Raw genomic sequence first — 144,179 nt, 5'->3', positions numbered from 1 at the left:
GAGGGGGGGGGGGGTCTGGTCCCCCCCCCCCGAAATGTGAGAAAATGACCGAAAAAAGGGAAAAAGATGGCCAAATCCATTGTTCTGTCACTTTGGTCCCCCCCCCCCCGAACGAAATTTCTGGCTACGCCCCTGCAGATTGAACATCAGTTTCCAACAGATTAGAACGCATGTTGATTCCTTTTTTTCTGATACAACTTTTATTTAAAATAATAAAATATCATAAAAGGTAAAATTCCAATTGAATGGTATTTAAAGAAAAAGAAAAATACTTACCGTTGCACATGATTTATTGGTGGAATAGTGCGAGACGACAGCATGGTATCATTATATAGGGAATTATCATTGTATCGCAGTTTCATTGTGTCATGTTTAACTCCTAGAAAAATTCCAAATAGGTACATGTGGTATAAAAATTTCAAAGTATACATTTGCTTATTAATATTTCACGAACATACTTTGAACAATTTTAATCATAGCCCCTTGCATATAGAATGGAAAGGGGAGCTGAAAAAGAATGTAATCACTGTTCACTTACATTAGAAATATACTACACAGAACCACATAAAAAATCCTGCTCTGAGCGATTATGGGTCCAGATTAGTATATCAGAGGCCCCATGATCTATATATAAGTTAATGGGCTAATAAATATTTTCAAATCACCAAGTAGGCATGCCCCCCCCCCTCTTTACATCTTGAAGATGGCCCCCAGACAGGAATCTGGTAAGGTACCCCCAAATGGCGTATTCACAAAGAGGCTAAGTGGGCTATAGCTCAAGGCGAAAATTTCAAAGGGGCTGCAAATTTAAGGAATGACTGGTCAAGTAGTCAACTGGTCATGTCATTCAACCTTCCCACTCTACCAAGAGATCATGGAACTAAGTCACTATGCAGCAAAAAGAATGTGCAAGTACATGAGTAACAGTGTGTGCAAGCACAGGAGTAACAAAAAGTGATTTAGAGGGTGTGAATATGGGAGTGACCTGGAGAGAGCAAGAAATCGGGTGAGTGTGTGACAAAATGATCAGGGTTGTAGTGATTTAAATCAATTTTTTTCAGATGTGAAAAATTATCTGTTGTAATTGAATAAAATTATTTATGCAGCTCTAAAGTGATTTAAATTGTTATTAGATTATTTTAAATATCAATTAATTTAAATGCATTTTCAAATATTTTTATATTATAATGTATATTATAAGTTGACTTAGAAAATCAAAAATTGCACGGCGATGAATGGATGGATAATGAATAAATTCTGTGTGTTATCAAATAGTGTGGTAAAGCCATCTATGTTGATACTATTGACACATCTGACTTATCACATGCTGGAAATTATTTAGCAAATGTGGTTTTTAGTTCAGTGAAGTCAACAGAAGAAAACTTCATATGTAACATATCAAATTTTGTTACTGCAAATATGGTTTCATCCAGAAAGACCCTGGATGAAAAGCTTGGCTTTTCGGGACTTACATATTGCTACAGTGCCCACATTTTAAACTTGTTAGTCGAAGATTTGGTTAAAACTGATGTAACAAAGCATGTTAAAAGTATATTTAGATACTTCCGCAATCATCTCTCAAAAGCATGGTATCATGTGTAAGGTGGAAGTGCATTGGTCTTCCTGCAGAGGTATGATGGAATACAATACTTATTGTGATTCTCTTGAATCTTATGTTAAAAATTCGTCAGTTGTTACCAAAGTTTGTGAAGACCACAGATCTCAGATAGTAACATCTCTAGTGAAATCTTAAATATTTATTAAAAAAGAAATGTCAAGGACATAATTGCAATTCTGAAACCAATAGCCAATTAATTAACTATTTTGTACAAAGGAACACACACACAACTGCTCCATAGCTGAATGTGTATTGGCATGGAAAAAGCTACAATTGAAGATAAAAGAAGCATCAACATCAAACAATACAACGGTTTTGTCATCAGAATATAAAAATATATATGAAAAATAATTAACAGATGCACACTTTTATGCATTTATTATAAGCTCGTCAGTGTTAACTTCTAATAGGGAATTAATGTCACAAAAGAAGAGAGAAATAAGGATCTTGAATTTATCGAACAAAAATGTGGCTCTGGCTTCTTTGCAATTACATTAGTTTTTGGGAAAGTTGGAACCATTTCATGATAAAAAAGATTTTTTAACCCCAAGGTTGTTGATACAATGTCTGATTTTGAGTGATGGAATAGTTTTTATAATGTTTTGGGTAAAGATACAATTACAGAGAGCGATATGTGATTTGTAAACATGCTAACTACAGCCAAATCATTGGCTGGGGGTCAGGTTTGTTAGTGTGTATAAGCATGGGATTGGCTTAAAGAGCAATGAACTAGGCTGTGAGGCAAAAAAAAAAGAACAACATAGAGTGTGCAAGCATGAGAGTGACCTAGAGAGTAAGGAATGTGGCCAGAGACAAAAGGAGTTACATTGTTATTGATGAAATATTTTAACACTGTATAGAATAGTGTGCCAAGACCAAAGAGCGATATTTTTATATAGCCAATTATCACATTGTGTTGAAGTTTCAGTCAAGTTTAACTCATAGCATGTAAAATTTCAAATAAGTATATACTATAGATTTCAAATAAATTTCCATGTTCATATTTGATTTATTACGTACGTACTTTAAACAATTTTAAGCATGCTCCCTTGCATTCAGGGAAAAGGGGGGCATGATGATTGAATTCTGTCATGACAAAATTCAATAACTTTAATTTCTACATAAAAATATAATTCATATAAAATATACATAATATTATACAAAAGTTTACTTCAGAGAACATAAAAACCCCTGCCCTGATAGCCCACGGGTGAGGCTTAGGATACAAAATGGCAAAAAATCGGGCCTGTAAATAGGCTGGGGCATAGAGCCAAATGGAGCCTCACAAAAAATATGTTTACTTATTTTGCAACCTTTTAACAGGGACCCCAAGACGGAACGCTACGACCTTGCCTTGCCCATGATCATTCAGTTTGACATGAAAATTATTGACAAGAAAAAAATATTGAGGGGGCTGAAAATCCCTAATCGTTCCGTAGGCAGGAGGAATGGTTTGTGGTATTGTGTATATTCGTGAATATGGGTTGGGGGCTCAGCGCAAAATTTATAGGGAGCGCTCAACATGGCTCATCACAAGGATGGGGCTGACAGGCCCCCCCCCCCCGGGGAAAATACCATCATTTTTGATTTTTCCATGCTATGAATACAGAAGGGCCCCAGATCTTAGTCTAAGCGCCCTACCCCTGGATATGGGCCAAGGGCGTAGCGGGGGGGGGGGAACTTGGGGGTCTGGTTTCCCCCCCCCCCCGAAATGTGAGAAAATAATCGAATATAAGGGAAAAAGATGGCCAAATCTATTATTCTATCACTTTGGCTCCCTCCCCCCCCCCCCCCCCCCGAACGAAATTTATGGCTACGCCCCAGATGTGGGCCATAGGAGCTCAAATAGCCTCAGCTCCAAGGTTACGGCACGTACGGCTCAAGAGAGAGTGCCGTGACAACCCTTATTTATTTTTTTACATTGTAAATTCACTACAGGGGGCCCATGTTAACATGATCTAAGGGCTCGCCAAAGATCACAGCCCAGCAGGAGGGAACGGATTTATCAAAAACGACGGTAAAAAAAAAAATAAATAAACATTGACAATATCTAATACTTGGAAAATTTATCATACAGTTCGATAGCAATAGTGAAATAATGCTTACCTTTTCTCTAAACGCTGTCTTCGGCGTCAAGCTGTTCCTAAACAATAAAAGCGCCGGCCTTCGCAGCTTGTAACGCCGTGCTTTTAAAATGGCCGGCTTTGTTGATGCTTACTGACAGGGAAGACGGGAGGGGAGAGAGGGGAGAAACGCGTAGTGTCCTATACCGTTCTTTGTCGTTGTCGGTCGTTATAAATGGCAAGTGCGACGTTATGATGGGCGAAAAATTTAGATTATTTCAAAAGAAACAAATTATCGTTTAAGACATTCTCCTTCGAAACGAAATGCTGTAAAAGTGAGAGTAAAACTATTTTAGAGAAAAAAATGAAGGTATTTTGGCGTTTACCGACTGAATACATTTTTACTATACCGTTCGGTATCGGACACGTAGAAATTTCCGACCTCTTTCGACGCTCGGTATCCACTCGACGAACCGGCGTCGCATCGACGTCGATCCGACGCATGCCGATACCGTTGTGCTACTGGGGTTGTTTACGGAAAACATTAGGTCGCGCATCTCTCGATGACGAACAACTGACGACTACGTTGGCTGGAATTGAAGCCGCAGTCAACAGCCGACCATTGACAGCTGATATCGAGTTGGATGACAGCTTCCAAGAACCTCTCACGCCTGCCCACTTCCTGGTTGGACAACGACTGACAACCCTTCCTTCTCACGAAAAGGTTCCTGCAGCTACCGACCTCAACAAATCGTGGTCACTGCAGCAAGATTCACTGAATGACTTTTGGAACCGATGGAGGAAAGAATACCTACTAGAGCTGAAGACATTCCCCCAAGTGAAAAATAAAGACCAAGGTTTTCAGCTACGAGTTGGAGATGTCGTTCTCCTACAGGAAGAAGCAAGACCTCGACACATGTGGACGAAGGCACGCGTATTATCTCTCATCAAAGGTCGTGACGGCAACATTCGTTCGTGTATTCTGCGTACAGCCAGTGGAACAGAAATTCGACGGCCAATTCAATTGGTAATTCCTCTGGAGGTTGACCAGGGTGGGGAGGATGTTGGGAATAGTACGAGCTTACGTTTGTAATCCCTCTGGTCACCTCCAGATGGCGAAACTGATCCGTTACATGACTTTTCGCTTGTGTCTTCTTTTCCCTTGTATCTTTTTCCCCTAGTATGTATATGTTCGTTCGACGCCTACGTGTACGCATGTCTCGTCTTGTATTACGTAAAAATAAAATCGTTTCTTCTACGCATTTGCTCTCCCAATGTAAGCTATTTCGGCCCCGACATAGACCAACACCTCCTATAGATAAGATCTTATCTATAGGGGGGTGTTGCCTAGACCCCACACCTGCGCGCTCCCTTAATGACGTTATGTCCTAATTTTCGCAATAGGTGGCGCCAATATTCCCACCGAGAAACGGACACAACAATAATTTTTCCCAACTCTAAAACAGAACTGTCGAAAAAAGCAGAAACAGAAAAAATTCTGGGAATTTCGATGGATTTTTTTTTTTTTGTGAATGCGTGTAGGAAAAAAGACATAAAAGCACTCATCAATGAAGAAATATGTGTTTCAAAAGTGGAGAAAAAAATTTTCCCCTGAAAAAAAAAAAAAAAATTATTCCGGAAACTTGAAAAAGAGGACGAAATAGCGAATTTTCCGAAACGTAGGAGAACGCTTGGTAACTTCATTCGTGACTCGGAAGTTCTCAAATTACCTGATAGACAGCAGCAAAAGCCATCGTGGACTTCAAATTGCACATAGCTGACCATATGAAGTTCAAATATTTAAGCTACTTTTTGGCTGATGATTTTTCTGGAAATGTTTTAAGGATCTGGCTAATCTGATCAATAACCCTGTATAATAGAGTCAGAATATGTGTGTACAATGACGTCAGGAGATACAACCAATAACTGGTTTTCATAGCCGCCCCTTTCAAGTGTTTATAATTTTTATCTGTAGAAAGTTGTAGCAAAAGACAGATGATTAAATAACGAAGGATAATTAGAAGTTGCACCAAAGACTACTCCAGTCGTCTGTTCTGAGATGAGGCAGGGAAAAAACACGCATATTATGAGACGGAAGGACGTATTTATGCTATCAGATTAGCGGCACAGAGGTCACGCGTGCACCATGTCCTTCAATTCCGTGTAACCGTGTGCAGTTTTTCATTGGCTGCCAAGACTTTAATTGGTGAGTATTAATTTCTAATAATTTAATTAATATAGAATTATTTATCTATATTTTGGCTGATTGCGCCAAATTTGGAGATTTCTAATTTAGCCAAGGTTTTTGCTCCTTAGCAAAATGGAATTTTTTTGCTCTCCAGACATCTTCAGTATCTTGAAAATCAAGATGCCTAAAAAAAACAGATTCAGCATTTTTTTCCGGCAAGCTAGATCATTGTGAGGAGGAATTTTAGAACAATGAAGAAACTCGTGGCATATCTGTATGCCAATAGGCCACGAGATTCACCAACCCATTACATTTGGGCTTTGAATTCTTGTTCTGGCAAACCCAACGCCATCGCCAAATTTCTTGGTGTTACGAATTCTGTCGACAACTGAAATGTTTTTTCGTCTGAATGAATAACAATGCTCTCATCCGTTAAAAAATTCAAAAATTCCCAAGCAAGGGACAGATTAGGACTTCGACCTAAATAAGTTTCGATGATGACAAACACGATAATGAGACTTAAGACGCTGGTGATAACGAAAAATGAAAATTACTGACATAGATAAATAATAGCGTGTTAGCACTTGAAAAACATTGTTGAGGAAGCGTGGGTGCTAATGAAAAATTTTGAAAGAGGTAAAGTATCAAGGTAATCAATTGGAGACAAAAAATAATTGCCAAATTTAACCCAACTGCACTTATGGAATCTTAGCCTATATTTTATTGGAAATGCTATGGTTGGGACTGAAACGGGCCCGCAAATTTTCGGATAACATTCAAATGTCAAATTTGCATGTTTCGGCACTTTTTAAAATGAAATTTACAAAAAACCCAGAGATGGCGTTGAATTTATGAATCATCACTTCCCATTTCTATTTGAAATTTCTTTTATGCTCTCAGCAACGAACACATTTACTTTTTGCATCTATTTTGTCCTTTGTATGTGGGGGGGAGGGGGTGTGTGCCAAAAAGCCGTGTCTGAACTTACAAGCAAGACGGCCTAGGAATTTTATAGCCCGGTGCAAAAAGTTTTGCGGCCCCTCAAAAAAATTTTATGCAGTTGCTCCACAACTTATAAATTTTTCTATTTATGAAAATAAATCTTGAAAGGGGGAAATTGTTCAGAAAAAACTTGTTTTATTACACACATTTTTTCATTATTTCAGGAACATGTTGATAGTTGAGATCATAATCAATAGAGCGCAGAAATTTAGGCACCAAAAACGGTTGAAATGGGCACTTAAAAAAGGCATTTATATAAATTATGGTGGGAAGGAAAAAAGGAACAGCTTCGGTATAAGGGACAGGTTGGCGATTTTCGGTGACTTTTTTTTTTGGCACCAAATATGTCTGACGACCTCATCAAAAGTCGCCAAGGCAGTTAGACACATTACGAGTGCCGAAAAAAAAATCGCCAGCATAGAAAATAATATGAAAAATATCATGAAACACAAGAGAAATGGAAACATAAATAAGAGCTGGATTGAGCGAGCATAAAAATGCTAAAACCAACAAGCATAATTATAATAAAAAAATAATTATAAATTAAAACCCGGACTCTCTTTCCAGGAATCCAGGTTCTTATAAATAAACAACGGTCCTGCATGTTGTATAAATAAATATATTCTATGTGTTATAAATTAAAACCCGGACTCACTTTCCGATTATCCAGATTCTTTTAAATAAAATAATTAATTAAAAAAGATGCAGGGGCATCGTGCATGTAGAAAAGAATAAATATTGGAAAATATTAAAGGTACAACCTGAGGGAAAAGATATCCAAAATAATATTAATCTGACACACACACTACATCATATATACGGAAGGAAGAGAAAATGAATTATCCAACGGTTTTTCAAAACGCTGCTGCTATAAGGTGATGTCATTTGGTAGAAAAAAAGAGAGAATAGAATGGAAAAAGACAAAACCAGTTTGAAAATGTCAGTAAGACCCATTTGAAAGACGCGCTAGGAACACGGAAAAACAACAACCAGCGCCGCCGCCTGGCAGAATTCTTCGAACATTCTGGAACAACGACAACCCAGCAGAACAACAACGAACCAGAGCACACCAACGATGGCAACTTATCGCCGGAAAAAAAGTCGCCAATTTGGCATGCCCCTTATACTGAAGCTGTTCTGAAGTAATCACTATCGTTTCTATGGTTGGAACATAGCTACCTTGTTCTATTGTTGTAAAAAAAACCTTTTTTGTATTCCCACATGTACGGGACTCCTGCAAGTGCGGGGCCCTGAATGACCCATCTGTCTCACACTCCTGAGGGCGATACGGGTCAATTTAATTGAATACTAAAAAATGTGCATGTGAAATAAATAGCCATGATTGTTTGCAGTGCATTTATTTAAATTTTTTATTTTTTTATGGTGTAAAAGCAAAATCAAAACAACATGGGTCTCCTCCTATTCCACCTTGGGTGAGTCATGACCTCAACTGATGACCTATTGGAATAGTCATTGGCCAACTATACATACACAGTGCAGTTCCAATGCTTGAACAAGACATATAATGTGAAGCATGAGAAGAAGCAAAAAGTTCTAATTTTCCCCTGCTTTTCTTGCATGGGCTGCATTCATCCAAAACACCAGGTCTAACTCCCATATCTTCCACAAGGATGGGGCTGACAGAGCCAGCCCGGGTCCCCCCCCCCGGATTATTACCTTTTTTTTGTTTTTCATGTAATAAATTTATTACTTTGGGGCCTGTGAAACATCTGACATAGAGGCCCAGTGAAGATCCCAGCCTGGGGACCCTGCTGCAGGATATGTGGGCCATGCTAATACCATCAGGTCAAAGTAAAGTTCACTTATTGCAACACCAAGTTCACTTATCGCTCAGATCACTTATTCACGTTTAAATGGAGGGGAGGGGGAACTTTCTGATGTGAAAATTAATACTGAGTTAGAAAAATTTAAAAAAAATAAATTTCTTTTGTTTCTAAATGCTAAAAGTTTTTCATATTATGGCCTCTGCAATGTACCATTAAACTTACAACTATGTTAAAATATTAAAATAGACATTTATGGCAGAAAAAATTCAAAAGGTCTGCTCCTGGGCCCCGAAAAGACACTGTAGCCCTGTTCCCTAGGGAAACATCATGACAGTTTATAGGTTCCGAGGAAGGCATGCAATTAACACTTCGAAGGACAGTCGGAGTTGCCTCTCTCCCCGGAGCAGTCGTCATCTAGAAATGTCCATGTCACAGGCTACTATGACTAATGGAAGCACCGCCGGATGAAACTACATTTACCTTGTGCGCACTATTTGTACCTCCTCCTACCAGATGGTAACTCCATTGAGGGGGGAGGTTTTCAAAGGGAAAAAATAATTAGTAGTTTAAAAAATAACTAAATTTCTTTTGTGGTGCCCCTTTTCGTTTGATGCTCTAAGCATAGTTTTTCCCTTGGTTAATATAGCCCTGTTATTCTTTAATAGTAGAAAGAAAGGCCAGACTTTTTTCAGGGGTGAAGAATGTGACCACTTGCATACGCTCTTTCCCTGTTGGAAATAAGCTAATGTCATACCTAATAAGACTAAAAATGATATTATAGGTGCTTCAAGCCGAAAGCCTACTTTCATGATCATTAATAATTAATAGTTTAATAGTAAAAAAATTAAATTTTAATCAAAAATTTCCAAAACATCTGCTGAGAAAGAAAAAATTTTCTTTTGGAAGAGAATTGTGGCCCGGTGCGACTGCACCCCCATAAGTTTGACCGTGCTTACAAGGAACAGGCCCTGTTGGAAGCTGGACCAAAAGGGGGAGGGGGTGCTCTGAATTCACTCTTTAACCTCTTGTTTAATATAACACTGAAGCACCCAGTATTGCCATGTTCAGAAAAATTTCCATTAAAAATTTTTCTTCTAGAGCAAATTTTTGGCACACATTCAAAACAAATATGCTGCCCTCTAGTGATAAAAAAATATGCAGTGGAATATCGTGGAACTTTGGTTCACAAGCATAACTCATTCCGTGAATATGCTCGTTATAAAAATCACTCGATGTGGAAGCAAACTTCCCATAGGACACGATATGGGTCCAGAATGTGATGAGAGAGGCCAGTTGTGTAAGTTTGTTTGATCATCCTGTAGTTTAAATGTCAGACGATTTTCCCATATTTTTCTGTTCTTGGGAGGAGGGGTCATTCTCATCGCCCTCTCTTTGGATTTGTGCCTGAGTGAAAGTAGGCATCCTTCAGCTGCAAATTGAGTGGAGGCAGATATCTTCAGTTATGAATAGAGCTGAGGCAGACATGTTCAGCTGTAAATAAATCTGAGGCAGACGTCTTTGCCTACAAGTAGAGTGGGGGCAGACATCCAGCTGCAAATAGAACAGAGGCAGGTGGATCCAGGGCGATGTGTTGGAGAAGCGATTTCATGTGTAGGTGTCCCATATTATTCGGCTCTTTCGATTGTCCCTCCTCTGGATCTGTGCTTGGTACAACGGTAGAGACTGCCCACCCGTAGCATAGACAAATCACTGACGACTGTTATACATACCTGATAATTTTACTTTCCTCATTCCAGAATCATTGGGAGGCAAAAGGAATCACAGCGCCATGTTTATTTTTATCGTAACCAAACATTTAGGTGGGTGTGTAACATGATCCATATTACCAACATATAAACGTTTGGAAAAAAAAGGTCTCCATAAGTATGTATTTTCGAAAATAATGTTGAAATATATTTAAAGAAATTACTGTTTTTCTTCAATTGGCCACGATGATCGTGTGTTCGGCGATTGACATGCTCAAAGATTGCCTGTTAAGCTCTCAAAAAAAAAAAAAAAAAAATGAGGGGTTCGACAGCTGGCAGATGCAAAGATAAATCTAAGAAGGAAAATTCAACTGGCCTTGCAGGAAATTGAACCCACGTCCTCTTACTTGCCAGGTGAGCACCCTAGACCATTAGACTACAAGGCCAACAAATTCTCATTACTTAGAGCAGTGGTTCTCAACCGGGGGCCCCTAGGATATTCCAGGGGGGCCATGGATGAAAATCTTGCAAAAGGGGAGCCACGGCTATTGATACGGGGGACACGAAGAAATTTGTGACATTAAATTTTTTTTAGTCAGTGACTAAAAAAAATTTAATTTCAAACAAAATGTGCTTAGAATATCTTTTTCGTAATTTTTCCCCATTCAAGTAGCATTAACATGAGGAAGGAAATAAAAAAAGTGGTTCATGTAATCTCGGTGGTTTATTCAATTTATCCAAACAATTCCTAACAAAACATTTTTTCGGCCCTTCATTTCGGATTTTGTGCCCCTCAAGAGCCGACAGTTTGGTTTTTTTTGGCCAATGGAATTTTTTTCTTTACCCATTCACCCCGGATTTAGCATATTCTTAAGCTGTGGCCGCAATGGGTCGCATGGCCAAGTGCCACCACTGTACTCTATTACAAGGGCAATGTGTGCATTTTGGTTCCCTCACCCATGGCCTCCACAAGAGCCTGGGATAATTCTCATAATTTTTTGGCTTTTTCAGGCTATAAATTAACTATGGAAGGGGCCGTGAGAAATCTGACTGGGAGGGGGGGTCCTGCAAAAGATCCCAGCCTAGGGGGCCCATACCCTCACTCAGAATTTGATCCACAATAGTCAAATGAAGGCAAAGGAAAAATTTGGTTTTTCACTTGTCCGGCCCCTGGAATACCAGAAACGCCTTTTGAAAAATATTCTTAATAAAAATTACCCTGTTAAATATCATCTTTACAGAATAAGTGATGATGGCTCAAAAAATAAGTGCTCTTTCAAGGATTAAGTTATCTGGCATTTATTAAGAATAGTAAAATAATTCTAGAACACACACAAAAAACAAAAGACAAAAAATTTTCTACTTTAAAAGCGGGACGTATGGTCATGCACATTTTGCACGGTAAACAATGATGTGCGGCTTTCTTCTGAAAAAAAATCAGGTTTACCTGATCATCCTACCTACAATCATCACCCCTACTGGCAGGGTCGCCAGTAGGGGTGGCACATGAGGCTTCACACCCAGGCGGCAGGTAAGTTCGAGCCGCCCGTGTATTGGGACTTCCTGTAAGATTGACACCACATCTTCAAAATTTTTTTAATCGATACTTTAATGCTTCCTTTTGACTGCCCTACTACTGGCCTGCAGCATCTGTATATATAAAATTGATTTTCTATCTGTGTGTGTGTGTATTTTCTCTATACAAATCTATAATTTTTGTCCGATCGTCACCAAATTTTGCATGTATACCAAATGGGACCCAACTTAAACGATGTAACGCTACTTTATCCATTAAAGTGTGAGTCACTTGGTCACACAGTGCTATGTAACCACCTATAAAATGGAGGGGATGAGGAGGATCATCTTTGCAGACACTCCACCCTCGCACTTTATCAACGCTACTTTAAAATTTTGTCAGAGCAGGGAAAATGCCCCAAATGGGCAAAAAACTATCGGGCAACAATGGTTTTTGGGCCTCAACAATCACTTACCAAACGTTTACTTTGCAGACGTGTGTATCAGGGTTTAAGCTGGATAAATTCCTTTCGCAAAAAAGCGAAAATGGGAGGAAAAGCTTTAGCAAAATGCTACGATGCTAAGGGGCCATTAAAGTATTACGTCAGCAGATTTTTAGCCATTTTTGGCCCCTTCCCCCCCCCCCCCACCTTGTCAGCAAAAGTACAGTAAAACACTGACCCTCTCCATCCCTTGTCAGCAAAATTTAGTTAGCAGCTTAGAATATTTCATACCTTCAAAAAGGGTTGTTGATGACTTAAGCAACTTTCAAACCCCCTCCCCTTGTCATAAAAAGTCAGCAAATCCAAAACCCCCTCCCCCACCCGATGCTGACGTAATAATTTAATGACCCCTAATGTAATGATTGATGGTTGCATGTCTACTTGTTGCCTACCTCCTGTACGCATTTTTGTGAAAGTGGCTACTACTTTTTTCGCATTCTATGATTTTCTTTCGCATTTTGCAAAAAATGTGACCGTAGCATAAACCCTGGTGTGTATATGCCTTTACAATGGTTTGTCATTTCTTCAACGCTGCCAATGTATGTATAATAGTTTATGCCTTTATAATGGTTTGCCATATTTTCAATACTCCCAGTAATGAGGTTTTTTTAATGACGTCATAATCATCATCAGTATTGCTTTGAGTGTCAGAAAAAGGGTGATCCTCATAGAAGTCTGTGCTAAAATTTCCGATTTTAATGTAGATATGCGGAAATTTCGTAAGGTTTTCTGTCACATCAATAATTTTAAAAATTGTATTAAATACTCGATTTTTGAGATATTGAGTTCGATTAGAGATATACGAAGCCCAGGAGATTAAATATGAAGTAATGTGATATGAAGTTAGATATTCATGCAATAACATTGATTTCAACTTTTTATTTACATCTTCTCAAGCATGAAAATTAATGTCTCCGTATTGTCTTTTAATATTCAACTGCATAAATTCACATATAGTTTAGGTTGTTTTAAAATCAATTATGGGCCTGTAAAAAGTACATCGAAAAAATTCCACAGCTTTAATTAAGCATTTTTGGAAGCAGAAACCGGCAGATATAGATAACTTGAAGTTCAAGGGGGGGGGGGAATCGAAATACCTAGCACCCTTTAAAAGAAGAAAAAAAAAATTTTTTTTTAAAGTTTCTTTAAATATAGATTTGTTTGTTTCATGAGTAGCGCAGGAAGTCGCCATATTGGTGAACTTGGACATGGTTTGCATGTCCCTCAAAGAAAGAGGGAGATATCACGTGATCCAAAAAAGCCTCATTGAAGAAAACCTGGACAACGCCGGTTATTATAGCTAGTCCTAAATAATTTCAATGAAATTTTCCTATCCTGCAAGAACAATGTTGTGGACATTAGAAAAAAAATTCTAAAAAGGCGTATGACTACATTTAAAGCAATTTAAATCCGTTTATTAGAGACTCACTGCATCTGCTGATTTCTGAAAAAAGTGCAATGAATTCTCACGTAAGTCTTCACTTTGAAATGTCCATAACCCGCTCAATGCGTCTCTTTGTATCTGTCAACCTAAAATTTATGGTTTTTAGTGTTGATAATACGCATGCAAAACCAATTCAGCGACGCGTTTTCACAATCTGCAAAAACTGCTTGGATTTGATAGTTGGAAATGATGTCTAAATGCCAAAGATTTGGAGTTCGAATCAAAATGAAAATGTGTCAAATAATTGAAATTGTTCTTCGTATAAATGAAATATTTCAATATTGAAAGCTATATATATATATATATATATATATATAGAGATTAATCGTGCCCGTAGTCAAACATCTCATAAATGTGAAATTTTGTCATAAAACCGAGAGTGAGGCACGAATCCTCTTGTGCACAAGTGGAATTTCGAGGCATTTACTGAGCCCGTCTTGGCCATTTTTCTTTTTCTCCCCTCCCCCTTTCTTCCTTTTGTTTCCTTCCTAAATTTATAAAAGTAAAAAGGACATAATCATTATCAAAAGGACTGTTTTCAGATCAAATTTCCGAAGTTCAATTACTTCACTGCAAAAATGTCAGATTTTTTTTGGGGGGAAATACAGTTTAACCCAAGTGTATTAAAGACCCTTCATTAATACGCTTTGGTCAAACCCCATTAGACCGGAACTCCAAGAGACCCGAGAAATCACTTCGTAATAACGAAATTTCGTTAGAAAATTCCAGATTTTTATATTGTTCCTATGTAAACCGGTTCACGGAACCTTTGCCCCCGATATTTCGCCTCAGACATCTCGCCCCTGACATCTCACCCCGGTACATTTAGTTCCCAGAAATTTCGCCCTGACATTTTGCCTGCCCTGACCATATCAGTGACCCAGTGAGTAATCAAGTAAATCGGAAATTTACGTCTGAAATTTCGCCTGTCCTGATCGTATGCGTGACTGTATGAGTGAACATATGAATGATGGTACAAGTGACCACATGAGTGATCAAGGGAGTTGGCCATTTATTCGTGACATTTTGCTTCCCCTGATCGCATGAGTGACCAAGTGAGTGAATATATGAGTGATCGAGTGAATTGAGAATTTACCCCCGGACATTTCACTTGCCCTGACCGTACGTGTGACTGTATGAGTGAACATATGAATGATGGTACGAGTGACCAAGTGAGTGACCCAGTCAGTAATCAAGTGAATCTGAAATTTACCCCCTGACATTTTGCCTGCCCTGATCATACGCGTGAGCATGTGAATGATGGTACAAGTGACCAAGTGAGTGACCACATGAGTGATTGACTGAGTTGGACCTTTACTCGTGACATTCTGCTTCCCCTGACTGCATGAGAGACCAAGTGAGTGAATACATGAGTGATCGAGTGAATTGAAAATGAAATTAAATAAATTTAATGAAAATTTATCCCTCGGACATTTCACCTGCCGTGACCCAGTGAGTGATCATATAAGTGCAATAAATTGAAATTTTTGGCAAAATTTAGTGATAAGCCGTAATCAGCATTGCTATTTCCTGCATTCTCCTCTCTGATACATGGTGAACCTAAGTATGAAGGTTTTTATTTAAACCCATCTGGATATCTAGGAAGCGTGAGGGGAGGGAAAAGGTACCTTGGGGGATTTTAATATTTTTGTTCAGGACGGTAAAATAGCTCTTCTTATATTGAAAAATTTCGCAGCAACGTAAATTTGGGAAAAATATTTTATGCTTCAACTGAAAATTCCAAATTCTTAGGATCCATTAAAGTGTGAGTCACTTGGTCACACAGTGCTATGTAACCACCTATAAAATGGAGGGGATGAGGAGGATCATCTTTGCAGACACTCCACCCTCGCACTTTATCAATCACTCAATCGCTCACTTTGTCAATCATACGGTTATTAACTTTATCAATCTTTTGGTCACTCATGCAGCCACTCAATTGGTCACTCACTTGGTCACACATTCACTTATGCATTCCATCACTCAGTAACTCCCTTGGTCACTCACACGGTCAGCCCCTTGATCACTCACTTGGACACTTGTACTGTCACTCACCTGGTCACATATACAGTCACTCACTTGGTCACTCATGCAGTTAATCACTCAGTCCCTCATGTGGTCATTCACTTGGTCACTTATATGGCCATTCGGTCAGTCACTCATATGCTCAATCACTCAGTCACTCCGAAATTTATTCAAGCATTCACTCAGTCACTCATACGCTCAATCATTCAGTATTTCCCTTGGTTACTCATATGCTCAATCACTCACTAGGAAACTTACACCAGTATTTAATTAGTCACTCATTTGGTCAGTCACTTATTCACTCAAATGTTCCATCGCTTAGTAACTCCCTTTGTCACTCACACGGTCAATCCCTCGATAACTCACTTGATCACTCGTACAGTTAATCACTTGGTTACTCATATGTTCATTCAGTCAGTCACTCATATGGTTAATTACTCAGTCTCTCCTTTGGTCACTCATATGCTCAATCACTCAGTCACTCACTTGGAAAATTACACAAGATTTAATCGGTCACTCATTCACTCAAACGTTTCATCGCTCAGTAACTCCCTTGGTCACACACGGTCAATCCCTCGATCACTCACTTGTTCGCTCATACAGTTAATCACTTGGTCGCTCATGCGGTCATTCATTTGGTCACTCATACGACCATTCGGTCAGTCATGTGGTCATTCATACGGTCATTCACTCATAAAGTCAATTGCACACTAGTTGATACGGTCACTCACGTGGTGAGTCATTTTGCCACTCGCTTAGTCATTTGTATGGTCACTAATGCACTCCTACAATCCATTTCACACTCACTTGGTCACTCATGCGGTCAATCGATCACTCACACGGTCACTCATACAGTCAATCACTCATACGTTCAGGGCAGGTGAAATGTCAGGTGTGTTAGGGCCAAATTTACCGGGGCAAAATTTCCTGGGGGGTCAAATGTAACGGGGACGAAACATTTCAGGGGCGAGATGTCGGGGAGGAAAGTTCCGGATCCCATGTAAACCTATCCGAGGGATTCGAAAAGTTTTCGTTAAAACAATGTTTTTTCTGTTATAATGGTATTTGTTAAAATGAGAGTTGACTGTATTTTGTCTCAAGTTATTTTTTTACGTGTATATGCAGGCTGCATGGGTAACACGCTGTATGACACTTTACTGGCGAACGGTTAGTCTTAGAGACATACCCAAGTAGAAAAACTATCCATATCATGTGTACAACTCAGATATGTCATTCATGTTGTAAGGGGTTGTATAGCTATAAAATAAAATAAAAACCCACTCTTTATACCGTCCCCGTGTGCCAAAGAACCCAATTAAGAAGTTGTTGTTTTGTCTTTCCTGATGGCAACTAAAATAATTTTACGTTTCTAAGTGCAATATTCACCGAGATATGCAAATTTGAAAAATCGAGGAAATTTGGGAAAAAACAGCATTCAATGTGGGTAAAATGGTTTCCCTCATTTAATGCTGTTTTTTTCCAACCTTCTTCGAATATCTCAGTGAAAATTTGAACTTAGACACGTTGAATTTTTTTGTCGGAGACCAGGAAACAACTTTCCAATTGGGTTTTGGGGCACAGGATGTTCGCATAAAAAGTTAACATTTTTATTTTAATAACTATGTAACCCCTGACAACATGAATCAAATATCTGAGTACTGCACATTATTCGGGTACTTTTTCCAACTGGAAGTATGCCCCTAGGACCAATGGTTCACCAGTAAAATGCCATATGCCCCGTTAGCTATGTGCTCTGTATATTAAATATAGTACGGACTGTTATGTAAAATAATTGTGTTGGGTTTAAGTCAACTCGCACGTTGCTTCGTTTGCCTGCGAGAGAGCGGCCACGTTATGAACCAAAAAGCCACTTGAAGGTAGCTTGTCATCCAACGAAATATCAGATTTTCACCGTATCGAAATTGGAGTCAACAAAAACAAACTGATAATTTTCTTATTTGAAAATCTGATTATTTATATTTTCCGATGGGCTTGAAATCCTGATAATGAATCATTATGTTCACATGAACAGCTTTGTCACTGCGTACATGATTTCTCTGGAATGAATGGTTGAAACAAATATTTAAAAAAATTTTCACACGTATTTTAGTTTATTTTTTTTAAATTGATAGTAGGGCTACAACATGAACCTATATCCTTGATACATGTATTATTGTTGAAAAAGATGCGAAAGATTCAACTTTTCGACTGTGATTCATTTGTGTGGCTACTCCCTCATTACTACTTTTATCCGCATGAAGAGAATAAAATTGATAAATTGCTTGCTACCACTTTTTGCAATTTTTATCATTATAAGAATGCATATTTAGGAAGCTACAACTGACATTTCTCAATGAAACCATAATCATTTACACACAAAAAAAAAACTAATTTGGAAATCATAAAAATTTCATCCAGTACAGTAACTTGATGACATTGTGCCGTCTTCAAGCACAGAGTTTACATTGATTAAAAATATATATTTTTTTAATTGGACTGACACGACACACGAAACATACAAATCAAACTGAGAAAAACACAAAACAATCAACTTCACAAAAAGTAACATTACGATGATACAGACACTTTGTGACCCCAAGGGATTTATTCTAGTTTTACTGTATTCTATTATGTTTATTTTGCTTTTTCGTTATTTTCATAAATTAAAAATTAATCAATTAAATTCAAAAATATTTATACTTCAGACAATTTTTGAATAACTATCTTCTAATGGGAAAATGGGGGGGGGGAGAAATTAAAGGGAGGAATAGAAAATTATTCATGTTCCCAAGGGGTCCACAGGAATGAGAAATGGTTGAAAGGGGGCCATGGACAAAAAAAGGTTGAGAACCTCTGACTTAGAGCTTGTGTGCGCTGAACAGGGTCTTACATGGACAGCCAGGCCTAACTCAGGCCAAAGCTCGTAATTTCTTCCTGCAGATGGCAACTTATCCGAAGATGTCACTCTCCACTAGGGGTGCAGTAGCCCAGGTCTGTAAGATACTCGCCTAAAGTACCAAATGATGTTTAGAGGTGTTGTGAGTTTGATACCCGGTTCGTCCTTGTCAGAAAACTTGCCTGACACGGGTACAACAAAAATGGTGACATGAACGCAGCAAAAATTGCTATCGCAGGAAGTCCCCCATCAAGGGGTTAGCGCACCAACCTCTCGATGAGTATAAAAAACAAGCCTGCTGTTCGGAATCAGCAATAAATTGTAGGTCCCGGTCTAATTAGCCCTTGTGTGCAGAAAATTACCGTGGTGCGACAAAAATGATCGAATTGATCACTCCCCACTATTACTACAAGTGTTTTGACAGCTGGCTGATGCAAAGATAAATCCAGGAAAGAAAATTCAATAGACCCTGCAGGGAATCAAACCCACGTCCTCTCACTTGCTGGGTGAGCGCACTAGACTACAAAGCCAATGAATCCTCTTTCCCAAAGTTTGTTCTGTCGATCACCATTCTGTCAAATCGCAATAAAATATTTCATTTGATGAATAAAGGAAAGATCAAATTTATACAAATACAACGCCACAGCAGGCAAATTGCCCAACAAGGTGGCTGACTTAAGAACACCATGGATCCCCAAGCCATTTTTTGGAGGCCCTACTTACTACTGCTACACCACACATGCACCCCGCCCCCGCGGAACCCCCAACGAATCGGTACATGTGCGTGTACGTGTAGTGAAACCTGACGTGAAGTTTTTTTTGTTTCTCTGTAATGCTTGTTATGTGTAGTGCTGCCATCTGCCACCAGTTTTTCTAACTATGAGTGAAGTGTTATGATTGAATGATTTATCGTTGTAGGACTGTTGCTCTCTGTGGCGAGACTTTTTAACGGGGAGATCGGCTCGCATTTGCGCCTTGAAGTTGGGAACCACAGAAAACCAACTTCAGCCGACCACCACTGTGGGGTTCGAACCCGGATCCTCGCATCGCGAGTCCGTCACTATAACCACTCGACTACCACAGCGGCAGTGTAATTTTCTGGAGGTGGGTGGGTTTGAACTCATGTACCCTAAACTCTTCCCATCTCTAACTCTGTATCTTACCAACCCACCACTATAGCAATTTGCCGAGTTGTGAGTGTCCGTTCGGCCATTTGATGCAGTTGTTTTTGAATTCACAGTTTATGGCTTGTAAATTTGGCTAAGGTTCTCTCTCATTTGGCCACAACTTTTTCCATCTGATTAGCCAAATTGCTACAATCATAAAAAGTCAGGGGAACTGTGTTCTTTCCTTAGACCTCATGTGTGCTGAACGGGGCCATACATGGATAGCCAGACATAACTCAGTTCAAAGTTTCTGACACTGCTACCAGATGTTCAACTTATCTGAAGATATCACTCTCCCCCCACCAGGGTTTAAGCTACAGTTGCATTTTTTGCAAAATGCGAAAGAAAATCTTAGAATGCAAAAGAAGAGGTGGCCACTTTCGGAAAAATGCTTACAGGCGGTACGGAACGAGTAGACATCCAACCATGAATCATTACATTAGCATTGTAGCATTTTACTAAAGCTTTTCTCATTTGCGCTTTTTTGTGAAAGGAATTTTTTTTATCTAGCTTATACCCTGTCCCCTCCCACCACTATTACTACAAGGGTTTTAACAGCTGGCTGATGCGAAAATACTTTCTCAAAGTATGCTTCATACAAATATACAAATACTATATTTTCTCAAATGAGTATCGTTTGCACGTTCTGTCAGTTTTTAAAATACTTTTCTGTTCAAAAGAAAATTATGATTAAGGAAAATAAACTAAAGATCATCAAAAAAACTAAGAGGAGGAAAGAAAATAAAAGTGAATTGAACAGTATTCGAATCTGCGACCTTTGTCGTGAGTCTTATACTCTATCTTTACACCACAGCAGATATCGAATTTTGGCTGTAATTGAATAGATAAAAGAAACACCATTCATCTCTTCACTTAATGAAATTTCACCGAGTTACTTTTCTATAAGTGACGCATTGGTTCATTGTTACCTAGTTCATGAGATGCTAAATTCCTTTATTATATCTGTTACGCATCTAGGAATGTAAATTTAGTTTATATGCATCCAGTTCACATTAGCTTGAATATTTGTGGTTTTGCTGTATTTTAATCATTTTGATAGTCAACCTCCTTATATATATATATATATATGCTCTGCCGTCAGGTATACATACATAATACAGGATTTTCAAGAGCATACATGGTAGGATTGTCTTTAATGTTTATCATTTTTATTATCTCTGTGTTGTCCATATCGTAGAATAAAGTCATTTTGTTTTTTTTCTCCACAGTATTTGCCATAATAATAGTCGGCCATGGATTTCAACAGAGCCTTGCAAAAAGTTGGTGACTTTGGGTTGTATCAGAAGCTACTATGTGCTTTTCTTGTTGTGCCTTCTGCAAGTTTTTGCGCTCTAGTCTATTTTGCACAGTTCTTCATTATCATGGTGCCAGATCACAAATGTTACATACCAGAAAATATACCAATAGATGACAATCGGACAGTTATTTATCCAGATGTTAACAATAGCAACGTGATAGCGGAAACATGCGAAATTCACATAAACATGTCAAGCGAAGGAATGAATAGCTCACGAGTTCATTCCATGCCCTGTGAATATGGATATGTATATAACTTCAGTGAATTATACCCAACAATAGCAACAGAAGTAAGTTTTTCCTGCTGTCTAACAAAATAGTTTAAAAAAATTTAATTTCTCGAAACTTTCGCATCTATTGCAGTAGACTCTTGTTAATTTGGCACATGTCAGACCAGGTTGTGCTGCTGCTACTACCTACTAGTGAACCACACATAAAAACCAGTAAAATGCTGAATTACTGGCCAGGCCAGATATACAAATACAATACAAATACAAATACAACGCCACAACAGGCAAAATGCCCAACGAGGTGGCTGATAAAAAGATGCCCATAAAAATATGGTTGTCATATGTTTCAAAAATACAGCAACCCAATTAAAAATGCAATTAACACAAATTACAAACAATATATACACATGATAAAATATTATACAATGCCCATAAAGAATACTTATGGTTGTCTTATTCTAAGAATGGATAGCTTCTCGATTTACCCCAACATGTTTATCGTATTTCTTTTTAAACGTGTCAATTGTGTTACAATTTACTACCTCCGGGGGTAAGCTATTCCATTTATTAACAACCCTATTGGAGAAAAATTCCCTGCGACACCATAACCTTGCATTGTCCCTCACCAATCGATACTGGTGTCCCCTTGTAAAAGCAGTCGATTGGCGGTGTACTAAAAGTTCATGGTCCATCCTATCCATCCCATTGAAAATTTTGAACACTTCGATCATATCTCCTCGACACCTGCGTTCATCCAATGTAAACATATTCAAAAAATGAAGTCTTTCTTCATAACTCAAGCCCTGTGTGCCAATAAGGACACGCGTAGCTCTTCTCTGCACCCCTTCAACCAAGTCTATGTCCCTCTGTAGGTATGGTCTCCAAAACCTTACAGCATACTCCAGTCCAGGACGAACTAAGCCTCGAAAAAGCGGAAGAATGACTTTAGGAGAACGCGAAGAGACCTTTTTGAAAATGAGACCAAGCATTCTATTCGATTTTTTGACAACCGCTGAACAATGTTCAGAAAACTTAAGTCGCTCGTCAATGAGAATTCCCAAATCGGTGACTCTAGTTGCATCCGGGATAGTGACACCATTCAACTCGTAAGAGAACCGTGGGTTGTTCGAACCAAAATGAGCGACCATGCACTTATCTACGCTAAACGTCATGCTCCATTCATTTGCCCATGCTGCAATCTTGTTTAAGTTGGTCTGGAGCAACTCCCTATCGTTTTCATTTCCGATTACCCCCATTAGCTTCACATCATCTGCGAATTTGCTAGTAATTCCATCGATACCCTGATCGAGTTTGTCGATAAAAAGTGAAAAAAGTATGGGGCCAAGGACACTTCCCTGAGGAACTCCACTTGTGACGTCTGTCCAACCAGAGAATTCCCCGTTCACCATAACTCGTTGCGACCTATCTCTTAACCACGATTCTATCCAATTCAGCAAGTTGCCCCCTATTCCAATCTCGTGTAAACGCTTCAAGAGTTTGCCATGTTGGACCCGATCGAATGCCTTCTGGAAATCAAGGTAAACAACGTCGACATTTTTGCTCTTACCCAAAGCCTTAGTCACGTAATCATAGAAGCAAAGGAGGTTAGTTACACATGACTTACCCTTCCTGAACCCATGCTGATTATCCGACAATACATTATTCTCGTCTATCCACTTCACAAACTGCCTTTTGATGATAATTTCCAAAATTTTCGAGAGGGAGCTCGTCAAACTCACTGGACGATAATTAGACACCACTTCTCTACTACCCTTCTTAAATATCGGAACAACGTTAGCCAGTTTCCAATCTCTCGGGACGATACCCTCAGCAACACTACTCCTGTATATCTGTGCGACTGGCCCCAACAATTCATTAGCACCTTCCCTGAGAACCCTGGGATAGATATCATCTGGTCCTGGTGCTTTGCTTGCACATACATTTCTTAGAAGATTTAGGACCTCCACGTCTTCCACTTGAATATCGTTGAGCGTTTTATTACCCCATGCAACACCCGTATATCGAATATCATTATCTCCATTAAAAACCGACGCGAAAAAGTCATTGAAAGCACTACACATGCCTACATTGCTCTCTACTTTTGAGCCTCCTATCGAGAGGGGGCCAACTGTCCCCTTACATCCATTATTGACGTATCGAAAAAATGATTTTGGGTCAGAGCCAATGTTATCTGCCAACCTAGATTCAACTTGCTTTTTACTATCCCTTATCGCTTTCTTCAACAGTCTTCTTTTATCAGTAAACAATGATAGGTCACCTCGTCCACTTTTATACTCTCTGAATGCTCTTTTCTTTTCAAGATAAAGGTTCCGCACGCTATCCGTGAACCATAGAGGGTGTGATGTACAAACACGCTTTTTTCGAACAAAGGGTATGACGTCGTGCAAAACAGAGGACAGCTTCGTACTAAATTCTTCCCATTGACTTACCACCCGTACTGATTCCAACCGGTCTTTGAAAACTTCCGCTAACCTTCTTCGCAAAACATCAAAGTTAGTTCTCCGAAAACAAGGAACCAGTCTTTTGTTATCAACCTTACCCGAGGAAAAGTTACAGTGAAATCTGACGATACGATGATCACTGGAAGAAAACTCTTCCCCCACCGAAACATGTTCAACTAGATCCTCAGAACTAGTAAGAACTAAATCCAAAATAGCAGTACCCCTAGTGGCTTCTGATACATGCTGATACAAAAAATTTTCGATCACCAACTTAAGAAAGTCTCTTTCATACTGATTTCCAGATGAAAGGTTCTCCCAATCAATACCCGGGTAATTGAAATCCCCTAGTATGAGAACCCTCTTTCGCTTACACATGTAGGAAATTTCATCATGCATTTTGGCGATATAGTTTTGATCCCTATTCGGTGGATTGTAACAAACCCCAACAATAAGCTTATGACGTCTTTTGTTCTCAAGTTCAACCCATATGGTTTCAATATCACTTCTCTGCACGTTACACTCTCTAGCCTTCAAACATGATTTCACGTATATCAACACTCCACCCCCTTTCCTATCAGATCTATTTCTCAAAAAAGTATCGTATCTGGAGATGTGTAAAAAAGATTCATCCCCATCGTTTGCCCAAGATTCTGTAATGGCTATAAGATCCAAGTCCTCCACAACTATCATAGTTTCTAAAAAATCTTTCTTGTTACCCAAGCTCCTGGCATTTATTAACACACATTTTAATTTGCCCGGTGGTTTGTTGTCAATCGAGAAGCCATCCAAGTCAGAGGTGGGTAATTCCCCGTCAGTACTGCTGTGATTATCATTAACTAACCCGCATTCCCGACTACGTGGTCTGGGAGTAAAAAACCTGACCTAAGACTATCGTAAACCTCCCAGACCCCTCTCTTATTTAGATGGATCCCATCCGAACGAAGCCACCTATCGGTAAATGCGGGAAGCTCCAAGAACGTGACCCCAAGTGAGGGTATAGCACATGGTTGGATTACTGAGTCTATTATACTTTGCTTTCTTTTGTTCATGTTTATATTTGTTCTGTAGCAGAAACCTATCTTTGAAAAATTCACTCGTAACTCAAGCAAAAAAGAAATCCCCCCAATTAGCCGATTTGTCTGCTTCTGAATTTGGAAGACAGGTGGCAGCACTTGACTAGTAACACACATCAAGCATTTTGTTAGAATTTTAGAAAAACATTCTTTGAATCAGTTTGTTATATCAGGGTCAGACTGTATATGGCTTCCACAAGCTTTATCCCCTATGAATAGTAAACATCTTCAGTAGAGCCTAGTTGCCATGATCTTCTCTGCTTTCAAGTTTATGAATCTGAGTCTGCATAATGGAGAAGATCATGTCAACTCTACTCTGTCTCCACTGGAGACGCTATCGTAGATATGGACAAAACGTTTAAAAGTCATAAAAATAGCTCTACTTGACCACAGCTTTTCAATCTGGAAGGTTTTTACTTCTTTCAGTATTTTACATTGAAATCAGGGTATGAAAAAATCACGATTTTTAAAAAAAATCAGGTCTTGTTAGATTTAAATTGGATTTTTTAAAATAAATTAACTGACTGCTTAGTAATTGAAACAAATCTTGTTAATCATTAAGAATGCTTTTTTTCATATCACCTAACCACTTTTTCCTCCTAATTGCTCAAATTTAATTTTAATAATTAATGCATAATGTAAACGAACTACAAGCAAAAAATACGAACACCAAAAATCTGTGTTTTTGTAACATGAAAGGTCATTGAGCCCAAATTAGCTTCATGGATTAAATTTTTTTTTTAAATAGTAAAAAGTGCTTTTAGACTTCAGCCCCCTTCCTCCCCTCCATTAAAGGTGATGAGTGGTGTCAACTCAGTATCACTCATGATGCAGACATCTCAATTCACTCAATGCACAACCAATGGGCCATTCAGCATCCACTAAATAAAACAAATTCTATTGAAAAGATTGTTTCTTGCACAATTAATGAATGTGTTTCAGACTTGCATGATGTTGCTTAATAGTTTACACATTTTTATTCTTTCACAGATTTAACATGTTTTGTTGTTAAAGAAAAGAGCAAACACAAAATTTTAATATGAAAAGCAAAGTCGAAAATTAAATGATATTTATGTTGGTACAACATCTATTATTATTGTATTTGAATCAGCAATCAGGGCATAGAATTAAAAGCTTTATACAAAAAATAATTCCTCTGTTTTTTAATCAGGGGAATCCTAGTGCCATATTGTAATGCATTGAAAATACTTAGTGCAGTTTAGCTAAGTTCAATTCCCTATATTTTTCTGCAATTTTTTCCACATATCTAGAAATAGAGCAGCTTTCTTTCTGCATTCTATCTAGGGATTAAGTTCAAGTCTATATATTTACTCCAAAGATCATCTTTACTTTGAATCATGAACTTTACCATATATCTGTAACTTACCAGTAACCTCTAGCACACATACCATATCAGAGGTTACTTTTACTTCAATTTCATTGAAGTTAAGTAAAAAATAAATAAAATTTAAAATTTTTGATTTAAATCAAGCTGATTTAAATCAGCATACCCTGATGGAAATTAATTAGATATTCTTTAAAGCAGAACTTTTTTTAAAATTGAAGATTATTATTTTTCAATTGAGCGAGTTAGAGTTTTTGTTACTCAATGCTATTGTAAAACAGTGCTTAAATTAATGTGTGTTGTAGTTTGATTTATTTATTTTTACTTGTGCATTAAATTGCAGTTTTTTCTAGATGGATTGGGTTTGCGACAAAAAACAAGTGCCTTATTGGATCCAAACCATTTTTTACATCGGAACTAGTATAGGATGTGTTGTATTTGGTTTGATAGCTGACAGGTAAGACTTTTTTTTATCATAAAATTAATTATGCAGTATATGATGCTTAATGTGATCATTATCTTCTGAGTTACAATAACTGATAATACTAATAGCCTACTTACATTAACTATGTTGAGAGTGCACAACCTCTGGCTTGCAAAAGGTGTTATAGTAGTTAAGTATCAATTCACACAACACAATCAATGCCTATCCTGACCATATTTCTTTTTTTAAAGATACGGGAAATCTGGATCTATATGACCAGTTGTTACAAACAAATTGTGAAATACAATTAAAGTGACCAATCACATCCAAAGCAGTTGTTGATAAAGCCATTGCAAATAGGTATACGGTTAGTATAAATGAATTGGATTCTAATTGCCTCGGCAAAAAGGAAAAATCGTAGAGAAAGTGTAACCCTCCTAATTTCTACTTCACCTAAAGAGATATCATAATTATGTTAAAACTAGCTACAATTCTCGGCACTGCCCAGGGTTTTTCTAATCACTGGGAGAATTGAAAAAGTGAGAAAAACCATTACAAAGGAATAAACTACTATACATAATATGGTATTGTAAAGGCATATGAATGTCTGAAACTCATTTCTAGGGAACCATGGTAACCAAAGTAAACATTCCAAAAGTGATTGTTGAGTCCCAGGAACCATTGTTGCCCGACAGTTTTTTGCCTAATTAGGGTATTTTCCCAGCTCTGAAGAACTTATGAAGTAGCCTATTGTTCAAGTCGGGTCCTGTTTGGTATATGTGCAACATTTGATGACGATCGATCAAAAATTGTAGATTTGTATAGAGAACACACACACACACACACACACACACACACACATACAGACACACAGGCAGAAAACCAATTTTATATATATAGGTGACATAAAATAATAAGAAGAAAGGAACAATTTGACACCAAAAAAATTGATATTAGGTCAGTTTTCCCTTTCAGAAATAGTTGAAATGTAAAAGGCACAACAGGTAGCGACATGACCACAAACCTAATTTCTCCATATGAAAGCTCCTTGTATGAGTAGCTATCGTACCAACTGCATTTTTACTGGAAAATGGAGTAAGTAGGAAAAAAAAGTTTGGCAAGAGACTGTTCCCACAAGCTAACTGAACTTTACAAATCATGTGTAGTTCCACTTACCTCCCAGAAATGGCAACAACATGACCACAGAAAAAAGATTACTACCATAGGAGTCTTGCACTGAGGGGTTAATGCCCCAACCTCTCGGTGAGTATTAAATATGAATGCAGAACTCTGTTATTCGGAATCAGTAATAAATTATAGGTCTTGGCCCTCATGTGCAGAAAATGACAGCAGTGCAACAAAAATGATCAAAAGATCAAAACCACTTACCTCAGTTTAACTTACATGTTTGTGTACAAAGTTTCAAATGTGAAGCATTCCATTTTCGAGTGCATATATCTGATAGACATATTTTGCAGAAATTTTTTGTCATGTATTTTTATTAGTTATAAAAATAAATTTGAATTGTTCTCAAAGGTATGGAAGACGTCCATCAATAATCTTGAGCTATATCGTTGCTTCAAGCGCTGGGGTAGCATCTGCTTTTACTTCTTCTGTGTATGTTTTTGCTGTGCTACGTTTCTTTGTTGGCTCCAGCATCATACCCTTGTCCGAAGATCCTTATGTGCTAAGTAAGCAAGCTATGTATGTGTTTGTGTGTATTGGCTTCCATTAAAAAAAGAACAACTCTATGATGTTGAATGAGGACAATTGGGTAGCCATTTTAAAAATTAGTCTTTAATTAGGTAAAATCTTGCACAACTTCAATAGATAATTTCATGCATTTGCTTAAATCAGTGTATTTTCACCTCTGTGTTTCAAAGCATTTTCTTATTAGCAGGATAATAGTGGTAGAACTAGTGGCTATCAGGGAAAGCAAAAGTTCCCCCCCCCCCCCAAAAAAAAAAGACAAATATTAGTTTAAATTACATTTGTTACAGAATACTTTTAAAAATTTCTTGTCTTTTTTTTATCTTATGGTTTGATTTGTAAGCATTTTCAGAAGCAAGTTTTGTCACCAGTTTGTCTATCGATGTTTCATTTTATACATGTTTTACTGTGATACAAAATCTTGTTCATTTGTTTCACACTCTCTGGATTTATTACTTGTATAAAAATTTATTAGCACAGAATGCAGTGCATTCTTTGCTTTAAAGATAGAGTATGTAATTTGTCCGAAGATGCTGTCAGTTTTTGGCTGGAGAGTATTAATAAACCATTAGAGAGCTTTTCTAAGAGAAACAGCACTACACTTATACTCCTGACTAAAATGCTTTTGCAACACTAACATCTTGCTATATTTTATCTGACCATTGCGATGTATCATATTTTTAAATTCATTGGTTTTTATGACAATATAGTTTTTCACATTCTACGTCATGTATTTTACCACACATTTTTAGTAGTTTGATCTAATTGGACCTTGCATCGTAAAAACCAAAATCCAATCAAATTCATCTTGCTATTTTATTTGTAATGAAACTTCAATGTGCTATGGGATGGTACCTGAATTTAATATTGCTTTCTGATGAAACATGTCTTATGTAAAAAGGAGGTGTCTTTTGAAGAGAGAGCAAGATTACATTTGTGGTTGGGTTTGTGAAAGAGGTGGTCATTATTGAGAGCTTTCCTGGCTTCAGTGTTATCAAAAGATGATTCTTCATTGATGACGCTATAAAAATATTTACTTTTGAGAAACATTTGTATTTGGATTTTGTAGAATGGTCTTGTAACCATCTAGGGTTCCATGCAGATTAAAACATTGAAAACTTCTGGCCCCCTCTCACCAGTTAGCCCAAAAGCTCTGTATAATTCTTCTGATAGAACACAAACTATTAGCAAATTAATCTTGTTAATGCTTAACTTTTTGATAGAAAATGTAACACAGATATTTCAACTTGCTTCTCCTAGTGTAACCCTATAGCAGGGGATCCTAATTAGGGATCCACATACCTCTTAGGGTTCCTTGGAGAGATTTCAAAGGATCTGTGATCTTGGATGAGAAACAAATCAACTAAAAGTGTCCATGGCCTTAATTTTATTGACACAAGATTTTCATTGCCTCTATTCTATTTGCAAAGGAAGGGTTCCATAAACTTCATCTCATTAACACAAAGGGTTTGTGAGTTTTTGCCACAGTGGAAAAAACCATGGTAAAAACCACCTGGCAAAAATAGTTTTTGCCACACATTTTTGGCCAGTAGCAGAAATTCATAGAATTAAAAAAATTAGATTCATCTGTTTTGAATTCTCATAAATAAATAATCATAAAGTCTTTTACTTAAGAATTTTGTATAACAAATATGGGTGATGTAGGCCTATATTTTATTAACATAAAAAAAAATCCTCAAAACTGGTTTGAAATCTTTTACTTTTCAAAAATAGATCTTTGAAATTATGTTCTGTAACAAAAACAAGTTCTTGAAATGATGAGAGGATGATTCAATATTCAGGACATCACAAATTTATTCACAGGAAACAGCTATTTATAATTTTTCACAAATAAGAATCTCGCATTGAGGATAAAGCAACAACAACTCTGACTACCCTCTCTATACTTCCCATCGTTTTTAAAGAGACATAGGATTTTCCAGAAATTCTACTGTAGTACCAGTCTGGCAGTGCCACCATATGGAGGTCAATGAAGATCTCGATCTTTCCACACGATTTGAGTGTTTACCTTTACACTTCTGGTTTGGATGTTCCAATCGTTCATTAATTATTCTTCTTTGATAAAAAATAAGTTATTAAATTACTAATTTAAATTAAATTAGTTCTTGATGCTAACTGAAGTAATAACTGTCATAAATTTATTAATTGATTTAAAGTGCATATATGAGGCTCAGTTACATTGGGCAAGTTTACTAGCTATTTTCTGGCGAGTGAAGTAGCTGGCGAGGAAACCGGTTTCAACTACACAGCTAGTAAAATCGCTCACTAGATGAGCGAGTAACTCTTTTTCTTTCCTTTCCTTTTTGCATATTGTCGTCTTTCTCTTTTGTTGCGAGCCAAAGCGAGAGGAAAAAAAGGTAACCACACCCATATTGCACCCAAGAGATAACAAAAAAGCGCCGACTAGTAGCGAGAAAAGTAGCTTACCCTTCAACTTTTCTCGCACTAGCAGAGCGAGTGGCGATTTTACTTGCTAACGCTATTGCACAAAGCGAGTTTAGTAGCAGCGAGTAGCTAGTAAACTCGCCTAATGTACACTGCTGGCCACCGTAAATGCAACACCCTGAAGGAAGCATGCAAATAATATGAAATTTACAACATGGATTAGCGGAGGTGAGATATGCAAATGATTAGAATTTCAGCGCAGACGCACATCACGTGTGCTTGTGGCACCACTTCAAAGCGCTATTTAAGGCTTGGAGATTTCTACGATTTGAAGTACAGCAATTGTGTTTTTCTTGTGGTTTTTTAAAAAAAACGATCAATTATGCCTCGTAGAAAACAGCGATCATCTTTTGATCAAGTATCCCAGTTCGACAGAGGAAGGATAGTGGCCTACCGAGATTGTGGATTATCTTTCAGGGAAATCGGTAGTCATGTTGGACGAAACCAAACAACTGTAATGCGGATATGTGATCGTTGGATGCAGGAGGGTACGACAGACCGACGTGTTTGATCGCATCCACCTCAGTGCACCACTTCACGTGATGACAGGCGTATTGTGCGTATGGCAGTCACGGATCGCTCAGCCACATCACGAACCATAGCACAGCACATTCAGTCTGTACCGCATCATCCAGTGTCTGCACGTACCATTCGACGCCGTTTACAGCAGAGTGGTCTGTCTGCAAGACGTCCATTGCTTCGTCTACCCTTGACGCAGAACCACAGACGTCTCCGCCACCAATGGTGCGATGAAAGAAGGATGTGGACGAGACGACACAATGGAATGAAATTGTCTTTACTGACGAGTCACGCTTCTGTCTGCAACACCACGATGGTCGGATTAGAGTCTGGAGACACCGTGGAGAGAGGATGCTGAACAGCTGCGTTATGCACCGCCACACTGGTCCTGCACCGGGTATTATGGTATGGGGCGGTATTGGATATCACTCTCGCACTCCTCTAGTACGCATTGCCGGTACTTGAAAAAGCCAGCGCTACATCTCGGAGGTGTTGGAGCCAGTTGTCCTTCCTTACCTTCAGGGCTTGCCCACAGCCATATTTCAACAGGATAATGCACGACCACACGTGGCACGCATTGTCCAAAGGTTCTTCGTCAATCGCCAGATTGAATTGCTTCCCTGGCCAGCTCGCTCTCCGGATCTTTCGCTGATAGAAAACATGTGGTCCATGGTTGCTCAACGATTGACCCAGATTACATCCCCAGCTGCCACACCAGATCAACTTTGGCAACGCGTGGAAGCTGCTTGGTCTGCTGTACCCCAAGAACACATCCAAAGTCTCTTTGAATCAATGCCGAGGCGTGTGGCAGCGGTGATCTCCAACAATGGCGGCTACTCTGGCTACTGATTTTGGCAGGAACCACACTTCACAGAAGTCTATAAATTTAATCATTTGATGCTTGGTCAACATGTTATCTACAAAATAAATATTGTTGCGATATCTCTTGTCTTTCTTGGTATTGCAATTTGGGTGGCCAGCAGTGTAATTGAGCCTATACCGTTCGGACTAAATTAAAAAGTCCATTTTTTATAAATCAATTGACTATCGGGTATTCCATCATTAGTTTCTGATGCTTAATTATTTAGCAATTTTAATTTAAGTTTAATTTATACAAAAATTGCCACATTTTCATGACAAATAAATTCAATTGGTTGAACGGTCAATGCGTTTCGGCTCTTCAATGAAGAGCCGTCATCAGGACCTCGTGGTCAGAATTCACACAAATCAGTCGTGGATGGGTGATGTTTATGTCTGGTCGTCCGAAGAGTTCGCCTTTGTATTTGCTGCGTCCGAGTGGTCTTTGGATGCAAATTGGGGAGCCATCTGTTGCAAAGTGTTGAAAGTTTTGTCACGACTGAGGTTAATAGAAGAGATCATGAAACTTGAAGATCTCTATCTGAACTCTTCTATCTTAAAGAAATTTGATTTCCATACAATATTCCAGCCAACAAATATACTCACCTTTTCCCATCTGAAAGATCCTATCTCACCCTCCAAAGAATCTGGTATCTACTTCATCCCATGCAAGAATTGCGAAAATGGATATATTGGCCAAACTAGGAGAAATCTAAATATTCGAGTTCTCGAACACCGAAAGCATGTTGAGAAGGGACAGACGGATAGTTCAGCTATTGCCCAACACTGTTGGCAACTTTCACATTATTCTGATTTTGATAAAGCCTTTGTTTTTAAAAAAGCAACACACAATTCTGAATTGAATTTTCTTGAGGGATACTTCAGAACATGTCAGAATTTCCTCATTAATGATGGAAGAAACATGCCACCTATTTTGTCAGCTTGGACAGGCTTTATTAACCTCAGTCGTGACAAAACTTTCAACACTTTGCATCCAAAGACCACTTGGATGCAGCAAATACAAACTCTTCGGACGACCAGACATAAACATCACCCCTCCACGACTGATTCGTGTGAATTCTGACCACAAGGTCCTAATGACGGTTCTCCATTGAAGAGCCGAAACGCGTCGACCGTTCGACCAATTGAATTTATTTGTCTTGAAAACGTGGCAATTTTTGTATAAATCAAAACCAGGCAAAGTTTCTAATTTTTGTGATAACTGAATTATTCATTAATTAAACTTAAATTAATTCAATTAATAAAATGGCATCGTGACAAAATAAGTTTCACGTAAATTAGTTATTAATAAGCATTTTTGTTAGAAAGTTATTAAATAATTATAACTGTTAACCCTCATTATTTAATAATTAGAATCATTAATAAATCAATAAGTGTCAGGAACACTTTTCAGTTCATGATGGTTTATTGATTCATTAAAAACAGGCTTTGACTCGGTAAAAGTCTGAAATAAGAGCGTTTACAAGTTTTTCAGGCTTTTGCCAACTTGTCTTGGTAAAACCTAGGTCTTACCGGTAAATGCTAGGTTTTACCAGTCTTTGGGCTTTTGCTATAACATATATAATTAGAAAAAAAACAAAGATCCATGAACACTTTTGAAAGTCTCCAGGAAGAGGGAAATTGGAGACATCCATGAATGTAGCAAATAAAGTGAGTTCAGAAGCGATTAAACAAGGATAAATTACTGATTGTTGGTAGTAATAAGGAAGATGTTAACTGATGAGAACTATAGAGTTAAAAGTTGAAAATGTAAAAAGCAGAAGCTAGAATTCTGGGCTAGAAAATTTTTTTTTGGAGATAAAATTTTGGTTTGGCTTTTAATAAAAATTTATTATTATAAGATGAAGGTGGTGAAAATTCAGGGAAATTTCAGAAGTTAGTACATTAGTAGATGAAATTAGTTTGTAGATTTCAGAAAGATCCAGGACCTCACTTGTTGGGAGCAGGCTAATAACAAAAGAAAAAATACACAAACTGTTGAGTCTCTATTCAATTTTTTCTTACTTTTAAAACATCACATATTGTCATACAATTCACACTATCTATAAGAATGATTGATTTCTTTCAAACATATGTTCCTTGAACTTGTGGGCTGTGTTCAGTTTTGAGGTGAACTCTCTCATTTATAATCCCAAATTAGCTACCTTCAACTTGGCTTGATTTGTAATTAGAGAGAGAGTGACTGCATATTGTAATGGATTTAAGCATTTCCATGCCATCTCATATTTTAAAGTGTGGTGAATATGTATATGGTTCATTTCAATGATCCCTACCTCCTTTGAAACTTTTTATGTAGAATTTTGAAGCAACCAATATACCATACAAAACTTTGATTTCTCTACAAGTTCTCAAAAACCTTGTTTGTATTTTAAATACTTGACTTGACTGTTTATATTGAGCAACTGATTTTATGTATTATTTTTTGGTTTATTTCTATTAGGTCTAGAATATATAGGAGTAGAGAAAAGAACTCTCGCGATCGTTCTTTGGTGCTCTGGTTATATACTGTTTTCTGCTATTTGTCCATGGATAGCGTATGGCCTTAGGAACTGGAAGTACCTGTGCATAGTGACATCTGCACCACTCGCCATTGTTGCACTAATTGGAGTGTAGGTGTCACAATTTCATCTCTTTTAAGTAATGACACTGCATTTCACTTTGTATAACTATATTTAGGTGGGTTACCTTTTACCCTTAGCAAATTAAAAAAAATTACATATCATTTATTCAAGTGGCACACACACAGTTACATTTTCCATTACCTATGCTCAATAAACCTGGTGGCCAGATATTAATTTGTTCAAGAAACTACGATTGTTCAATGTTTTCCTGCATAAAACTTGTGCCCAGACATCCCTTCCTTGAGTCATCTTTAAGAAACTGATATAATTCTTTCATACAATTTAGGATTTTGTATTCCAATTAGGATTTAATATGCGATATCAATATAGGATGTTTGAATTATGATTGTATATATAGATTATGATCTTTTGCAACTCAATTTCATACTTGTTATGACTTTGTTGTATTTTTAATGTATGTTTTATATCAATAAATTACCAGAGGTACCCAGTCCATGAGAACAATGAGTTGATATTGCTATATGGCGATGTGGCCTGGGTATCCCTCAGTTTGAAGGTACGGCTCCTTGCATTGCTGATACCATTAAAATAATATATATCTGAGATATGGATTTATACCTTTAGGCCAGGGCCGTCATTTCAACTTTTTTCGGGGGGGGGGGCGGCCGGGGCGGAAACCCCCCACTCCCACCCCAAATGATGGACCTGCTTTGGGCTGCCTTCATCAATTTCATATGCATTACCCATTTTAAAAAATAAATTTAATGGCAGTTCTCTTTCTCTTTTCTCTCTGCACTTCCATCAAAATGAGTTGGGAAAAAACCTTAAGAAGAAATAACTTGCCACAAAATGCAAATCCTTTGAAGGCATTACATAGTATCCACTGCCATTGATGTCCAATTATCCATTAGAGACTTTTACAAATTGTGTTTGAGATTTTTCTTTTAATGCATATCTTACTTTCCAATATGAGAACCAATAAATGCCGTGAGTGAGTGGTGGTATCATCCTAACCTTGTTTATACCTCGTCACATTTTTGCTTTTTGCACAGAACAAGGTTTTTCTAGGAAATTATTAGTGTCTGTAATTTTTTTTTCAAATAACAAGCATTGTATGTTGCTGTAACATTAAAAACTATCATTTTTGTGTTTAGGCTTATACCAGAGTCTGCTAGTTGGCTGCTCACAAGAGGGAGAAATGCAGAAGCTGTGAAGATGCTCAAGCTGGTTGCAAAAGTGAACGGGAAAGAATTTCCGGAGGAGTTTGAAAATTGTACTGAGGTACGAGTGAAATAAAAATTCTTTTTATATGTACAGTGCTGTGACGGATGGGGCTTGAATAAGTATAGTAATCCCATTGTTATACAGTGCATGACATAATTATTAGATACCATAAATATTCACAAAAAATGGAAAGAATATTTCCACGGTGATGAAACTTGAATACATGTATCCATCATGTTTACAATTGTAAGTGAAATTACATGGACGTCCAAGAAAGTTTTGATATTTTAATATTTTTGTAAATTGGCAGTGAGAAATTTCGACAGAAATGACATTTCCACTATTGTACAGTATCAGAGCACTGCATTACTTCATGCAAATCATTTTTTAAGTTACTGGATAACAAACTAATAAAATATACCCTCTTTACAACTACCTCATCAGTGGAAAAAAATGCCACTGGGTACAGAGCTGCAAGAAAGTGAAATTCGAGAAATGTGGCAATTGTTTCTAAAACATATATTGCAAATAAAATTGGATGCTCTCGATGTACCATCACAAACGTTTCAAACTGTGAAATATGTGGCCTTGTAAAAATATACAATCTGGGCATATCCATGCCTGAACAAAGTGTAATGTTAGTGCTCTAGCAACAAGGAGCAAAATGTCATTCAGAAGTACCTGTATAAAATCTGCTTTACATCTGCAGGAACAAGCAATTTCAAAAGTTTTAAGTTCTACAAGTTACATTAAATTCATGAAAATGAAGAAAAAATCACCAACTTTGAAAAACAAACAAGATCGTTTGACTTTTGCAAAACATATTGTGCTTTGGATTCATCAGTGGTATTTTGCTCTGTTTTCTGGTGAAAAAAAATTTTTTTGATGGCTCACATGGTTTCCACTCATATTGGTATGATTTCAGGTCTTCAATTAATGAGCCATCAAATGGTTGGTGGTTCAGTGATGGTTTGTGAACCCTTTTCTGCCCAAGGAAAGACGGTTTTTCTGCCCTCAACGATGAACTCAAAAGGCTACATAGAACTTTTGCAGGAGCAACTTGGTACAGTTGACGCTCGTTATAATGACCCCATGTTATAGCGACCATTCCATTGCAATGATGGGGAATCAGTCCCAAATGTTTTCATAAAAGAACTACTATATACGTTTTACTTTTGATATAACGCAGGGATGGGATTGCTGCGCCAAGCTGCGCCATTAGCAATTTCCTGCTACATATTGTGCCTTAACGTTGATTTTCCGAGAAAATTTGGCACTTCTGCACCAATCTGGGTTCTCCGAAATTTCCCTCTTCAACTTTCGCTTTCGATGACGTCATTTGAATCACGCTGTGACGTCAACCTCGGCGTTGCTACTGTAACTTATAGAAAACCTTTGTGTATGTTCCGGTTTTTTTGTAGAATTCATCAAGATAACCGGTTCTGCCAAGGTTTCCTGCATTTGGGTGTGAAAATAGTGCGTCCGCATTTCAGATTCCGAAAACTTGCGTCGCCTCCTATTGATTAAAAAACCGAATTTCGAGCTAAAAAAAGTTCGGGTTTTTTAACCTATCGGAGACGATGTGGGTTTTCGGAATCTGAAATGCGGACGCACTATGTTTGTACCATCGAGCTGGAGGGAGTATGACGTCAGCGGTCTTCACCTTGGCAGTGCTGAGAATGCCGTCCGCAACATCATTCGTCGGAAGATCACGTGACTCGGTGAAAACACGCACAATCCCCCGTTATTTTCTTATGGCATAAATAGGAGTTTGCTGAAATTATTTCTTTCATTTATTGTTTCATCGATGAGATAATTCCAAAATTAATGAAAGAAAATTTCTAAAATTAATGAAATAGATAATTTCAGTTCCAAAATAAATGAAGGTGATAATTACAGCATTAATGAAAAATAATTCCGGAATTAATGAAAGATAATTTCAGCATTGATAAAAGTGATAATTCAAAAATTGATAAAAGTGATAATTCCAAAATTAATAAAAGATAATTCCGGAGTTAATAAAAGATAATTCCAGAATTAATAAAAGATAATTCCAGAATTAATAAAAGATAATTCCAGAATTAATAAAAGATAATTCCAGAATTAATAAAAGATAATTTCAACATTGATGAAAGTGATAATTCCAAAATCATAAAAGCGATAATTCCAAAATCATAAAAGTGATAATTCCAGCATTAATGAAAGATAATTCCAGCATTAATGAAAGATAATTCCAGCATTAATGAAAGATAATTCCAGAATTAATGAGAGAGAGAATTCAGCATTGATGAAAGAGAGAATTCTAGAATTAATGAAAGAAAAATTATAGTTTTAATGAAAGAATTTCAGTTCCAAAATAAATGAAAGTTATAATTCCAGCATTAATTAAAAATTATGTAATTAATGAAAGGTAATTCCAGCATTAATAAGAAATAATTTCAGCATTAGTGAAAGAAATAATTAATAAAGGAAATAATTCCAGAATTATTGAAAGAGAATTCCAGAATTATTGAAAGAGAATTCCTGAATTAATGAAAGAGATAATTCAGCATTGATTCATAAGTAAGGAGTCCAGATCAGACTCATCTCGACTGCATCAAATCCAGGAAGTCCTTTCAGATAAAAGTGTTTTGGTGAAAGCTTTGTCTCTGAAAGAAGCATCAGAACTTTTTGAATGGCTTTCTGACATTATTTGAAAAAGAGGAGCACCTCATACACATTTTGTATGATGAGCTAGGTGCTCTTGTTAAAAAAATTATGGCACGTTTCCTGAAATCTGAACATATTCAGAATGTTAGAATTGCTGAGCTTCAGAATTTAGCTATAGAAAGCAGTGAGAACTGGAGGAAAAATGTGGTTGTTGGTGCTGAAATAAAATCCAATCTTGCTGAGTTGGGAGAATGTTCTCAACAAAAAATTTCTATTAGGTGCTAGATCATCAAGCACTTGCTCAAAGTTTTACCTTTTGAGAACACCATGCTGGAAAAAATGAAGTATTTGCATCCCATTTTCCGACTGGAAAACTCTTCATTATCATGTATTAAGTACATTGTTTCAAAGCTACCGCAGGTTTGTCCTTTGGATACTCCTGTTCTCTTGGATAAATGGATTTCTCTGCAGTGTGAAGATATACATGTGAGTTATCAAAGGTTAGATAAGTATTGGGGATCTATATTTGATCTGAAAAACTTGGATGGAAGTGCAAAGTTCAAAATTTTGCTTGTGCTTGTCAGAGCCTTAATATGTCTTGCCCACATGGAAATGCAGACTGCGAGAGGGGCTTGAGTGTAAACAAACATTTCCTGCAACATAGATCAAATCTTTCGGTTGAAAATATCAATGGCATTAGGCAAATAAAATCTTATGTACAGCATTCTCAAAATGCTAAAGATATTGATGTCAATGCCAATCTTCTGAATGCTGTTCACAGCTCGCATCAGAAGTACCAAGACAGACTTCACCACCAAAAAACTTTTGTTGAAAAAGAAAGTTCCACGACCAGATAAGAATCAAAGACTAAAAGCAAAAGAAAGGGAGTTGGAAATTCAGTTATCATCAAAAACTATGCCGAACACTGCAGAGAAAATGATAGAAGTGGGGATAAAAAACTTTGTAGACATCGAAAGTGAGCAAGTTCGTCTGAAAACAGCGAAAGAAAAAATGTGTAGTGTTCTAAAAAATTGGAGGAAAATGGAGTCATGAGTCAACAAAATGTCATGAGGTTTTTTTTTTAATGTATGCTTATTTGTTTGATTTGTAAACTTTTACCTTTTCATCTTACGCCCAGCTTGGATTATGACTTATAATTTTTACGTCCCTACAAGTGGATGCAAGTTTTATCAAACATATAAAACTTATTTTTGATGCCCGAACCCTATAACTGGTTAAAATGTTCAAAATTGAATAATCTGATTATCTCGGTTCAAAAAATTTTCATTTTTGACAAAGGTAATGATGAGTCTGCGCACTGCTCCGAATTCACAGATTGCTGCTCCGAAACACTAAATTTACTGCTCCAAAACTGCTCCGAAAAGAGTCAACAGCAATCCCATCCCTGTATAACGACCCTCCCAATATAACGCTTGTTCTTGACAGAATGAAGGGGGTCGTTATATAGAGTGCCAACTGTATACAGAGATGATTCTCATGAAATTGACAAATTGGTCTAAATTGTGTTCCCAGAAATTTACATTAAATTTATTTCACACAGAATTTTTTTTATCAATTTCTATTTATATTTGAGTTTTTGAAAAGTCGCCGCTCTGATTTTAATCTTTTCATCAATCGATTTTTAAAAATTTCTTAAACAACTTTTTATTTCTTAAGGAAATGTCCTTCTCCTGGCTGTCCTCAGCCCATTTTTCAAATTTTCAAATTATAACTTTTATATTTTGAAATAAGAATGTTCTTTTTTCAATAATACATATTTTTAGGACCAGTGAACTTCTATATTCAATCTTTTTCATAATTTTAAATAATGTTTATCAATAGTTTATAGCCAAATGAAAATTTTCCCCCACTTTTCTCTCTCCATTTGTAACATTTGGAAAATATTGGTTCAAATCCTACACCAGTTCATTCCCACCTATCAAATTTTGTGTTGAGAAGGTTAAGGGGAGAATGTAGCCAGTACTTGAACCTGCTTTTAAATTGATTGCAATTGGAAATTAATTTACAAATTGGGTTTATTCAGAAGAAAAAGGAGTATTTTATTAAATGGTTTTTTTTGAGAAACATATACTTTGGAATTATTTTCACTTTACCATGTGTTTCAGTTCAGAGACATCTATTATTTCTGAAAAGCACATGTGTTTAGTTTTTGATCAGTGTTGCTAAACATGTAAAAGTGTCTTTCCTCTTGTCATTTAGTAACCAGAAGGAATGTTTGATCAAAAGTGAATGGGGGGAAAAGTAAAAAAAAAAAAATCTTGGTTGCAATATCAAGCTGCAGTACTGTTTCATCTGAAGACTTTGCTTTGAGAGTGCATTTCATGCTCTAGCAAAACAAAGACATTAAAAATCTTGTCCCTGTGAAACTGATGAAAAAAAGCAAAAAACACAAATAAAAAAAAAGAAAAATGCACTTATGACAAAACAAAAAATAGCGCAGAGTATGAGTGGTTGTCCAAATGAAAGTGAGTTACCAAAATGGATTTAAAATGTTTTGAGTGTTGAGTATTAATATCAAGTTAAGTGCTGAAACAGAGGCAAAATGCCTCGTCAGATTTGCCTATCTCTTAACATGGTTAAATTTAAATCAATTTTTTCCCCCATGAAGTTTTAGCAAAATTCATTCCTAACTATATTTCATTTATCAGTAGGTAAAGAGGTGCCCCCAAGATTTTTTTTTTGTTGCATTTTTTGTCCTATTTTGTGAGAATGGCCCATATATAAAGTAGTTCTTTGTGGTGAAGATTGCATATTCCAAGATTATGCATCACTTCATGTGTCAGATCATACGAAACAGTGGTTCAAGTAAGTAAAACATCAGTCTTTTCAAGTCTGCTCTTCCCTTGGAAAATTTATTCCGCATCCTTTGCGGATCAGTATATGCAGGTGGGAGGTAATTTTCTTCCATTGAGCATCTAAAAGCCACCATATCACAGGCTTGTAATGATGTCTTGTGGCACTGATTTGGTGGAACCCATGCCAAATCGTATTTTTGTTTTGATTAGCAACGGGTGGGGGGGGGGGGGATTTGTGAAATTGAATTGGTTGTAATTGATTTTGATAAAATTATATAGAATTTCTTTGCATTTTCTTACTTTTCCTTAAAAATCAGTAGGTGCCTTATAATTTTATCTATAAGTGTATAATTTTTGTTTTTCCATAAAATAGTGTAAAAATCCTTTTCTAAATTCCCAATATTTGGTATAAAGTTACTTTGCACTATCATGAAACAGCTTGGAATTTTTGATATACTTTACTTTGCTCCTTGTGTTCTCACTAAAATTTAAGTCATATAATTATGTCTCGCACTGTATCGCACTTGTCTAGAGACAAGAAGAAAGCTAGATATTATTGACTGCTTTATCTGGATTCTAATACTACAAATGACTTCCCATAATAAATCTGTAGCTTATACGGCTTTAAAAATTAATTTTTAGCTGTGCTAATTAAAACTCAAAGCTTATTCAGAACTGGCCTGACTTTGAAGGATCTTATGATTTTCATCAACACAATTTGCTTTGAGCATGTGAGGTATGAGGGAGAGAAACCTCCCCCCGACCGGGAGGTGAAAGAGATGATGATGCAAGGAACTGAACGATGTTGGGAGAGAAAAGAAAAGAAAGAGAAAGGGGACGAGAGAAAAGGGACAGTTGGTGTCGGGATCTGCCTGGGGCAGACGTAGGAGAAGAGAGAGGTTACTGGAAGTAGCGAGAAAAAGAGAAAGGTGATGGTCGATGAAACTGTGTGGTAGTTTTTTTTTGTACATATGAGTTTTGTTTTGTTATGTGGTCTGAGTTATTAAAATCTCAGAAAGAAAAGTACAGCGTGTTGGTGTGATGAAATCAAGTATTTTCTCTTATTGAAGAAAGGGTTTCGCAGACGAACAATAGCGAAACTTTACAGAGCATTTGTTTTTAATATCATCAACAACAACCATTTTCAATCCACTGCTGGATCAAGGTCTCTTAAATTTTTCCATTCTTCTGTCTGATGCTTCAGCCATCCAGTTGACTCCAGCCACTTTTCTGATCTCGTCAATCCATCTTACGTGGAGACGCCTTTTCGGGCGTTTAACACCACTGTGGGACCAATCTAGAATATGTGTGGTCTATCTGTTGTCCTGTCTTCTTGCAATATGTCCAGCCCATTTCAAACGTTTGATTCTTCCCATGATATCATATGCCTTTGTGTGGTTCCTTATCCAAGTGATTTGTTTTCTTTCTCTCCTTGTGATGCCTAGCATACATCTTTTCATGCTCCTTTGTGTTGTCTGTAGCCTTTACATCATCTTGCTCGTGAGTGTCCATGTTTCAGCTCCATAAGTCAGTGCTGGTAGCACACACTGGTTAAAAACTTTTCTTTTCAGGCATAATGGCATGCAATCTTCAGAATTACAGTTTTTGCCAAAAGTGCTCCATCCAATCTTGATCCTTCTGTTTATTTCATTAATGATTCCGTTGTCCATGGTAATTTCTTGTCCCAGGTATACATAGCTTTCTTCTACTTCTATCCCTGTGTTGTTGAGTAAGATTGTCCTCTTCAACGCAAAGGGGTTGAACATAACTTTAGTCTTTTGCAAATTCATTTTCAAGCCCACCTGAATTCTTGCCTTTGCCAATTCTTGTATCATTTCTTCTAGTTCGTCTGGATTACTGCTGATAACAACAATGTCGTCTGCAAAACGCAAACGGTTGAGAAATTCTCCATTTATTTTAATTCCTTTTTTATCCCAATCCAGTTTTCTGAATACTTCTAAAACAGCGGTAAAGAGTTTTGGTGAGATAGTATCACCCTGTCTGACTCCTTCAAGTTTAATCTTTGCTTTTCCTTTATCCAAATGAATTGTTGCAGTTGCTTTGTCATATACAGTCAAACCTTGTTAGTGGGTCACCCGGTTAACACGTCACTCTGCCTACCGGATCACTTTTTGGAAGTCCCAATTATCCTCATGCAGGAATTGGAACTGCTATGGCTTACTCTGTTTAACGAGTCACTCCGCTTATCAAGTCATATTTTTGCTATCCCAAGAGTGACTCATTAACGAGGTTTGACTGTATTTTCTTGATGTTGATGTAAGTTTCCTCTACCCCAATTAGGTGTCATTCAAGTATTACGTCAGCATCGGGGGGGGGGGGTTCGGATTTGCTGACTTTTGATGACAAGGGGGGGGGGTTTGAAGGTTGCTTACGTCATCAACCACCCTTTTTGAAGATATGAAATATTCTAAGCTGCTGATGAAATTTTGCTGACAAGGGGTGGGGGGGTAAAAATTTCTAAAAATCTGCTTATGTAATACTTGAATGGCCCCTTATATCTAGAGCAGTGTTGTTTCCCAAAGTGGGCGATGGAAAATGGTCCAATGGGGTGATAGAACCAACTGATTCAACATAGGATCCTATGGGTTTATTTGAGTTGGGGGGCGATGAGAGAAAAAAAATTTGAAGAAGGGGGCGATGGAACAAAAAGTTTGGGAGACTATGATCTAGAGTTTCAGCAACAGCAGATGTGAAGACAGAGTCAAATGCTCTTTCAAAATCAATGAAGGCCATACACAATGCTAATTCGTATTCCTTGTGTCTCTCTTATAAGTTCCCTGATTTTTTGGTTGTGATCCGTTGTACTGAATCCACTTCAAAATCCTAATTGTTCTTTTGGTTGAGCTTCAATTTGGATTCAAGCCTATATGTCAGCACTTTGGTGAAGATTTTATAAATTTCTGATAGGAGACTAATTGGTAGATAGTTCTTGATATCATCTTTTTCAACCTTCTTGTAAAGAACTATCATTATTGCGTTATTTCAATTTTCAGGCACATCCGATTTTGTAAGACAATTTGTGAACAAAGCAGCTAGCATACTGGCAAATTCTTCTCCTGCTTTTATAATGCTATTGAAATCCCATCTTCACCTGGACATTTCCCTTTTTTCATATATCTTATAGCCTTGTAGACTTCCTCTTTCATCACAGGTGCTACTTGTACAAATTTGGCCCCACTTTCTTTTCTTCCTACACCCTTTCCTTTGTTTTGATCCTGTTTTCTTCATGTTTATACAGAGTATTATAAAATTCCTCAATAATACCAATGATTTCATTTCCATCTTTCCTTTTTAGTGCAAAAATTTTCTTTCTCCCAACACATTTTTCGTTTTGCTTAAGCTCCTATTATCTTCCAGTGCTTTCTTTACAATATCACAATTAAACTTCCTGATATCTTCAGGAATTCGCAATTTCTGTAATCCGCTTTCGTACTGTCTTACAAAGTTCTGCATATTCCACTTTTGATTTAGGGTCATTCTTAATCTGAAATTTTCTCCGGTCTTTCATAAGTTTCTTTGTTTCTTCTGCTATTTTCTTCACCAGTTCGATTTCTTTTTCTCCAGCGACTTCTTTTGCTACTTCTTTTAGGGTAGTGGTTAAAGTTTTGTTCATCCTCAGTGGTGTTACATAGCAAATCAAATCGGTTCTTCAGCTCTAACTGGAATTTATATTGGATGTTCTTAAAGCTTTACCATATCGATGCCAGTTTTTCTATTTTTGATAAGTTTCACTCTTTCCATTCTAGTTTTAAGTTGTATTCTACATCTAACCCAGTGTTTCCCAAAGTGGGCAATATCGCCCCCTGGTGGGCGATGGAATGGTCCAGGGGGGGCGATAGGAGCTACGGATTTAACATAGGATCCTATGGGATCACTTGAGTTGAGGGGGCAATGAGAGAAAAACATTTCTGATAAAGGGGGCGATGGAACAAATAGTTTGGGAACCTATGATCTAACCAGTTGATGATCACTTCCTGTATTGAATTTGTTGTATATACTGCAGTCTTGGATCATATGCTTCTTATTAGATAGGATGTAATCGATCTCACTAGTTGTTCCAGTTTAGCTTCTCCAGGTCCACTTTCTTAGAGGTTTCTTCTTAAAAAATGAATTCATGATGCATAACTGTTCGCTCTCTGCCAATAAGGTGAGTCTGTTTCCTTGGGTCTTTTCGTGCACGGTAACCATGACTTCCAACCGAGCTTTCACCATTTCTTTTCTCTCCAATTCTGGCATTGAAGTCACCCATTATTTTGATATGATGGTTTCCTTTACTATGCAGCTTGTCTAATTCTTCATAAAAGTCTTCTACTACTTCCTCAGAATAGCTTGTTGGTGCATAGACTTGCATAATCTGTATCCGGTATCTGCTTGATATTTGCATAACCAGCTTTGCAACTCTATCAGATGTACTATCTAACTGAACGATGTGATTTTTCCACTTTTTATGAATGAGAAATCCTACTCCACTGGTTCTTCCATTATCTGTACTAAAATAAATGTCCACGGGCAAGTTCGATTTTTCTCCTTTCTTTTTCTTATTTCACAGATGCCTAAGATGTCTCAATTTATTATTTCCAGTTCTTCCAACGCCTGAAAACGATTTTCTGAAGAAAGAGATCGGTATACGTGCCCAAGTTCATATTATGGCCGCCTGGTCCAACCCAAAGATTCTTTGCGCCCTCTGTCTTCATGTCTTGCTGGTTGCTGCCATAACCAAGGACACTCAGTCTGCTGGGGACTGAGGGCCTTAGTTTATTGACAGAGTTCATATTTATTTTTAAAGGGTTTTTGGCCATAATCCTCCATGCTGGCCAGTGCGGGTTGGAGGAAGCCCATCTGCGTCAGTTCACCACATGTTAAACATGGCTACTTACAGGCTGCACCATGGGAAGGTGCGGATTGGACTTTAAGCCTCTACTTCTATACTCTGTTCATTCTAACTTGGGGCCTGATGTAAATAAATCACTGTACCAATTTTTGATATCACTCCACATCCTTTATCTCTATTGGTTGTAATTTTACCTGCCCCTTCATTACATGTTCTGAACATGTGAGTTTTTTCCTCAAACGTGAGATTGTAAATTCATTATGAAGAATTTTCCTGATGAAACATTTTTTTCACTGTTTTCCAAATTTTGTTGAAATAAAAACTGTTGATAACACTAATTAAAATAGAAGTATATCTCTCCCCCAAAAAAAAAAATCGATAAGATATTCTGTCGTTATCATGGCACACTCCTCAAGAGTTGGGATGACAGGGTTCCAGCCCGGGTGCCTGTGACAATTCTTGTCATTTTTTTTATTTTTTGACAGTAAAAGTTTACTATAGAAGGGCTGTGGAAAGGTTTGGTCTGAGGGCCTGCCAAAGATCACAGCCTGGGGGGAGGGTCTTGTGACAGGATGTGGAGGCCATGGTCGTCACAAAAGCTTGTGCGAGTTGTTTACTATTTTACGGCAGATAGTGAGAAATCCTCTTTTTTTTTCAAAATTTTACAATTTTATTTCTGAGCTAATTTACGTCGTATGATTTTCCTGGGCCGGATATGCTACCAATTATAATGTGAAACAAATTATGAACAACTTACCGTTGTACTGCCGCTTTTTATTTTTCTTGCGGATCTGTATAATTAAATATTTCATAAATATCTTGTTTTTTTGTCAAGACAATTTCAGTTTTTTATCCATGCGTAGGTTGCGAGCCATGATCTCAACATCGAGCAGCAGGAGCCCCTGGACTAGGATCTCTAATGCCCCCCCCCCCCCCAGGCCAGGCTTTGTCACAGGATCTATAGTGTCTGTCATAATGAGGCTAACTGAATCAAAAATGAGCAGTACTCTTTTGAACCAGATTTTCAAAACTTTACCTTCATGTCTTTGTGATAATCCTCAGACTTTTACGGCTCACCGCCTTTGAAGAAACTAATATTACTTCCTCCCAACAAGCTGCTCAAGCAGAAGTGTGAATTATTTGGAAATGCGTATATCAACCACGATAAGTAACCCCCTCCACCTGTGTCGAGTATATGTCAAAGCATGTGGGTGAGAAAAAATAATCTTGTTGACAGCAACTTTGTTTATAGGAGTCCAGAGCAACGGCAAAGAAGTAAATTTTGAAATGGCTCTGCCAAAAAAGATAGACACATATATTTCATTTATGTCATCAAACGATAAAGAAGAAAGCTCTTTTTCTTGCAAGACCTCTTGAAGAAGCGTATACAAGTGTATAATACCAAATCTGTTTGCGAATAGGAATAATAATAATTAAAAAAAAATGAAACTTCCATTAAAAAAGGGACGGTAATGTTTGAGTGTGAAAGGCCTATCCTGTCAACACCCACCTTGAAGACAGCAGCAAAAATGCTTTGACCGATCTTCAAAAAATATTTTCTTTCTCGTCTTCCAGATAACTTTGAAATAATACGGAATAAATATTTAAAAAAATATATAAATGATGAGGTATTTTATGATGAGGGGCAAAAGACTATATTTTTGGTGGTGTTGTACTGTAAGAAAGGTGAAATGTTCTTCAACCAATCATTTTGGGCATCGCACATATGCTTTTATTTACATTAGGACCCAAGTTAGAATGAATAGACTTTAGTCGATTCCTTCAAGTCCTCATAATGAAGCAATTAAAGGGTCTTCTCCTAGTTAACAAGTAAAGACTATTCAACAGCCCTTGTTTTTAATATAAATTATTTTTGTTTTACTCTAGAACATAGTTTTCCAAACTTTTCGCTCTATTGCTCCCTTCCGAATTTTTTTCTCATCACCTCCCTCCAACTCATGCGATCCCATAGGATCCTATGTTATACTCGTAGCTTCTATCACACCCCGAGGCCATTCCATCACTCATCAGGGAAAAAATATTGCCCATTTTGGGAAACGCTGCTCTAGAATACTAGAATAATTTTTAAATAATCTCTAATGTTTGATCAGTAATATTATGGGATTTTCAAAGAATACAAATGCCACAACAGACTAAATGCCCAATGAGGTGGCTGAAAAAAGATGCCCATAAAAAATATGGATGTCAAATATATATAAAAAATACAGCAACCCAATAAGAGCAAGTCAAAGGAGTGGTGAAATTGATGTGCAAAATTTAGTTTTATATAAATGACATCAGAAAAAGCTGATGATGCCAGAGTTAGTTTATGATTGGAGGCTCCTGACTCCCCAGGTGGAGTGTACAGACAAACGAAGATGTACGAGAAAAGTGACTGATCAAGATTGGTATAAACTTCAAATGCGAGCAGACTATCTCAGTGCTGCCTTATATACAGACAGCTGCTGACAAAATGACAAATCACAGCTGACCACATCTCGACATATCCTCTGAAGCTCTAGTTTAAGCTAAACAACGAGGTGGGCATCTCCTGATGACAAAGCAGTTTCTATCCAATAACCTCATCGACTTATGATGTGACTTTAGATTTCAGGCTAATTTATTAAGTCTGAAAAATATCAAATTTATTAATATAAAATCATTTATTTGAATGGGGGTGGTCCCTCTGTATTTGCTGCTGGTCCAATACTGTAGTAGCACACTAGGATTGCATACATACATGCACAAACCACACCTCCCTAGATTCATTGGTTCACATGGGAACTTATGGTGGGATACCACTTGAACAAGGGTGCAGTGTGTGTTGGCCCAGGTCGATAAGATATTTGCCTAAAGTACCAAAGGATGTGTGTGTTTAAAGGTGTCACAAGTTTGATATTCAATTTGTCCTTGTCAGAAAATTTTCTGACGCAGGAGTACTGCAATGTTTCAATGCACACCTATATTATTTTTTGTGTTTTCAAATATTGGCAGACAACAAAATGAAAGAAAACAATGAAAATTTTCACCAAAGATTATTTATTCATGTTAAATTATTCCAATTTTTTTAAAGTACTTTCTATCTTATTTACAGAACAATCTAACTTGAGAGATATAGATGGCTTTTTTCTCAGCCAGAGATATCAAGGAAACAATTATTTTCCGGATATTATGCTGAGGTGAGCTCGGAAAGAAAAGTCATCACGTCTCCGCCGGGACTCGAACCCAGGCCCTCTTGCATACCGGGCAAGCATGCTCTCTATATCTCTCTAAACCGTCCCACCCGGGGGCCATTTCCTGAAGTTAAGAGAGGCTACTAATGCCTCTACTTCAGCGCCTCACGACACAGTGCGTGAAATTAGGAAGGCAGATTCATGTGTCTCCAGTGGTGTAGATGGTAGCATGCTTGCCCGGTATGCAAGAGGGCCTGGGTTCGAGTCCCGGCGGAGACGTGATGACTTTTCTTTCCGAGCTCACCTCAGCATAATATCCGGAAAATAATTGTTTCCTTGAATCTAACTTGAGATTTCATGTTTTGAATCCTTTTTCAACATTCACAAATCGGGAAAAATACACAGCTTGTGATTAAACTAAACATTTCTCTGCAATAATCACACCAAGTTCCAGGTTCAACATAGGTGGTTTAGCAGCCTGCTACCTTAACCACTGCCCTGAAAAGGGTTAAATTAGAGGTTTTTAACCTCTTTTATTCCACAGATCTGCTGTGCGAAAAGATGAAAGCCACTGACCCCCCCCCCCACTCCCCCCCCCCACAGAATATTGTTCAGCACAAGATAATGAGAAAACAATACATTGTTGTTTTCACATCCAATCTTGCGGAATCTCTCGCAGGACCCTGGTTAAGAACCACTGCCTTAAGTGATACCATGAGGCCCCTGACAGGCCCCCTCTTTGTTGAGATAGTTTTCCCATTGAAGTGACTCACCCCTTGCTGTGTGTATATGTTACTGTGAGTCCAGACGTGGTCCACACTCTGTCCCAAGAGGGATGTAAGCGTTTTACCCCGAGGGGTTGGACCATGCTGGTGTATATGTTGCTGCCAAAGGCGAAAGTGGGGCCAATTCGTGATGGGATCGGCCACTTCACGAATTGGCCAAGAGTTTTGGTTAAAGTCTGAATTGCAGAAATGATTCAGACTTTGGCTGGCCATTTTGCCGAGATGCCAGAGATTCCTGGCCAAAGCTGTATTTGCTGATGTAAAATGGCCCCGTAGGAACAAAATCCATTTTATTAATCGCCAATGTGTGGTACTTGTCTGTACATAGCAGCTGTATTGGATTAGCTCCATATAACGAGAGAAAGAAAAGTTAAATTTGAGAGGAAACTATAAAAATTATTAAATAAATATATAGTTTTTACTGCCAAATTTGGGGGGGGGGGAAGGAAATGATTACCGCATCGTAACTGAGGTTTGATGGGTTGCCATAACTAATGTGGACATAATTATCACGAAAAAATACATCAACTTGACGATGATCCCGAATACATGTTTTGTTGTCTGACTTTGGCTAGGGATCACCAGCCACTTCTCTAACTGGCCAATTTCATTAAAGATTGACCCAACCAATGTCTAAAATTTTGACATTGGCTGGGTAAATACTTAATGAAATTGGCCAATCCACAAAGTGGCAGGCCTTATCGCAAATTGGCTACTTTCAGGCTTTGGCAGTAACATATACATAGTGTGATAATGATGTATAACATGCACAATGTACTTAGCACACTACTAGTATTGTTCAAAGGTATGTACTTGAGTATGTACTTTACATGACTTGAGTAAAATTTTTTTATTTCTATCTAAAATTTCCTTTTCAGGAAATAACTTCTGAAGCTTCCAATACAAGTGCCACAGTTCTTGATTTATTTAGGACGCCAAGGCTTCGAAGGAATTCTGCGATTATGGCCTTAGCTTGGTGAGTGAGGAACTCTTACTACACTGACATAAATTTTATAATTTACTGCATGCACACACTGTTTGAGTTTGACAAAGAAAAATACAGGGTAGAAACATGAAATGTTAGAAGTATGAATAATGGAAAATTACAAGTTGTAAAAAAAGAAATGGGAAGAACAAATATAGACATTCTTGGAGTAAGCGAGCTTAAATGGACATGAAAATCATAAAAAGGAGTAGCATTGTTAAAAATAACATTGATGGATCTGTCTTAGGGTATAACCTTGTTAATGATAGAATTTGGGCATGGTAGCCCAGGTCGATAAGATCCTCGCCTAAAATACCAAAAGATTTTTATAGAGGTGTCACTAGTTTGATACCCGGTCTGTCCTTGTCAGAAAACTTTCCTGACACAGGTGCAACAGAAACGGTGACGTGGCCGCAGAAAAATTTGTATCACGAATTCCCCATCGAGGGGTTAGTGCACCAACCTCTCGATGAGTATAAAACAAGCCTGCCATTCGGAAACGGCAATAAATTGTAGGTCCTGGTCTAATTAGCTCTCGTGTGCAGAAAATGACTGTGGTGCGACAAAAATGATCAAATGAATGATAGAATTTTGTCAATCAGAATGAAAAGTAATCCAATAAATGTAATGATTATCCAAGTATATGCGCCAACAACTGATGCTGAAGAAGAAGTTTGTGATGAATTTTATAATGTACATCATCAAGTAATTGATCCCAAATACCCAGTAAAACAGCCATGAGGACGCTTAATATAATAATGAAAGACAAAGATATATCAATGAAAACAAATGTACAAAACGCCTGTACCAAAAAAACTGGTACAGGCATGTGTATGCAAATAAAGAGATATGGAACCAATCAGAGTATGGCGCTGCGGTCGGCAATGCCTATATAACACAACAAGTGTCTGGCATAGTTGTTAGATCGGTTACCGCTGCTACAATGGCAGGTTATCGAGATTTAAGTGAGTTTGAACGTGGTGTTATAGTCGGCGCACGAGAGATGGGACATAGCATCTCCAAGGTAGCGATGAAATTTAGATTTTCATGTACGACCATTTCACGAGTGTACCGCGAATATCGGGAATCCGGTAAAAAATTAAATCTACGACATCACTGTGGCCGGAAAAAGATCATGCAAGAACGGGACCAACGACGACTGACGAGAATCATTAAACGTGTCAGACGTGCAACCCTTCTGCAAATTGCTGCAGATTTCAATGCTGGGCCATCAACAAGTGTCAGCGTGCGAACCATTCAACGAAACATCATCAATATGGGCTTTTGGAGCCGAAGGCTCACTCGTGTACCCTTGATGACTGCACGACACAAAGCTTTATGCCTCACCTGGGCCCGACAACACAGACATTGGACTGTTGAAGACTGGAAACACGTTGCCTGGTCTGACGAGTCTCGGTTCCAATTGCTTCAAGCTGATGGACGTGTACGGGTATGGAGACAACCTCATGAATCCATGGACCCTACATGTCAACAGGGGACTGTTCAAGCTGATGGAGGCTCTGTGATGGTATGGGGTGTGTGCAGTTGGCGTGATATGGGACCCCTGATACGTCTAGATAAGACTCTGACAGGTACGTAAGCATCCTGTCTGATCACTTGCACCCATTCATGTCCATTGTTCATTCCGACGGACTTGGACAATTTCAGCAGGACAATGCGACACCCCACACGTCCAGAATTGCTACAAAGTGCCTCCAGGAACACACTTCTGACTTTAGACACTTCCACTGGCCACCTAAATCCCCAGACATGAACATTATTGAACATATCTGGGATGCACTTGCAACGTGCTGTTCAGAAGAGATCTCCACCCCCTCTTACTCCTACGGATTTATGGACAGCCCTGCAGGATTCATGGTGTCAATTACCTCCAGCACTACTTCAGATATTAGTCGAGTCCATGGCACGTCTTGTTACGTCAAGTTACGTTCAGCGGGCTCGCTACACTATATTAGGCAGGTGACCAGTTTTTTTGGCTCTTCAGTGTATATGTAACTATATTATAAATAACAGGAGAATATTCTCATCAAGCACTTATAAGAATATTCTCAAGTTATTTATAATAGTAGTCCTACCAAAGAATATGCTCGAATATTCTCCTTGATGAGAATTTTACATCTCTACATTCGAAGATCATAAGTGGAATATTTGCTCACACTTTTATGAAATACTTTTGGCTCACAATTTGATGATTCACGCAATTCAAGATACTTTTTCCTCAAGGCACCATACTCATTGAAAAATGACTGAAAATCTGTGTTTTAATGTTTGATATGCATTTGAAATGTGAATTTTTAATTTCAGGTTTTTTGTATACTGTTGCTACCATACAAATACTCAGAATGCTTCAAATCTGGGCACGTATATCTATGATTCTTTTACATATAGTGCCCTGGTTGAAATACCAGCACAGTTCCTCATATTTTTTGGTATCGATTGGTTAGGCAGAAGGTGGCCGATTGTTGCAGCCTCTTTTGTTGCTGGTGTTGCTGGTCTATTCATAATATTCTCAGAAGGTAAGTACACATATTTCACCTTGAGCATACAGTAGAGCATAGTTTCCCAACCTTTTTTGTCCCATCGTACCCTTCTTCAGAAATTTTTTCTCCCATCGCCCTCCCAACACAATCTAGCCCATAGGATCCTATGTTATACCCGTAGCTTCTAACGCCCCCACCCCCTGGAACTTTCCATCTCCCTGAGGGGGCGTTAACACCCACGTTGGGAATCATTGTAGTAGAGCCTTTGATATCACAACCCAACATGAATCTGGGGTTTTCAGAATAGCATGTTCTTAGTAAATCAGACATGTTGATCACAAAAATGACATTTGTTTTTTTTCCATCGCACACAGATTTTTCCCAAATCAAGAAACCCAAGGAACATATTTAATAACATTACTGTGAAATATGATCAAATAAAATACATTGTTATTATAGAATTTAAAATTAATTGCTGAGTAAAATTATAAGTATATAATTAAAATTAAGTTGTGAGTAAAATGATAAATATAAAATACAAAATGCTATAGGTGGCACCACTCGATGTTCTATTTCACTGCTTTTGATTTTCACCTGTGCATGTGTGGTGATTGCTCATTTATTTTGTTAGTTTATTTTACTGCAATATGACATAAGGCATATCATGCTTACTTCAGTATCCAACTTGTTGATCAGCACAAGAAGTGGACTCCGCATAAAGTGTTACACTGTGCTGAACATTTATGGAAATGGATTTTAGGTGAAATATACTCTTCCATTTGCTATTCCAAATGTCATGACGAAAGCCAGCAAGTCATGATTGCTATTTCTGTTTAACCAACATATAAGGCTACAACAGCAAATATAAAGGGAATGTTGTCTACCCAAAAATCATTTCAGCTATTAGACCTGTACCACATGGTCCTGATTTACCAGTGTCTGTACTTCCTACTTCCTTTTATTTATCATCTGATTCTGAAGAATTGAGCAGTAATGAAAATGAAATCTTATAAACAAGCCAGAAACAGACATGGAAGCACAAAAATTTACACAAAGTGAGTTAAATAATTTAGTATGGGATTTAAATCTTTCAAAAGAAAGGTCTCAAGTTTTAGAATTTTCTTTATACAGAAATCAAGAAAAGGAATATACCAGGTATTTTGTGCAAGATGAATCACTTGTATACTGTATAGATGTTCGTGGACTTATAGGTTAATTTGTCTTCCACTGATCATGATCCATCTCAGTGGAGACTTTTTAGTGATTCTAGTAAGAGAAGCGTAAAAGGTATCTTACTGCATAATGGTAATGATCTTGCTTCAATTCCTCTAGCAGCAGTATTAAAATAATCATATGAAAACTTTGATTTCTTCGTCATTAATATAAAATATCAAGAACTTAAATGGCAGATTTGGGGTGATTTAAAAATTATAACAATGTTATTGGGCCAGCAAGGTTGTTATACAAAAATGCCATGTTTCCTATGTGAATGGGATAGTAGAACTAAAAACCAACACTGGATAGGGAAAGAGTGGTTTGCAAGGAAAAATTTGAATCCATGATCAAAGAATGTCATTCGGCACAATTTAGTGGACCCAAAATAATTCCCTTATCACTGTTGCACATAAAATTAGGTTTATGAAACAATTTGTGGAAGCTTTGGACAAAAATGGCAATAGCTTTTGCTATTTATTAGATGTTTTTCCACATTTATCGGAAGGTGTGTTCGTTTGCTCAGATATAAGACAGTTAATAAAGGACCAACAATTTCAGGAAAAAATTAAATCCCTAGAGAAAGAAAGCATGGGTTAGTTTCAAAGGCGCCACTGAGAGATTTTTAGGAAATAACAATGATCCTAACTACACAATGATAGTAGAAGAAATGCTACAATTCTTTAAGGAACCGGGTTGTAACATGAGCCTCTGAAAATATACTTTTTGCTCTCCCATCTTGAATATTTTCCTGAAAATCTTGGTTCGTTAAGCAAAGAACAATGTGAGACATAAAATGCATGGAAAAACATCAAAGACAATGGAATGTCAACATGGTGGCAGATTACTGTTGGGCATTAAAAATAAATATTGCATCAGTCCCAAAAAAGGACACAAGCATTCCTTTGATGGAAAAGAATAATTGCGTAAAATATTTAACCTAATTTCTTTTTAGATATATATCTGATTTCATTATTATTCATTTGACTTTTTAAAGTAATTTTTTAAGTAAAAAATCTGTTTTTTGCAATTTGTATATGTGAATGTTTATAAAAATGTTTCAAATTTGAATTCTTTAGTTTCACAATTGTAAAAAATCCTTACGTTGATACAGAAAAATTGATATTATATTTGAAATCGCTGTATCATATTCCATCTAAATTACCTAAATTTATGTAAACCCCAGACAAAAAGTTAAATTTTGTAGGTCTGTGTAATCTCTGAGTCAATAGGCCGATAACTAACAAAGATTGCTAATGGAATAAGTGAATTTTTTTTATGCCAAAGATGAGATATACCATATTCCCCTGCATTAGCTGGCATGCCATAAAAATCAGGTCACACCAGCTTTCTCAGTGTAGGGGTCTGGTCCTTTTCCCTCATGCTGGGAAAGGCTAGGTTTCAATAAGGATCACATAAGTTCAGAAGGCAGATATTAATCTATATTAAATACTGAATAAATATGTGAATTGGTATAAAATGATTGTTCTCACTGTAAGCAAGCATGTTTTATCCAAGAATTTGGATAACTATGATGAAAACTAAGCATTTATTTATTCATTGCTCTAACCTAATTATTGCTAGCCTGACACGAAATACAAATTCTAATACAAATACAAATTCAGTTCTGTGTTTCGCATGCTCAGAGATCAAAGATGCTTTTGTATTAGAACATTGTTTTGCAGTGCAATTCTTAAATTTTTTGCTCTGCTTATTCAAATCTTAAACTCTTAAATAATGTGGAAATACTTTGCAGTCTACTAATTTAGCTCATGTAAGCTATGAGAATGAATATGCTTTGTATCTGGCATTTGCAGTAAACCAAGATTGATAGTGGCTTGAAGTAAACACTGAATTTGAATTGTCTCCAACATAGTTTGTTGAAAAAAAAGGATCCCCTGAAATGCCAAGAATAAACAAGCTTCAAATTAGAAAATCAACTGATTCTTTAAGTCCAGAAATTAAGAATTTTTTGGAATTTGAGACTCAAATTTCTTGGCATACCAGAAAATGCTGTCTTGGCATGCTGGTGTCCCTCAATGTTTTCTGGTATGCCAGCTAATGCAACATTCATTTACTGAAATGAGAGAGAAACCAGAAATATAGACTAAAGTTTTTTTCAGCATAAAAATATGATCTCATAATCACAAGTTCTGGAATGTAACTGTGCAGTTTCGTCATACCAGGATGGAAAATGTATCTCTCTTCAGTACAAATTTCAGTAGCTCAAACCAAAGTGGCATAATAACGAACAACAGTGACTTCAAGTAACCACTTGTTCTGGCGCAACACTGCTAGGGCAGGCACATTAAAATTCCTCAACAGCATAGTCCACAAAAAAAACTAAAATTAATTTTTTTCTAGAAAAATTAAACAAGGCTATGTCAGATCGTTCAAAGATGATGTCATTCTCTGCTGATCATACAAAGTTTTCAACGGCTGGCTGATGCGAAAATTAATTCAGGAAAGAAAATTCAATTACCTTTGTGGAAAATCAAACCCCCGTCCTCTCACTTACCGGATGAATGCACTAGATCACTGCTACAAAGGCAACAAACCTCTTTCCTTAGAGCTTGCATGCACTGAATGGGATGTTACATAGACAGTCAGACCTCACTCAGGTCAAAACTAACAATTCCTGACACAGCTACAGGTGACAACTTATTTGAAGGTGTCACTCTCCGCTGATTATACAAAGATTTTTTGTTGAAAACTTTGTATGTCAGATGTGCTATATTCATAATTATTAAGGGGAAGATTCGTTCTAACTTTTATGGCCGGTTCCCCCCCCCCAAAAAAAAAATAGACTCATCCAAGTTTTGACTAATCTTTTTCTTTCTTTCTCCTCACCTTTCCAGGAGACTTGTTTCAGGTTTCCACGTCTGATGAGATCTTTCATTTTCTTCCTCACCTTTTCACAAATCCAAAACATAGCCATACTCCCTTTCCCGACCATCGTTAGCGTTTTGCACTTTATAGAGTTAAGGAATGAAACATAAATGCTCAACATTGAAATCAAACGTTCTCCAGTTACATAAACCTGAATCACCCAATAGCTAATTTTAAAATATGTGGTCTAAAATTTTTTGAAGGTTAAGATTATACATACAAGTTTAAAAACTATAATGCATCTGTTCAATTGAACAAGAGGAGTAAAATAACAATTAGGGCGTAATTACAAATTTATAAAAATGCAAAGAATTTGTGTTCTAATACAGTCATCCTTGTTCCATGATATGAATTGAATATAAAATTGAGCATTGATCATTTTTTTGCCAAATGTTAGTGTGCATACATGTTAATCAGTCTGTTAATCAAGTATTTTATATATAACCACCCTCTTTCTCCTTTTGAATTACATGGCTACAGATTCTCCAACAACATTTTTGACGCTAGCCCTAATACAGCGAGTCACATTAGCTGCAGTGTATAGCATTATTATTCAGTATTCCTCCGAACTTTACCCAACAGTTCTAAGAGGACGTGGCCTTGCCTTTCTTAGAATGATGGGAACGTTGGGTTTGTATCTGAGTCCATCAATCGTATACTTGGTGAGTGTAATTTTTTTTTGCTTTTGTGCGTGTGTGAGAATAAATATATCATTCTTTGTAAAATAATTATGGCCCATCGCTCATTTTACAAATTAAATGGAGGGCAATATGCATGTAAGGTCTTTGCCACTACCATATTTAAATTCAAGATAGATTAATTGATGCCTATAAAAAGACCACAGGGCCAGAATAATTGGGATATAATTAGTTTGTGCAGTGTAATAGTGATTATACTAGAAAAATGTAATTAAAAACAATATTTGAAGGAAAATATTCGTAGTAATGAAGGGCCTAACTTGTTTTGTCACTTCCTGGTGTTACGATGTGAATTGGATGCTAGCAATATTGTTCTGCCGTGATGTCATAGATACATCGTCATTGAGCTGCCTATATATAGGGAAGATCTTTCTGTCACACTCACACACTTCAGTTCTGCCTTTCAGTTCAATACCATGACGCTGGGCACTCATGAGGAAATGCCTTTAACTGTTTTTAATATTCTTCATCATGTTACAAATACAGTAAAACTTTGATTAACCATCACCGTCCGAACCATGGCTGTGATGGATAACAGATCAGGATAACAGAAATCTCTTATCACATATGTACAGTAACGTGATTTCACTGCAGGCTTGGGATGAAAACAATAAAATCCTTTAAAAGTGAATAATACATACATATTGTATTTAATTTTACAAAACGATGAATATAAACTTCAGTATAAGAGTAGTAATGTACAGAAATGTATTGCAATACTATAAATCTACATTACAGTACTTTAAAATAATCTGTCATCTTTCTGTGTACTTGAGGCTTCAGCTTTCTGCGTGGTGATGTTCCGTATCTTATAACATAGAAGTAGGATCTATGTTGCATTTGCCTCCTCTTGCATTTCGAACTAGTCGATGCACTTTGATAACATTGTTTCTGTTTCTGAGTGGCTAGTTGTAGGTTTTTGGTTAAGAACTAATCCTCATAAATTTCTTCTTCAATGGTATTCATACTAGAAACAATTTCACCACTGATCGAAATTCCAAAGCCTCCATCAATTTTGTCACATTCCAACCAAAACGAAACATTTATTCGAACACACAGGCTACTCTGCCACAACTGAGACCAGTGTGTAACACAATAGCGACTGGTTAGTGATGGGTTTGTGGCATGCTAGATCAAGGTAAACTCCTCCGCCACTGACGATTAGTCACACCCAGCTTACAGAAGGGTGTAAAAGTAATCTGTGAACAATTTTAAAGATGTCTGTTGAGACACACTATTTTTTTTAGACGATGACAGATAACAGAAACTGACGGTTAAATGAGTGGCAGTTAATCAGTTTTTACTGTATATATAAATGCAAATATACAAAATGGAACCAAGGATACACAAAGCTGCTAAGCGGACTTTACAAATGATAAAGTAAAATTTTCTGCTGTCACCATGAAAATTTGTGATCTCTGAAAATTAACATAATTTGAGGCACTTTGATTTGATTACATTGATGTAATTTATATTGAAGAAGGTTGTTATTGTTGAGAGAGTTATCACTCCTTTTATATTTGACAGAAATGTTGAATAAATTAATCATTAGCTATCATATTTCTGCCTCCTAAAACTTGGGTGCCATTACCAAAGGTTAAAACCAGAATAATGTATCTGTCAATTTCAAACTTCAACAGTGAAACATGTATTGCAATTCTTATATTACATCATACAGTTTGCGCTTGTTTTTACCAACCTGTAGGGATGCTAAAAACTAGTTCATAAATGGGAAAGACATTCAAAGGAACATTATATTGTTTGGAATTCGAAAATTGGTTCTGCAAAATGTCTGATTTGTAAATTAGGAGTTAGTAAAATCAAACACAGATTGTATTTGGCTGTTGTTTCGATCCTCTTATTGTATATATTTGTATTTGGCTGCATAGATAGTGACTTTTTAATTGGTGTAGAAGTCTTCTAACACAGTGAAGTCTGTTGTGCCAGGCTTCATCATGTTCAGTGAGTGTGGCACCAACACCTTCCTTGTTTATAGTTCTTATCTCAAGTAATACTACTACTTAATGGGACATGCATTTCGTATACATTCCTCTTTAGAATTTTTAATGAATTGGTACATGCTGGAATGTTTGTTTTTTGCATGGCCTTAACAGATTTATGTTGTCAGAGTTCTGCTTGTTTCATGTTCACGCTGGCATTGCCATCTGTCTTCCATATTTTGAAGTGAAGATGGTAAATGTGTGAGCTTGAATTTTCATGTTATGTAAGTATCATGTCGAATGTCTGAATGCTCTCTGTGGAGAGACTTTTCAAATTGGAAAGCGTTCTGCATTCGCTCCTCGAAGTTAGAAAATTGCAGAAAACCAACTTGAGTTGACCACGACTGTGCTGTCAATGAGGTTTGAACCTGATTCTCACTGAGTCCAGGATGATGGTCACACAGTGGCACAAGTAATACTAAAGGAAATACTTCATACCAGCTATGCTTGCATTCTACTCTTGCTTTCATTAACAGCTTTAAAAGTTCCATTATCTTACTGGTTTAATGCTTCCACAGCATCCAGATCAGCTACTTTTCATGTCCCATTTGTGAAATTTTTCCTTTTCTTTTCAGCAATATTTATTTGTTTTTAATCAGATGTGGTTATAGTTTTTCTATAATGAAACCAAAGATATGGTATAAAAGGGGGAGAGGGAATGTCAAAATCAAGGAACTGAGTTCAATGCTACTTGTCCACTCTGCGATTTATGGATGTTTGTTGCCTTAGCCAAAATTGATTGATAGTTGAATGAGAGGTGCAGTAAGATCAAGCAGCTTTAAAAAAATATTTAAGATTGTCAAAATTTATAACTTTGCAGAATGCATAGCTTCCACGTCTCTAGAATTGGAATACTCCATCTACTGGACTCCTGAAAAATTCTTATACTTCCTGGATTTTGACCGTGATTGTAAAAATTTGGGGGGGGGGGGGGGACATTATTCCCAAAGAATTCATCCAGAAAGAAAAATGTTTTTTTCATTTTTAATCCCTGAAATGACGGCACAAGCGTAATGTAAATTGCTGCCATTGCATCAAATCACAAAAATATGCCTTTTTTGGGGGAAGACAAAATTTTCCAAACAGTCAGTGTCAATTTGGCCTTCCGACATCCAAAATTGGTGAGATGACTTGTATCTGCTTTGACTATATTTCCCATTAAGTATGTATGTCCCATTTTGGGCCCGATGGCATTTTTTTCCCTTTTTTTGTTGGCGTAATTTGAGAATAGTTATGACAGCCATTTGCCTCTAGGGTAGTGTTATTTTTGCGAATGTAACTGTTATTTAATAAAATAAATTGAAATTGAAGTAATTCAACCTACTGGTTTGTGATGATTGATGACTTGGTAATTATTGGCAATGCCTTGCAAGATGTCATGTTTTTGCAAAGGGGAAAAAAATCTACAATTTTACTTTCATTAATGAAAAATCCATGCATTGTTTGTCAAAAACCCTTTTTATATTTATTCGTGTACTGAAGTTGGATCTGTGCAAAAACTTCCCTAATTCTCATTCTCAAAAGTTGGCAACTATGGTAATGTTTCAAACAGACTTTTAATGATTAAATACTCAAAATACTCATTAAACATGATCATTTGAGCTATAATGTGAAACTTCAACATCTCAATAATTTTTTCTTTGAATTTGGTGTGGTTTGAAATGGAATTTAAATAAGTGTTGAGTTTTTTTTTAGGTATGATTCGAAATGAAATAAGTTTCTACTTGAGAAAAATAATTATGTTTATAGTAACTGTGTTTATTTTTCACAGGCGCTCACAAATCCCACATTTCCATTACTCGTTTCTGGTTGTATGATGCTGATTATTGCATTCTTCTCACTATTCTTGCCAGAAACTTTGAATCGACATTTGCCACACACTATACAGGAGGCTGAAAATTTTGGCGCGGACCAGCAAGTTCTTGATTTCCCTTGCTTAAACAAAAGGTATAAAGGGGTTATTTTATTTAATGATGATAGAATATATGGAAAAATAGATTATTTTTTATTACTAGCTATAATACTCAGCACTGTTGGGTTTTCTTCAATAAGGCTTTTTGGATCACGTGATATGTCTTTCTTTGAGGGACATACAAATTGTGTCCAAGTTAACCAATATGGCGACTTCCTGCGCAACTTATGAAAGAAACAAATCTAGATTAAAGAGAGATAGAAATTAATAGTTCCCCCTTTTTAAGGGACTCTAGGTATTTCGATTTCCCCCACCCCTTGAACTTCAAGATATCCATCTGATTTTTTCTGCTTCAAAAAATGCTTAATTAAAGCTGTGGAATTTCTTTGATGTATTTTACGGGCCCATAATTAATTTTAAAAGAACCTAAACTATATGTGAATTTATGCAGTTGAATATTTAAAAGACAATACAGAGACATTAATTTTCATGCTTGAGAAGATACAAATAAAAAGATGAAATCAATGTTATTGCATGAATATCCAACTGAAAAGTAGGTCCGGTTTAATTACTTCATATTTAATATTCTGGACTTCTTATCTCTAAACGAACTCAATATTTCAAAAATTGAGAATTCAATTCAGTTTTTAAAATTATTGATGTGGCGGAAACTCCATTAAATTTCTGTATTTCTACAGTAAAATCGGCAGTTTTAACACTGATTTCTATGAGGATCATCCTTTGCCTGACCCTCAAAGTGATGCTGATGATTATTCTGACATCCATTCAAAAAGCCTCATTACTGGGAGGATTAAAAAAGTGACAAACCATTGTAAAGGCATGTACACATCTGAAATACATTGCTAGGGAACCACGGTAACTAAAATAAACATTCCAATAGTGATTGTTGAGGCACAGAAACCATTGTTGCCCTACAGTTTTTTGCTCATTTTGGACATTTGCTCAAGTCTGATAAACTTTAAAAGTAGCCTATCATTAAAATTGGGTCTCGTTTAGTATATTTGCAAAATTTAGCAGCGATCGACTTAAAATTGTAGATTTATATAGAGAACATACGCACACACAGACAGAAAACCACTTTTATATATACAGATTGTTCTTTCCTACTTGTGCTTCTGCATTGGGTGTATGAGTTTTTTTTTGCATCTTGTGAAATAAACTAAAATATGTGATGGGTTTAATCCTTTTTGGCAATGTTGCTGTAAAGCTAAAAATGGTTTTCGTATATTTTTCAAGTAAACACATTTTGTTTGGGCACTGATGTGTCTAACCAACTCCTGAACATTCATGTTTTACTTGCGAGCTGTACATGATGTTTGTATAATTACCAGTAGAATGACTCAAAGGTATACATCTCTTCGATTTCTTGACCATCCAAGCAAGAATGATTTCTGAACCTTGCATTTTGGAGGTAAATACCCATGTGTGGCGGAGACATATTGCTTTGCATTCTTCAACAATCATAGAAAAATAAATTTGCAAACAATAAATGACATTTTTGCACCTTGAAGTGCAACATTCCATATTTTTTTAAATATTGACAATATTATTTCTTGTCATGTTATAGCATTCAGGGTACCTCATTTGCTTAATGTAAAAAGAACTATACCCTCAGAAATTTTCTCCTCCGGATATGTCTATGCTTGCCAATTAAAGGGGTTAAAACTATATAAATATTATGAGCTTAACTATTGAATATGATAAACTTATTGAATATTATGAGCGAAATATAAAAAAATTATTGTAACAGTTTCAAAATCTAAAAAAATATTGTTATAGAGGGATTTATCATAGTAAAGGATATCGTTGTATCGAGAGGAGTTCAGCATTATACTATAGGCGATTCCAAAAAGGATTTGAAAAAGATATTGTTGTTGAAGGGTTTATTATTGTATCGAGTATCATTGTAGCGAGGTTTCACTTTCACTGCACTTACATAATTCAAGAATCCAGCCATCTGACATTTTAACTTTATAAATTGGCTTCTGACACCACTCTCTCAATTATCAAGTAGCTAGATTTCAAACTAATAAGTGGTGATATTGATAGAAAAAGAATAAGCAAGGCTGTGTGTTGTGTTGTCTTTGAGACGTATAAAATATTAATTTTTTATTATCTTCCAGTGATTCCTTGGAAGAAGAGTGCAAAGAAGAAGAGGAGTTAAAAATCCACTGAAAAATGGCTGTTGAATCAGCACTATGTTTGAAAGATTTGCTTTTTTCTTTTGTCTTGAAGAATCTGAAATTTATCGTATTATAGGCAGTACACATATTTGTGAGTTTATTACAGTCAACCCTCGTTAAGACAAATTGAAAGAAACACTAAGAATATTTTGCACCACCCAAGTTTCATCTTACACTACAGAACAGTTTGTCATAAATGTTTGATATGTCTACAGTAAAGTGGATTTGTTAAATGTGATAAATCTGGTTATTATGCATAATCTCTGAGCATTTTGGTAACTGGCAATTATGCATGTTACCCAAGCATCAGTGGTGAATTTAATAAGTACATGCGTTGGACAGTTGCACGTAGTTTCAATTCAAGACAGACATCCATTTTATCTTACACGAAGGGGCAGGCATTATTTACACAACATATCATGTACAGGACGGGAAACAGAGTTTAAGCTACGGTCGCATTTTTTGCTAAATTCGAAACACAATCGTAGAATGCGAAAGAAGTAGTAGCCACTTTCACAAAAATGCGTACAGGAGGTACGAAATGAGTAGACATCCAATCATCAATCACTACATTAGCATTTTGCTAAAGCTTTTTCCCCCATTTTCGCTTTTTTGCGAAAGGAATTTTTTATCCAGCTTGAACCCTGACGGGAAACAAACTGAGTGACGACTCGAATCACATCACACGATGGTACTTCAAGTGCATACATCAATCACCGCTCTGGGGAAAATGGCTTTCTCTTCCCACACGTGTCAGCGGCGATGCCACATACTAAAAAAAATTATCACTTTTACTGGCAATTATGCGTAATACTCAAGTGTAGTGTTAGTAAACATGATAAATCGTACTATATGATACACTATAGCCGATAATACATTCATGTATTGTATCATTATATCATGGTATGATCATAAAATCTTATTTTATCGTTGTACAATCACAAAATTTGTTATGGTACAGTCATAAAATTTGTTATTATATCGGGAACGGACCATATGCATCACACATATCACTAAGCTCCTTTGGAGTTTCTTATATATATATTGAATTCACCAATTGCAATAGGGTATTTTGCATAACCACAGGTAAAGGCGATAAATTTCAAATACCTATCAAATTTACCAACAAAACTTGGTTATTATGCATAATTTCAGGTAAAAGTAATGTTTTCAGTATTATTAAATTTACTAACTATGCTTAGATATTATGCATAATCTCCAGCAAAAATTGTAACTTTTTCAGTATTTATAAAATTGACCAATGAGAGATACTCTTTGGTATTATGCATATTCGCCAGTAAAAGTGATAAATATATTAAACTTATCGACACAATTTGTAAGTATGCATAATTACTGATTTATCACATTTACCGTAACAGATATACTTGTATCGCAATCACAGCACTTTGTAATAAGATAAGTAAAGAAGAAATCTCGAATCTTGCAATGTAAGCTTAAATGCAGATACCTGTTCAAGACTAAATGCCAATCTCGCTTCATATGATAAAAACCTGATTTTTTTTCTTCCTGAATTTTTGCCGCACAAACAAATCCACGAAGGCCAGCCCAGTTCCAGATCTCCTGGGTTTGTTTGCGAGGTAAAAATTCTAAAAGGAAAAATCTGATTTTCCATCATATAATATGTGTTTTCTATTTAATCTTCTTTCATGAGCATTAGCATGTTTGTATTAAATAAAGATAATACTACCATTTCTTCCAATATTAATGAATGAAAAATATTAAATTTGTATTAACCAGTTGTCTGGCCACGATATGCAATGCTGTCATAGTAGCATAGAGGAAAATTAATTGGCTAGATAAGACTGGTTAAGTGAGTTTGTCTTAACAAGGTTTGTCTGTAATAAGTTGGATGTATCTGATAAACTGATCATTATATGTTGTTGTATACCTCAATTTAATCTTTTTTTACGTACACACAAATAGGGGTGGCCAACTGTCTCAGTTTAAAAGACCTGTTACAATATACAAATACAAATACAACAGGTAAAATGCCCAACGAGGTGGCTGATAAAAAGATGCCCATAAAAATATGGTTGCCATATATTTTAAAAATACAGCAACCCAATTAAAAATGCAATTAACAGAAATTGTAAACAATATATACACATGATAAAATATTATACAATGCCCATAAAGAATACTTATGGTTGTCTTATTCTAAGTATGGATAGCTTCTCGATGTACCCCAACATGTTTATCGTATTTCTTTTTAAACGTGTCAATTGTGTTACAATTTACTACCTCCGGGGGTATCTCAGCTGATTTTTTTTAGTTGTCCCTAAGAAAATATTATTGTAATATAATTGTCAAAACCAGGTAATGTTTACTCATAGGCTTAGGGGTTTTAAAAAAAAATTATATATATTAATATCTAAAACAAAAGGGTATATAACATACTGTTGGACTTCAAACGAAGCTGGGCTGGAAGAGATCTCGACAACAGAATAAGTTCAGCAGCAGAGTTAGAGCTCGAAGTAATCTCCCGTCAACATCCATATCTTTTGCTAATGTGCCTCTAAGTCGGAGGGTCTTCAACCTTTCTCGAGTCATGAGCACTGCCTATACCCATCATCAAATGAAGAGTACCCCTTATGGCAACTTTGACATATTTATGCCTGAAATCTGTATAATTCTAATCCTTGAATATAATTTTTACAAAGTGTTTGAATGAAATGCTGGTCAAGTGTTGGCGAGTGCAAAATCAGACATGAGCAGTGCTTGGTGCTTTGAGGAGCACCATGTTGAAAGTCGCAGCTCTAAGAGCACATTCACTTGAAATACCCTGCAAAATTGCGGGAAATGTTCAGTGAATATAAAATTCAATATGTAAGTGCAAGGTCTGTAGAGTAAAATGGGTGTAACAATGTTTCCTTTCGATCTTGCACCAACAGATTACCATCTCTTCAATTCCCTAGAATTCTGCCTTTGTTGGAAATCCTTGGCAAATAATGTAGACTTGTAGCAGGTACCTACAAACTTTATTACTTTGTTGTGTTCATGAGCCTTGATTTTTACTACTAGAGTAGTGGTTCCCAGTCTTTTTTTTAGTCCATGCCTACTAAAGCATCTCCGAAATCATTGTTCCTTCACCAGAGCTCCTCCTCTGTGAAACTTCATATTTCAACAATTTTTTTTTTTGCAAACAAATTTTGTAAACCGGGTGCTTCTGCCCACCCCAATAAGTCCCGTCTCATCCCCCCCCCCTTCCCCATCACTTGCAATTCTTTTTATTTTTAAAGTGAACTCTGATTCACATTGAGGGAACCAAAAAGGTCATTTACTTAGTTAAAAGCAGTGTTTTACCAGAGGTCTTCAATGTATAGAAAATTCACAGACAGAAATATCACCATTAGGAAAATTCACGGACAACAGTTCATCTCCAGTGAGTGAGTAACCGTATGAGTGAGCAAGTGATTTAAGGAGTAAATGATTGAGTGGCCATATAATGACTCATTTGCTCACCAACTCCCTGAGTCTGAATTGTTTGTCAGTGAATTTTTTTATCTGTGAATTGTCATGTCGATGAATTTTCTTTTCGGTAAATTGTTGTGTGTGAGTTTTCCATGCGATGAATTGTTGGCAATGAATTTCCCTGAAGATATTTCAGGGAGGACTGTGTGCGCTTGGATGAGAGAAAACAAATTGTGCTTTCACATTGCTATATACAGAATATTTTTTAAATGGGTCTGTGGCTTTCATTTCATTTGGCAGAAATTGTCTGTGAAGTGCAAAATATTAGAAAACTTGGTCAGACCCCCTTCCGAAGAAAACACTGGAAGAGGAAAAATAAAAGTCATCAAGAAATAGTTTAAAAAGTATGAATTCCAATTGATATTAAAAAATTATGGGAGTTCTGAAAAATTCCAAGTCTCAATTGAAAACTCATTCTCAAATTGCCCCCCTTAAAAATGAAATTATCCCCTTGTGTAATACCACGTTGGTAATCACCGCACTAGAGCATGGATGCCGATTGGGGTAAACATTATTTTGAGATATAATTCTGTGATATTAACTATACCTTTCTGTTCCAATCAAAAATTGGGGGGAAAAACAACCTTTTTTTGATCAGATATCCCGGTTTGAAAGACATATCCTTGTCGGTTTTTATGTTGTCCTGTGAAAATATATAAGTTTATGTAGGCTAAAATCTAAGAAAAAAAATTGAGATGAGAAATTGGTAATTATAAAACGAGTAACTACTGAAACAGTGTTGTTAATGGTAGGATTTTGATTAAATGAAAAAATTTTTGATGAAATGAATTAGTTTCTCAGAGAAATATCCAAATCAATTATCCTTGGGAAATCGAATCAAAAATATAATCAAAATCATTTCGAATGACTGTTTCTGTGATTTTGATCAACTTTGGATTAAGAGAAATTTGTTTCATAACTTTTATACGAATGTAACAAAGACAGACAGAAAAAAAAAAAAAAATATTAGAAAATGGCTAATGAATCTATGCTCTAAATTTAATGAATTGATAGGTTAGAATATTGTAGCTTCTCTTGGGAAATTCATATGAAGAAATCATTTTCTTTGTGGTTTTTTGATATTGCATCTCCATATTTGTCATACCTATTCGATTTCAGAAATATTTAGATCAAATTTCTGATTCTCTGGAATAAAGATTCTATCTGTTTCAGGAATACAATGGAACCTCAATTAACTGGTGGGGTGGGGGAAGGAATGTGGCCTGACTGATTAACAGCCCGTTGGTTGAATGGATTCTGTTGCATTCAGCAGAAAATAGATGTGTCTTTAAACTGGCACAATGGTCTGTTGGCTATCACATTCAGTGATTGATAGATATCTTCATATAAATGAAGGCAATGGCCTATTTCTTGTCACATTCATTAATAGATAAATCTCTCGGTAAGCTAAGACAATTGTCCACTGGCTGAATGAACTGTCGCTTTCAGAGGTAGATAGGGGTTGGATGTTGGATGCCTCTATAAATGATGACAATGGTCCATTTCCTGTCAATTTCAATAATAGATGTCTCAGTTAGTGGTAGCTAGGGACAAGTGGTAGTAAGGGACTAGTCTTTGTCTCTAATAAAAAAAAAATTAGTTATAATCCCATATGAGCCATCTTGAATTTGTCACCACACTATACAGGAGAAAAAAAATGGTGAGTCCATTCAGCCTTTTGTCTTGCACATGCCCATTTTATAAGAAATTCAAACTAGTGGGCCCCTTTAAAGAAAGGGAATCCAACAGTGTGACAGGAATCACAATCATTGACAGAAAAACAATAGGTCGTAGCCCACAAGTGCAAATTTTTTTCTCTTTTACTGGTGGGTCAAAAATCCCCTACAGTTAATGTGTTACAAAAAAGGCTTGTGCCACGTGCCTCAGTTGATTGAGGTTCTACTGTAGTTCATATTTATAAACTTTAAAAACAAAACTCTCTAAAACATTCGTTTCTATTTCGGGCAGCCTTCTTCGATCTAACTTTGAAAATTTGTACTCACTTCTGAAATTTAATCAGCTTTTGCATGCTTGATAATTAACATCAAATTAACATTTTTTTCATTGTTTTTATGGTGCTGTATCACATAAAATATCAACTGAACTTATGAGACGATTGTCAAGGAACAGTAAGATTTTGTATTGCATTCCATGGTAGACTTTGTTTCAAGGAAATATGTACATAATCTCCAGCAGAGGATGTTCAATGTAACTTTTCTTGTAAATGGTGACACATCTCTTGGTCTTGAAGGGGAGTTAGTTTGAACTTCACTGCATGTTTGTTGATTTGGCATGCTCTCCGTTGGACTGTTCAGGAGTATTTATGTAAAACATTTCTACTATTCTTGCAAGGCAGTTAGCAGGTTCTGGAGTGGCATTTTCTAGAGCATCACAGGCATGTTAAGGAAAAATTGAGATCTATGGCATACTTTTTAATATACCAGTCACTTCATCCTGTGTGGAAGAGCATCACTGATTATTTAAAAAAAATTGATTCATTACTCCAAGGGGAGAAAAGTTAATCACAGAAGAATCCTGGTAAAGATACGCAGACATTACCTGATCTACCATAGCTGAAAAATATTCAGGGATTTTTCTGGACAGTGGTGTTTCCCCCCCCCCTCCTAAAATTATGATTAACAAAAATTTTACTTTTGTTCCTGTTTGGAATTTTTGCAAACTCTCCTTGTCAACTGCTCACTTACTCAGATTTTCGCAAACCATTGTTTTCCGATTCTGGCATAAGCTTAGCTCAGCTGTAACTTTGCATCTTTGCTTTGGTATAGGCATGTAACACGTAGGAAAAAAACCACCTCAAAATATATAGCATCTGCAAAGTCCCTTGCGAGAATGGTGAGAAAGCTTCACTTGTCCTGAACAGCCTTGCGGAGAGCATGCCAAACATATAGAAACATAGCTAACTCCCTATTGAGATAGTTATTAGAAAGAAAATATATCTGAAACATGATCCCGATATGTTGTAAAGGACATCTTTATACTGCTATGTTTGTTCTAAGACAATTGTATTGTATGGAAGAATGAATACAGATAGAAGGAAACACCAAATATATATATATATAAACAGGTTCTAAGTAGCTACCTTGTGTAGTTATACTTTTTGCCATTGTTCAAACAAAGATATAAATGCAGATCGCAAACTTTGTTTTGTCATGCTCTCCAGTGCCTTCGTTACTGCACTTTTTTGGAACCTGATAATTGTTGCCTCTTAAGCACATTCTTTATCCAAGGAAAAAGTCAAATGGGGTGAGATGAGCGGAATAAGCTAGTTGTAAACACATATCGGAATGCAATGTTTCAACAGGCAATCTGACCCCTAGGGACCTATAAGCCAGCGTATTGTGATGGAGTACCCACGACCTGGCCTTCAAAAGACCTGGTTAGTTGCATCTCTGAATCATGATGTTTAAAGACTTGCAGGTCCCTCACCTGGTGTCATATTACCTGTTAAAACATGACATTCCAGTACTTTTACAACCAGCTTATTCCCCTGATCTTGCCCCACATGACTTTCTCGTTTTTCCTCAGATAAAGAATTTTCTTAAGGGCAACAATTCTCAGGTTCCAAAGAAGTTCAGCAACGAAGGCTTTGGATGGTGTGACAAAAAAAAAACTTTCAATCCACATTTACATTTTTGTATGAACAATGGCAAAAATCCATAAATTGCACAGAGTAGCTACTTCATAGGTAACGCCAAATGAACAGGTTCTTTTATCTGTATTCATTCCTCCGTAATTAAATAAGTTGTAAAACTTTTTGAACCTTTGTCCTTCTTGCAACATAAAAAAACAGATAATCGGGGGGGGGGGGGTGTATTTTCTCTCCTCTACTATGGGCTTTAGCACAAAATATCGCTTTTCCTCAATATCCTCAGAAAATGAGTGTAATTGAGGACCATGTAGTACTATTGGAACGTTTAAGTTGAATCCATTTTCCTTTATGCAATTCATGTCGATGTATTTGTGAATCTCTCTTATCGATCTTTCTACATTGTGATAATGGTTCGGCCATTAATATTTGTTTAATATGAATCGACAAAACATGTCTATGTATCTTGGAAACAATCTGAATCAACGAACGTGGTAATTTTTTTTATTTTCGTTTTCAATTGCGGTGCTAGTTTTTATCAGATTATACAAACTTTGATTTTTTTTGTTACTTTTTATTTCTAATTTAGTTGTTTTTTTGTGATTTTCAGGCTTGTGCAATTGAATCAAGCGTTTACTCTTTTTATTCAATAAATTTTGTACTCAACACTTGTATGAATTTGTTTGCTTTAACGATTCCTGTTTTTCTTGTACATGAAGTGGAACAAGAAATTGAAATAGGGTAGTCTCTCAGAAGTTTGTAGTTCTGGATATTTTGAAACGCTGACGTGTTTCTGATATTCCCGAATTTATTTTTCCACCTGACTTCTTGCATTTACAAAAAAAAATTAATTTCGGTTTAAAACTCACTTTTCCATGTTTGCCAGCATACCAGGAAATTGCGGTCATTCTGGGTAAATCTGATTATTATTTTAAAAGATTCATTTATAAAAAAAAATGTTCGTGGTAGTGTTAACAAAAAGAAATTGGACCTGATGGGTGGGGAAAATCCCAGTGATGGTGAAATTTTGATTGCTAAGATATGGTTACCAGATCCGAAAATTTAGAAAGGAAGATGCCTGCAGATGTAATCTTTTTTTAACGCCACTTTTCCTAATTTCCACAACAGATGGTGCCACTAGGAATCGGCATTGATTTTCGCTTGCATCTCCTGTTTTCTTTGTTTCTGAATGGAAGAGGGAACATCCTCTCCCAACCTTTCAGTAGGTCTGCATTAGTTTTTTCATATCATCCCAAAGCTGCATTAAGAGTTAAACTGTCGAGCAGCTTTGTAATATCCTAGGGCAAGCTGGGCCGTATTAGAATATCTCTGCCCCGCTTACAACTTGAGTTCTTGTATTCTGGGAATTTTCAGGGCAATTGGTGTAAACGTGTGGACAAACAATACACACAAACTCATGTCGATGAAGTGATACATGTTTTAAAGTGGAGAAAAAAATTACGGGAACCCCTGAAAAGGAGGACACAAGAGTGAATTTTCTAAAATGCAGCACGCTTGAAATGAGGTCTGGTAACCCTAGTCAAGTACGTTAGGTTTTCCAGTGATTGCCTATATTATGTTTTAGCCTCCCTTAATAACTAGTTCTTGTGATAACTTATGCCAGAGGTTCCCTTGCTCTGTCGATCATTTTACTCAAGACCCTTTCCCTGATCATACTTTTTGGTCTTTTGCTCTAGCTATTATTTACCCGTGGCCTCGCTCACCCATCGTTTATCAGCTGCATTAATCGGCAATCATTAGGCTACCTTACTTACATAGCATGAAAATCTGTTTTCACCTCAAGATATGGAAGACCAGCACCAGTATAAAACAAGATCAACTCCAATAACAGGCCTGTATACTCAGGCAACACCAGGGTAACCAGATTCAAAAACTGACAATACCTGCACTCGCATTCTTGGTAGCATCCCTTTTTCCACTTTTAAAACAGATGGCATCCTATAGTACTTAAGAATTTCAGACCAGAGGGTGAAGAAAGGGAGACAGACAATGTGTCATTTCAAATAGCTATACGATACTCTTGGAATTGAAACACATCTGAACATTTTAAAAGCACAACATGAGTTGGAACTAAAAAAGAACAAATATATATATATATATATATATATAACGATCGCGGTTTTCTTTGGCAGAGAGTTTTATCTTTTGTTTTATTTATTGGTTTTTTTTCATAGCGTTAAGCTATACCCTCCGAAAATTCCTTTTTCTTTCGGGAGTGGTTTTTTTGACAGGCGATTTGTGCCGCAGGAATTGCCACTCAGTGTTTGCATTCTATTTTCTTAATTCCTGAATGGAAGAGGCATTTGCTATTGGTTAGCAAAAAATGGTATTTTCCAAATGAATGTTGCAATTTTCTTCCAGAACTGTTTTTCAGACTGTCTTTTTTTTTTATAATATCCTAGAGCAAGCTGGGCCATGGTTAGGACAGTATCCGTTGGCTGGACTTAGGACAGTATCCTCCAAGCAGGACGGTATCCGTCCTGCTTGGAGGCAACTTGAGTTCTGTATTTTTGGAATTTTGACGGCGATCGGTCAAAGTGTGTGAAAATTTGGTGGGAAAAGAACATGTCAATGTGAAGAGATGTTTAAGAGTGAAAAAAAAAAATCTGCAACTTCCATTTTAGAGTGAAATGTTTTGGTTTTGTTCTTCTAGAGCAGTCTTTTTAAACTATATGATCTCAGTCACCTCGTTGGGCATTTTGCCTGTTGTGGCGTTGTATTTGTATATAGCCTAGAGCAAGCTGAGCCATGGTTAAAATAGTATCTGCCCTGCTCTTGGGCGACCTATTTGGTTCTTGCATACTAGAAATTTCTATGGCGATTGGTCAAAGAAGGTAAATATGGGTGGGGGAAAAAAGCGATATGAACGAACTGTGTTTTAGAGTGGAAAAAATATTCTGGAAACCTGAAAAGGAGGACAAAAAAGTTAATTTTCTAAAACATAGGAGGTTGCTTGAAATGACATCAAAAAGAGAGGATATTTGCTAACCCTAGGCACAACACATTCCTGCACGTACAGATTCGTTGGAAATTCCTAAGAGCAATGTGTGGAAGGTGAATACTGTTAAATAATAGGACCTGTCTTTCTTCAGGGCTTGACAAATCTCAGGTCCCGTGGACGACTAGAAAATATGTATTGGCACCTAAAATTTTGTTTTTGATTAGTAAACTGATGTTCTAAGCAGCCTTCAAACAGTCATCATTTGCAAGAGTCCTCGGCCAAAAACCATTTACCAACAGCCTTACTTAGCCCATTCTTGGTGAGTAAGTAATGTGCCCCCCCCCCCACACCTTACTTAGATACTATTTACCCGCAGCTCCATTGTACTGTCGCTGTGATGGATGAATGGTCATAGTGAGACTCGCATCACGAGGTCCAAAGCAGAATGTTTGGCATTGTTCTGCAATGGGCCCTTGACTGACTAGAAATGTTCAGCAATAAAAATCACCATAATAGTGTTGCTCTGCGGTAGCACTTATTATTCCACAACGTGCATCATTGATTTCAGCATATTCTACTTTGGGGATCATAACCCAGGTTCAAACCCCACCTTTGTCACAGTGGTGGTCGGCCGAAGTTGGTTTTCAACTTCGAGCCAATCTCCTTATTAAAAAGTCTCGCTACAGAAACAGCGACAGGCACACAATAGTACAAATCTTCAATCATTATACTTCACTCATAATTAAAACAATAGATGGCAGCAATATAACAAGCATAACAGAAACAAACTTCATGTTAGGTTTGTAACATGCACATTCAGTTTCTCCTTGGAGAACTAATGCGTTACAAGTTCTGCAGAGGAATATGGATAAGGAGCATGTGTGGTTTAGTAGAAGTAGCTCCGTTGTACCCTAACGGTCATATGCTCTCATGACACTTGCGCCAACAATTGGGCCCTAAAGCAGAATGTTTTGCATCGTTCTGCAACAACCCCTCGCCTGACTGAAAATGTTCTGCAGACACTGAACATTCGCCAGACGGAAAAATTCTCATAATACATCTACACAGAAGAGTTATTTTCTTAAAACTCTTCCCGAGATTGTTCCATAATGTATGCCATAGTTTTCAGCATATTCTGCTTTGAGGTTAGTAGCATTAAGTCTGATTCTTACTAATTTCTCATTATGTTGGCATACATCAATACGTTCAGCTTTCTGTAATACCCTTAGCAAAAATTTATGATTCCCCCCCCCCCCCCAGATCTATTATTCGAATGTGCTGCTCTCTGTAGCTTCCTTATCCCACCTCCAGCTGTAGATATGCCTCCGATTCCTTTAGCAGGACAAAGAAAAGTAGAATTTTTGTCACGAGGGGGAAAAATTTCATAGAATTGGTTCCTCCCAAAGTTTTGGTGTACAAAAGCCCTGTTTTCCTGAGTAGGCAGCATTGGTTTTAATTAGCTGAGAAAGTATTGCCTACGTCAACTAGTAATTTGGCCCACAGCTTCTACGACTCGTACATCTCGGAAAGGAATTGCCATGAATAAAGATTATTTTGAATGATGAAGGTAACTGTCAAACTTTGCCAGCAATTTCCCTAACTCAGCGGTTCTCAACCGGTGCTTCACAAAGCCCCTGGGACACCTTGTACACTCTCCAGGGGCTTCGTGGCTGCTCGAGGAAAATTAACCAAAAAAAAAAAAAAACAGTAAAATTTTAAAAAATATAAATATTTTTAAATAGTAAATATAAATCGGTAACTTCGATGAATAATTAAAAAATTGGCCTACAGGGTTTCGCCATAAATTTTTTTTTTTATTAAACAAGGCTCTGCGAGTCAAAAAAAAGTTGAGAACCGCTGCCCTAACTGAACTACAGTAAAATCTCAATATAACTATACTATGCAGACTAAAGAAAAATAATGTAGAGGGATTATTGTTATATCAAGAGGCAGCAGTTCAACATTAGAGCAAGACTGGGCAAATCCCAGGTCGCAATGGTGACTAAAAAAATAGAATTGGCACCTAAAATTTTGTGAATATTTTAATCGAAACCTAAGGGCAACACAAAATTCTACGAATTAATGTCAGTGTGTCCACTGGTTTATGGAAACTTGGGCTCCAACATTTCGTCCCAGACTCTCATTGACTTGCTTAATTACTCACTCTGCCATTACCATTAATTGTCACCCATTATTATGGTCCCCCACTCAATTGGTCACTTACACATTTACTCACTCACTTGGTCACTCATGCGGAGGCAAAACAGAAGACAGGAAAAACAGTACCAGGGGCGAAACATCAAGGGCAAATTTTCTGGATTCTGTGTTCACTAATGGGGAAAAAAATTTCACCAAAACCTTATCAAAAGTCGGGGGAAACAGATTTTGCATGTTTTTTTCAGGAAAAAAATGTTGCACAGGGATCCATCATTATATAGAGTGTCAAGGTTTCACTGTAATTTACTTTAATCATACAGAGATTATGTATAAGATTATTTTCTCCAAAAAACGTAATTGGAATTATAAATCGCAATATTTATATCAATATTGACAAAACTAATATTTTGTGATTATACGTTTTGAAATAAATTTCCTCTTTGGGATACAACATCAATGATGTTGGGGCAAATGAATGAAAGTATCTACAGATTAATCACAATTTTTTTCTTTGAAAAACATTTTCAACGAACAAATCGCTTCATCGAAACACTGAAAATGGGCAAGGTCTTTACGGATCCATTTCGAGAGAGAGTTTGTATAGCGCATTTGTTTATGGAATCTTTCGTCTACCATAATCAAGGCTCCATAGTCGTACCGATGCCTTATGCACCGGCCTAGAGCTTGGTTCAAGGCTCTGAACGCTTGAGCTTCGTACCACTCGTTCCCAGACATCAAATTCAACTTGGAGCAGAGTGAGTCATTGTGCTTCTTCTTCAAATCCACTTGCATGTCTTTAATATTCGGGAACGGAATTCCAATGGTTATCACTGCTCTGGCCTGGCCGTCCGAAAAATCGAGACCTTCACTGACTTTACCGCGACACACAGCTATGAGTAACGCTCCCTGTCCTTCGGCAGACTCTGCAGCATCGTAAAACTCCTTCATGATAGCTCCGAAGTCTTGTGTACCACCCCTGGGCTCGCACACGATAGTCTTTTCAGAGGAAATCTTATCCCATAAACCAGTGACTGACCACCGATTCGACAGTTTCTGTAAGACACTATACGAAGGCACGAAGCAAAGAACGCCATTCGGTACCACTTTACAAACCTCAAAAATAAGATTCCCAATATCGTCCTGGTAGGAGAAAGCTTCTGTGTTGCGGAATGTTCCATTAAGAATACTACCCATCGGTCCCCTGCTTATCGTCCCAACCCATAACTGATTTAGTGAAATTACATGATTGGCAGCGAACGATATATCGAAGGGCATACCAATTTCCGTCTCGAAAGATCTCATTGGCGATAGAGTTCCTGATGCCACAATCAAGTTATAGATCGATCCTTTGAGATCCGTGAAAGCCACCGCCGGGTTCAGGCACCAGAAATTGATACTAAGTTCCCAATCAGGTCTTTCAGCATTCCGAGCCTGAGAATAGGTGAAAATCGGCCTCTTCCGCAACACAACGCATCGATAATCTCTGATGAAAATTCCATCTTGTTGGAAAATATATTCGATAATGACCAAGAAACTTCTGATGAGGTGCAGAGTTGGCCCGGAAAGTTTAACTTCATCACCGTAATCATCATTTTGTTCCGAATCCATTTCTTGTTTGTTGCATATTGCATTTAGATACTTCTTGACATCTCTCCAATTATCGAGACGTATATCTGCATTCGTGAAAATTGCGACCATATCAGTACCAGAATATACTTTAGAACCGATATCGAATGAACTACACTCTTCGAGAGTCTTAGCATGTGATACCAACCAACTTCTCAGCGTCACAAATATCTGGATCACCTTCTCATAGTTGAGAGTGTATTTTTGCTCGACCTCTGTCATTAAGACCCTCTGCAATTCTGCGATCACATTCTCCAGCTCTTGGTGGGTCACAGAAAAACTAGAGGCTTCCCTCGCCGAATCCTCTATGTTGTGAGCTTCATCCATGATAACTATATTCCCGTTCAAGTTTATATCAAGGCCATTGCGGACCATGGGATCTATCAGATAGTTGTAGGGACAGAAAATGATATCTGATTGAAAAGCGAGGGCCCTGGAGGCAAAATAAGGACAAGCCCGGACTTTCCTCAAACTCTGTATAAGATCTTCGATATCCCAAGCTTGCGAAAGATTCGACGGGTTATAATGGTTCACAGTCCTATAATTACGGTAATACACACAAGACGGACCACCGACAGCATTAACTACTTCGTCACAGGCCTCACGCTTGTTGCTCATCTTTGATACAGTCCGGTGGATACAGGTCTTGTCTCTGCTCGATAGGATGGCCATCTTAACATCTTTGTAACTGGTTTTTCTCAGTTCTCTGATAACCTGTTCAATTTGCTTGTGGGTCCTCGAGCCGTAGAATATCTTCGGCACTTTCTTCATCACCGGTTCATTGCATTTCTTCTCTGCAGTTGATAATCCTTGAGGACTCTGCAAAGTTTTGCAGACAGAAATCTGTTCATTAGCTTTAGGTAGAGGAGTTTTATTCAGAACATTAAAGTCTCTGGTTGATCTTTCTGGCATACTAACCGATTTATATCTCTTCGGAACTTGGAAATCATCAAGATCATCATCGAATGCTGGGAAAGCTGACCGTTGCCTTTTAGGGGTTGCATCAACCGTGGATGTTACTTTATCGATATTGAAGGAATGAGTCTTTTCATTGTGCGATGAAGTGTGAGAGAAGTAAAAGGAATCAGAATACCTTCGAGAGTTTTCCGTTGATTCATCAAAAGATTCGTGACCCGAACCACTCTGGACACCATCACAATAACAACCTGTTTTGGAAGAATCCATATTACTTTTTATGCTGGAAGCAGCATCGGGAATAGAATTGTCTATACCAATATCATTTGAATAGTGTTTTTCGCCATCTATTTTACAACTGTTTGAGTGACTAGACGAAGACATGCCGGTACGAAAATAAGAACTTTTTCTGTCCCTGTTGATAGATCCATTCTCATCGTCATTGAACTTGGTTGATACTGATGATGAACCCGTTGCGCCATCTTTATGCGCATCAACACTCTCACTGATAGAAAGATGACTTGACATCATGACGACGTCATCGCACGATGCGACAGCCGTGTCCAAGAGCTTATCTTCTTCCTCCATCTTGTGACGGATCCTCCGCTGCCAGGCCAGAGAAGCGCACAGCAACGCCAGTGTCTTGCCGGTTCCGGTCGGAGATTCCAACAGGCAGTTCTGTCTCCGATTCAATGACCTCACGATCTTGTCCATCAGCGACACCTGCGTCCCATACGCTTTGTAAGGGAATGATATCTTGATCCCACCTATCGTGTATTCCTTGTCTTCTGCCGTCTCTTCTGCCATGGTGGGAAATGGTTATGTTTTTATTTTCAAAACACTTGGGTTTCGCGGCTGTTTGGGATTGTCTGAACGACCTGGACTTTGGGACAAACAAAAATTGAATTCTAATAAAAAAAATAACAGATAAAAAGGTGTATCTCACACATGACATTCAGATGACCATATTCCTTTGAGAAAAATATGGATTGCGATCCCGAATACGGGACATTGCCAATTATTTTGCCAAAAATTAGCAGTTGCCAACTATTCACTGAAAACTTGCTGGTTCGTCTGTCTTCCTAGTGTGGAGCATCAGCTGTTCTGTCGTCTGCATATCTCCACTTCTTATTGGTGAGTGGAAGGCGTGTCGCGCTGAGTGATTCCCGCCGAGCGCGGCACAGAAAACCTGCTCCTAGGGAACCCCGGCTTTTGATTACGCGTTTCTCCAGTATGACTGTTTTCCTACAGAGCGCAACGCGGCTCACGACAGCGCTTCATCACGTCAGGCGCGATTGGCGGACTGCTTCTGGAGGAGCCAAAAGCGTCGTGCGCGACGCGTTTCACCGATCTTCTCTTCATTTTTGTTGTGTTTTCTTTCCCTCCCCTTCAAAAGAAAGGTTTTCCTAGGAGTAGAACTTTTGCGCCATGTGCAGCGTGAAAACGCTGATTGATTAAAAACCTGAAATTCAAGTTTTTTGACCAATCAGCGTTTTCACGCTGCAAATGCTGTAGAAACCTGCTTCTAGGGAAACCAAACTAAACCGGAGCATGTAGACGACAGAGTAGACGATAATATAGCCGCCCTGATCTGATACGCCAAATGCTAAGAAAACACAAACGCGTAGCGTGATTATGTAACACGTTTCTGCCGACATGCAATGGTCCAATTCTGTTCACGCGGCGTAAGAAACCTATTCCTAGGAAAACCCGGCTAACGCTAGTTAAGCTACTCTTTAACCAGCTTCGCGCGTGACGTTCGATGTCTTTGACTGCTCCAGAACTAGACGGCTAATAACGCCCGTCTTGCGCTCTGTAGGGAGATCATCACATGCTGTTTTCTCCAAAGTGTTAAAGAATTATCTTTTCTCACCGTTGGTTTTCCCAATTAGTGAATGGATTGCGTATCACACAATAAACCATGCCCCCCGCGTATCATATAATAAACCAATCCCCCCGGAGAGACCACATTTGGGGACCCTGCCTCAACTGATATATTTGGTGAGTCCCCAAGCCAGACTTTTTCACGTGCCTTTCTGTAGTGAATTGTACAGCATGGAAAAAAAATTATAATTGTATAGGGTCCCAGGACTAGAGCCATGGCCCTTCAGGAGCTGACAGGGTCCAGAACAATTACTATCATTAACATAAAACATATAATTATTATCATTAATATAAAACATAATTACTATCATTAACATAAAACATAATTACTATCATTAACATAAAACATAATTACTATCATTAACATAAAACATAATTACTATCATTAACATAAAACATAATTACTATCATTAATTTTAAGTTAACAAAGTCATGAGGGAAAAGAAGAGAGATCATTCTATTGGTCGAGAACGTTCCGGCAAAAGTCTGTCCCCGTCCAAGCGCCACTCTTCGACAACTACGAGTGATGCTGAAATCGTCGTCTACTCGAACGTTCAAACGATAAACTATAAAAATTTTATAAAATGATGCGATCAAGGGATCAGAGAGAGAGAGAGAGTGTTGTTGTTTTATCCACAATGCGAGATTATTATTTGTGAAAAATTGTAAATAGCTGTTTTTCTCTCTCTCTCTGTAAATAAATCTGTGACGTCCTGAAAACTTCTTTATCCTTAGATCATTTCAAGGACTTGTGAGACATTATCCGGAAGAATTTGGTGGCAGGGGTGCTGTAATTAAAGGACTTGAATGGTGAGAACAAGAGGTATGGAGCTGGACGAGATGCGAGAACAGCTGAACCAGTTGATAAACATTATGGGCCAGATGAAAGTGGGCATCGTGGAAAAGATAAACAAATCTACGGCCGCCGTAAATGGCAGGATACAGACAAAGAGTGCAGCCGTCAACACTTCCATTGCCGCTGTCAACACCTCCATCGCTGACGTAAAAGATGATGTCATCGCCGTTGAACAAGACATCGCAATCGCCGTCGCCAGTGTGAACAACGACATCACCGCGGTGAAAAGTAGGATGAACGCAAAGGAAGGAACTATTACCGCAGTCGACGAGAAGCTCTCAAAAACGATACTGGAGCTGGAAAAGAAAATTCAAGAGCCTACATTTTCCGCGGACGCTTTCCAGATCTTGCAAGCCATAGCTGACGTCAATCGGCCGAACATCAAGCCCTCGACGTATGACGGAAGAACACCGTGGTCGATCTTCAGGACCCAGTTTGAGATAATCGCCTCTGCGAACGGATGGAGCTGTGTGCTTAAGGCCTTCCACCTAGCCACCGTGGTTCTACAGACGATCCAGCACTGACGAACGCCCTTGAGCTGAAGTACGGAGAAAATTATCTCAAGGACTTTCACCGGCTGCAACTTAAGACCAGGCAGCAGAAGGCTGGTGAAATGTTTCAAGAACTGGCTATGGACATCGAGAGCTTCTCGCACTTACTTGCAGCTTCTTAAGGTTTAAAATGACCTATTGATCTAATGCTCTATGGGATATGGAGAACAGCAGTCATATTTGGGGATGGGAACTTTACTCTGAGGAAATTTGATTTTTCGAGACCAACTCCTCCGCCAAAAAAAAAAAAATTTACATGTGCCCATACACATTTAAAATATGCTTTTTTGCGATTTAAAGACTATTTTGAATGTTTGTAAGGCTTGCTTTTTCGCCAGCTTGTGTGTTCGCAAACCAAAACTAGTTCGTAAACTGAATCAGTTTGTGTTCGTTAACAGAATTGTTCGCAACCCAAGCCATTCGTATACACCGAAGGTTTTAACCAATTATTCTGCAAATAAGTAAATAAATAAAAAATAAAATATCGGCATGTGGTCACAGACATCTAAAATATATATTTTTTTAAGGATTTAGTTCACTTCGAATTTGTAAAGGTCCGCAACTAGCTATTTACTCAGCCGGGCAAGAGCACATTTTGGCGCCCTCATGTAATGCTGAAACGGTTGAATGGCGAAATCTACACCCCCTCTGGTTCGGCGCCCGAGGCATCAGACCCTTTGAGAAGACCAGACCCGCCAGCACCCCCGTAGTTGCTGCCCTCGTAAGGATTGCTTTTCGCCGGCTTGTGTGTCCGTAAACCAAATCATTCTGTGTTGTTCGTATAAAGGCGCGTATACACTAGTGCGCAGATCATGCAATGAAAGCCTTCGCAATTGGTTGCTCAGTAATTTGTACGGTGTTGCGAACTATTCTTGAGCTGTTTTCACTGGACCCCACCTGGAATCGGGTTTTTCAGCGAACTCAAAGGAAAGAAAGGAACACAAAGGAAGTTTGTGTACCCACGAGCGGATTAGAACCACTGCAGGGGGTCGTGCGTTGCAAGATCTGCGCGCTAGTGTATACGCGCCTTAACAATTGTTTGCGAACCGAGAGGTGACTATTCGTGAAAAAATGGCCATTTTTTACAACGTCGCCTGGCTTTAGCAATTTTTGACAAGTGTTGATGTATAGTGCTACCATCTGCCTTCAGAATTCTGAAACAACTGTCAGATTACACTAGCTAGAACTAAGAACTATAAACGAGTGGTTTTCTCGTGCTTTCAGATAATATTTTGAAAATGGTTAAATAATTAAAAAAAAAATTCATTTCATTCAATCTATGATCATCTGAAGAAGACAAACCGGGACACAAACAGGTGATCCGAAAGCTTTTTTTTAGGAACAGCGTAGGCTCACCATATTTCTTCGAAAGAAATACGGGACATTAGGATTCCAAATACGGGAAAATACGGGACATTGCTAATTATCGCCAAAACCAAATAAAGTTGCCAAATATTGTTGCAATTGCGGAAAAATCACAATGGCGGGAAATGATGCATTACTGCAAATTGCAGTGGATTAAAATGTATTCCACGAAAAAAAGCGTTCACCGAGGCAAATGTGGGAGAATATTCTCATATATAGTTGTAATTATCATAAAATAATTTATGAGTTGAAGAATAATGTCACTCTTTGAACTTCAATAAAGAATAAAAATTCAAGTAGACTTCGTGTAAAATACGGGAAAAACCGGGACACTTTTGCCAAAAAGTCGGGACGGCCAAAAAAACAGAAAATACCGGGACTGTCCCGAGAAATACGGGACGTATGGTCACCCTAGAACAGCGTTCACAGCCGAAAACCTGGATTGTCCATAGAAATCGGGACGTGTAGTCACGTTTGAGTTGGTGAAACACAGTTTTAGAATTCCCAGATGACCGACGTCACAGACTCAATTCAATCGATACAAAGGGCTATTTTAATTCTTTGTCAATGTCAACAAACATGGCGGCGGCTTCCGTATCACAGACACCACCTTATCCGAATTTGAAGATCACCGTTGGTAACAGCGGGGAAGACAGTCCGTCGTCTGGACAAGTGGACCTCGAAGAGAGCGACGATTCTCGCCACCAAGAGGAGGGGCAAGATGACGGATCCAAGGAGAAGATAGCCGTCAATCGAAAATTCATCTCCCCACTGGATGTGAGTTGGAAATTATATATTTACGTGAATATTATAATATATTAGAACCCCCCTCCCCCCATTTTGCGGACAGCCGCGGGGCAGAAAAAAATTCGACCGTGAAGAGGAGGTGGTTCAAACTGTAGAAGATACAGTGTTAACAATATTTGAAATGGTTGTTTGTTCGCAAATGAATGAAATTCCGACAATATCACAAGTGCGTAAATCGTGAAAGCGCGTAATTAGGGGCCGTTCAAGTAATACGTCAGCAAAATTTCGTCATCAGCTCTGCCCCCGCCCCCCCGAATCCTGGTGGGATCATCAGAGACATACTTAGAAAACGGGGGGGGGGGGGGGAGGCGGCGGCTTGTGGCCCCTCCCCGACGAAAATTAATTTTACCTAATCGATTACTGCTAATTCAAATGCTATTTGAAGAACTCAAAATTTATTTTCAAGAAATCACCCTTGGCCGGCGGACCTAATGTTGCCCGGGGGTTATCTGATGTGGCCTGCCCCCAAAACCTGATTTTGTAAAAATGAACTAAGCGGCACATTTACAGATCGTGTAAGTGATCTGTAGCACGATTCCAGAGTATTTAAGTGGCCCGTGGCACATTTTCGGATCACTGAAGTAAGCTATGACACATTCACAGATCACTTAAATCACCTGCGACACAGTTCCAGAACACTTTAACTGATTCATGGCACATTTAGAGCTCCCTTGAGTGACATGTGGCACAGTTTTAGAGCACTTAAGCAGCCCCCAGTGCAATTCTACATTATTAAAGTTTCCCGCGGCCCATTCTCAGATTACTTAAATGATCCACAACATAATTATGAATCACTTTAGTGATGGATCTGAGGTCTCTCTCTCTGGATCACAGTTTCAAAACACTTGAGCGGCTTGGACACATTTCCTGAAGGATCTGTGGGACATTTGGAGATCACTAAAATGGTCCTATAGAGGGGGGACACATTCTTAGAACATTACAGGACTTATTAATAGCAAGAATGTTGGTTTGGGTAAAAAGCAGTATAAGCACCCTTCTTGGCACTGCTTTGGCGCCGAGTCTAATGTAAACCCGAGAAAGGGGAATAAAAAAGTTTTTTTTTACCGCTCACCTGTTTTTTTCCCCATCCTGAATGGCACAGCAATAATCCATTAGAAGCAGAAATATTCCTTGGGGCATATGCACATGAAATTATCCTTAGGACACAAACACGTAAATAATCCAAAATGTGCATAATAAATCTAAATAATCCAACAGAATTTTGAACGGGCGGTAAACTCATACTACCGAATTTTAAACACAACAATATGAAATTAAAATCACCAGAATTATTAAACTCCAAAGTGGTTGAAGTTATTATTCCTCGGCCCAACAGAAGCCATTTAACACCGTCAAAAATTTAAAAAAAATCTGTGCTGAAACGAGACTGCGAGCTGAACATCCTGCCACAGCGGGCGATGGAAGTGAAATGACACGTAGTTCAACAATGCATTAGCGCAGAAAACGTTTCGTCTAATCGCTAACAGGTGCATGCGAATATGCAAATCAGTGGCTGTACCTGTAGGCCGAACTTCGCTCCTCCGGCCATTAAAGGGGACCCCTGCCCCCGACCTGTAATTATCAACTCTGTTTTCACCACAACCAGAAACATGGCAATATTATTTCACTAAGCAGGATACATGGCAAGAATATTTCACTAAGATGGAATAAAGCCCTAGCAGACTGAAGAGACAGTATAATCCAGTTGAGACTGAAAGTAAACAAATGTTTCGGAGGTGCCACAGTTGGCGACTTTCTGAAGGGGTCTAAACTGCATCCCACCCATCATTGGCTGAATATCCCCAGATAATTTTTGGCGAATTCTTTACTCCATTCTTCGCACACTTTATCGTTGGCATCAGCAGATTCACTGCAAAGTTTCTTAAATACAATTTCGTAATGCACGTAAAAATGATTCAATCAACCATTTGAGACTTTGAAGTCTGAGTCTGAGTTCTGAAGTTTCTTCTTGTAGAATCGGGTCAGAAACAGGTAAATTCTTGCTTTTTGTTGAAACAAACCAATCATATACAAATACGTCTGTTCTTCTGTCTTCGAAAATTTATTTTCCCTGGCTTGATTGCCGTTTTTCAACCATTTTTCTTGTCAGTGATTCTTTTGCTTTTCAAAATGGAAAATATATATATCGGTGTCTTCCCGACATTGAATTCATTTGTATGAACATGAACTCCCATTTACGTCTTTCTTTGTAAATATGACCACATTTTTTTTCTCTTTGGAATCTTTTTTCTCAGCGATAGAAAGCGAGGATTTACCACTAAAAGCCATATTGAACAGTGTGAAATTATGTAAAATATACGAGCGCAACCGGCAAACTCGCATCATAGGTGCCAAACATTAATAAAAACTTCAAGCAGAAAAGTTTCACTGAAAATTAGCCAAAAAGTGGATGGAATATTAGGAACAGCTTTGGTATAAGGGACAGGTTGGCGATTTTCGGCGACTTTTTTTTCCCGGCGCCAAATATGTCAGACGGCTCGAGAAAAAGCCGCCAGACACTACGTGCGCCAGAAAAAAAAAGTCGCCAGCATAGAAAACAGTAAAAACAAATGGCATAAACAAAAATAAGCTGTGGAGTATTTAAAAAATAAAACTGGATAAAAAAAAATGAAATCAGGGTTTAAATAAAACCCGGACCGTTGTGAATAAATAACGGTCCTGCTGTATAAATAAAAATATTCTATGTGTTATAAATTAAAACCCGGACTCTCTTTCCGAGAATCCGGGTTCTTATAAATAATCAACGGTCCTGCATGTTGTATAAATAAAAATATTCTATTTATTATAAATTAAAACCCGGACTCTCTTTCCGAGAATCCGGGTTCTTATAAATAATCAACGGTATAAAATAAATAAATAAATAAAATAAAAAGGATGCAGGGGCATCCTGCATGTAGAAAAGAATAAATATTAAAGGTACAACCTGAGGGAAAAGATGTCCAAAATAATTCCAATTAATCCGACACACACACTACGTCATATATACGGAAGGAAGAGAAAATATGAAGAACTATTCCAACGGTTTTTCAAAACGCCGCGGCTATTAAGTGACGTCATTTGGAAGAAAAAAAGAGAGGATAGAATGAGAAAAAGAGAAAACCAGTTTGAAAATGGCAGTAAAACCCGTTTGAAAGACTCGCTAGGACGCTAAGAACACGGAAAAACAACAGTCAGCGCCACCGACTGGCAGAATTCTACGAACATTCTGGAACAACGACAACCCAGCAGAACAACAACAAACCAGAGCGCGGCAACGATGGCAACTTATTGCCGGAAAAGAAGTCGCCAATTTGGCGTGTCCCTTATACCAAAGCTGTTCCTTAGTTCAATGGAATGAATGACGAAAATGGTATCCGTGACCATATCTGAGGTTTGCAGTTAAGTAAGAGTTTGAAATACATTATTTAAGTAGTCTTCATTCCAGGCTTTATTTTTATTTGGTCGTAACGGGTGACAGTTAAGAGACACTTTTAAATCTCTTTAGATAACTTGTAACTAAAATGAAAACCCTAGGTAAGCAGGGGGTTATCCCCCAATCAAAATCGTAGAGAAGAACCTCTCTAGTCACAAGCACTGCTTGTACCCTATCATCAAGATAAGAGCACCCTATCGAGCACCCCCCCCCCCAAGTTTTACGCAGGCATGCATGAAATGAGGATGAATTGAATCTTTGAATGCAATTTAAAGAGGTGTTTGTGTTTAGATTTATTTGATTGTGACATTGCTCAAGTGCTCACAATTACAAAATCGGACACGAGCACCATCGTTGCTTCAGGAAGCACAGTGGTGCAACCTGAAGCAACAGGTTGAAGGTGCCTATCTTAGAGCAGCGATGCTTGGTGGGAATCTCGTACTGGGATTTTTTACACGGGTTCCTCTATAGTGAATTCATAGTTGGTGAAAACAAGCAGTGAGATGAATTCTGAGTCCCGCAGCTGGGTTGCTTGTCCAAAGTTAAAGTTGCATGGGCCCTGCTCAAGGGTCCCGCCCCCCCCCCCCCCCTCCCATGTAAGAGTCTGACAGTGGTCCAGCCAAGGAGCCATGATGATTCTTACCTTTTTTTTGTTTTGTTTTCTTCCATCATAAAATAACTACAGACAGGTCCAGCCAACACCTTCTATAGCAGAAAGCCTCTGGGTGAAACTTTGACGGCACTGCAGTCGTCCATTTCACCTGTAGCAATTGGATATAGCAGTCTGACGTATGCAAAATCGTTGCCTTTTTTTGCAGTATATCCAATGACTAGTGAAATGGACAACTTCAGTGACGTCATGAACTTTGCGTGGAGGCTTTCATTTATAGAAGGTGTTGGCCCAGCTTTGGGGGGGGGGATTATATGATGATTCGAGCTAGGGGCCTATTGGGGGAGCTATGGCCAGCGCCAGCTTCTCATAAGTTTGGTCTCCTGGACAAACACAACTTTTTAGGACTTTTCATGTATAGCATTTTTTGAGGCAGAGGCCTACGCATTGGGTATAGGGGCATGGAGGACCGATGCCCTTCACTGAGATAATCAAAAGTTGAGAAGAGTTAGGCCTATATTATAGTCTACTTTGGGCGATGTGTTGGCATTTTTTTCCTTTGGCGAGAAAAACATCTGAAAGCATGACGAGGAGTTGCCAAGAATGATGGAGTCATGTTTCCTGACGTCTTTCTTGCTTTGCCAAATTAAAAAAACTGACAAACAAAAAAAAAAAAAAAACCAAAAACAAAAAACAAATGGCTCACCAGGATGAAAAGCACCAACAGGTTAGAAAATAAATCACCAAAGAAAAAAGGGATTATACTATAGCTGTTCTGGGGCTGATAGGGCCAGGAACAATTCTTGCTATTTTTTTTCTCACTATAAATTTACTTTACTCTAGGGGATTATATGACAATTTGAGCTAATGGCTCTATTGTGGCTGCCATGCTCAGGTTTGGGCTGCTGGACAAACATGACTTTTGGGCCTCCTTTATGCACAACATTTTTTGAGGATAGAGGCATATGTAACCAACGGTAGAGAGGCATGGAGGGCCTATGCTTCTCCCCGAGATGATCAAAGAAGAAAAATCGGGAAGGGGGGGGGGGAAATAAAGATATTTGGCAGTATTTTTGTAAAAAATGAAAATATTGAATGAAGATGCCAATTTTGGTATCCGAATGGACCCTGAAAATTTATGGGACAGCATTATCTATTGCTGACGATAGTGCCATTCAAACACCCTTCACCAGAATGAAGAACCTACAAGTAGTGGGGAGGGTAAAAAGCGGGATATATCTGTTCTGAAGATTCAAATGTTATGAGCAATAAGGTTACGAATTTGTGAAAATTGCCAATGGTAAGTTTTATGTCCTGTTTTTATCGCAATGAAATATGAGACCCTACAATACTTTTCACTCCTTATTTGAAAAAAATAAATCAGGTGGCAATACCACGCAATTCATTATTACTTAGGAATGATCTAATAACGTATAAAAATGTTATAGAATGGTAAGCTGGAAAAATTAATCACATAATTATTTTATTTATTTTCTTGTAGAGATCAAGAATATATGTGAACAAAGGTGGAGCTTTCATAACAGGATTAGATTTGACGTCTGAGGTAAATGATTGAAATATCTTCATTTTTTTTTATATTGATAATCGTTAATTCAAAATGATATGCTGATTTGTATATGAAGAGGCGAAATGATATTTAAAGGCCAAATGTGGAATGAAGTGTTGTTTCCTTGCCTGATTTTTGTATGGTGAAGTATGGCATTTGTGGGGGTGGGAGCTACCATCTTCTGATGCAGTGGTTCCCAACCAGAGGTGCATTTATGGTTTCGTCGCCTGTGGGCTACATCAATCTTGCCACTTTTCTCCCATTCCAGTCTAATTTTCTTGACCACTCTTTCCTCAAACTCGCCACACTGTGCTATAACCTGCTTGTCTTCCCCCCCCCCCCACTCCTTGCTAGTACACCTGTGTGTCTAGGCATTCACACGCTTGCACACTGTTTCGGTTATTATCATACTTACACTCTAGGTCACTCCCTGACTTCTCGTTCCTCACACTGTAGATCACTTGCTTGGTCATTCACATGCTTGCTCACATGGCAAGTCACTCGTGCTTACAAAACTCTCTAGGTGATACATGCTCAACAAAGGGCCTGTGGGTCAATTGTGGCCCTAGGAGTCACCTGATGTGGCCCATGACCTCAAACCTAATTTTGTAAAAATGAACTAAGCGGCACATTACCAGATCACTCAAGTGACCTGCTGTGAAGTTGCCTATCACTTAAGTGTTCTGCTACACATTCCCAGATCACTTAAGTGACCCATGGTACATTTTCAGATCACTTAAGCAGCACTTGACACATTTACAGAAAACTTAAGTTGCCCATGACACATTTATACATCACTTAAGAACCTGGAACATTGTAACATATCACTCAAGTGAGCCGTGGCGCACTCTCATTTCAATTAAGTGATCTGCAGCATATTTCAGATCACTTACCAGTCCGTGACACAGTTCCAAATTACTTACAGCCTGTGACACATTTTCAAACCAGTGGAGTGGCCCACACTCTGCAAAAGGTTGAGCACCCTTGCTCTAGGTCACTCACTGACCTAGTCCCTTGCTGTTGGGCAAAGGTTGATTTATTGAGGGTTATATACAAATTTCACCATCCTCCCATTGTACTAAATTTCTTGGCTACTCTTTCCTCAAATTTACCATCTCTCTGAACTTGCCTTCCTGGGCTATAGCCCCACAATAAATATGTCACTGTTCTCAACCCCTTGGGCCATAGGGGCCATTCAAGTATTATGTGAGCAGATTTTTAGCCATTTTTGACCCCCTTGTCAGCAAAATTTCGTCAGCTGCTTTGAATATTTCATATCTTCGAAAAGGGTGGTTGATGAAGTAAGCAATCTTCAAACCCCCCTCCCCCTTGTCATTAAAAGTCAGCAAATTTGAAACCCCCTCCTTGATGCTGACGCAATACTTGAATGACCCCATATGACTCCTTTGCTATCTTGTGATATTCTGGGGGGGGGGGGCACAAAGAGCTGTAAATAGATAAAGCTTTTAAGTGGAATGTAGTGCAAAAGACTGACTACTTTCAGAATCCAGCTGAGCTGTCCATAGAACCAGGCCTATGTGGGCTATGACCCAGGACCTCGTATCCATCAGGGGGGCCTACTTAAATTTTTTCTCAATCATAAATGCACTGGAAACAATCATGGCTATTTATTTTAGATTAATATTATTCAGCACTTGATTAAAGTGTTCAGAGGTGTGTGACAGGTGCAGCCATAATATCGGGACCCCATCGCTTCAAGGAGTCCTGCATATGTGGTAATACAAATGAAAAGAATGGGTTCATTTTTTTTACCAAAATAAACAAGGTAGCAGTGTTTCAAAGAAAATAATTTTGAAATAAAATGAGAATTATTTGTAACTTGTAGGAGCCCATTTCTCTACGGCAGCGGTTCTCAACCAGTGCTCCCCATAGGGGAGCTCAAGAAAAAAGAAAAAACTGTAAATTTGAAAAAAAAATATATAAATATTTTAAATAATGTAAATAACTAAGTAACTTTGCATAAATAAAAAATAGGTTTACGAAGCACCACCATAGAAATTGCAGATCAGAAAGGGCTCTGCGAGTCAAAAAAGGTTGAGAACCGCTGCTCTACAGGTTTCTCGTCTGATAATGGTGGCTCTGGAAACATTCTGAACCACAAACACTAATAATGATCGTCGATTGCATATTCAAAATTTTTGAAATCAGTTTTGGCATGGTAGCCCAGGCTGATAAGATACTCGCCTAAAGTACCAAAGGATGTTTAGAGGTGTTGCGAGTTCGATACCTGATTCATCCTTGTCAGAAAACTTTCCTGACACAGAGGTACAACAGAAACAGCGGCATGACAGTAGAAAAATTGATACCACAGGAAGTTCCCCATTGAGGGGTTAGCATACCAACCTCTCGATGAGTATAAAAACGAGCCTGCTGTTTGGAATCGGCAATAAATTTTAAATTCCGGTCTAATTTACATAAGCAGAAAATGACTGTGGTGTGAAAAAAATGATCAAATGAAATCATGCAGTTTACAGGAACTGCATTATTATCCAAGCTAAATTATTATTAAAACAGCAGAAGGATTGAGTGAAACCAATTTTTTAGTTGGTTTTTGGACCCTCAATATCTCAGCTTGCATAGTTATTTTCCCTTTCTTCATTAATTACAAATGCTTTTTTTACTGCCTATTTTAAGAAATTTTTAGTGATTTTTTATTCGCCTATTCTGACCATTTTTTGTGCCTGAACGTCCAGCCTTTAATCATAAATATTTAGTACTAGCTTACCCGTCGCGCGTTGCTGTGATCTCAGAAGAAAGGAAATTCAAGGAAATGGAGAAAGGGGGAAAAATTTAAAAAAAAAAAAAATCTATGCCAGAAACCTTCGCGGGAGTGAACTCAACAACTTCCCAAAGATTCATGGTGATCGGATTACCCGTCGCGCGTTTCTGCGATCTCAGAAGAATGGAAATTCAAGGAAATGAAGGAAAGGAAAAAAAAACAAACTGCTAGAAACCTTCGTGGGAATGTACTCAACAACTTCCCAAAGTTTTGTGGCGATCGGATGAATGGTTTACTAATGCATAAAGGACAAACAGACATAGGTTACAGCAACAAGATAGGTTATAAAAATGTTTGTGATTTGTTATTCAGTTAGACAATTTGTCACCTGAAAATTTCTTCTCTATGCCTTTGTCATCTATCCAGATTGTGACAAAAAAGTTGGCGGATAGAGCTGAGAGGTTTGGCTTGGAAGAAAGTTCAAAAGAGAAGACAGTTACTCGGAATGATATCAATGAACTTTACAAGAGGTTTGTAACACAATCTAATGATGCAGATTATTTGGTATCAATAGCATATTCTTGTAGTCTTTTTGACTTAATTTTTTTCATCTTTTTAATAATTTTTTGATTTTGGTGAAGTATCGCATAAATTTTTATAGTATTTATGCATGCTCATGATTGCATTTGTGGATGATTGAATATGTGATATGTAGAAATTCCATGCTGCACAGAAATTGTAAATCTATTTTAATGAAGACACACCATCCTATCAATATTAAGAAAGTGAAGATATTGTATTCTTAATTTCCTCAAAAATGATTTAAATATGATACAAGAGGGAAAGTGGTATCGATAAAAAGGTTGCAATTGCTAAGACTGTGCATATCTTGAATGACCCTATAGCAGTGTTTTTCTAACCTTTTTTTATGTCGCGGCATGCTTGAACCTACATTTGAACTTCTGTGGCACACTCAAACTGAAATTTAAAAAACAACAGTTTTAATGGCTTAATTATAAATATGTAAACAATTCATTGCAATTAAAAGCTTTTCATAATTAAAATGTAATTAAAATTTCCGGAAACAAAGCTTGATTAGATATCCAAGTTTGAATCTTTTGTACTACATCTTCTGTTTGCGAAGTCAAATTTTAGGTGAGCTATGTCCTAAGTTTTCTTCCAAGTATCCTAGTTATAATCAATTTTTATTTTTAATATTACATTATATTATATTGTGGGGAAGGGCTGAAACTTTTAGAAAGAGATTTTGATGAAGCTTAAGTTGCCTTATAATTTTAACGATGTACATTTTAACATGTAACAAAAACACCAACTGGGGCAAAAATTCTGTAGTTAAGGGAGGCTGCTATGTCTCCACTCACCGCTTCACGTTGCTAATGCGTGTTATAAGGAATTTAAAAGTGTCTCTCTGGTGTATTGGTTAGTGAACTGGTATTCAATTGCTCAGTATATTTCAGGCTGAAAAAATACCATTTCTTCATATCTGCTTTTATTTTTTTGCCTGGTGATTTTTTAAACAAATATTTTCTCATTTTTGATATATATTTTGGAATTTTTTCTTTTTCAGGATTTTTTAGTGTATATTTTTGCATTTTCTAGTGTATATCTTAGCATATTTAAGTGTATATCTTAGCATATTTAAGTGTATATCTTAGCATATTTAAGTGTATATCTTAGCATATTTAAGTGTATATCTTAGCATATTTAAGTGTATATCTTAGCATATTTAAGTGTATATCTTAGCATATTTAAGTGTATATCTTAGCATATTTAAGTGTATATCTTAGCATATTTAAGTGTATATCTTAGCATATTTAAGTGTATATTTGCAAAGCATATTTCATCACTTTTAAGTGCATATAATCCGGGCTCTAGTTATGAGTGATCCAGAACTGTTAATTTGAATTTTCTATAAAATAGTACAGCAATGGTTAATTACATTCATTTTATGTTCATCTCATACCTGAAATGATGTAATAATAAATGTATCAAAATACTAAAAAAATAAAGTGTATAAATATTTTAATTAATATATAATTCAGTATGGCTCTGTGAGACCCTATCCGTGCACTCACGGAACATTTCCTCATCCATGCACTGAAGGGTTGAGAATGCATTTTCTCTTAGCGCAACCGTTCATTTCACATGAAATGGTTCAAGATCTTTTTCTGAAAATGCTAAAGGTGTATCTGTAAAACAATTCCTAAGAGTGAAAATAAATTAATCTCTGGCTAGAGTGGCAGTTACTCATTTGATTGCCACGAAAATTTAGTTTATTGACGAGGCTGTTTTATGTTTATGCATGCACTTATATCAACAAAAATGTTTGTTAGCCGAGTCAGGAGAAACATTAAAAAACAATCTTCATTGGCCACAAAAATTCATAGGCTAAGGTATTCGTTAGCGGAAGTATCATTGTATCAAGAAAAGTAGTTTATGTTAAAAAAAAAATCCTAAGAAATGTTTTCATAATTATTTGTACAGATGTATCATACAGTTCTCATATATATCATTGAAAATGTCTTTTTCTAAAATCTGTTAAATAACCGCTTTTTTCTTCTTTAACATGCAGTTTAGACATCAATCCAGATGACTTGAAGCAACATGAATCATGTGAGTTTTTCACAACTCCTTCACCCTGCTTTAACATTGTAGAGTTAGAATAATGTGATAAAATAAGAAATCTTACCAGTTTAATAATTATTACACTTGTAACAAAAAAATGGAAATAATAATTATAACTGTTTTTTGGCTTTTGAAATGCTCAAATGCAATTTAATGATTGCCATTTACATACTGATTTTTATTTTTGATGCTTTACTTTTAATAAATACAGGGCTTCCACTTGTCTTACTTTTCCTACAATTTGGTAAAATGTCCTACTCTTGTCCTACTTTTTTTTTGTCAAATCCTTTCAACAAAATTTGTGTAATTGATTTTAGTTGAGAAGGGAATCATCAATATATTGCCAAATAATACAAATGCAGTAGATTGCAATTAATGATTTTGCCAAAGTAGTAAGTCAGTGTAGTAAGGCAAACCTGGAAAAGGCGTACTATATCTTTTTGGAATATTTCATCGAGTAGTGGTAAGACGTCTTTCAGTGGCACTTTGGTGAACAATGATGTCGAAACTCACCAGTATATCATCAGGTTGCAAGTTGATATTTCTTATTTTTTTGACAAAGCCGAAAGCTTTGCCTTACTACAACCTATTTCACCTGGAACAACATCATCTATGAACAGACGGATGGAGTAGCTATGGGAAGCCCCTTGAGCCTGGTAGTTGCCAACTTCTTTATGGAAAAATTCAAGGAGCAGGCAGTAACAACAGCGCCTCTCAAACCAACAATTTGGCTCCACTACGTTGACGATACATTCGTTGTTTGGGGGCATGGTGAAGAAAATCTTCACCAATTCTTGGATCATCTCAACGGAATTCATGAAAACATCAAGTTCACTATGGAAATAGAGAAAGAAGGATAGCTCCCGTTCTTGGACGTTCTGGTCAGCCATCAAGGCCAACGTTTGGGCCACAGCATCTATCGCAAGCCTACTCACACCAACAGATATGTCCATAAGTTTTCCAATCATCATCCTCATCAAAAACGAGGCGTACTGAAAACCTTGATCGAGAGGGCAAGAAGACTATGTGAAGGAAAAGATCTAAGTAAAGAGATTGAGCACTTAAAATCAGTTTTCCGCTCTAATGAGTACACAAAAGACGACATCAAAAAAGCCTTACGCTCCATCAAGGAATCACCAACGGAAAATGAGGAGTCACAATCAATTGAAAAAGCTGTGCTGCCTTTTATCCCCGGAGTGATGGCAAAAATCAGCAAGGTCATGAAAAAACATCATATAAAGACCATTTTCAAACCAACCAGAAAAATATGTGAAATGCTGCGATCAGCAAAAGACCACCGTGACCCTCTATCAACACCGGGGATCTACCGAATACCGTACACCTGTGGTCAGGTATATATTGGAACCACAAAAGAAAGGCCGCGAGAATAAAAGAGCACGAACGATGCTTCAGAATGGGCCAAACAGAAAAGTCGGCGGTGGCAGAGCATGCGCTTTACGACAACCACAGTGTACAGTTCAGCAAAACACAGGTAATAGCTAATGTTGATCACTTCTTCCCACGAATCTACAGAGAGGCTATTGAAATATACAAGCACAAAAACAGCTATAATAGAAGAGAAGAAACTTTGAAATTGAGCAGATCCTGCACACCAGCTCTCAGAAGAACAAGAACCTTCCCCTTCAAGATCCAGCAACAGAATGACGACAACAGCCAATCAGATAACTCCACATCTCTCAGCCAATCAGGTTCTACCAGCATAACAACTGTTTTCAATATGCTGCTAGCCATAGAATCAACTGACCAATCGCAAAACAATAGTGTAGGTCAAGCCACTTACTTACGTAAATACAACCTGAGACTCCGGAAAACTTGACTTTGATCCAGTTTATCTATTCTCCTGATGATGCCAACCACTAGTGTTGGAGAACTAACTCAAACGAACGACGGAATCCGTGAGCATTGAAGGGAAAGGATAAGTCAAAACTCCCACACATCCGTATTTTGGATGAACAATAGAAAAGCTTGGACTATGAAAACACTTTTCCTGGATTGGCTTAAACGGTGTTTCATTCCAAAAGTCAGGAAGTACCTTGAAAGTGAAGACATGCCATTCGAAGTTCTTTTGATACTTAATAAAAGTATCAAAAGAACTGGGAGTACTCTTGGACACCCAGATGTCAATGAGTTCAAAGCTGATGGTGTGGAAGCATATATGTCTCTTAATACAACATCTATCATTTAGCCCCCTTGATCAGGGGGTAATGCAGGCATTCAAGGCTCACTATACATGTCACTCAATGAAGATGATTGTGCATGCAATAGAAGAAGATGCAAATGCAGAAAATATCTTGAAGGTATGGAAGAATTACACTATCACTAATGCCATTATTGTCATCACTAGAACCATTGCAGCTCTTATGAGAGTAACAGTCAACTCGGGTTGGATTGACCTTTGGCCACAATGTGCATTCCAGGACAACCAGTTTTACAGAGCCAACTGGAAAGATTATAAAAGACATTGTCATGTTAGCGAAATAGGTGGGTGGAGAAGGGTTCAATGATATGGATATAGAAGAGAAGCCAAACAGCTAATTAATAGTAATTCAGAGGCATTGACCAATGAGGAATTAATGCAGCTGATTGCTCATGAAACAAGCGGTACCAGACAAAGATCAAAATAAAGAAGTAAAAGACAAGTTCACCATGAGTAACATAGAGGGAGGGTTTTGCAAGTTCAAATCAGCAATAGATTATTTGCATGGTATAGACCCCTCTATGGTATATTCTTCACATGTAGAACAATTGGTAGAGGAGGTCTTGTCAACATACTCCAACATACTTGATGATATGAAGAAGAAACGGCAAACAGAAATCACAATGTTCTTTCAGGAAACATCACCAACAATCAAAATCGCTGCACCCTCTTTTACATTCCCTTATACTTTTGCATCACCCTGCTCTTCTCATGGTGTTCAACAAACAAGATAAACAAAAAAACTATGGTAACGGTAATGTTATTGGCAGATTTCCCGTATTTTCCCCACCCCCAGAATGTAACCCCCTCGAATACAGGGGGGGGGGGGGTCTATAATTTAGAGTGATATTGGATGGTTTAGAATTTTTTATATATGTGTGTGACAGTGTATGCGCTTTTGGTCAGGGAAATGATCAAGCAGATTTTGCTGGGAACCCTGAAAGAAGATGTCAACGCTGTGGATTGAAAAAAAGATGTCAAACAGTCTGGTACACCTTGACTTATTTACACCAGAGCTTGTAATTTACACATTTTGCACTGTGTTTTTGAAAGTGGTCTTGAAGGAGCGTCTTTCTTCATAATGTGCTGTGCATTGTTGAAGAGATTTGACAGACTTGACTGTGGAAGACTCCAAAAAAGAATGTAATTTATATTGTGAGGAGAGACAGAAAAGTTTGTGGTCAACATCTGTGGTTGCTAGTACACTGTTTTTGGCCAAAAATTGTTTTTGTTACCAATAAGATTGGCTCTTATTGAATACTGAAATAGTGCTATCATTTTTTTTAATTGTTTAAAAATAAAAAACATTGTTTGAGGGATTTTTTCTTTTATGCCATAATTATGTTGTCTGTGGGGGGGGGGATTTTCGGTGGAAGCTCTGCAAACATGTGATTATCGAGATGTTACTTACATGTTGAATATTTTGTCAATATTTATGTGTTATGTTGATTATTTCAATAGCAAAACCCCGGAATATCAGATTGGATGCCATACACATGAGGGGCGTTGAAGAGATGAGCACAAAGGATGTTTTCAGTTATTTCAAAGAGTTTGGTCCAGCTTCGGTAGAATGGATTAATGACTTCTCATGTGAGCTACTAATGATCTATATTGTCTTTTAATTTTTAAAAATTTCAAATGGATAACTGTTTGATAACATTGACTTTTTCCTATAGGGTATGAATTTATTTAATGTTATATTGTGGGAAAAAACTAGAGGAAAGTAGATTTTTGAGTACTTTTCTATCCGACCAGACAACATCACTTAGGTCAGTGTTTTCAACCTGCAATCTGCGCTATAAGTACTTTGTAAGGGGTTTGCATGATCATTTTCATTTACTATCATAGCACGGATGACATATTTTGTGCTGTGAAATTTTAATACAGTCGATGCTCATTATAATGACCCCATTGTTCCACAGAAAATGAACGTTACATTGAGAGGTCGTTATATCGAAAGAAGAACATAACACAGTCATTATATGAAGACATATAAGATTTTTCCTGCCGATCATTGTGATAGAATGGTCAACATAACATGAAGTCATTATAATGAATGTCGACTGCATATTCAAAATTTTTGATAAATTAGATTTTGGTTTTATTGATGCAAGGACCAGTCAGGTCAAACTGAGCCAAAACAAATGACCATATAAAAGTAAGATAAAACTCACGCTCTTGTCATATCAAAGGGTAAAAGTGCACATAATAAAAACAATATTGCGTGAAGCGTAAAACAGTGTCGTAGATTATAAGAAACTATAATTTGTTGTAAAATTTTTTTGATATGCCAATTATAAAGACAATAAATTTTGAATTCTATGGAAGAAGGGGGCTTTGACGTTGACCTTTTGATGCTAGAGGGGTCCACAGAGGATTGACCGGCACTACGGGGGAAGGGTCTTTGGTACATTGATCTTCTATACTGCGAGTTAGCACCATTAAATTGTTAGGAAACTCTGGTTTAGACACTGAAAACTCATAAAAAGAATTTCCTCCAAATATACCTTATCAATCATTTTTTAAACATGATGGCATAGTTATAAAATTTAATGTTTGTCTTTCAGAAAATGGAAATGTGGTTTCTTTTTCCAATTATAATTATTAGGTAACGTTGTTTGGCTCGATACAGAAGGTGTTGCAAGAGCTCTCCTGGGTTTGAGTAGAGTCCTTGTTGTGAAGAAAAAAGACTCGAAGTCAGACATTCAGCCTTGTCCAAAAGAAAGCGGTAAATTTTTTTTCATACCTTTTTTCAACTTTTATATTTATTTTAATTCTCCCTCGTTAAATATATTCATCCCACCCCAACTTTTTTGTGAAAGTAAATAGGTTTGGCTGACAGGTAGAAAATAATGACACGAAGACTTGATGCCTTGTTTAAGTCTCCTTCCATGATTTATATTTGAGCTTAGACTAAGGATCACTTTTTTTCATTGATCAGGTGGTGAAGAGCAGAAAGAGGAAGTTATTTACATGTCTGACTTGGAAAGTGATGATGAAGACGATGATGATGACGACGATAAACTGGTTGCCTTCAAACATCAAAGCAAAGGAAATCCCAAGCTCTTGGAAGAAACTGAGGTAAACTCCAGTTATGATACTAAGCAGATGTTCCTAAACGCTTCATGCATATGAGGTGCATTACGATTTGCCTATAATTTGAGATCTTGTGAAAAACGTGCAGGTAACTTAATGAGACAGGAAATACAATTTTCTGAAAATCTCCTGATAAAAATCATTCAAGGGTTGGAGTTTAAGGAAGAAATCGAAAGGTTTAAGAGGGGAGAGGCTCTAAAGGGTAACTCCAAGTTAGCTTCCTTGAACTGTTTCTTGGATGATGATGGTATTTTGAGAGTTGGTGGAAGACTTCAGAATTCCGATCTAAATACCAACAGTAAATTTCCCATGTTATTGCCATCTAACCATCCTCTCACCATGATCATATTGAGATACTACCATTTAAAGTATTTGCATATTGGTGCACAGTCGTTATTATATCATGTGAGACAAAAGTTTTGGCCAATCAATGGTAGAAATCTTTGTAGGAAGTTAGCAGGAGGCTAATATGAGTACATGAGTGTCTTATTTGTTTCAAAAACAAGCCTGTACTGTTAAAAGTTGACAATTTACCAAGCACTCAATGGAGTACTGCCAGGATCACCGAAGTGTTCCATGGCAACGAAGGAAAGATAAGAGTTGTAAATATACGTTTGCCCAGTGGCAAAATTTTGAAAAGAAGTGTGAGAATTATTTGTGTTTTTTTTACCTATTGAGTAAGAATTATTTTTGCATTTGTATATAACATGTTCTAATCTATTTATATTGTATATTCATTTCATTCACTTATTCAGGACATTAATTTTTATTGCGTTATTCATTCTATTTTGAAAAATTTTGTATTGTATGTATTGTATAATTGATAATTGAAATTATGTAATTTCAATCGGCGGGAGTGTTAAGACCGCCAAGCTGCGCCATGCGCCAAAACCCTCCCACTGCGTGGGAGTAGAGGAGAGTTGCTGCCTTAGCACGAGAGAAGGAGCACGGGCCTTCTGTCGCTCTCTTGAGTAATGTTCTAATAGCATAAGAATAAAGTTGCTTAAGTTTTCAAAGCCTTCTTCAGATACAGTCCACTTGCTTGAGCAGAGTCCAAACAGCCTAGTTGGTTATAATTTTGAGATGTCATTGCGAGTTGACATCCACTTCGTAGAAAGTTTCATCACTGTGAGCAGAACAACAACTATGCATTGAGCTACAAATACAGAAGCAACTTGCCCATTGAGAAGGCAGAAAGAAATAGGATAAAAATGCCATAGCAAACTTTAAGAGCAATATGTGTATATGGAAAGGATGCATGATGAGAACATAGCTAATTACCATTGTCATTAGAAATAATGAATGTAAATAGTCTGTTAATCAGGTCTGCTGTAGAAAATTATGCCTTAATGTTAAATAATGATAAGAAAGTCAATTTAATACTCAGTAATTTTACCTAGTCATGGGCCACACAAAATCACCCTCGTGGGCCAGCTGTTGGTCACCCCTGACCTATAATATTATTGTTTCAATCGTTAGTCATTCCTAGACACACACACCCAAAAAACCATTGGAGGCACTGCTTCACCACACACCAACTCTGGCCATATCGATATACTGAAATTTACTGATGTTACGAGTGTGGTCGGCTGAAGTTGGTTTTATGTGGTTCCCAACTTCAAGGCGTGAATGTGAGCCGATTTGCCCATTAGAAAGTCTCGCCACAGAGAGCAACAGGCCTACAATGTTACAAATATTCAATCATTACACTTCACTCACAATTTAAAGTGTAGATGGCAGCACTAAAATATCAGACACAACACTAACTACACACTCAGACTGTTAAGTGCACAAACTTTGTTCTACACTCTGCCACGGAGCTGGGCTGGAAGAGATCTCGGCAACAGGATAAGTCCGGTGGCAGAGCCCCTGGCGTTCATTCATTCATGCTGTTAACGAGTTGGGTTGAAAATGAAGGTGCCATCTCTCAGTGACATCTGACGACAACCTTCACGGTAGTAGACAAGTATTTTACTACTTTGTCATTTAGGCAACGTTTCAGGCAGTGGGTTGAAGATCACTGATGTAAAGTATCATTCTGTATCACTTGTGAGGAAAAGAAATTTACAATTTTACATTTTCACTTGCAATATGCAAGAATATTCTAGGTATAATAACTTCAATAGTTTCAGTTAATAGCATCAAAACTTATTTTTTACTTTCTGAATTTCTTCAGTTCAAATTTCTTGAATAGAATCTGTCATTTTTAGCTACATAGTTGATAAATATGCATAAATTATATGCACTTGTCCACTGCATATTTATGAGTGCAAAAATTTTCCCAGCAGAATGAGCCGGCCATCGCCATGGATGTTGATCCCATACAGAATGCAGATGCAAAGGATGATAAAGAAGAAGGTGAGGTGGATGAGGATGTAGAAGCTGAAGTTCCTGTTCCACCGGGTCACTGGAGACTCGGCCTGCCACATCCAAAAGCCAAAGCGATCTTGCTTCGTTTTGCTACCAAAGGTGAGTAGTGCCAAGCTAACTGTGACTAGAATCTTGGCTACGCTAACCAAATGGTGATTATGCCATGCATGATGTGATTTTCTTTTATTTTTTCCTCCTTCTGATCTTGTCAATACAGTAAACTTGGGATTACGATTGTTTTGCAAGACAAGCAAAAGTTTGTAACAAATTTTGGCTCGATTAATGAACAATGTCTTGCATGGCAAGTGAAAATTACTAATCAATTTTGACTTGATAAACAAGTTATTTCTTGTAATACGAACAGTATGCGTATATTAAAGACTTCTACATGAGCACTAACCTATATGAGGTTTTGTGTATTTGCCTTGCTTGTTTGTCAAGCATCACATGATCACAACTGAAAAGCCAATGATTTGTTTTCTTGGAAGACTGTCTTAATGTGAATTAAGGGGTCAGATTCAAGCACTTTTATTATTTTAATGAAAGAAACTATTATATAATAATTTTTTAGGGTGTTTTTGTGTTATTATAATGAAAGATTAAATGGAAAATGGTGAGGGTCAGGATTTATGACCCTCAAGTAACGAGAATGATCAGCTTTGGCTGTATACTTTCTATCAATACAAAGAGTTACTGTAAGTGGTATTCTAACGTACTTTACACTAGGTCATGGTTTTCCAAACTTTTTTTTCCATCGCCCCCCCCCTTCTTTACATCTTTTTCCTTCTCATCTCCCCCCAACTCCAGTGAACCCGTAGGATCCTATGTTATACTCGCAGCTTCTATCGCCCCCTTGGACTATTTCATCACCCACCAGGGGGCGATATTGCCCATTTTGGGAAACACTGCACTAGGTTATGAGTCTTACACATAATGATGCTGAATCATGTTGTTGAATGGCATGAAAAGCATCAATTATGACGAGTTAAAATACTCAGCTTATTTCAACTTATTTCTTTATCTTATTAAAATACTTAGTATTTGTATCCTGGAGATTTTTATTTTATTAAATGACAGATTTTTGTAAACCAGCTATACGCACATTTGAAAGATGTCTGCTTCCAATCAAAACACTGTAATGTGCAAATATTGTTGAACTTTACACTTTTTCATAATAAGTCATCGTTTGTTACTATTGATCAATGAAACTTTTATTTACAAATTTTATAATGACTTTTCAATAAAAAAAAATCTAGAATCCCATAACATTTGACTCAAATTTTCATTAGGTAATGACTTGTACAGTGTTTCCTCTGAAAATAAGACTGATCTTATATTATTTTTTGCTTCAAAAAATGCATTAGGGCTTATATTAGGAACGTCCCCTGAAAACGTAATGCTAGGGTTATTTTCAGAGAAACATGGTAGTAGTTTGAATTAAAAAAATAATTCTATGATGTTTTCTGATTACTTCTTCACTCTAGTAGTTTTTGAAAGATGGTTTGTGGGATATGTTTCAGGAGCTCTCCCTCCAGTTAATTTTCTTTGTTATTGTTTCACTCTTGATGCAAAACAGTTTGGCACAAACAATGTCAGAGTTCAAAAAATTAGATGTATAATTCATTTAGTTGAAGTTTCTCTGAATTTCATTTGTTCACCAAAAAATCTAATTTTTGAAAGTGATAGTTGATTTTATCAAGCAACAAATTTCTGATATAGCAGGGATTTAAATTTGTGTTTAGTGATTTCAGTTCATACACTGGCTGATTTCATCAACCAGTAATCCTAATATTGGCAGGTATTGTATGTATTCTTTTCAAATTTTTGTAGATGACAGGAAGTTACCAGGAGCAGAAAAGCGTAGTCAGTATTATAGAAAATATGGCAATCCAAACTATGGAGGCAAGTAGATATATGAAAAACAAGAAACTATTTAAATTCCAACATTTTATGAAATTTTGAGCTGCTGTGTTTGAGTTGCATGAGCCTGGAATTTTTGTTTTCTTCTATGTATTGTTACCTTATAATGAAAACCTTGTACACCAAAAATCCCAAACCTTACAGGAAGAGCAAAAACAAACAAAACAGATGGGACATTCTATTGAATAACACACAAAAGGGGTTAATTTTTTTCTCTATACTGAGCAGATTTTTTGTTGCTGATTTTTTTCCCCAAAAGCTCTAATTAGTGAGAATCTAAAACTGCCAAAAATCCATTTTCAAAAAAAAATATTGTACAAGGTTTTTATTATAAGATGCGGAATTATGTTTGAAAACGAGATCATATAAATTTGTATTGTATAACAATGGAATGCTGTGTGTGCAGCTGTCATCACCTTAGATCCATGTTTCTCAACCTCTCTGAAAACAAGGACCAGTAAAACTATGGACTTAATGGACTATGGACTTAATGGACTATTTTTGTCCCATATTATGGGACATTCCTGTGATTTTCATTGTCCCATTTATTTGAATTTGTAATAATTACTAAATTCGTGATTTATATTATGATAATTATGGTAAAAATTATAAATAATATTCATCTCACATATTTGTCAGGTTTAAAATTTGGTCCTCAATTTATTTGAAATTTTAATCACAATTAGGATGATTGTGCTTACTTTTGGTAATTTTTTTCATGATAAGTGATGATGGTCCCGTATTTTACGTATTATTATTTAAGATCCCTCAGTTTACTGAATTTTTCCTTAATCAGATCTCATTTGAATAATTTTTTTTCAGGAAATAATTTTTGTTTACTTCAACTTGTAGCAGCTTTTTATTCCCACACCCTTTAGTAATTTTAATAGTGATTACGAAAATGCATTCAAAGCAGTGAATTGAAATTTTTTGCAAATTTTAGTGATATCTCGTGTTTAGGATCACTATTTCCTGCATTTTCCTCCGATGTATGGTGAACCTAAGTGTGAAAGTATAATTTTATTTGAATTCGTATAGATATATTACTAATATCAATTACAATGGGTAAATAATTTTATCAAGTTTGCCTGCAGACCACCTATGCCATAGTCACAGACCACCTCTGGTCAATGGGCCATAGTTGAGAAACGCTGCCCTAGACTTATCGCAAAGCGTAGTTCATGCAGCGATTTAGCTGTTAAAAATCCTTTTATTATGTCTGGAATGGAACAATAGTGGCACAGTTTCTTTACAGAGCCATATTAAATGCCTTAGAATGTCCAAAATTTGTATTCTGTGAAATAATAGAATTTCATCACTGTCATTAAATTTTGTGGTGCTGTAATAGTTAAATTTTGTGATTTTGATTTCTCTACAGGCCTTAAAGGTTTAATCAGCAAATCCAAGAAACGGAGAATCATTGCAACGAAGCAAAGACAAGTTGTTGAACATCTTTCTGGAAAGGAGATTTCTGATTCAATTGGCTTGACATTCAAGTCTACAGGTTTGTAGATCTGTTTTGTTAAGAACTATGCTATTAAAACTAAAACCATTGTCTAGCTAATGCCAGGCCTGCAACTTTTCTTTTAAAAAAAAGCAGAGCTGCCCCCTTCTTCCACCTCCATGAAGAAATAGAAATTCCATGAAGAATACTTTCTTGGGACTGTCCACGGAAATTTTCATTTCTAATGCTGAGATAGTTAAACTTGCATGCAAAATTAAGAGAACATGCACAGTGTGTCTATTTAAAGCATCATGTTGAATGGCCGCACACCTTCATGTGTTTGTGCAGAGGATCCCTGACTGCTAGGAGGTATATCGTGGAGCCTTGCACTCTTCTTTTCAGGAGTGCAGTTGGCCCTCGGTTCCTGTTCATGGATGACAACGCTCATCTATATTGGGCTCACCTGTTCAACAATTATATGGAAAGTGAGAATATTCAACGTATGAATTGGCCAGCCAGATCTCCTGACCGAATCCCTATATAATATGTCTGTGTAGAGATGTGAGGTGAGAATATTCTCCAGAGAACATTCTCCTGGATGTAAAAATTGGAGAATAATTGAGAATATTCATTTTTCTTTTAAATAATTTAAATTTTTTTTACTAATTTTGTTTATATTGTGAAATATAAATCAGTTTTCATTACCTGAAACATTTACAACAAAACAATTTTTGGTATAATCACTCTCCAATAACAACTTTTAGTTCGAGAATATTCTCAGAATATTCTCCAGGTCATGATGAAAGGTTTTAAAAGTTTGGTTATGAAGATTTTAAAAACCATTAAATTAAAACATTAATAAATAATTTTAAAATTAGATAAATACGCTCACAACAAATCAAAGTTTATTGATAAAGGAACCAATTATACAATCACCTTCATTCTAAGAAGATACAGAACTGTTGTTTTTTCAATGCACATATACTTAAATTCTGTATTACTCACATTCCTTTAAAAGTTTTGCAATTCAGTACTGTTGGTTTAATTTTCTTGCTTTCAAACTTTAATATTGTGGTCTTCAAACTTCAATATACCCATCATCTTGATGGGAAGGGAGACAGGGACATTCTCTGAAAGGACTACTATTATAAATTACTAGAGAATATTCTTATACAAAAATAATTATTATACAAAAATAATTGTCCTGACTCTGCTCAAGCAAGTGGACTGTATCTGAAGAAGGCTTTGAAAACTTAAACAACTTTATTCTTATGCTATTAGAACATTACTCAAGAGAGCGACGGAAGGCCCGTGCTCTTTCTCTCGTGCTAAGGCAGCAACTCTCCTCTACTCCCACGCAGTGGGAGGGTTTTGGCGCATGGCGCAGCTTGGCGGTCTTAACACTCCCGCCGATTGAAATTACATAATTTCAATTATACAATACATACAATACAAAAATTTTCAAAATAGAATGAATAACGCAATAAAAATTAATGTCCTGAATAAGTGAATGAAATGAATATACAATATAAATACATTAGAACATGTTATACACAAATGCAAAAATAATTCTTACTCAATAGGTAAAACACAAATATTTCGCACACTTCTTTTCAAAATTTTGCCACTGGGCAAACGTATATTTACAACTCTTATCTTTCCTTCGTTGCCATGGAACACGTCGGTGATCCTGGCAGTACTCCATTGAGTGCTTGGTAAATTGTCATCTTTTAACAGTACAAGTGAACCGATCTTTACATTGTCCTTTGCGAACCTCCACTTGTTCCGTTCTTGTAGGCTATTAAGGTAATCTCGTTTCCAAATTTGTTGGGAAAATTTTGTTACCCTCTGCCATCTGCTGAGTCTATTCTCATTGATATTGATAAGTTGAGGCTCAGGAATTGAAGTTATGGGTCGACCAATCAGAAAATGACCTGGAGTTAAGGTCTCAAAGTTGTCAAATTCTGAGGACAAAGGTGTTAGTGGCCTTGAGTTGAGAACCCCTTCAATTTCTGAGATGATAGTAAGAAATTCTTCGAGGGTAAGGTTTGCATTGCCAACAATTCTCTTCAGGTGAAATTTGAATGACTTCACACCTGCCTCCCAAAGGCCCCCGAAATTGGGTGATCTGGGGGGAATGAACCTCCAGTCAATTTTCTCGTTTGTTAGGTAAGTGGATAATGCCTCATCGGGATTTTTCATGAGATGTTTCAGTTCAGCATTTGCGCCCACAAAGTTTTTGGCGTTATCAGTGAAAATTGTGGAGCATTTTCCTCTCCTACTGAAAAAACGTTTCAAGCTGGCTATGAATGATTGGGATGTTAAATCAGTTACAAAATCTAAATGGATGGCTTTGGTGCAAAAACACACGAATACTGAAACGTACACTTTGTTCAGCACCCCCTTTCTTTGGTTTTTGAATTTCACATAGAACGGCCCATAAAAATCAATGCCCGTGGTATTGAAGGGATAGTTTTGAACCACACGTTCTCTTGGCAAACTACCCATAAGTTGACTTTGCAGGACAGGTTTGTTTTTGAAACAAATAAGACACTCATGTACTAACTTCCTACAAAGATTTCTACCATTGATTGGCCAAAACTTTTGTCTCACATGATATAATAACGACTGTGCACCAATATGCAAATACTTTAAATGGTAGTATCTCAATATGATCATGGTGAGAGGATGGTTAGATGGCAATAACATGGGAAATTTACTGTTGGTATTTAGATCGGAATTCTGAAGTCTTCCACCAACTCTCAAAATACCATCATCATCCAAGAAACAGTTCAAGGAAGCTAACTTGGAGTTACCCTTTAGAGCCTCTCCCCTCTTAAGCCTTTCGATTTCTTCCTTAAACTCCAACCCTTGAATGATTTTTATCAGGAGATTTTCAGAAAATTGTATTTCCTGTCTCATTAAGTTACCTGCACGTTTTTCACAAGATCTCAAATTATAGGCAAATCTTAATACAAAACTCAATATACGTAATATTGTGACGTAACTACTGTTAATTTTTAAGATATATTCAATGAGAGAACTCTTGGTAGTTAGAGTCAAAGACAAGTTAGTGTCCTCAAAATTACTGTTCGAATTTTTTTTGAGTTCTTTGGAGTACTCACTTTCAAACAGTTCGGTAACCACAGGTGGTGAGTCCTCATAAGCAAGCTCTTCTCTCATCAAGAATCTCGGTCCGGTCCACCATCTGTCACTGTGCAAAAGAGCGTCAGCACTGATGCCTCTGGTAACCAAATCAGCTGGGTTGTCTTTCCCAGGGCAGTGGAACCAACAGTTTTTTTCTGTCAAAGTTTGGATTTCGTTCACACGGTTTGCGACGAATGGTTTCCATCTTTTTACTGAACCCTTTATCCACAACAATACGATCTGTGAATCGGAATAGAAGTAGGTCTTACATGGTCTTTTCCTTCTCACGACTTTCTCAATCTCGCAGGTCAATCTTGCCGCGAGTAGTGCTCCGAGTAACTCCAACCTCGGTAGAGAAAGGTTCTTCAGTGGTGCAACTCTGCTTTTGGAAGCAATCAGGTTCACGGAAATATGGTCCCTGAACCGGACTCTGAGGTACGCCGCTGCTCCGTAGGCTCTTTGACTGGCATCTGAAAAACAATGAATCTCTATTTCATTCGAGTCATCTTCAGAAAGGTCGAGAATGACCCTCGGCACTTGTAGTTCGGATAGGCGGGGAAGTTCCGAACACCACTGAATCCATTTCTCCTTGACATCCGCTGGAAGCTCATCGTCCCATAGCAATTTTCGAAGCCACAGTTCTTGGAATAAACACTTCAGCCTAATCGTGTATGGGCTAAGAAGTCCAATGGGGTCGAAGATTCTACCTGCTGTTCGCAATAAGAAGCGTTTCGTATTTTTGTTTTGTTTCAGGAATTCCACAAGGTCCATGATATCCATGGCTAGATAATCATGAGAAGCATCCCATGACAATCCCAAAACCTTGTGCATGTTGATGCCGTCTGTATGCTGAGGATGGATGTCAAATCCCTCTTTCTTCCATAGATGAATCAGCCTAGGATCGTTAGATATCCATTTACGAAGATTCATGTTGGCACCTCTCATGATCTCTCTAGTTTCACGAGAGACTCGCAATACTTCTGCCACGCTGTCTTCTCCAGCCACTAGATCATCGACGTAAACACAGGTGTCGAGCACTTGAGTTGCAACTGGATAATTGTCGCGTTGTTTTTCTATGTGTGTTTTGATCGTAGCAGCAAGTAAGAATGGGCTGGCATTGACGCCGAATAATACCCTTTTGAATCGAAACTCTTGCACGTTGGCATGATCGCTGATGCACCTTGCATTGGTGAATAAAAACCTCACTGCATCTCTTTCGTTTTCTGCAAGAGAAATCTGTAGAAATGCTTTTTCGACATCTGCAAGAAACACGATTTTGTTGAGACGAAAGTACGTCAACAAATGAAAAATGTTCGGGTTTAAGTTTGCACCTGTCCAAAGGCAGTCATTCAAGGACAGTTCACCTGGTTTGTGAGAGCTTGCATCGAATACAATTCTCATTTTTGTCGTGACGCTTTCTGCTCGAAATACTGCTTGATGTGGCAAGTAATATACTGGTTTTCCATCAGTGTTTTCCGCGTCTGGTACTTTCTCTATAATCCCTTGATCTAAGTAATTGTCTAGTACTTCACGATACTGAGCAAACATAGTCGGATCGTACCGCATTCTCTTGAGAAGGCTCTGTAATCGTTTCTCTGCGACACTAAAGTTATCATTTAGCTCTATCCAATCTCTCTTCCATGGTAGGCTAACCTCATATCGTCCGTCTTTGAAACAGACTGTTTTGTCAAACAACTGTTTGGCCTCGTCGGTTTCCTTGAATTTAGGATCGTCCATTATCCCGATTGACTCCAGTTCCCAGAACTTCGCCAAACCCTTTTCAACCTCATCCCGATAACTCGTTAAATGGCAATGAAGATTGTTGTAGGTTACCGCATTCTGGAATGTCCCTGTTACTATCCAACCAAACACAGATGCTTGGAGTATGATAGGCTCATTTTTCAATTTTATTTGGTTGTTCTCCAATAACTCGTAAAATATTTCTGCACCCAACAATGCGTCTATTTTTTGCGGAATATTGAAGTTAGGATCCGCGTAACTCAAGTTTCTAGGAAGTTCAACGCAGGTCAAATCCAAACGCTTTGACGGCGTTAAATCTGTTATCTTGGGAACAACTAAAAGATCGAGTTTTTTACTATAGTCCCCTTCGCGGTTAGCGATTAGCGTTGTTACTTTTTTCTTTATGTTCAGAATAGAGTCATTCAGTCCTGCAATAGGAACGTTTACAGTGTCTCTCCGAAGTCGTAAAGAGTCTGCCACCTCATTGCTGACAAAACTGACTTGAGAGCCGGCGTCGAGTAAAGCGCGTATTGGAAACATCCCACCAGCTGGCCTCTGGATGTAAACTATTGCTGTTGACAACAGAACGCATCCCCTTTTCTCGCTCGAATGTAAGCAATTGTCAACACTGGAAGATGCGGCACATGAGTCTGTCGTTTTCTCTTTCTCGGTCTCACAAGCCCCGATTTCTTTTCTTTCAGTGGGGGACTCATTTTGTTTTGGTTTTTGTGGTTGCGCATTCTCTCTATGGATTAACGAATGATGCTTCTTCCCACACATACGGCATCTCTTATCGCTGCCGCACTCGACTACTCTATGGGATTCCAGACAGTTAAAACACAGTTTTTTATTTTTTACTTCGTATATTCTCTCTTCAATAGAAAGGCTATGAAAAGTTCTACACTTATAAATTGGATGATTCTCTCCACAAATGGGGCAGGAATTTTGCTTTGCATTCGCTTTGGCTATCAGACTTTTAGGTTTTGAAAATGCATCGAATTTAGATTTTGCGTAGGAAACTCGTTGAGTATTTTCAAGCACTTGGCTCCTTCTTTGCAAAAAGTCAACAAACTCTTCCCATTCGGGAAATTCCGTGTTTCTCAGCGACATTTCGTACTGCTTGCGTGACTCACGGTCTAGCTTAGGCAAAATAGCATTAACAAGCAGTATCTCAGTTAGCTTATTCATCTCAAGGTTTACAAGTTTGAGCCCTCTGAGATGTCTCAGGATAGTATTCACCATTTTTCGAAGCTCTTTAGCAGATTCATGATGTATTTTCTCAAGGTTAAGAATAGCGTTGATATGTGTGTCAGCGATGAACCTTTTGTTCTCAAATCGCTTCTCTAATTCTCCGAAAAGCGAGTCGAAGGTATCGTCGATCGTTTCGACAAGTTTCGCTTCCCCTCTTAACGAGGCTCGAAGATAATGAAGTTTATGAGCTTCATTCAATGATTCATTGTCTATAATTAAAGATTTGAACTCCGATTTGAATGAGCTCCACTCTTCCGGATTTCCCGAAAAACTCGGCAAAGGAATCTCCGGCAATTTTACGGTTGCAGGTTGAGTGACCTGATTATCTTCCGATTTGATTTTTAGTTTTGAAACTAAGCATTTTGAACGTACCTCTAATGCGTCTACGTTCGCCTCCATCTCCTCGATTTGGTCGAAGGCATCATCTAGTTGTGCGTCCGCTGGCAAGGCGGCGTATCCCTCTAAGAGTTCATCGATGCTCGTTCGAATGTCCTCAATTTTCACTAATTGTTGTAACAGCACAACATCAGTTTCTTCACTCGATTCATCGATGTTTTGTAATACCGACTGGACTCGTGTAATCCTCCTTTTGATCGCACCGCGAGTGCGGTTGAGTGTTGTCTGGTCCATCTTAATTTCGATTTCTCCGACTCGATGTTGACCAAAATGTCCTGACTCTGCTCAAGCAAGTGGACTGTATCTGAAGAAGGCTTTGAAAACTTAAACAACTTTATTCTTATGCTATTAGAACATTACTCAAGAGAGCGACGGAAGGCCCGTGCTCTTTCTCTCGTGCTAAGGCAGCAACTCTCCTCTACTCCCACGCAGTGGGAGGGTTTTGGCGCATGGCGCAGCTTGGCGGTCTTAACAATAATTATTATACAAAAATAATTATTCTCAAGTTATTTATTAAGATTATTATAATACATGTTATTACATATATTCCTGATAATAGTCTCTGGAAAGATTTCGGTAACTGAAGAATATTCTCATCGAAGAGAATATTCTCTGGAAGGACTATTATTGATAACTTCAGAATAATTCTTATTATTTTCTGTAAGAATATTCCCAGTAATTTATGAAAGTAGTCCTTCCAGAAAATATTCTCAAGGATATTACATGTAACTATATATCATAAATAAGAGGAGAATATTCTTGTCAAGAACTTATAAGAATATTGTGAAGTTATTTATAATAATAGTCCTAGCAGAGAATATTCTCTGAAAGATTATTCTCGAGAATTTTACATCTCTATGTCTGTGATGCTCTTGGGAGGGCACAATTGCATCTGGCCATCCCCCCTCAGAAAATCATCTCGGAGCTGAAAACTGTGTTGTTGCAGGAGTGGGACAGATTGCCCGAAAGACTCCTCAACTGCCTCGTCTCCAGTATGCCATCACGCTGTGCGTCCTGTCTGACTGTGACGTGGAACCATACCCAATATTAGACTTATTTTGAGTTCGATCTCACTATGTAGGTTTTGGGTATTTCTGCAATAATGAACTTCACTAACAATGCATGGACACTATGACTTTTGTATGGTACATCATTTTCTCTGTAATAATTGTATTCGTACCAAATTGCATTAATATCTGTCCATTAGTTTTCAGCAATTTGACATAATGTGCTAATTCTCTTAATTTTGCACATGAATGCATTTTTGAATACATTTCTTGAGTTTTTTGCCTGGATTTTGCATTTTGCTAACCCAGGTTGGTAAGGCTCTTGCCTGCTGCAACAGAAGATATTCAGCATTCAGCAGTAGTACTGTGTGTGTAGTATACTGGCAAATAGCACTAAGTGTAACATATTAATTGATTTCCCCTCATATTTTTTTCAGTATTAAAAACTCAGTTGAACCCTAATTTAAAAAATCGGTAGAAACTGACAATTTTATTTGTTAAATCTAGTAGGAAATCGTTAAATCTGGATCAAATTAATCAGGAGCATAAACTTACTCAAAATTGCAAATTTTAAAAAGCTACTTACTTTGAGGTAAAACATACAGTCAAACCTCCATCATAGTGTCCCTCCTCCATGTGGTGCCAAACCTGCTTAGCATGAGAAATTTTTAGTGAACAAGTCTTTCATTTCTAAGCTTTGCATGTGTAATATCATGATTTGATACAATGGCAAACTCATTATAGTGCCAAAATCCTGCAAAATAAATGGTTGCATTACATTGGGGTTTGACTGTATTTCTGACAACAATGATGTGGGAACTCTACGCCAAAATTAGCATCTTGCGCCATCCTGCTCCAATAGTGTATTTTCTTAGTTTTCTGCACCAAATAGCCAAAATAGCAAATTTTTCCTCAGTATGCCCAAAATTTCAGAAAGGACAGCAAAACATTTTTGTTCCTGCTTGCTGCAAAACAATTCTTTCCGAGAAGAGCATGTTTTATTCCTCTGTACTCTTCAGCACCACTTCCTTCTATCTTCTGTAGTCATGCTATCTTGTAACCTTAAAAAAATAGTGGTCTCTGTTGGAAAGCACTACATAGATATTTTTTACATTTGAATGAAAATTTTCAATAAAAAAATATTTAATTTTTATTTACTCTTCGCAACTTTACCCCAGAACAGAAAAATGAAAATTCATGAACAAAAATGAAGAAAAAAAGCAGAAAAATGAACAATTCATTCAAATTGAATTTTCTTCCTTGTAATCTTCATCTCCACAAATAACCAGTCTTGGGATGAATCTTGCATTGACAAGTGGAGAGGACGTTTCTATATGCATATGGCCATCTGGTTGGCCTTTGTCATTCACGAGCTATTAGTTGACTGTTGACGTCTATGTACGTTGCCTTTCAACATATATATACGCTCCAAGGTTGAAATATTCTATCTGCTTCCATAGCTTAGATGGTAGAGCACTTGTCCGGCAAGCGAGAGACCAGGGTTCGAGTCCCCGTGGGGGCAGTGATGAATTTTCTTCCTTGTAATCTCCACAAATAACCAGTCTTTCGATGAATCTTGTATTGACAAGTGGAGAGGACGTTTCTAAGTGCAATGAGTGTTAAATTGCCAATGTTGCCAAATAATGAGTGTTAAATCGTCAGTGTTACTAAATAATGTGTTAAATCGCTATATGGAAGATTTCTTCACTGAAATTTTGTGGTGCTAATAACAGGGTTCAACTGTATAAATTGAATAACTGGATTGTGTGTGAATGATGAAAAATGGATGGGTTATGTGACGTTTTCATGTATAAATTGTTCTCATATTTTCCTTGAACTATTTCTACTTCCCAGATGCAATTGAGGAAAAAAAGAAGCCACCTACAAAAATGCGAATGAGAATGTATGCAGATGACGAGGAAGAAAGACTTGAGAAGTTGAAAGAAAAATCTCTACGCATGATGCTGTTACAAGAGAGGGTTTCATTGAAGAGACATAGGTAACCCTGAATTTTGCTCTTGAGTAAGGTTATAAATTTGTTAAAAACGTAAATTTTGAGCCTAGGTTTTTTTCCTTTTGAGATGACATTTCTGAGATAAGCCAAAAATGTTTTGTCTCGTTGAAAGAAAAATATTGAATCAAGACTTTTTCTGCATGTAACACAAATCAGAGCTAAACATGTTTACATTAATTTTATTCATAACATAGGATTTTCTGTGAGGCTCATTCAAAGTGAGTTGAGTGAAAATACATTTGACATTATGTCTGTATATATTACATTTAATCAAATTAAATGGTGATGAGAGTCTGAAAATAATATGTGAGTAACAATTGGAAGTAACAGCTTTTTTAACATAAAGATAAAAATTCCATTGTTTTACGATCCAATGTATGCTGTTCTCGAAGAAGGTCTCTGTCTGTGAGTGCAGTTAATCCTCCACAATGTCCTTGAAATCAGCTTCTTCGGTTAACCTATGTTCTTTCAAGCATGCTATTTCGCTCATGCATTTTAGCTATAGTAGCACATTGATCGAGAATCACCCTATCATTTGGGAATCCCATTCAATATACAGGGTGGACAAGAGAAGTCCTGGACACATTTTAAAAACTAATAACAAATAAACCAATTGATATAAAAAGTATGATTTACACTAAAATACTTAATCATAGCCAAGAATTTTAGACAAATGAAAAAAAAAGAAGGTTCAGATTTTATTCATAGGTGGCTCTCTAAAACAAATAACATAACACAACATAATTATGCACTGTTGATGTTGCATTTATGACAATGTGCATTACATAAAACTATCATATTCATTATAAACACCCTTTCGCTTGTTTAAATGTAGCCTGTGCTAAAAAGGGTGCTCATATTGAAATTTGATAGTTTTATATAATGCAAATTGTCATAAATATTAATTATGCACTGTTTGCATTGCATTTTATGTCTTGTGTTCAGTTTTTTGCTTCATAGCACTATTTGTGAATGAAATTTGAACTTTATCCAAAACTCTGAGCCATTGTTATTTTAGTGCAAACCAAATCTTTTTATGTTGGTTGGTTGATTTATTATTAGTTTTTAAAATGTGTCCAGGACTCCTTATCCACCTTGTATTTTCCTTTTCGAAATATCTAGTGTTACTCCGGTCCCATCAAAAGCCAACAACATTTAATGTTGAGGCAAAATAACCTGAATTTTTGCTTCTGAATTCAGAAGAAAGATGGCAACACTTGACTCATGAGATGTATTCTTCGGGATCAAAAATCATGTTAACCTTCAGTGCATTGCACATTCTGGAATGCAACAATTCGTTAAAAATGTGTTGGAAGAATGCTTACAAGGTTGGTGTGCAGTGTAGTAGTTGTTTGTACAGGTTTCAACCAGGGTTGGGTTTTTGACGTCAAAAACTGGTTTAAACCGTCAAAAACTGTCGAAAACAGTCAAAAACCTAAATGAATGCCTTTTGATAATGTTTTGAACATAATAGGTATACAACATGATGAAAAACTTACTTTTTGGCATATTACAATGTTTTATTTTTAAACATTAATTTATTACAATAATTAAAACAAAATATTAATTATAATTTGCAATTTTGAATTCTTCAACATAAGAGTCTAGAACATATAAAATATAATTTTATGGTTTATTTATCTAAGCTACTCATTACCTGTGTTCAATTTGTTAAGTGGATTAGAGCTGCTTATTCAAAATATGTATGATAGGGCATCAGGGTTAGGTTTTTGACCCCAGAAACTAACTCAGTATTAAAACTATCAAAATCTTACTGTCAATGATGTCAAATAGTTTTTGTTAACTTGATAGATATGTTAAATAACAAACTACTTACTTTTATTTAGATTAAAGGGTTTTATATTCAGAATTATAATTACTGAGGAAAAATACCAATTTTGATATTTTAAATTTTCTGATCTGCCCAAAATTTTATTCCATATAAAATTTCTAACGCAGCATCTGTTAATGCACTAACTAAACTCATTTATTTTCTCCTAAAAATTTCTTAGATCAGGGTGATTAGATTCTTAGATTCACACAGCTTTAAAGAGTATTTTCAACCAAAGCAGAGCTGACAAGACTTACAAATACAATGCCACAACAGGCAAATTGCCCAAAGAGGTGGCTGACTTAAGAACATCATGGATCCTCGAGCCATTTTTTGGAGGCCCTACCTACTACTACTACACCACACATGCACCCCGCCCGCGAAACCCCCAACGGATCGGTACATGCAGGAATGTGTGTGTACGTGTAGTGAAACCTGACGTGAAGTTTTTTGTTTCTCTGTAATGCTTGTTATATGTAGTGCTGCCATCTGCCACCAGTTTTTCTAACTATGAGTGAAGTGTTATGATTGAATGGTTTATCGTTGTAGGACTGTTGCTCTCTGTGGCGAGACTTTTTAACGGGGAGATCAGCTCGCATTTGCGCCTTGAAGTTGGGAACCACAGAAAACCAACTTCAGCCGACCACCACTGTGGGGTTCGAACCCGGATCCTCGCATCGCGAGTCCGTCACTATAACCACTCGACCACCACAGCGGCAACCCAAAGCATTTGTTTTGCATGTTTGAATACAGCTTCAATTGGAAAACCATTGCATTATAAATACTAGTAAATGTACCATACAGGGCTCGGCACGGGTCACTTTTTTCCCTAAATGTCACTTTTTTAGAAGCTGGTCACTTTTATTACCTATTTTTGGGCCCAGGTCACTTTTTCCACTTTTTTTAGCAAAAAAACCTCGGTTTCGCGCGCTTTTCGGCTGTCAGTGTTTTTCTTTTCTTCAAGGAGGAACTTGACCGGTTCAAGGTCGCTAATTTCCTCTCTCCCTTCATTGAACTACGATCGTACAAGGAACCCCTATATATATATGAAGGCGTCTTAATCTTCCCGGGAGCATACCGTGTGACGTCAGCATAACTTGATTTCAAGGCGCTTGGAAAGAAAGCTCCTTATAGTTAAGAGTCGTCATTTTATGGAAAAGCCGGTCGGAAAAAAATAGCGTAAAAGGCGTATTTACAACAAAGAATTTTTTTCCCTCCTCTACTACCATTCTTTCTTATTTCCCCACTCGTTCTTTCATTTTCATCTTATTTTAAAATTGATCCTTTATTTTATTTATTTTAAAAAGTTTTAGCCCTAAGGGCCGAATTCCTTTCTTGGAGCATCGAGCAAGTTACATTTGTTGTTTGTTCTATCGTTACTTTCATTAATTTTTTTTAATATTTGAAATGACGATTTAAAGGCTCATTTACATTGAGCGAGTTTATAAAGAGAGCCTGTGCAGAAACTGACTTACGCGCAGCGGGAGAATACCAAAGCGCGCATATTAAAGATGCGTACTATTAATACGTATTAAGCGTATTATTAGTACGCTTTGGAGAATACTCTTGTAGCTGGCCAACGTTAAAGAAGCTCGCAAGTATTTTGAATTTACTTACAATAAAAAAAATATCATCCGACTGAAAATCGCGATCTATCTAGAAATAAAATTCGTACTATTTTTCTAACTGGATTTAAATCTCAGCAAGAAACCGTAGCCCCAGATATGATCGAAAGGAGAACTATTTATGAAAAGATCACAGAATCCTGCAATTCAACGTCTATGGAAGGATGACGTCACTCTCTGCTACCATACGAAGGTTTTTAACAACTGGCTGTTGCGAAGATATATTTTGGAAAGAGAGAAAATTCAACTGCCCCTGCTGGGAATCGAACCCACGTCCTTTCACTTTCCGGTTGAATTTTCTCTTTCCAAAATATATCTTCACAACAGCCAGTTGTTAAAAACCTTCGTGTGGTAGCGGAGAGTGACGTCATCCTTCCATAAGTCGCCATCTGGTGGCAACGTCAGCAGTTGTGAGCTTGGCCTGAGTCTGGTCTGGCCGACAATGTACGGTCCTTTTCAGTGTACACGAGCTCCAAGGAAAGATTGAGAGATTCGTTGCCTCTGTAGTCTAGTGCGTTCACCCGGAAAGTGAAAGGACGTGGGTTCGATCCCCCGCAGGGGCAGTTGAATATTCTCTCTTTCCAAAATATATCTTCGCAACAGCCAGTTGTTAAAAACCTTCGGATTCAACGTTTAGTTTAACCAAATCAGATGAAAATTGGTCATCAGGCTGATGAAAACTCAGTTAACGTGCATGCGAGCCGTACATAGAGGCGGATTTAACGGTGGGCACACCGACCGCGCCTTTGGCCCCTACTTTATACTTTTTTCCTAATTTAAGGGGCGTAATATTAATTTTTTTTAAAGCCCGGGGCCGTCATCAACTGACCTTTATCCGCTTCTGGTCGTAACTTAATTTAGAGCATCTTCACGATGCTGATTGTTGACTTAATATCGACATATTGCGCTCCATTCTCGGAGTTATGTAAAAAAATCCCCTTTTCAGACCTCGGAAGTTATTACAACGTTTTTGTCTCGAGTCGCTGTTATGACCGCAATAGGAGAGGGCGGGGTCTGGTTCCACGGGTGTTGAATGAGGAAGGGTGCCGAGTTTACTCTTTTTCCGTTATTAAAAATGGATACCGGCCCCGGGCGATAGTAAATTTTCGTACGTACTTGCGGCCCGGGTTTGCTACATACCGTGATCAAATCCAAAACTGGGGGGGGGGGGCAATGCCTCGAATGGAATTTTTGATGGAATGGTATATTTAAGAAAAGGAAATAAATTCCTTTGCAAAATTATCGAATTTCACAGTCAAGGGGCAGTAAAATTACATTTCCCCTCCAGAAAAAATATCGTATTACGGCCATGGTAAATCGAGTGCCCCGGGTGGGGGCGAATTCACTGTTTTTGTTCTTTGAAAATTACGGGAGGAGTCCGAGCTAACGTGGCGACTTTATTCGCGCTAAAATAGGTAGCCCTGACAGCAGCATCCATAAACTCTATCAACCGTATTTATAAAACCCGTATGTCGTTGATTCGATTTTTGTGTTCATTTTATCCTTATTTTCCATATTTTCCGATATATTTCTATCGATTTTCGCATATTTGGTTGATTCATGTTATAAATTATATATTTTTTTGTAATTTTATGTTCCCTTTGTCAGCCATCTTGAATTGACCGCCGCAAAACGGCGATTGGTTGGCGCGGAAAAAAGTCGCCACGTTGGTGCTTACAAGGTTCATGGGAAATTTACCGGGGAAGACCGCGGAGTCTTTTTCTGTTAAAAATTACGGGGGGGGGGGGGCAAAATTATATTGTTTCTAGGTAAAGTAGTAAATGTTTTTTTTGCAGGGGTGTATGTTGTGTGTAAAAAAAAAGGAAAATATATATTTACAAATTTTTCTCTCAAAAACCAAACAATTTCAAAACTGATTTGTTTTCTCCCTCACCCAAGGGCAGTATTATTTTGGAGCCTCCTCCGCCTGTAAAAGAGTAGACCCACCCACCCTTCCCAGTCCAGCCATAGGTGCAGATAGACTTGAAGGTCTTAGAGGTGCGGCAGATGACAATTGATATACATCATGTATACATCAGTAGGCTCTGCCATTGACGTTGGGGGGAGGATGGATTGCCCTCCCTCAACGTATAAGGGGCCGTTCAAGCATTACGTAAGCAAATTTTTAGCCATTTTTGACCCCCTCCCTCCCCCCTATTGTCAGCAAAATTTCGTCATCAGCTCTGCCCCTCTGAATCCTAACTCATATTTTCATAAAGGGTGGTTGATGACGTAAGCATTATCGAAACCCCCCTCCCCCCTTGTCATCAAAAGTCAGCAAGTCAGAACCCCCCCCCCCCCATCGATGATGACGTAATACTTGAACGGCCCCTAACAATTAAAATAATGTAGTTAATTTAATAATTTAAATGATTTATTTAATTCAGTAGTTTAAGTAATATTTTAATTTAATAATTTAAAATAATATTGTTAAAAATGTAATTTTAGTTTTTTTTTAAATCAATCATTATAGTAAATTTCTTAAAATTTGTTGGAAGATATTATACAAACCTAATTATGTAAATCAATTTGTACTAGTTAAAAAAAGTTTGAGTACATTTCGTATACTGTCATTCATAGCATAACATAATGAAAAATTCACTAGGATGTAGAAGGGACAAATTCTCTCATCAAATTTTGTGTTATTTCATTTTTTTTCCCTTCTTTGAATGTGAAAATTTTTTCCCGTTTTGAAGTTTTTCCTGCTTAAATTGATTTTAAGATGGGTTGTGGATAGCAATATGGGCCATTCAAGTATTATATAAGCAAATTTTTAGCCATTTTTGACCACCACCCCTCCCCTGTCAGCAAAATTTCGTCATCAGCTCTGCCCCCCTGAATCCTAACTCATATTTTCATAAAGGGTGGTTGATGACGTAAGCGTTATTCAACCTCCCCCCCTTGTCATCAAAAGTCAGCAAATCGGAAACCCCCTCCCCCCCATCTATGATGACGTAGTACTTGAACGGCCCCTATGGGGGGGGGGAAAGGCATTGCTACTGTTACTTAGAAAGGATGTAATGTTACTCTCTCACACATAGTTGTTGATAAATTTGATAAGTTATTCAAAACTTTTCTGGTTAGCAGAATGCATTCGAGTTTGATTTATTTCACACTACTATATGTAAAAAAAGCAATTTCGATGAGCTCCATTGAAATACAAAGTTGAGTGAAAACTAAATTCAATTTCAATTCATTCAATTTGGTAATAATCAAAATTCATTGTCCATTTGGTCTCTTTCTAAAATTATTTTGGTCACTATTGGGTCACTTTTTAAACATTTTGGTCACTATTTGGTCACTTTTTTAAATATTTTGGTCACTATTTTCACTAGTTTTGAGGCCATGATCCGTGCTGAGCCCTGACCATATCATAGTGCAAAAGTAAGAATAAACCAAGTTTGACATATACAAGCTAGCATTGCCAAATTAAAGGACATTTTAGTCCTACAATTTAGTATTTTGATCGCTAGATATATTTCAATGTTATGTGCAATAAGAGTATTGTTTTAAGTATCAGTGGTTATCTAGATAATTTAATAATAACAGAAATCAACATTACATACATGATGTAATAAACTTTTTTAAACACTTATCTGTTGTAAAAAGAGTACAGCAGATAGTTTATATCAATGCATATATATAAGCAGTTGAAGAAATTTTGGAAGGTCAAAAATCATCTTGAATCAAAGAATGTCAAATCGTTCCACAGTTTTCCCTTCAATGTTCATGTTATGCTTTATTCAAATTTTATAAGAAAAAAAAACATATATTGTCCAAAATAATTCTGTCGGGAGTAGAAAATTATTTTAGAAAGAATCTTATTAAATATTTATTCTTTGTATAACATAGTCACTTTAAACATTACATGCAATTAACGTGTGCATTTTCATTGGGAATTTTTATATCGAAAAGCAATATTTGAGGTTTTTGACAAAGGTTTTTGACGTGACAGTTTAAACTGCAGTTTAAACCATCAAAAACTGCCATGTGTCAAAAACCTGCCAACCCTGGTTTCAACCTACAGTAGTTCTGATTGTTGATACAGTTATACTTTTTATTTTTCGATTTCTTTCATCGCTTATGGTTATTTTTTGATGAATGTTCTTTACAGTTTTCCTTCACGAATACATATGTGTAATATGTAATTTTGATTGATATTTTATTAATAAGTTATTTTGATATTAAACGAAATTTCATCTTCAAGTGAATGTGTAATGGAACAACAGAGTAGCAGCAGCGAGCTTAAATTCATCATTAATGAACTTCATGCTTCTCCCGAGATTTTAACCAAATCTTGAAGGATACATAAGTCGAAGATAACTTTAGTCATCAATCAGTGGACGGCTGCAATTTCAAGCTCCAAAAATAAAAAGGAAAGAGAAAGCAGTCACGAGGTTGTTGGTGAAATATGAAATTATATTTGGTAAAGAGTTGGATGCAAAAACCTTAATGAAAAAAAGTGAACAACATGAAGACAAGGCTAAAGAAAAAAAAATAGATTCAATCTTGACAGAAAATAAAATGATAGAACTAGTCGAGTGTGAAGAACAGATGCTCAGAGCACTGGATGGAGGAACGAATCCTCCCATCACAAAAACTGAAGGTAATTTCATTTTTGTTTTATCATTTAATTCTGAGAATTACATTTAAATCTCCATATAATGAAGTCACTTTGTTCCATCAAAAACTTTGCTAGAGAAATCAGGGAAACAAATTTCTGTTAGAGTTTTTAATGCTTTACCTTAGTGATGAACAAACTGTGGCCCGCCTCAGATTTTGAAATAATAGTTATAGAAATTTTCAATTTCAGTGGTTTTTTTTGTTCAAAAAATTCCTTTGGGGGAGGGGGGTGCTCAATTTTTTTTGTATGTGCAAAATGTTGCTGTGAAAATTGGAATAGAAAATGATTTTGCATGTGCAAAAAACGGGCACAAACCTTGATAAATTTGCATAAAATTATTTTTACAGTTGTAAAAGATAAACACACATATTTGCAATCAAATTGGCAATTTTCAAACAATAAAACATACCATCACTTCACGTCTAAGCTATCAGTGTCAGAATTTGTCCGGCCCACCAAGATTTTTTCATTTTGTTTTTTGTCCCTCTCCTAAAAAAGTTTGCCAATCACTGCTTTACCTGTTTAACACACGTAAACATTTTAAGGTCTAGATGCACAATGCAGCACCTTGTTCTATCCAACTACGTTCCGACATATAGTGGTTGTCAGTTGAATTTGGTTTTCTGCAGTTCACCAACTTTGAAGTGTGAATGCAAGTCTGTCTCTCATTTGAAAAAGTCTCTCAGCAGAGAGCAGGTAGACCTACAACACAATACTGACATAACATGAAAAAAGCATTTACCATCTTTACTCTAAAATGTGGAACAGATGACATCACCAACACGAAACTAGAGCAACTCTCACAACATAAATACACATGCATAAAAGTTAAGCAATGAAATAAAAAAATGCTTATAACAGATTGAATACCAAGTGGAGATGATTTTTATGCCTCTGCTCTGTAGGCGTATGAATTTTCTTTCCGAAATTTACAAATACAATGCCAACAGGAAAAATGCCCAACGAGGTGGCTCAGAAAAAGATACCCATAACAAATATGGATGTCATATATTTCAAAAATACAGCAACCCGATTAAAAATGCAATTACAAACAATACATATACATATATGATGAAATATTATACAATGCCCATAATGAATACTTATGGCTGTCTTATTCTAAGTATGGATAGCTTCTCAATTTACTCCAACATGTTATCGTATTTCTTTCTAAACTCATCATTTGTGATAGAGTTTACTACCTCCGGGGGTATATAAGCTGTTCCATTTATTTAACAACCCTATTAGAGAAAAATTTATTTCACCATAACCTTGCATTGTCCCTTACCAATTGATACAGGTGCTTCCTTGTAAGAGCAGTCGATTGACAGTGTACTAATAATTCATAGTCTATCTTATCCATGCTGTTGAAAATTTTCAACACTTTGATCATATCTCCCCTATACCTGCATTCATCCAATGTGAACATATTCAAAAAATGAAGCTTCTCTTCATAACTCAAGCCCAGTGTGGTAATAAAGACATGCATAGCTCTTCTCTGCACCCTTTCAACAAAGTCTATGTTTCTCTGTAGGTATGGTCTCCAAAACCTTACAGCATACTCCAGTCCAGGACGAACTAAGCCTTGGAAAAGCAAAAGAATGACTTTAGGATAACGCGAAGAGATCTTTTTACAAATGAAACCGAGCATTTTATTCACTTTTGAACAGTGCTGAACAGTGTTTAGAAAACCTAAGCTGCTCCTCAATGAGAATTCCAAAATTGGTGACCCTAGTTGTATCAGGGATAGTGACACCATTCAACTCGTAAGAGAAACATGGGTTGTTTGAACCAAAATGAGTGACCATGCACTTGTCGATGCTAAATGTCATGCTCCATTCATTTGCCCATGCTGCAATCCTGTTTAAGTTGGTCTGGAGCAGTGATTCCCAATGTGGGCGTTAACGCCCCCTGGGGGGCAATGTAATGTTCAGGGGCAGTAGAAGCTACGGGTATAACATAGGATCCTATGGGTTAGATTGCGTTGGGAGAAAAAAATTTCTGAAGAAGGGGGCAATGGGACAAAAAAGGTTGGGAACCTATGGTCTGGAGCATCTCCCTATCGATTTGATTCCAGACTATCCCTATTAGCTTCACGTCATCTGCGAATTTGCTAGCAATCCCATCGATACCCTAATTGAGTTTATTGATAAGAAGTGAAAAAAGAACTGGAGAATTCCCTGTTCACCATAACTCATTGTGCCCTATCTCTTAACCACGATTGTATCCAATTCCGCAAGTTGCCCCCAATCACGTGTAAAAACGCTTCAAGAGTTTATCATGTTGGACCCAATTGAATGCGTGGAAATCAAGGTAAACTACATCTACATCTTTTTCCCTTTCCCAAGGCCTTAGTCACGTGAACATAGAAGCAAATGAGGTTAGTCACGCTTGACTTCCCCTTCCTGAATCCAATCCATGCTGATTATACGACAATACATTATTCTCATCTATCCACTTCACCAATTGTCTTTTGATAATTATTTCCAAAATTTTCGAGAGGGAGCTCGTCAAATTTACTAGACAATAATTGGACACAGCCTCTCTATTAGTTTTTTTAAATATCGGAACAACATTAGCAAGTTTCCAACTTCTTGGAATGATACTTTGAGCAACACCACTCCTGTAAATCTGTGCGACTTGCTCCAACAATTCATTAGCACATTCTCTGAGGACCCTGGGATAGATATCTCCTGGTGCTTTGCTTGCACAAAAATTTTTTAGAAGATTTAGGACCTCCACATCTTTCACTTGAATATCGTTAAGGATTTTATTACCCCTACAATGCACATCATTATCTCTATTAAAAACTGATGCAAAAATATCATTCAAAGCACATCGTCATATCATCTCTGTTTGGTATCCAGTCTTTCATACTTTGTATGGTTACATATCTTTTTAGTTTAAGATTAAGAGGTGTGTGGAAATAGGACTCATGGGTGCAACAGATAGAGGGAGCGCTTTTCGTAGTGAAATAATTTTCAATATAAATTAGTTAATGAAGTGTTTCAGTAGAAAGTTTGTTATATGGGGACCATACTAAAGCTTATATATATGATTAAAAATTACTTAATACCACAAATTTGATCTAATTTAATACCATATCATCATGTTTCAGTAATAAGCATATGCCAATGTGAGTGAATTTGCTCATTTTGCAATTGGTTTTCACAGGGGCAATGCAACTCGTAACAATGGAAAAGAAAACTGTTGATCTTGGCGCAGAAACAAGTTCATCATCAAATGGTGTTTCAGCTGGGTTAGATGTAAAGGAGGATATAAAGCCAACATGGAAAATGCCCATTGACAGTTATGAAACAGAAGAGACCAAGAATTTTATGACAAAAGAACTACAGCAGTTGGTGTTACTTCAACATCTTCATGCACCAACATTGCAACGAGAGTATTATAGACGAAAAGTCAAAATGTTAGAGTGAAAATTTTATTCCTGTTCTTTTATTATGTTCAGAACAACTTCATTTTGGGAAAATAATACTATTTCAATTTTTAATTAATCAGAATCATATTGGGTATTTTGAATCTATTCAAATAATGTTCTCATTATAAAACACATGCTCATTGTAAAATAAACTTGTACAAAGTAATTTTTTATTATTAGTCGAGCCAAGTTTTTCCTCAACACCCAATCTTGAGCATGATTTTGTCTATTTACAATAATTTATCCATGACTCGAACTTCGTGAGTAGTTTTTCATTTGATTCAAAATAGACATGGGATGAATATTCAGCTGCTATTCAGCCCTTTTGCAGAATCTTCGGTTCGGCCAAATATCTGTGTAAATTTAAGCATGACAAACTAATTTTAAAGACTATATTAGTTGGAATTTTTTGCATAAAACTTCACTGATTATATTTTATTGTGTAGTGCATACCTATCCATTTCTGTGAGGGGAGGTTATGGAAGGATGAATTTCTAAGATAAGTAACTACACTCATGTCCATAAATTAAGGATAATTCAGAATCACACGGAAATCGAAATCTAAAGTAAAAATTTCACCTGTAGAATTATCACACACATCTGCAAGAATGATATGCAAATTTCAGGAAGCCACCAGATGATGCCGATAGTACGTCACAATGACGAGAGTGTAAGAGGGGGGTATATAAGGAATGGTGGCAAAGAAGTGAAATTGTTCACAAGAGTTCTGTAAGGCACGCAGTGCCATAAGCGAATAGTTATGACACAGAGGACGCATGTGGATGATTTTTTACATGGTAGAATTATCGGCTGCCTGGAATGTGGGCGTACTCAGATGGAAGTATCCGAGGAACTTGGAATTGCCCAAAATGTCATCTCTAGGCTTTGGCAATGATTCCAAGATAACGGAAATGTCAGTAGACGTTACAGTACAGGCCGCCCCCGAGTTACAACGCCGAATGAAGACTGGTTTTTGGCAGTAACTGCCAAAAGAAGCAGACAGAGCACAGCATCCGACCTGTCTCGTCAGCTATCTGCAACCACGGGTACCACGTTTCGCAAACCGTGTACAGACGTTTCGGAGATATTTGTCTATATGCTCGCAGGCCTGTCAGTTGTGTTCCACTCACTGCAACTCACTGTCGGCAGCGATTAGCCTGGAGTAGAGAACATGCAATGTGGACATCGTCACAGTGGGCTTGTGTGATGTTTTCCGACGAGTCCAGGTTTAGCTTGCAGTCTGATTCACGTCAGACTTTCATATGGAGAACGCCAGGTACCCGTTACCATCAAGACAACATCACTGAACGACACCGTTACGGTGGTGCAGCATTGCTCGTTTGGGGTGGAATTATGCTGGGTTCCAGAACAGATCTGCATGTTCAAACCGGAACCATGAAAGCCCAAATTTATCGGGACATCATTCTGGAACAACATGTACATTTGTTTAGGGGTGCCATGGGCGCAGAATTTGTGTTTATGGATGACAACGCCTGTCCTCACCGAGCAAACATCGTAAATGAATGCCTTGAATCTGAGGATATAACCCGTATGGAATGGCCAGCATTCTCACCTGACTTGAATCCGATAGAGCGTGTGTGGGACATGCTTGGCCAACGAGTTGCAGCCCGTCAACCACCTCCTACATGTGTACCGGAACTTCGGAGAGCATTGCTTGCTGAGTGGAGTGATCTTCCCCAAGATCAGATCGATAATTTGATACTCAGTATGCCTAGGCGTTGTACGGACTGTATTTCATCGCATGGGAGACATACAATGTATTAACCATCATATTAACAATGTAATTGTAAGTTTTTGTAAAGGAGATATTTTTTACAATTGCTCCAGGGAGCAAAAATCGTAGTTTTTATGAATGGTATCATACATACACCATCGTTTTTGTTCTTTATCTTTTGTTTAATAAATGGGCTTTATGAATAAGTAACGTTTGTTTTGTTTCTGAACCTTTGTTTGCCGGAGCTGGCATTATCCTTAATTTATGGATATGAGTGTAGAAAACAGAATCCTACTGCAACAAGGTAGAAGTGAGCATGAATTATGCAAGTTCACTAACTGAAGGATGTACCTAGACAAGATACGAATTGATTCAGCTATTGAAAGGGGCAAAGAACACCTAGAATAGAAAATAAGTCGTAAATTTTATGATGTATTAATAATTGAGAGTAAATGATGGTTTGAGAGTTTCTTAATTAGATATAAAATTGTAACAAGAGTGTTAAAAGAAAAAGATTGATTCTGTAAGTAGTGATACTTTGGCTAAAAAATGCCTCAGCTAACAAAGATTTTTTCACGATTTTTCTGCCTTGGCTATTAAATATGGATTCAGCTAAGGAAAATTTTTGATGACATGAATGCCCACACTGACATAAAATAGCTGCATTGTGAGCTGAATTTTCGCACCGATCATCATCAGAATTACTGTCACTAGAGCCAGATTCTCTCATGCCCACCTCAAAATTTTTTTCAGATGTACCTACACTTCTTTTTCTGAAATTCTTTGAACCATTTCATATAAAATAAAAGAATGCCCTAATGGAAAACGCATTTAAGAAAAAGGAACCTATTTGTACAGAGTACGCTTTCTTTCAGTGTAAAACTCTGAGCATCAAGCTGAACAGTCTGAACATTATTTTTCCCATCTGCATACATCAGACACAGAAATGAGCTGACCAAATCACAAATAGATGGGGACAGCCATACAAACCCGACTGAGTTGTGTCAAAACTGACTTTAGTAGATTAAAGCTGGTGTTGGTTGTGTGCACGCGTACATTTAGTGTAAAATAAGATCTTCACCTTCACCTTCTTGTAAATTCTCATTTATTCAATTTTGAAGCTGTTCATTTTAACTTTAGGTCAGTTTTTGTCTTTTTTTTTTATATCGCTAATTCATGTTTTAAATTTTGGGCAGAAGTTTGAACGAATCAAATGGTTTTCTATAGAAACCTAATGGAAATCACGTTTCAGCTACTGAACATGATTCCGAAACAAGTAATTTTTATTAGCAGAGTATTTAATGTAATATTAAAATACATCACCACTAAATCTGATTGTCAGTATCATGGCAATAAAAATCTTTCTGTAACTAGTTCTTTAATATTTATTTAGACAATAAATTGCATTATTAAAATTCAAGAACTAATCAACAGCAATGAAAAGGAAACTGTACATCCTTTCTCGTTTTCTCTGTTTTTCCATGTTAGTGATATGCAAATCATTTTTCTTAAGTGAAACTTTTTATCATCGAATGAGATATAAATGGCTATAATGGTTGGGATATGTTTTATTATATATATAAATATACAGAAATTTTATCTAAAAGAACAAGTGAGCAGCACTTTTGCCATTCATAAAGCTTTTTTTTTATTTTTCTATACGTCTGGGTTTAGTAATTCTCCCCCTGCACAGAAAGGCATATATAATGTGTCTTTCTCAGAAATAATCCTAATATATATTGTACATGAAAGTAAGAAAAAGAACAGGCAAAAATCTGCAAAAGTTCGTAGGTGAGGGCAAAAAAGCAAGAGGCACTGTACTAATACTTCCTTATCTAACATCTACTCTTTGTGCTGTTTCCCCTCACCCTTGTTTTTTTTAAATTTCTTTTGCTTTCTTCCTTTTTTTAACATGCGAACCAGGCCATAATATTTATCGCCCATACATCTAATATAGATCATTCAAATTTATCACTAGCTTCTTGAAAGTGGTTAAAACAGCATGTATTCAGCCTCATTAGACTTATCTTTGGAATGAACCATATACCAATTTTTTTGGATGTTATGTTACTTTAAAAAGAGGTTTGATTATAATTTTTTGAGCTCTTGCAATTTCTAGCTTCATTTTCACTTGGCAGTCCATTGACAAGTTTTGAGTATAATATGCTTGAGAAATTTGCGAAGAGACTGCATGTGTGGAATGAAAAAATACTGACTAGAGCTGTTGAATCCCGAGTAATGTAAAATGCATACATATGAAACTTTTTGATGCTGATCCAATTGTGCAATAAATGAAATCATTTTGTTGGAAACATCAATGACACTCATTAGCTCAGTGATGAAATTTAATAATTTCTGGCAGAAATTTCCTTTGAGAAAGGTCATACCAACAAAGAACACAAAATATACTTTTCCCTTAATGCTCGGAGTCGATTCTGTTTTATGTTTTAATTATTTATTAAAACATTTTACCTTTGAATGCTGTTCAATAATGTTCATAGTTAATTATTTCAAGGTGGTTGTTTCGAAACATAAATTAACATCGGGCTCATTGAAGACCAAAACCAACCTCTTAAAATGATATTTTTAGAAATGTAAGCTAAAGCATTGCAGCGAATAAGGCCAAGGAATTTCATCAAACTATCAACCTGAAGCGACAAGACAATTATGTCAATTATTTATTGCAGTGGTATGATGCTCATCTCTTCCACTATGAAGGTTACTGTGAAGGTCCACAGATTCGAATCCGACCTAAGAACATCAGAAATAAGTCCTTTACCTACTGAAACTAGGGCGACCACCGATGGGTCATGCCCTCATTCTCCACTAGTTGGAAATTGCAGTCTGGCGATATATGACTGGAGTTGGTGTGCAGTAAAGCTTTTGTATTTGTATTTAATACATTTTGCAAACAGTTACATACAGTTTCCATCTTGTATTTCATCTTGATAACCAGGATTGGCACGGTATTGCTGATATATTTTAGCGATGAAAAAAGTGTTATCTCAGGATTTTGCTGTTTCATGCAAGAGTTGGAGTAAGAGAGTTTACATAAGAAAGAAAAACGTCAGCTGTTTCATCGACTACTGGTAGTCATATAGATGACGAAGATTAGATTATTCCAGTATGATTACTTTTATTGAAAATCAATGAGATTAGTACATTCTAGATAATTTCAGTTTCAGGTCCTATCATATACAAGAGAAGATTATTGTGTGATTATCTATGCAAGGACAATGATACAATTACGGAATGATTAACTGTAGACGATGTGTATAATTACAATTTTCATTCCAGATTTCTTATTGTATATATATGAAACAACGTTTGTTATTTTCACATAAATTAATAAATTTCTAGATACACCCATCTTCTGGGAATGCTTTCGATATCTCTATGAGATGTAAAGTTGGGTGTGTCTAGTCCTTCAATGTTCCACATAAAAAATACCCCTGTTTACTCAAATCTAACATGTACTCCCCCACCCCACCTATATAATTGAACTTGTTGATATGGGTAAGTGTTAGAATCTGGGGCAATATTAAGACACTGGAGATGCTGATACAGGGGTGTGCCACAGGTACATTACTACTACTCAACTGTACATGCCATCTCATGAACATCTCTCTGGGGAATTTCTAACGAATTAGTACATGACCGAACATGTTTTGAGTGTAAGCTATGCGAGGCCCTCTAATGTATTTATGTCATCAGAGTTGTGTGTTTTTGTTATACTGGTGATGCCATCTGGTTTTCATATTTTCAAGTATTACAGTTTCCACGTTTCACTTGCTCTGCTATTGAGCATCTTCAGGAGTGATGCAAGCTCTAGGATAGAGTTCATAATCAAGAATAGGCTCTTTCATGATTGGGCAATTTCGTCAGTGTCATTTGATTGGTTTTTAGTTGTAAAATTAGTGTCTCTGTTTATGTCATTTAATTAAAAATATTGGGTCCAAGCATTGAAGTCAGCATCATACCTCCCTCTGTTGACTGAAGAAACCAATAACACAGCTCTGATCTGATAATACCAACAAAATCGTCTAATCACAGAGGCAGTAAGAGCCGGAGCTGGATAAAAAATTCCTTTAGCAAAAAAAGCGAAAATGGAGAGAAAAGCTTTAAGAAAATGCTACAATGATTGATGGTTGGATGTCTACTAGTTTCGCACCTGCTGCACGCAGTTTTGCAAAAGTGGCTACTACTACTTTCGCATCCTAAGATTTCCTTTTGCAAAAAATGCGACCGTAGCTTAAACCCTGGGCAAGAGATCAGCTGGATGACAGCCAACCAAATGGTGCTGACAAAATTGTCCAATCACAAAAGAGCATTGTAATGAAATCTGCATTACATATGAATATGAGTTCCGACCTTGATTTTAAAGAAGTGTATATAAAATTGTATACAGGGTGAACCTAACCTAATATGCCAAACAAAAATGGGTGATAGACAAATCCAAGTAAAACATAAAACATCCTACTACCAACTCTTATCTTGAACCGTTTTCGAGTTACGATTGATTATGAAAAACTTGAATTTGTGAAGTTCCTGAAAGACCTGCTACACGTTAAAACTAAGTACATATTTGGAAAAAAGAAAAAATCCGGTAAGGTTACACTATTTTCATCAAAATATCTGAATTTATTGGCAAGCTACAAGCACTGAAAAATTGGCAAAGTTCAAAATCAAATTGAAGCCAAATTCTGTAACTGTTGATTCTGCAAACACCCTTCTAGCTATAATCAAATTTACAAAAAAACTTGCCCATTGCACCAACTGTTCAGAGCTTACAATAAACCATACCAGTCTTCTTGTTCAGAAGAAATTTAGCTTTCTGTTCGCAATACATCACTGAAATCTGCATTCGTCAAAGTAGATATTCAAAGAAAATTTGGAATTGGCAGTAACAGATTTCGGTGGCAATATGATTTTTCAGATAAGGTTTATCAGGATATCTGGATTTAATGGCCGGCTACTGGTGCTGAGAGCCCTAAAGCAGAATATGCCAAAATCTGCAACATACATCGCAGAACAATCAGTGTTACTGCAGAACAATCTCAAGAAAAGAGATTTTTGTATACATGGAAAACACTATAAATAAATTTTTATTGCAGAACAGTGCAAAACGTTCTGTTTTGGGGGCTGAGATTGGCGAAGTGCAAAATGGAATTGTCGCCAAAATCGGCTAACTTGTTTACTTCGAAAAATGCAGATTTCAGCGATGCATTGCAAACAAACGGCTAAATTTCTTCTGAACTAGAACACTGATGTGGTTTGTTGTGTGCTCTTTCAAAAGCTGGTGCAATAAACAAGTTTTTTGGTAAATATGCCTGATTGTAAATAGAATGTTGTTTGCAGAATTGGCAGTTACAGAATTTGGCTTCAATTTGATTTTGAACTTTGCCAATCTTTCAGCGCTTGTAGCTTGCCAGTAAATTCAGATATTTTAATAAAAATAGTGACACTTTATAGAATTTATTTTGCTCTTTTCAAATATGTGCTTAGTTCACATATAAGTCTTGTAGAAAGTTCACAAATTAGTATTTCTTCAGACTCGACACATTTTTCTTCCATAATCGATTATCCACCATAACTTGAAAATGATTTGAGATAGGACAGGGTTGGTAGGGTGTTTTATGTTTCACTTGAACTCATCTATCCCCTCTTCCATTTGGCAGATTAGGCCAGGTTCACCCTGCATACGTGTTTTCTGATTTGTCATGATTTTTCTATGTTTAAAGTTTTGCTAATAGCATATGCACTGAATTTTTATTTTTTTTAAACCAGAGATGCTGATTTCCCCCCTGCAAGAGTTATCAAAAGCAGGCGGAGAAACATCCACGACAGATTAGGTGACTATGATGTAAGAGAGGAAGAGCCACCAGAACGCAGGTTTCTCGTCGAATCATCCCCAGAAGAAGACGATGACGATAGAGAGGTGTACTCCAGAAACAACTTGAAATCTGCTGTTTCAAGACTGGGACCGAAGACCACAGATAGCGACAAGTTTTCAAAGTTCAATGTCTGGACCACGCTTGCCAAATCAATGGCGAAGGAGGACTCTAAGGACCTAGAGACTGGTTACAGACAAAGTTCCAGGAGAAATAGAAATGACCTGAGAGGGAGAATCTCTCACAAAAGTACGAATGAAGAAAGCGGGAATCATGATCTCCGTCAGAAGCTGGAGAGGCTAAGGCACTCAGACAACACAGACAGTAAGCATAGATCCCCTCTTCTTAGAGGGGACATAACTTGAGAGAATCTTCCAAGTTTTGAGAGAAGTCTTTGTTGTTCCGCATCAAGATGCGATCGTTACAAATAATGAACTGAATTGCATTTATAGTAAGCAGAATCAATGTTCATTTAGAATCATTCAGTCTTCAAGAAAAAAGCCACCAATCCTAGATAAAATAAAAAAAAACAAATGTGTCCAATGTAACTATTTCTTGAACATTTTACTTTCGCTTTTTTTTTATCACTTTCAAACAGGTTTTGGTATATATCAAATTTGTCCTAAATGATAGCAGCTGTATAGTAAGTCACCAAGCTCTGGTCCAGTGAGTTCGTGTTCAGATAATGAAACTGGCATGGAAGCACAATTTCGCAGAATACAAAGTATCTATTTTTCATGCATAATGAAAATAACCGTGGTGCCACAGCAGCGATTAATTATTCTCCAAAATCATATCAGCGTCAGATCGTATTATCACGAATGCCCCTTATGTGCCTGAGACTCCATGCCCATGCATTAATATGCGTGTGGAAAATTCATCACTAACAGTTCACCTCTGAAAAATTCATTCACAGAAACAAATTCACTGACAAAGTAACATATGACCGTATTTACAGACAGAGTTTCACTGAAATCGTAGGTTAAAGGATTAGAGATAGACACGGATTGGTTAAAATCCCAAATTTAACCAATCCATATTGGTCTCTAATCCTTTAACCTGTGATTGTAGTTAAACTCTGTCTGTGAATACGACCGATAGTGAGTGGATGAGCCAGTGAGTGATTGGTAGAGTGAGTGAAGGAGGAAGTTGGTGAATGAGCAACTGAGTGATTGAGTTAACGATAGAGGGAGACATCGAGTGAATAAGGGAAGGAGTTAGTGATTGAAGAAGGGAGTAAATGAATAAGGAAGCAGGTGGGAAGGAGTTAGTGATTGTGTGTGTGTGTGAGTCATAGGTGGAGATAGACTTGGAAGTCTGGGGGCATGATGATCATGTCAATTCATATATACATTAGATCAGTGAACTTCACCTTTGACGCTGGGGGAGGGGGGCACCCATGGAGTGAATGAGAAAGTGTCATGCACACATACGGTCACTTATTCATTAGCTTATACACAAACTCATTTACACGATCACTTTGTCACTGTAGACGAACTTTTGCCTGTGAATTTTCTCAGCGATGATTTTCCTGTTGGTGAATTGAGGCCTGTGAATTGTTAAGACTGCCCTATATGGCAACTGACATTATTTTGAATAATGAATAACATATTCAAGCTTAAGGCATTATGGTAGTTTGATATATTTTTTTATTTATGTCGCACACAAAAACTGGAAATAAATTTCCTATCAAATGTCTTTATTTTGGAAATTCTATGGGGACCTTGCGGGGGGGGGGGGGGGGGGGGGAGATTGCCATCCACAATCTGGGAACCATTGCTTTAGGTAACATGGAATAGACAGCAAATCATGATAGACAGTGTCGTTGATTGAACTGTATGAATTTTTCTAGGGTTGCATTTGTTGTGTCTCCTGTGGGTGCCATTTATTATTCAAGTTGGTAGAGAGAATCAACAATATAAATGTAATTTTTACGTGTATGCTTTGAGTTGCGGGTCTGGGCATACCCAGCATCAGAGGACAATACAGTGACATGCACAAACGACATTTTTATCCAGTGTGAGCAAAAACTCCATGACACATGTTTAAAATTGATAAAAAAAAACAACCAATTGACATAAAAGAGTGCAGTTTATACTGAATATGGATCATGGCGCAGATTTTGATAAATGAAAAAAAGTCCAAAATTCTACTTAGAGATGGCACTGTAGCATAGAAACTTCACATTATGCACTAAAAGTGACTTATGTAATGTTGGGATTTTCCTAGCCCATATATTAGACAAAAGGGATCCCTGATACGGCCACCTCGGCCTCCAGATTTAAGCTCCCATTGGTGTCCTTGTGGGGATATGTCTATGAAAACTTGGACACTTCATATGTAATCAACATTGAGGAAATGAAGACAGGAATCGTGGAAATGACAGACTCTTCTGCAATCGATATATACCGTGTTGAAATTAAATATTGCTTGGATGTGGCCTGAGCTACAAAGAATGCTTGTATTGAAGTTTGGTAGTTCATGTCACACACACAAATCGAATAAATGTGTTAAATTTCATACATTATGTAGAATTTTTTATGAAACAGCGCCCCCAAAGCCGAATGTTTATCACTGTTCTGCGACGAGCCCTCAGCTGACTAGAAATTTACTGTGGTAAAAATCCCCACACATGTAATAGTTTTTTTTTTTTTGCACTTTTTCTTAAAATTCTTCCAAATTGTTCTGCAGTAGCGCTAATTGTTCTATGATGTACGTCGCAGATTTTGGCACATTCTGCTTTGGGGAACAGCGCTATCTATGAGAAATATTTAAAATTTATCAAAAAAGTTGCATTATGGTAAGCACCATAAAACCTCCTCCTAACGGCCACCTCTAAATGGTAATCTCCCAACCACAGCCACACATTTTGTTGGAACTGAACACATCCTATAGACTTACAGGTAAACTGTGAACAATGACAAGTATGAATGTCATATATACATATTGCTATGGGAAATAATTTTCAAGGGAGTGTTTCCCCCCCCCCCCTGCGAACACAATGGAGGGGGGGGGGAAGGGGGAATTATGCATGTTTTATTTTCCTGGGTACAAATGCTAATGGGTATATTGAAAGCAGTGAGAGGAAAAAAGGATTACTTAGCCCTTTCTGGCGCGATAGCTTTTAAAGTTGGAATTCCAAAAAAAAAAAAACTGTAGGCAGTCTCTGCAGGCCTAGAGGAGTATGCAGGTATAATTTTGTGGGTAAGCCCAACCTTGAATTTGGGACTCTATTTTAGTCAAGCTTTCAATGTAAAAAGTCAAAACTTATACAGAATAAAGAGATTTTTGTACAGGATTTCAATAACATTGAAATCCTTTTTATATAAAAAAAAAACCTTCAAAATTTGAATCAATTTCTTTGAAAAACAAGGGTTTTCAAAAAATGAACACACTTGCCAAAAATATAGATCGGCTTGTGTGGTGCTGTTATCTAGTGTTAATAAAGGTTCAAAAGTAATCCCTAAACTAATTTTAATTCTATTTATTGCTTATTTTCTGTGTTTGAAGAGGGAATTTTTAGGTGTGTCCAGACTGGGCACACTGAGTTGGAAAGGGTTAAGTGGTCTTCAAATGATCACTTGAGTGATTTGTATAAATGTACCACAGACCACGTAAGTGATCTGAAAATGTGCTGCAGGCCACTTAATTGAAATGGGAATGTGATGCAGGTCACTGAAATGATTTGTGAAAATGGCAATGTGCCACTTAGTTCATTCTTACAAAATTAGATTTGAGATTGCGGGCCGCATCAGATGACTCGGAGGGACACATTTGGCCCACGCATCTTGCGTTGAGTTTGTATGGTCTAGTTCAGGGGTGGCCAACCTTTTTCCTAGCCGTGCCACACAATCAAGATTATTTTAAATGCTAGTGCCACTCTATGAATTTTAACACAGACATACACGCCATGCTTGGAACCAAGCCTTTCCATAGTAAAAATGTTCATTGCTTTAGGAGGGGTCCCTCCCCCTAAAAAAAAATTTCGGTGGGGGGGGGGGGAAAGTGTCAGTTGCCCCCATTAAAAACGTTCGAATAATTTTAATGAATTTTCTTCAACTTTATAAAAAAAAAATTATGAGCTGACATTTTATATCAAACTGGCAGTAACATCTGGCACTGCTCAGGTTTTCTTCATGTACTGAAGACGTTAAAAAAGTGACGAACCATTCCTTGGGAACCAAAGTTTAGACACTCCAAAAGTCATTGTTGCTGGATGGTTTTTTTGACCCTATTGGGTATTTGCCTATCTCTGATGAACTTTTAAAGTAGCTTATCATTTAGGTTGGGTCCTGTTTGGTAGACATACAAAATTTGGCAGATTGGTATGAAATTGTAGATTTGTATAGAGAATATATATGGAATTTATTTTCTGCGTGTATAAAGATGTCAAGTTTTTCATTTTACAGTGAAAGCTGTGAGAGAAATTTGAATTTTTTCTATTTATCAAAAAGAATGCTAGGCCATGTTAAGTTATCTTAGTGCAGAGCCGTCTTCAGAGGATTGTGAGCCTGCGGTGCCAAGTGATTTTTTCTGAGGCTCTACCCGGCAAATTTCAACCAAATCTAATTTTTATGAAGCCCCCCCCCCTTTCTCTCAAGGTGCCTGGTGCGTCAAGTTGGCTCTGTCAGTGTAAACCGTAACTTTTTATGTCAATTGGTTGATTAGCTATTACTTTAATTTGATATTTATTCTTAGGAAATATAGTCTTCGTGTGACGTCCTTTAGTACTCAATAGGATAATGGAATTCAAAGAAATCCTTCCACAAAAGTTTATTTAAAAAGAAAAGAATTCTGTAGTTTCTCACAATTCTCTATAGTTCCGTACTTTATGGCAGAAATCCGTAGAAGCTACTAAAATTCTGGAGTAGTTGGCAAGTATGTGCAGACCAAATATGTCCTGTTTTACAGGACTCTCTTCGTTTCTGCGAAATATTGTCCAGCTGTCCTCTTATTTTTGCAAAAATGTCCAGCTTGTTACTCTTTTGAGTTCTAAGTTTTTACTTTAGAGTAATAAATTTAAACTATTATCACAATGCAAATTGTGTGTGTACGTATATCAGTAAAAGGTCATCATCTTGCCTAACCAAGTTTGGCATAGACACCAGAACCTGAGGACTCCAGCTGCTTGGAACCCCCCTTTCCAGTAAGTTTTGTAAAAGTACCCCCCCCCCCCAAAAAAAAAAGTTCATAAATACATAATGTAATTGTATTATACGATGTGTGCCCTTCCCCATGTGGACGATCTTGAATCTCGTATACATAGGACGGCCAACAACTATGCCCGAAGGCGTAAAATTGAACAGAAACTTATTGAATATACATTCATTCATTGCATGCATGCATTTCACACATTACATAATTATTATTTTAAGAGGTCCTACCACACTAAATATAGGTTTGGCAACCTACAAGATCATCATTCATAAGAAAAGGATTATTGAAAAGCTGGAGAGAATTTCTGTAATTTGTGAGAAGCATTCCTCTACCGATACTATGGCATGGCACGTGTGCCATTTGTTGGCCACCTCAGTCTAGTTGATCATGGGTGGGAACAAAGAGCCATTTGGAGTTTCCATTACATCATCTTAGTCCATATCAGTTTTTCTCGCCAAGTCGTTTCTTTTGTGTTCTACTTCAACACTGCAAACCTAAATTTTAGGATGCCAAAATAATGCTGTAGATAGATTAACTGGGCTGCAACTAGATACTTGATCAGCCAGGAAAAGCACACATTTTGGCGCCTCCTTGTAAAGTTGAAGGAGAGTTTAAAGGATGAAATTAGCATCCTCCCTCTGGTCTGGGGCACCAGACCCACTTAATTCCCTCTAGTAGCGACATGTTCAATTAATCTACTATTATAGCATTACAGTATCAATATGATCATATATTCTAATACACTCAATAAGATAATTATCGCAATGAATTATCATTTTACATGTTATATAGATCACATTGTATTTGTTTTTTCCCCAAAAATAAAACAGCCATTCCCAATAGTGGCCACATTTTCACAGTCCCGTGGGGGCATTGTTAGGAGGCTTTACTGTATTTCAGTGTGAACCGCATACACTTTCTGTCAATGTTAATTTTTTTATTAATTCTTAAAAAATATGGATTTAAAAAATCATGGAATTTTCACCTATCCTGCATTTTTAAATGGAAAGCCCGTTCACATTTGTGCCTTCAAGTTGAAAAGATATTGAAGGATTCGACGCACCCCCGCTGACAACAAAACTAAATGTTCTGTTGAGGAAAGCAACTGAAACAAGCTCTTGCATTTACGGACATAGAAAACACACAAGAATCAGCATACGCAAAATAAAGTACAAGGTAACTTGTAAGAAATAATCATGTATTAGTTTCTCGAGCGACTAGCAAATGTTAAAAAAAAAGCATTAAACACTAAAAAGTAATATACAAACATGTATACATATAAGTAAAACTATGAAAATACAAAACATCAATGGCACTTTTCATGTCAATAAATGTTAAAAAAAACAATGTCTAACAATAAATTTTTTTTAGCACCGAGTTAGAAAATAACAATAAAACAATTTAAAAACATTACAATCATATTTCATAAGAATGATTAGTTTGGAATACCAACAGCCAAATGGTCATCAGTTTGGTCATCACTATTAAAGATTTCGACAGACTTCATCGTATATAACAAAAACAGGAATTTCTACATTTTTGGAAACAATAGTACAGTAGAACCTCGATTAACGGGGAAAAGAGAATCTGAAGCATGAAAATATAGTTTCTGTGTCTAGTTACTCTTTGAATGTTGTTTCTACAATGTTAATCAGGAACATGGAAAAATATGCAAATACCTTGTGAATGCATGGCAGAATTTTTATTTTCATTATAGTGATAGTGTAGGTAAGGTTATGTTGCTCAGTGCAACAACTTTGACTACTGGTAAATTAACTTTTTGTTGAGACAGCATCATTTGATAGTTAACAGAATTTAAACATGAGCAAATTGTTGGGACTCAGGTGTGTGAGTGCTGCCATAATCAAATTAGCAGAAGTTTTCACTGTTTCGCAAGGCACAATATTTAAGACTGAAACTGAATACTTAAGACTTGAAAAACGAACACCTAAGAAACACTAGAGATTGCGAAATCACTGTTGAATGAAAGAGACAGATCAGGTTGCCTATGATGGAAAAGTCATGAAATGAGAAAAAAGGTTGCAGAAGTCAGGAAAAAGTCACTGAATGAGAAAAAGATCACGGAAAAAGAGGAAACGAAGAACAAAGATTATTTTTTTAGTGAATCAATTTTGATTTTTCCAGCGCTCTATTTTATTCCGGAAAATGAGATGAATAATAATTGGGAAGCCCGATACATACCCGTAAACGCGTAGTGTTGAAGATGATTTTCTGTGGTTTTTCCAACTTTTAATCACCAACACAAGTTAGTTTCAGTTAAAAAAAACAGCACAGTGGGCTTCAGAAACCAGGATTTCTATTGTCGATCATCTCTCATTTTGCAAGCAAAAGAGCTATTTCACCAAATAATGAGAGTTTGACAGTGCTGCTAAACATCAAGTGTTAAATAGCCAATTAATGAGTGTTAAATTGCTAATGTCACCAGTCAAGGAAAAGTCACCAAATTTTCCTTTCAGCATGTGGTAAACCAGCACCTGCTAGAAATAGAAGGCCTCTGCACTGTTTGCCATAAACGTCATTCAGACTACCTAGCAAGTTTGTCACATTTTGAAACACAGCATCCTATTTCGTTTCTTCATATTTTGGCGTGTAATCTTCCTGATTGGCTCACAAATACTGCAAAGTCATTGAATGTGGGGCATAGAAATCAGCAATTCTGAGCCAGAACATTTCTTTTCCTCACAACGATGATACTGGCATGAGCAGGGAATTTTTTTCCCTGAATGTTCTATGGGAAAATGGACTACTTACTGACATCAAAAGCAGATTGCGGAGGCCTATCTCTAGGAGGTGCTGGGTAAACACCCTTCAGATCAACGTTGCATATAAGGTGGGGGAGGGGAACAAAGTTCTTGCCAGAAATGATAGGCCAGACAACAGACAAGCTGCAGTAGTCATGTTTGCAGTCTAATTTACATAATCATGATTGTTTTGGAAATGTTAAAGTGTGTTCTAGTAGTATGCAAAATTTTGTTAGTTCGCAACTTTTAGGTGTAATATGGGACATGTAAAATGTCTGTTGAAAAATCTAAAATTGGTCACATCATTTGGTTCCAATGGAAATCTAAAATTAGTGCTTTTAGGGATGCAACTATGGTAAATTCTGTCTTAGAAGAGTGCACTGTGAGTGCCACAACAGTTGAATACTGGTTGAAAAGGCTCAACGACAGAGATGAATCATGCCAAGACCAGGCATGGGCTGGAAGACCAAGTGA

General features: G+C 37.2%; 4 protein-coding genes and 1 long non-coding RNA gene across 7 annotated transcripts in view; 3 read left to right on the top strand and 2 right to left on the bottom strand.

The window, feature by feature from the left end:
- The window catches only part of LOC149063729 (uncharacterized), a 5,604-nt gene extending 1,410 nt beyond the window's left edge, over positions 1 to 4,194 (bottom strand). Inside the window, exons 1-2 of the long non-coding RNA XR_016196108.1 lie at positions 3,725 to 4,194; positions 277 to 379 (exon numbers count right to left, since the gene is read on the bottom strand). This is a non-coding gene — a long non-coding RNA (uncharacterized LOC149063729). The remainder of the gene's footprint in view (positions 1 to 276; positions 380 to 3,724) is intronic.
- A 1,383-nt stretch (positions 4,195 to 5,577) lies between these two features.
- On the top strand, positions 5,578 to 65,441 carry LOC149063728 (organic cation transporter 1-like). Of its 2 annotated transcripts, none has more exons than XM_089255684.1 (11): positions 5,578 to 5,887; positions 21,143 to 21,520; positions 26,694 to 26,797; positions 28,301 to 28,455; positions 34,779 to 34,947; positions 36,075 to 36,201; positions 51,298 to 51,395; positions 53,730 to 53,941; positions 58,487 to 58,668; positions 62,476 to 62,651; positions 64,761 to 65,441. In XM_089255684.1, exons 2-11 carry the CDS (start codon positions 21,167 to 21,169, stop codon positions 64,810 to 64,812), a joined length of 1,629 nt encoding a protein of 542 aa, XP_089111810.1. In that variant the 5' UTR covers positions 5,578 to 5,887; positions 21,143 to 21,166; the 3' UTR covers positions 64,813 to 65,441. The 2 variants fall into 2 exon arrangements, with proteins under 2 accessions (XP_089111810.1, XP_089111811.1); XM_089255685.1 differs by having other exon boundaries at positions 5,587 to 5,887; positions 26,684 to 26,797; positions 64,761 to 65,250.
- An 11,897-nt stretch (positions 65,442 to 77,338) lies between these two features.
- On the bottom strand, positions 77,339 to 80,445 carry LOC149063727 (Fanconi anemia group J protein homolog). Its single transcript, XM_089255876.1, has one exon. It carries the CDS (start codon positions 80,384 to 80,386, stop codon positions 77,531 to 77,533), a length of 2,856 nt encoding a protein of 951 aa, XP_089112002.1. The 5' UTR covers positions 80,387 to 80,445; the 3' UTR covers positions 77,339 to 77,530.
- Positions 80,446 to 84,692: 4,247 nt separating this feature from the next.
- On the top strand, positions 84,693 to 136,334 carry LOC149063725 (uncharacterized). Of its 2 annotated transcripts, none has more exons than XM_089255787.1 (12): positions 84,693 to 85,012; positions 90,587 to 90,649; positions 93,819 to 93,922; positions 95,986 to 96,026; positions 99,718 to 99,846; positions 100,865 to 100,984; positions 101,198 to 101,337; positions 103,638 to 103,821; positions 105,553 to 105,624; positions 107,021 to 107,146; positions 116,482 to 116,626; positions 135,683 to 136,334. In XM_089255787.1, the coding sequence occupies exons 1-12, from the start codon at positions 84,803 to 84,805 to the stop codon at positions 136,149 to 136,151; spliced, it is 1,803 nt and encodes a 600-aa protein (XP_089111913.1). In that variant the 5' UTR covers positions 84,693 to 84,802; the 3' UTR covers positions 136,152 to 136,334. The 2 variants fall into 2 exon arrangements, with proteins under 2 accessions (XP_089111913.1, XP_089111912.1); XM_089255786.1 differs by having other exon boundaries at positions 84,773 to 85,012; positions 103,641 to 103,821.
- Positions 123,974 to 131,530, top strand: LOC149063726 (uncharacterized). The gene is made up of 2 exons (XM_089255874.1): positions 123,974 to 124,703; positions 127,896 to 131,530. Exons 1-2 carry the CDS (start codon positions 124,550 to 124,552, stop codon positions 128,156 to 128,158), a joined length of 417 nt encoding a protein of 138 aa, XP_089112000.1. The 5' UTR covers positions 123,974 to 124,549; the 3' UTR covers positions 128,159 to 131,530.
- Positions 136,335 to 144,179: the final 7,845 nt, after the last annotated feature.

Source organism: Pholcus phalangioides, unplaced genomic scaffold (assembly GCF_987345545.1).
Source record: "Pholcus phalangioides strain wild (caught in Gottingen) unplaced genomic scaffold, Ppha-v1.0 ptg000172l_1, whole genome shotgun sequence".
NCBI classification, from domain to species: Eukaryota; Metazoa; Arthropoda; class Arachnida; order Araneae; family Pholcidae; genus Pholcus; species Pholcus phalangioides.
The sequence above is the reverse complement of the archived record's forward strand: the minus strand, read 5'-3'. Positions and strand labels throughout refer to the sequence as shown.

Coding starts and splice junctions, on each gene's coding strand:
- LOC149063728 (XM_089255684.1), top strand. CDS start 21,167: ATGGATTTCAACAGAGCCTTGCAAAAAGTTGGTGACTTTGGGTTGTAT. Junction 21,521..26,693: donor ACCCAACAATAGCAACAGAA/GTAAGTTTTTCC, acceptor AGTTTTTTCTAG/ATGGATTGGGTTTGCGACAA. Junction 62,652..64,760: donor TTCCCTTGCTTAAACAAAAG/GTATAAAGGGGT, acceptor ATTATCTTCCAG/TGATTCCTTGGAAGAAGAGT.
- LOC149063727 (XM_089255876.1), bottom strand. CDS start 80,386: ATGGCAGAAGAGACGGCAGAAGACAAGGAATACACGATAGGTGGGATC.
- LOC149063725 (XM_089255787.1), top strand. CDS start 84,803: ATGTCAACAAACATGGCGGCGGCTTCCGTATCACAGACACCACCTTAT. Junction 101,338..103,637: donor AGCTCTTGGAAGAAACTGAG/GTAAACTCCAGT, acceptor AAATTTTCCCAG/CAGAATGAGCCGGCCATCGC. Junction 103,822..105,552: donor GCTTCGTTTTGCTACCAAAG/GTGAGTAGTGCC, acceptor AAATTTTTGTAG/ATGACAGGAAGTTACCAGGA.
- LOC149063726 (XM_089255874.1), top strand. CDS start 124,550: ATGAAAAAAAGTGAACAACATGAAGACAAGGCTAAAGAAAAAAAAATA. Junction 124,704..127,895: donor TCCCATCACAAAAACTGAAG/GTAATTTCATTT, acceptor TGGTTTTCACAG/GGGCAATGCAACTCGTAACA.